Raw genomic sequence first — 136,416 nt, forward strand, 5'->3', positions numbered from 1 at the left:
ATTTGATTATGTTAACTTATTATAAACTGTCAAAGTTCAGCTGGCGCAGGGAAAGAGGTGAGTTACTCTCTTTCTAGTCCCTGTCAGGACTCTTGCTGCAGCATTTTGGATCAGCTGAAGGCTTTTCATAAATGCATGAACTAGTTTTTCAGTGTCACTCTGAGACAGGATATTTCTAACTTTAGAGATGTTGCACAAATGGAAGAAAGCAGTCTTACATATTTGTTTAATATGTGCGTTGAAGGACATGTCCTGGTCAAAAATGACTCCAAGGTTCCTCACAGTGTTACTGGAGGCCAAGGTAATGCCATCCAGAGTAAGAATCTGCTTAGATACCATATTTCATGGGCGTAGATTTGGCATGGACGGAAGGGACATGTCCCCACCCATAATTTGATCTCCTCGAATAAAGAAAAACAAACCCGATAGAAAGAAAAACCGATCTGTCAGCGTCTCAGTCACCCAGCGGTGCAGAAAGAGTGAAATTACTTCTCTACTGGAGTCCTACGTCATGTGACAAATATGGCCAATGTGATTGGCTGAGCCTTTCAGGGAGCTCTGTTTTGTTTCAGCAGCGGCAAACCTGCGCTGCGAGGAGGAGAGGAGGACGGCAGCAAAGAACCTGGATACAAGAAAGTGTTTTTCAAAGAAACCTGTGAGTCACTTAAAGCCAAGCTCACTCATAAAATGTGTCACAATAACGTTACAGGCTGTGCCAGGCTTTGGCCCACATCAGTCTGAAACTGTATGTAACCATGAAGAACGTGTTTGGGAAACTACCTGCACAGCAGGCAGCACTGTCAGTTCTCTCAGTCTCAGAGCAGCGTTTCTCATTTTGATTGAAGCTGTCAGAGAAAACGGAGCCTCGAGCAGCCCGGATATTAGTTTACAGAGGCTGTTAGAATTATATGTCTAATGTTGCTGACACAATAATTTCATCCTAATGGCACTGACGTATTCATAGGGTTCATCTTTGAGACAAAATGTCATGAATAGTCATGATTTTGCAAATATTCCACCTTGTAGTGCAGTTTGCACAAATTGTTTTAAAAATGCACTAGCCCAAAATGTTGCATAACTTTGCTGAGAGATCTTTGACTCTGTGGTCATCTTAGACGAGCAGTTTTATGGACCAAACCCAGCAGGTCACTCAGTGTTGCCTGAGTGCTGATGTGTCAGAGATGTTGGTGTAACTGAAGTAATGTTGTTAAGTCCTTAAAGTCATATTCTTTTATTGTCACGACTGTATTTGAAGCTATTTTTACTTTTGTATGATACCTGATTTATATGGAATGTGGCTGAAATAAACTAAAGCCTAAAATACTTAGTCATTTGTTTAATAGTAACTTAACATTATATAATTCACATAAAACTATGAATTGTAATTTTAAATGGTTTAAAAGCAGGTAGAATAGCATATGTAGGCAAGTATATTTCTCCTTTTATCAAGAAGCAAAGACAAAAAGGAAAAAGAGAAACGGGGCAGGTTGGGTGGTCGAATCATCCGTCCCCACCAACGCCAACACCAAATCTACGCCCTTATTTCTAAGCTTTTCAGGGCCGAGTACAATAACCTCAGTTTGATCTGAACTAAGAAGCAGAAAGTTAGCGGCCATCCAGGTCTTTATGTCTTTAAGACATTCCTGCAGTTTAACTCATTGGTGTGTGTTATCTGGCTTCATGCACAGATAGAGCTGGGTGTCATCAGCATAGCAGTGAAATATTCACAGGCTGCTTGGATTGAATGACCTGCATAAAATGAATTAACGAATTAAGATGCACATCTTCTGCACATTGTAGTTTCAACACATCTGTGTCACATTAAGGAAACCGCTGTGACGTCGTTTGTCCTTATCAGTTCTCCCACCCAGAGGTCGGGAAAAGGAGACGGCACCCTGTGAACAGCTCCCGTTCACCCTCAGCCCTCAATCAAAAACACAAAAGCAAATCTTAGATAAATCCATTTTAATGGAAAATGTAAAACCCTTTTGAACTTCAATGTACAAAGCATGTAACACTTGCAAGTTAAAATTTGAAATTGAAGCAAGCCATGTTTTAAAAAAATACCTCAGTGGATGTATATATGTACATATTATAGTTCATTTTTTCTTTATTTTATGTTTTAACTTCAAAATGTCACCATAGTAAATCCTAACAAAAACAAGACAATCAATTCTTTTCTTAAATAAATTACATCTTTTCTGTAAATGTCTCATTTTTACAGCAAATACTTATTTCATAAAATGCTGACGTGTATAAGCCATTTCGTTTGTTTTTTCCTTTACATAATACAACTTTACACAGTCTACAATAGTTTGGCAGGTCATTTTCAGAAAATGTATTTATGGCATGAGGACTGTAGAGCGTCAACATTTCCCAAAGTACAGGCATTAGCTGGTGTGTGTGTGTGTGTGTGTGTGTGTCCTCCATCACAGTAGAGCCGTATTACAACTGAAAAACAGCAAAAGAAAACAAACTGTACAACTCACATTTACATAATGCATTTTGTTTCAATAACACTGCATTTAATAGAGCTATGAAATAAATACATCTTCACAGAGGAGATAAAACAAGGTTAGATGAAAGAAATCCTGAAAAAAAAGCACAACAAAACTAGAAAAAAGGACAAGAACGACACGAAGGAACGAGAAACGAGGGAGCAGCAGAGGCTACTGACTAAAACAGCTGAGATTTCTGGTTTGCATTTTCCGCCCTCGTGTGTCTTTTTGCCTTTCGAAACATCAGAGATGCCAGTTTTGATCCTAATGCTGCTGGTGATGCTGACGCCATCAGCTGTGTTAGCTGCTGCCATAGGTTAGAGTTCCTGGCCTTTATCGTCCAAAGCAGTGAGCGCGGCTCCACCAGTGCTGCTACGACAGTCTGAGCCTCCGTGGAAACTGCATTTCAGCTGGATGCAGACGCGTTTGGAGGTTTGTAGTGCTGATTCACTCCATCACACTGGCTCTAGTGAGGCTCCCAGCCAGCGTTCGCTTTGTGTTTGGAGCCTGTGGGGCTTTCAGCCCTCTCAGCCCAGCTGCTCTTCAATTTGTCTCCTCTTGGCACTAAAGGTTTGGGGTGATGACAAGGGCGGCAGTGCCTCTCACTGGCCACTGGATGTGTGACATGAATGTGGGTCACACTGTGAGGTCCTCTGGATCACATGACCAGCTTTGAGCCAGCCATTTATTGTGGTCACGTGACACAGCCCTCCATGGCAGAAGGAGGAGGGTGTGGAAAGGGCGAGGCATCATGAGTTGTGTTCCTCGTCGTCTTTCTCAGAGCCGCTCTTTCTAAGGGAACTCGCTGCCTCCTTCACACAATGATACAGGATGTTCTTCACCTGCAGGGAAACAGCAAGGCGACACGGTGTAAGTGCTGGACCTCATCCATTTCTTTTACAAGACTTATGTTCAAATCTCAAACGTCAAGCAGCCTGTCAAATCGCAGACACACACCCAGTACTGCCAAGCAGCAACCTTTGGACCTGAGAAGCTGCCGTTCCTCTGAGGACCCCTTGAGGCTCCACAAACAAGTCCATTCCCATAGGTTGCCATATAACCAACCAGCATTAAAAGCTGTGTTCACAGTCTGCCCCCCCAAAATGTTTCTTTCCCCTGTGTGGATATTTCATAACAAGCGTGCAGCAGCAGTGAAGGTATGGCTGCTCTGACTGACTCGTGTAGAACTGCTAGCTGCTAGGCTTCACCAAGAGTCACTGAACTTGACCTCCCACTGTGGAGCATTTTCATGTCGTTATCTGACACAATAAGATCCCTCTGATGATGACTGCCCCTCTGACAGACTTCGCTTTGGTTTTCAAACACAAACGCAGCAGAATACAGACGATACGGAGACGGAGTCTAACTCAGCCACAGAGCTTTAACCACAACGAGACTGCTGTGCTCGGTGTTCTGCTGACGCTTTTTGTGTGGCGTGTATTGTATTACCTGTAGTTTGTCTTCATAGTTGACCTCCTCGTTGTTGGGTCGTAGCTCCTGGGTCAGGTGGAAGGAGTTAGCCACGTGCTCAGGAGACACAAAGTCATTGATGACTTGAACACAGCTGTGGAGGTTTTGGACCTGCAACAATCACAGAATATCAAGTAAAAATAAGCCAAACACATCGATAATTGAGTGTGCCTATGCAGATTTAATATTCTTCTTCTTATTTTTCTTCTTCTGCCTAAACCTTTGCAGCGAAACGCGTCGTAGCTTTGAGACAACGCTTCCATATATCGTTTCAAGCGGCTCGATTGGGTACGGTGTGCCGGGGATTTTGGTGGTTTTTGCAAAATTCCCCAAAACGAATAGATTTTTAATTGTTCCCCATTCATTTGAATGGGAACACATCTGAAAAAGGCACAAACGCAGGCCACTTTGAAGGCCTACTGCTCGGCCAGAGTTGATCACAGAAACATCATTCAAACATCACATGGGTCACAAGACTTTGGACTGTTATTGACTAAAACCATGCTTCGATAGCTTTTATGGTTTTTTCACAACATCAGTATAAATTTTAAGAAAAATTAGATTTTTCCTGCCACGGAATGATCATGTGACCTGCTCTAAAGACGGCGTGGAGAATCATTTGAAACAGAAGTCTTTCTTTCCCGCCCAAACCTTTTGCTCTACATGTATATTATATACATCAGAGCGTAGCTCCATTGTCCTCTTTCACCCAGTCACGTTTGAGACAGCATGTATGGATCTCTCAGAGATGAAGCGCAGCCTCCTCCCCGTCTCTCCCCCACAGGCAACCATGTGTCTTTACACTGTTACCACCATGATAAACACTACAGATATGATAATGTAACAACGGGATATTTTGTAGACTGGAAACGTCTTTCACTCACGGTGAAAGACGTTTCCTGAGAGTTTTCTGTAGGGAAGCAGTTGTTTCAAAACTTGAATCTTGTTTGGCAGCTGTGTGTCTGAGTGTGCGTTTCTAGTTAGTTAGTTACTATAGTAACCAGTCCTCACAGCTGATGACTGTTTGAAACGCCACGCACGCAGAGCCTGACGTCTTTGAAACCTGACCCAGCAGCAGCTCAGGCACACTCAAAATGACTAGTTTGTGTAAACCATCTGCTGCCACAATATTACGTACAATCACACCATCACCCAAACTGTGTGAAACTGTGTGAAAGCTCCACTGTGCAATAAGAATAATAAGAAATAATGTCAACTACGCTGCATTCAGTTTAAACTATGAAACATCAAACACCATCACTTCCTCTATTTTAATTGTGCGCTTCACAAAGAGGCCGCCGACTATTAGACTGATTTCATTTCTGCTGCATTACATTTGGTAGAGTTGGACGTGTTGTCCTTATCAGTTAGTGATCAGTGTGTGTGTGTGTGTGTGGTAAATACCTGATGCATGGCCCCTGCAGGTATAAGGACAGAGTCTCCCAGGAATTGAACGACTGTCCAGCCCTGGACGCCATGCTCATCCAGCAGCCGCTGACGCTGCTTCCTGCTCAGGTACCATGCGTGCTTTCTGATGGAGTCCTGGTCCAGCGACACGTCCAAACCCTGCTCCTTAGAGAGCTGAGGTGGTTGTTGTTGAAGGGGAGGAAAAGGGTTTTCTAGGTCAGCGCTACGCTGAAATTCACTAAATTCACGTTTTGAGTGTGTTTCTGCGAGTGCCGACCTTGTGCAGGAAGTCTCGGACTTTGTCCATGTCTCTGTTGAGGTAGATGTGCCACAGCGCCCCTGGTGTTTCACTCGAGTCTTTTAATCTCTTTCGAACCCCCTCATCTAGATCCTCCTCTTCCAGACGCTTCAACACTCCTTCAGAAAAACAAACTCGTCGTTCATGTATTATCATTTTTTAACAACGACCTTTGTCAAACTGTATCTATGTCATTCAGCTCTCAAAAATCTAAACTAACAGTCGTTTAGTTTATGACATAATACAGTAAACAAACCACAGATTAACTCATGTTTAGTTTTCTCCATTTTGACTCTTTGACAAAGTTTCTCTCAGCCAGCGATTCAGGTAATGCTAACAGCTCCTGTTAGCCCTCACACGTTTCACCAGCCTTACCAGTTTTGGACAGGACTCCATTGCCTTTGGCTATTCCAACATAGACCAGAACAGAGACCACATCGGACACTTCCACGTGGAGTTTTGCAGTCCCAAAGTCCTGGTCCTGAGATGCAGCTACACCTACAGTGACACCATAAGAGCACTTAAAATAATGCATGTGTGGAACTTTATACACATAGTTCTGAGTATTATGGTAAATGGCCTGTATTTGTATAGCGCTTTTACGAGTCCCCCCTAGGGACCCCAAAGCGCTTTACACACCCAGTCATCCACCCATTCACACACTGGTGGAGGCAGCTAGGGTTGTAGCCACAGCTGCCCTGGGGCGCACTGACAGAAGCGAGGCTGCCATATCGCGCCATCGGCCCTTCTGGCCAACACCAGTAGGCGGTAGGTGAAGTGTCTTGCCCAAGGACACAACGACCAGGACTGTCTGAGTCGGGGCTCAAACCAGCAACCTTCCAATTACAAGGCGAACTCCCAACTCTTGAGCCACGATCGCCCACATTATATTATATATGTGGTCATCTATGCCAAAAAAGTAATGAGCTGGTAAATAAGATGCGATTTAAGACCTTTAAATGTGTAGTTTTTATGTCCTGGGGACTGAAACTCAAAATAACAGCTAGTGTTGGTGGGAGGGCTTTCTTCTCAAAGAAAATGGTTTTCTGGGAAACCTCGACTCCAACTGGGAACGTGGAGGCAACCTTGACACACTCAGCATCATTTTCAAGTTTCTTTGTAGGAACAAAGAAATCAATGTCACGATGAGCCCCAGAAAGTTGATTCTGATGAGCAGAATCTGGCACTGCTAGATATAAACTGACGGCTCCTCTTACCATAGGCACAACAGAGTCTTGGCCCCAGATCTGGCCTGACAAAGAATGAAGGCAGGTGAGAAGCCAGGTTGAGGTTCCCTTCTGGATCAGAGTACTCTGGCAGAGGCAGGTTCTTCATCAAGTCATCATATCTGCAATGAATACTTGTATTTAGACGGCTTCGTCGTCACTACTGAGTCATTTACGTACCTTCAGACCTGTTTTTAAAAGCAGTCTGAGGATCAACACCGGTGCTGTGTACCTTGAAGGCATGAGGGCCATAAACTCTTCTCCAGATGGCCAGTCCATCAGTCGGTAAACCATGGGCTCGCCATCTTTGGACTTTGGTCGCTCTGAACAGTTGCAAAGGATCCAGTCAGACTCGGTCACTGATGGTTTACCATAGTAATGCTCACAAGACTAAATGCAGATGAACTTACTGGTGATGTCTTCAAATCCATCCCAGAACTCCTTGATCCCAGAGTTGGACAGCACCTGGTCTTTGCAGTTCAGGAGGTCTCCCTGATGGTCTGCAAACTCCTGGTTGAAGGAGTCGGCCTTCCACAGACTGGCATTCAGTCGCTTATGGATCCCAGACACCAGCACAGGCTACACAAACACACAAGACACACAATGCATCTCAACACCAGGGTGATGAAGCTTAGTGGAGCACTGCTAAACCGACTTGCTGTACACGGATGTGCACCTGTCCGAGCTTCCAACACTCTCTGAAGAGCTTCCAGTTGTTCTGGTTGCGGTGATCTCTGAGCCACAGTAGCCGTCTGTTGTTCAGCCAGCAGTGAGGGATGTCTGGATGCTGACTGCTCGAGTCCTCCGCTTCTGCTGCAGTAACAGGTGCTGACTTCTTCTTCTCTGCTTTGGCTTCCTCAGCTGGGGCGTTATTGTTGATACTTAGGGTGATGGGCTCTTGCTTCGCTGACAACTTAGTGGTGATGTTCTGGCGGCTGGCGGGGATTTTATTCTCTACAACCGAAGCAATGATGTCATCGAGGATATTGGGCATGCTCCGCCCACCCTTCCCAGTCTACAGAAAAAGGAAAGAGGATCACACATATTACAGGAAATAAAAACCTGTGGCTTCTGTTTCTTTTTCCTTTCTTTACATTATGCTGGGACATGGGAAGTGGTCGGGTAGGACTGGACTGAAAAAGCAGCCCATGTCCAAAGATAAACTTTAAAGAGTTTCAGAAAGACGGGAGAACTATGGCTCGAGGCCGCTTTAGACAATTACACAAAAGTCTGGCTCCTTGGAGCAAAAATCTAAAAGAATAGGTGCAGCTTAAATAAATAAAAAAATAAATGATTGCACACAAACATCCTCTTACATCCAAAAACAGAAGTGGAGGTGATCAGTTATCCTACCGTTTGCTGCTTTGTTACTTGTTCAGACTCCTGTTTGAATTGTGAGCATGTCCTGCATTTGTTTTTTGGGTTACAACTTAATGTATCCTTTAAATTTCTTTAAACTGTGCAAAAGTCTTGAGCCACCCATCATTTGTCTATATTGTGACTAAGCGAGGGGAGACTGTCACTGTAACTTTCTATAAGAGAGTTTGAAGGTTGGTCTTTCTCTGATTCAGTTCCTGAAAGAAGGAGCTTGAAAAGAAAAGAGAACTGACTTCTTTAAGTTTCTTGAAGGCGTCTCATCTCTGATCCAGAAAGCTTCTTCAGTTCTAAGACCAAATGGTGGAGAGTTCCGGGGTATTTAGGTCCTAGTGGGAGCCCTCTCTTCAGAGGGTGGCTGACCGACTGTTGATCATGTGGCTCATCCAATGAACCACGACGTGAAAGTCATGGGTCACTATCAGCAGAGGTCTGGGGTGAAACCGCTGTCAGAGAACCGATTAGAACTAAAGAAGCTTCTCGGCTGAAACTTCCAGTCCAGTCACTTTTTGCTCCAAGCTCCTCAGACTACCATGACCTGGATGACTGAGGATCTATACAGGCCTAATTTTAAAAATGTCATAAAGTTTGGGAAAATGATTTTTATAACAGTGTTCTGTAAATACTTCCTGCAAAGAGGGCTGTGTACGAGTGTTCAGAACCACTGCCAGGCATGGAGAGCATATTTGTCACTGACCTAATGATAGTCTGGGCTCTTATCTGTCCCTGAAAAATATTGGCCTTAAAATTATTGCAGCGATTTATCAGAGATGTGCAGAAAAAAACTTGCTGCATTCAGGATCCAGAAATGAATGATTCACATTTAGTTTCTGCATTTTATGCAAGAACATTAGCAGTGCAGTTAAATAATCACTTTATGCTTTCATTATCAGAAGTCACCAATAATCAGAGTGCACGCATCACTTCCTGTCTCCTATCCTGCTTGTTCAGTTTGCACAATCTGTATTTGATCTGCTACACACAGATGTCTGTATCAGTATTTAGGCTCAATGTTATGATTCTGGTATAATTACAGAATGCCTGTACACTTTACAAGCTACATAAATGCATGTGCCTCCACACAGCTCCCCCTGGTGGCTACACAAGACATCGCCATATCTGCTGTTTAGGCCATTTTAAGTGGCTATACCTGTATGAATCATATTTAAACACTGAACACAGCAGACTCTGTGTACCTGTGAAGCAGCGGAGTAGACCGGTGCAAAGGCAATTCCTGCGTCAGTGGAGCCCAGCTTCAGCTTCCCTGCTGTGCTGGTGAGGAGATCTCTGAGTGTGGAGCCCTGCTCTGTACTGTTACCCAGTGAGGGGGTTTTGCACTGCTGCAGGACTTCCAGGCTGTCCCCTTCTTTGTCCTCCTTCACAGATTTACCCAGCACCACCGACTCTTTGTTTTCTGTTACAAAAAGAGGACGGAGCCAAACTACACATTCAGCGAAACATTTAAACTTAAAGAGTTAATGGTGTGGACGGATTATTAATAATAATTTGTGGCTTCTGTTCCTCTCACCTTTCTTTTCCTCCCTGGATTTCCGCTCTGCCAAGTCTGCCAGGAAGTGCAGAGGCGACTGGGACTCTGGCGGGGTGATGGGAGCATTTGCACCGTCGTTACCTGGACTGGTTCCTCCACCACCTCCTCCGTTAGTTTCTGACTTAACTCCTCCTAGGTCAGAGGTCTGCAGAGAGCCTGGCTCAGCTTTCACCAGGGACAGCTTGTTGCTGTGATTCAGAACATTCTGCAGAACCTGGACAGAAGGAACAGTTGGATGAACTCACTTAACTGCATGAAATCACAAAGCCTTCATGTCAGAGGAAGAATAAACTTTATTTAAACAGTGACCAAGCAAAATGCCTGTCCACAGTATTGATATCCCCTGGGTTACAGGTTAATAGATAGCTATGATCACCACACACAGCTACTGTATTATTAGTTCAACCACAAAGCTGTTAGAAAACTACTGTTAAGCCTGCTTAAAGTCCACCATTCATTAGATAGAAGAGCCCAGATAATAGCACCTGTTTTCGGTTCACTTACTACTAAACCACAGTCTATGATTAACTCTAGTGCAGGAACTGATGGACCGATGATGCCATTTCTGTATGTTAAAGCTATTAACCATGATGTGGCTGGTGTCGGCTGCAGGTCCTGTGTCTCTCACTCAGCAGTGGACCACAGCGACCCACACATGTTGATCTAGTCTGTGCCACAAAGGTAGCATCATAACAATGTCATAAAAGACTGCCCCCACCCTACCTATCACTTAGAAAACGTTGTCAATGACGTTACACGGTCAGTGCTTACAGCTGTGAATGGCCCGATCGATATCTATCATCTATTGTTTTGCTTTACGAGTCATGCCCACTGGTGAAAGCTATTCTTTTCTCTTGATCCCATTTTATCTTTTCTTTTCTTTGCAAATGTGGTTTACTGGTGACAGCACTCATGTTCCAGTGGTCCCACTTAACATATCTGTCTTATGAGCTATCATTCCAGCGCATGTCTGTATCCCGTCTTCCTTCTCTCACCCCAACCAATCACAGCAGATGGCCCCGCCCCTCCCTGAGCCTGGTCCTGCTGGAGGTTTCTTCCTGTTAAAAGGGAGTTTTTCCTTCCCACTGTCGCCAAAGTGCTGCTCATAGGGGGTCATATGATTGTTGGGTTTTTCTCTGTATGTATTATTGTAGGGTCGACCTTACAGTATAAAGCACCTTGAGGCGCCTGCTGTTGTATAAATAAACCATCTGCGATTCATCATTTTGTGTTGCAGTCAAGGCCAGACTGACTTGCTGCACCATCCTGTGGAATTACATGTTCTGCTCTGTATCATGGAAATTAATGAAATGAGTCAGAGGCAGAGAACAAGCGTTTTCAATGTAACACAAATCCAATGTCAGAGGAAGTAGATCTGCAGTGTGTACGCACTGCTGAGCAAACACACAGGCCTTTATCTCTATATCGAAATGTGACTACAAACCTGAAGAAATCCAAAGCCCGGGGTCCTGTGATACTGAACAACATACATGTCATGATCATTTCAGCTAACTCTCAGCGTGTTGGGCCATGCACCCATCTCACTCTACATTACCACCACTAACAATCACAGGCAGCATCGCACTATGCTGCTTTTCAGCAGTGAGCGACCTGCCACAAAAGCACAGCTAACAGGTTTTTCTGACCTGAACTCTGCACATTTTAAATTCAGCACCTCTTCAGAAAGTCTTGACAGTGAGTCAGGATGTGATTGACTGGAAGAGGGTGTGGTACCTGTGAGACTCCGTTGGTGGCAGGCAGTTTGGTGAGAAGGTTCTGTTTGCTGGCACAGGGACAGTGAGAGCTTATGTTGTGTTTTTCTCTCAGGGCGTGCATGGACGTCACCAAGTCTGTCAGCACTGAAACATCAAAATCAAACACACAATATTAAATAATTGTGCTGCAAAGTATCATTCAGTCATAAAACTACACACCAGCTGTTGTTCAGGGAAATAGCAACACAAAGAGCTAGGATGGACTGTACCTGAGCCAGGGATGATCTGGGTGGGCATGAGGTGTTTGTGGTCGTGGGCTTGGCCTTTAACACACTTTAGCCATCCATACAGCTCTTTATCTGATCATAGAGAGAAAAAAGTCCCGCAGTGAACACACTCAGACACAGTGGAGAGAAAGGTTACATACACGCGCATGTTGCTGAAAAAGACTCCGGTTCAACCGCTTCTGACTTTTGGTGAACTGTCCAAATAAGCCACACTGACCTTTGGAGCTCTTTCTCTCCTTGGCCTTGTAGCAGTCTAGGCAGACGACAAAGCCACATTTCTGACAGACCCAGTGGATGTTGAAAAGTGTGGCTTCACATGCGTCACACATCTCCCTCACCCCTCTCACTGCTCGCTTCCACGCCAGCTTGGCTGAAACACACGATAAAGGTTCAGAGGAAAACACGCTAAGACGTGTTCATCTAAACTCTGACACTATTTTTGAGAAAACTTACCATCCTTCTTAATCCAGCTGGATGCAGTATTCTCTGTTGCTACCATCTGACAGAACTTGTCTCCTATGAAGCTCAGGATGTACTTGGCTGTGCTTTGGTCCAGGTGGCTCTGCTCCATCGGCCCCGGGACCCACAGGCTGAGGGCCTCATCGTCAAACTGGTCTGGAGTGGAGAAGCCATCCATCCGGATGACGCCATTCTTGCTGTAGGAAAGCCTAGATGAGAAGAAACATGAAGGCTATCTCAGTAAGGTGGTGCACACGTGTAGGCTGGCTGTCCAAAGAGGAAGCTGATGAAAGAAGCGCATCTACTATAAAAATGTTCAAACAAGGTTGTGCGTGACTGTATTTTGGTTTCGGACGTGTTTTTGGTGACAAAAAAACAAATGTTGCTTATTTTGTCCTTACAGTCTTAATCAAATAGCTGAGAAAAAACCAAAAGTGTGACATGTTTTTAAAGCGCATGTAGTTTTAAACATGACGTTACTCTGAATCCAGCATTAAAGTGCCAGACTCCAGAAACAGACACACGCACTAAAGCAGCTTTTACTCTCAAACAGAAGCACGAAAGAGGCCTGATGTCACAAACAACTGTTAACTTGTTACACACAAAGTTCAACAGTCTGACTCGTGTTAGCCAGGATGGGTGAAACTGTCTAACACCCAGGCAGCCTGCTTCAAACAAAGACTTTATTACCACAGAGGAAACAACAACATCAATATGACCTGGACGGATCATTTCAGGTAAATCTCAGCAGGTGTGGCACTCTACGAAGGAGCCAGTGCACAGATAAAGCAGGAGAGTTCATAGAGTGAGTGCTTTACCGTCTGAAATAGTAGAAACGACAGAAGACGGGGGAGTGAGCGGGCTCCTCCCCTTTCTTGCTGCGGACCACCCTGCACTCCCTACACTTCTGCAGGTTGGGGCCAATTTCTGAACATGAATCATCCTGCAGGAAGGACTCTCCCGTCTGCTTCAGCTTCTTCACTTTCCTCCAGTCCTTGAGCACAGAGCGAGGGATCCCATCTAACATGCATAACATCATAATCATTAACTGTGACTACGCTTCATTTTTAAATATTAACATAGAGTTGCTCGTCAAGAGAAACACAGAAAATACATCAGATAAAAGAGGAGATTTTCTTTATAAGCAGGGCGTAGATGGAGACGCGCTCACGTCTTTGCCACATTTTCTCTCATCTGAAGTTACAGAAATCACTCTGAGTAATGTGACTTCAATAAATAACATTTGATTAAGAAAAGCATCCAAGCAGTTTCCCTTCAGAAAGAATGAATATTATATCCTCTGATAGAACATATGAGACCAGCAGTCACATGGGTGCTTCATGCCACACATGCTGTTTAGCATCTACACAAACAACCTTTTATGTGATAATGAAGCTAAAGCTGGGAGGTCATAACTAGGGGTGGGTTTTTATAATCGATTCATCGATTAAAATCGATTCTGGCTTGGATAACGTAAAATCGATTCATTAAAATCCTGAATCGATTTTTTAATATAAATTTATTTTGTCCGAAATGCCAGAATCTCTGGTGACATCTCACAAAATTTCAAGAACCACCAAACAGTAAATGAGAGCAGGAACACGGATTCTGCACATAGACTTAAACACACAGCGCGACCCGCGGATCAGAATCAGTTAGATGTCGCCTTTCTCACAGTCGGGGCTGAAAGCCGACAGCTCGCTGATCCTGATCCTGATCTGTCGGCGGGTCGGCGCTTTGTGTTCACGCCCTTTATGCGCTGATTCTAAGGCTGTTAGTTTGATCTCTCTCCAAACAATATTGACCGAACCAGCAGCAAAAGAAGATCCAAACGCTTCACATAAACATCGTCATGAATTCACTCTTTTACTGTTTTGCTTCCATTGCGATGTGCAGCTCTCTCTCTCTCTCCCTCCCCCCCTCCCTCTCTCTCTCTCTCGAACAGTTTCGCTTTCTTCATTATTCGCTTGCTTGTTACACAAGTCTACTGTTGTTTACAGGCTGTCGGCCGCTGTTTTTTTCCCTTTTACATTCTTCCGAAAAGAAAACCTCATTTCTGCTGTTCAATACTGAACAAATTTAAACTTTTTAATATTATTCAAAATGCAAAATGCTTAGCCGTGTCTCTAATAAAACCGCTGTAACGTCAGAGGTAATGTTCATTAATTAATGGTTTTCTTTCGTTTTTGATGTACTGCAGAATATTTTTATAAAATCCCAGAACAGGAAAACCACCTTCATGTTTTTCTGTGTTTTATCTTCAGCTACTTTGACACAAAGGCATCTGCTGTGATGCTCACACCTTGGATAAAGTCTTGAGAGTGTCAGCTTCCTTTTTATAGATACAAAAATATGTAAATGTTCTGATCTGAATTATACTTCTGACTGTCAAAATTTCCCAGATTTAAATCGAATCGAATCGAATTAAATCGAATCGATTTGGGACCTTGTGAATCGGAATTGAATCGATTCTAGAAATCAGTGACGATACCCAGCCCTAGTCATAACTGTCACTCCTGTGTATCAGAATATCTTCACTGTCACTGTAACAACAGAATTAAGAGCAGTCCCTGCAGTGCCACGAAAGACAAGTTTAAATATACTTACAAAAGAATAATAACAGAAAAGAGGCAGAAGCTCATAATGAAGGAAACCTTACTGCACCTGCCAGGCTGAGCTGCAGGCTGTGTCAGACACCTATACTCATTTATAAATGTAATTGTTACATCAAACAACACCTTCACCTGGACTCTGTATAACATGCACGATGATGCTTCTGGAAAGTGAAGCCATGCAGAAATACTAAAGCTGTGCTCAGAAAGAATATTCAGACTCTTTAGAGTGTGCGTGAGTATGAGCACGGCGAAACTACTCCCTGAGTTTATGATCGCAGCTGCTCATTTTGCAAATATAGCCCGTGTTATGTTCAGGAGGAGGATGATTCATTGATCTGTTACACAGTTTTGTTCCTTCGAGCTTCCCGAGAACACGTGAGAGACTCTGGCTAACACTGATTCATTGTGTAAATGTTACCCCCACAGCTCCCAGTTGCACTGCTGTGACAAAAACACTGTTGCATGCTCCCTAACAGCAGTGACACAAACCTACAGCGAGACACGAGCGAGGACTTACTGCTGCTGGCCAGTTTGAGTTTAGTCTTCTCTCGGGCTGATCTGAAGATGCCGTTGGGCTTCACGTCGTCTTCCTCTCTGTCGTTGTCTCCTTTCTTCTTGGCCATGTCGTTCTGCTTCTTCTTGTAGGTCGGTTTAGGCTGACGCTTGGCTCGGCCCTCCATCTTGCTCTCGCTGGTGTCAGAATCATCTCCCCCGCTCTCCGAACCAGACTCGTATGTGCGTTTGTTCACCCTCCTTGACCCCACTTTTCTCTCCTCCCCGCCTCCTGGAGCTCCGGCCAACTTGTCCTCAGGCTGTCTGTCTCTGTCACCTTTGCTTCCAATGTCTTTGCTCATCTCGACCTCGTTGGAGGTGGAGGCGCTGAGATTGACGGTACAGGGCTTGATCATTTCTGACATGGCTGCTGTGTTGCTTGTGGTAGTGGTGCTCGGACTTTTCTCCACTTTCATACTGGAGCTTGTAGTGGTAGCGGTGTTCCTGTCCTCCTCGGAGTGCCGGGTTAACCAGGCTTTCTTCAGCTTGTGGTAGTTGTTGGGCTGCGCAGAGCTCGGTAAGGCTGATCCCAGGGACTGGCCATTAAGCAGGGGACTTGACTTGCCTGGTGTGGTACTCCTGCTCGCTGAGCTATTGCTGCTGCTGTCAAACGAGACCGAGGAGGCCTGACTAGTAGCAGGTGGAGGCGGGGAGCTGGAAATGGGGGTTTTCTCAGTGGAATCCACAGTTAAGGAAGAATTTTCAGCTGTGACTGACGAGGGAGGAGTAGAAAGGTTGCTTCTGGACTGTGCCGCAGCTAAAGCAGCTTTGTGCTTCTTGAGGTGGATAAACGAAGAGGCGTAAGGCTGACTCGAGCCAGAGATTGAGCTAGGTGTTGGGGTAAGGCTTGGGCTGGGGCGGGGTGCTCCTGCTACACTCGCAGGATTCAGAGAGACGCCTGGAGATGCGTGTGAGCCAAAGCCCTCCTGGAGCTCCTTTTCCGTCTCTGGTCTTATATGGCAGAGCACCCGACCCCCAGTGCCAGGTTTGAGCGCTGCAAAGTCACATCGAGCCGAGTAAACTGGCTCAGGAGTAGCGCTCCTGGTTTTACTCTGAGAGCCAAAAGCTGAGGAGACTAAAATGGCAGTCCTGCACACAGAGTTTGTAGCACCGGCTCCCACAGGTCCTGACACACCTGGCACAGGAGTCTTTTTATAACCCTCCAGGTTCAAGTTAGGCTGGATGACCCTACCTGCTGCAGGTTCTCGTGGACATTCGTCCTGAAACTTCGATGTGTAGAACCTCCCCTGGGGGAGCTCTTTGTGGATAAGAGCACCAGATTTCTTAGCACCAACGGGACTGTTGTACTTTATAGACGATCGCACAATGACCGATGCCATTGCCGACTGGGGCTTATTTTTAGAGAACCCCTTATCTCCAGAGCACACCCCTCCTCGTTCCTCGATCAAGTCTCTGCCTTTGCACCCATCTGCGGATGGAGCCGCCATCTCTCCGGGGGTGGCAGAGGCCACAAAGGTGATGGCAGCAGCAGTCCCGTGACCTTTGATGTCCCTGAGCTCTGGCAGCAACGTGGGGGGCTTCTGCTGCTCTGCTGATGTTTTGCTACCAGTTACTGGCTGAATGGGAGTGAGGGTTGGAGGAGAGAGGCGTCCACCGTGCGCGGCTCTTTCCCTCTCTGCAGCCTCTTTGCGTTCCAGCGCGTGCTGTGTGGGTGGATGGAAGACAGGTGCTCGGTGGAGAGATGGCATTGCCCTGAGCTGTTGCTGCTGCTGCAGGTGATGATGGTGATGGTGTTGGTTAGAGGCTGAAGATGAAGAGGACAACGTGGAGGAAGGAGGAGAAATAGCAGGGCTGCGACGGTCTATCCTGTCTACGCCTGCGTGGAGCTGATGCTGCGGCTGAACGAGGGTCACCTGCTGACTGAGCTGCTCCGTGATTTTCCCCGCTAAACCTTCTCCTCCCTCCGGCTGGTGCTTGATGAGAGGAGGGGGCTTGGAGAGGGAGTTTTTGGAGCTGGTGTGGTAGCTGCTCATCGACAGAGCTCCTGGGCTCTGCACGGCGGCCCCAACACCGGCCACGACCCCCGGGGCCCCCATCGACACTTTGTCATAGTAAGGACCGACATCTTTGGAGGGGTAGAGTCTGGGAGGCTCATTCACCACACTGTTAGACAGCGTGGTGTAATAGTTGCTCTTTTCTGACTGCATGGTATGAGTGAGGGCGTGGCTAGTCTTGGGGCTTGGCGAGGGAAGACCCGGCATCCGAACACAAAAGCTCGAATCTCTGCTTCTCTCTCTGTCCCTGTCCATCGCAGGGTCGACGGAGCGCTGTATTTTAGCCGTGAAGGGAGCGACCTCAATGCTCTCCTTCAGGATTTGACGGTTTTCCTCTTTGTATTTGCAGGCGCGGTCTGCTGCCTGGAGCGCCTCCTGAGAAGAAAACAGAAACGCTGCAAGAAACGCTTCTCACACTTTCTCCTACATTTGTCACTAAAACAGAGACCACGGCCATCACAGTCAGTTTAAATGAGGGCTACACTGAGAAACGGGAAGCAAGGGCCAGACGATCCATAGACTTTAATCAAGTGGAAAATAAATGTCTGCAAAGGCATTTGACATGCAAGCTTAGCTGAAAGTGTCTGTGCAGCATCAGCTTTGCTTCTTAACAAAGTGATAACAACAGGGTAGCGCGCTGATATGGCCCATGTGCTTTAATATTTACACATGACAGACAAATATACGACTCTGATGCCTGAATGTGTCTGCTACTCTCAACCCGCCTTTCTTCCATCTGCTTTAAAAATGAGTGTTTATCAGGAGAGTGTGCGAGCAGCCACGTACCTGTGGACTCGTCAGACGGGCCTTGCTGTGGGGATCCAGGTAAAGGCGGTGCAGATGGACGTCTTTTCCTGTTGGAGTGCGACTTCTGTCTGTCTGCTCCTGCTTCAGCTGTGCCAGTGTCATTGTCCTCATGGGATCCACGTAGCCTTTCTTATCCACATCTCTGCACACGGACAGGACAGATATTCAACTTCATGAAACAAGCTTTTACCATCTTTTTCAACAACTGCTCCTACTGGAAAGATCTAACTGTGTGTGTGCAGGTCAGTGTTCATGACTCAGAAACAACTGATGGATGGTTTAACCTCAGCCATGTTTTGTGTTGGGTAGTCAGTGATGTTGGTTGTGTAAGGTGGCTACAAGCTGCTGAATGAATGGCATTCTGGGTAGACTGCTTCTGTCATGGTCCGCGGCTGGTGTCCAAGGAGCTGATGGGATGCCCACGCCCACGCGTGTGGCTGTCGACTCCACACCTGCATCCCATCCCAGGCGATCAGGTGGACCATTTAACCCAGCTCTACCAGCTGCTCCACGCCAGTCCGTTAGTCGCCTCTCAGCGGTAACATGCTTCCACGTGAAGGTGGTTGCGAAATTCTCTTTTGCTGGAACAAACGCTAACCCTTTCCTTGTGCGCTTAGGTAACAGCTCGGCGTGTTTGGAGCCCTCTCCTGCCCGCCTGGAGTTTTTGGATCACTACCGGCACTCGTCTCCTCTATTCACCTGGAGTTTCCCCGCGGACCCTCAGCCCTCCCTCCGGTTCCCACGGCCCCGTCTGGACCGTAAGATTAATTCTCTACCCACGTATGCTGTTATTTCTCCGTTCCCCAGTAAGCCTCTTCCTCTTTCTGTTGCAGCCTCCCACAGTCCCGATTACGGCGTTCCTGAGTTATTTCCCGGTCCCTTGGTTTTCTAGTTACCTGGCGTGTTTTCCTTTGACCCTTCCGGGACACCCTTAGTTAAAATAAAGTTTTTTGCGTGCACCCTGGCGTGTGTCTCTGGGTCCAGCTTGTGTGCTGAACTACGGTTCATGACAGCTTCAGTACGGCGTTAGTGCCACTTCATCTGAGGTATTCCCTGCAGCTCAGAGCCACCTCAGGTCTGCTCTGTGAGAGCTCTCTGAACACGGAGCTTTTGAAGTAAAGAGGAGTTCAAATGTCCAAAGCAAATATTCAGCGGCTCCTATATTTTGTGCTTCTTTTTACCCACAGTAGTTAACTTTTTAATGCATATTGAAGCCACCAAAGAATTTCCTGCTTCCCCTCAGTGCACGTTTTCATTTCATGTGTGAGGTTCAGTAAGAAGTGAAACACAAACATTTGTGTTGTACGGAGAATGAAGAAACTTAAAGACTCCTTAGAGTACCGTGACCTGCGAGACCGTCTGGTTTGACAGGAAGTAGTTCTTTTCCTCAGCGTGGATTTTCTCCACTCTTCAATAACAACAAGTCACAATGGCAACGTGGCCAAACTACGATCTTTATGTTAATTAAGTGTTTTTAAGTCAACACTTAATCCAACCATCCATAATCTGTCCTCTGATCTGTAGAAGTTGAGCCTGATTTACCTCGCCATCACCTCCTCTAACGTTTTGAGCTTTTCCCTCCATAGGACACAAACACAGGTGGGAAACACAAATCAGCTACTGTGGGACTGTCGGTCTGTGTCACGGACGTCATTCATTCATCTGGTGTTGCAGGGTGTAACCCATCAAACATCAGCAGCTCTTTGTTTTCACGAGTTCATATTTTCAGTTTTCACTGAAATGCAGAGAAACAATGATTCCAGGTTTCATCAGTATTAACGCGGGTTTGGTGACAGAGCGACGGTGCAGCTTTAACTACAGCACTGATCTTTCTGCTTACTCTTTATGAAGATCCATGCTGGTCTTTGACAACGGAGGGCTCGTGTGGGCGATCTTGACGGGGGGGCGGTGGGCATCGGCGCTGGCTGGCCGGACAGGAACGTGGCTCAGCATTCCCAAACTGTCAGCAGCAGCAGTCTTATGGAGCCATGGACTGGCAGCATTCTACACACAAACAAAAACACCACTGTTATTCTGCTCATGGCAAAAAACTACGTGAGGAAACATGTGGCCAACCAATAATGGGGGGAGGTTATTATGTGCCTTAGACACTCGCGTCTGATTGGCCGGTAGCTTTTTTAACACAGGCTTCTTCATCAGAGGTCCAACAACACAGCTGGGAAAAGCAGCTTTATTTCAGCTTTGATTAGTATGACGAACAATCCAGTTCAACCAGGACATGTATGAAAATAAAAGTCTCGGGTCCTGAGTGGAAAGTATCTTTAACAGATGCTGTAATTCACCTTTGGGTGAACGAACCTGACATGAGCTTTCAGTTCCAGCTGAACAGGGTTCAGGCTCTCTCGGCGCATGTGTGGGTAACACAGTTCATTACTTTTAACCAGTAATACTCGATACAGGAACTATAAATGCATTAGGGGTGGGGAAAATCGATACTGTGTAGTATCGTGATATTTTGTTTGCTAATAATGTATCGATACAGCGACAGCAGAAATCGATATTTTGTTACAAAAAAGGTTTTGGTGCTCTGACTTCAGAGCACGTTGATCCTTTTTCTGAGCAAGAATCCTGACACTGTCCAAATGTGTTTAACTTTTTTTATGGCAGCAATAAACATGACAGTTTACTTATTTTAATTTAAGACATGTTTTATTTTAATTACGTTTAAAACTTTTTTATTTAATGTAAAATTAGATTTTGTTTTAATTTACTTTCAAATTCTTCAGTTGCTGAAGGGGCTGCACAGTTTTCATATTGCATAGTTCAGAATAGCTGTAATTGTACCAGATGCATTCAGTTAAGTTGGACTAGACTGTAATACAAACCGTTCAGTTTGTCAACAATAAAACTGAAATGAGAGAAAGACTGAGTGCGAGACTTTGATATTAGATAAAATGAATATTGATAAAGTTTACCTTTATGTACAGAATCTGAATATCGCAAAATATTTTTAAAAATTGCAATAATATCGTATCGTGCGTTAAGTATCACATGATATGCTATGAATATGAAGATACTGACAGACAGCCAGTTTGTCTGACCTAACAGCAATAATGTTAAAACATGTCATGAATCACACTGACTGTAAATGTTTAGATAGTTTTTTTCTCACAGCATGTTTCATATATATGATTGGAACATGTTTGTGCAGCCTGTTTACTAAAACTACTGAATATATTTAGTCAAGTTTAAAGGTGTCACGTCAGTCGTCCTCAGCTCTGACCATCCTTCACTTCATGGTTAACGAATGTGTTTTTACCTTTGGAAGCGCGCCTCGTTTTAGAGACACATGCAGGGTTGTGTATTATCACTATACAGGGCTGATCAGGGGAGGAGCTCAAAGGAGGGGCGTGGATGCTAGGGACAGGATGAGATGAAGGTAACGATCCACCCATGAAGAGAGCGGCCGAAAGATAAAAGAAGAAGGTGGCAGGTGTTGTCGGCTGATTGTGCGTTTCCTCTAATCAACATGAAATGGTTAATGGGCTGATATGGACTGATAATAAAGGCCTTGTATTCCACTTTTCTGCTCACCTAAAACATATTTGTGTTGTTGCTTTGAGTGTTTTAAGTCACATTCAACAACGCACACCTACACACAGCACTTTCTAATAATCACACTCAAACTCTGACAATCACACCAAACTCTGGAATACAGATGGAGGGAACAAGCTGCTGGATGTCATCAGCCTCCACATGAAGGGGTCCGACCCCAGGTTTCCTCCACGGACTACGAATAATGACTAATGCAACCTGAAGCCAGAAACTCTCCCTGGATTGGACTAGTCACTGCGATGTCACCCACCGGTGAACCCACTCCACACAGGGAGGACTTTAGTCTGCTCAGCTTTTTAAAACCAAACGTCGTCAGCGCGTCACAATCCCGGGAACACGAACTGTGGATCTGAGGGACGCTGCACGCTCACTAGCTAACAACCTGTGATTTATAAGTCACATGTCTTTACTGAGGTCACAGAGCAAGACAGCAAAAGGTCACGTAAACCTCTGGTCACCAGTGAAGCTCCTGCTGGAAATGAGAAATAACTGGAGGTGTAAGGTGCATCGTAATCGTCTGCATTTCTCAGAAACAGATGCTATATCGCTCTTTTACACCCATTCTACTGATGCTAAATGTGAAAGTGGACATTTCAAGGCTGTCAGTTTAAAGTCTACGTTCCTGAATGAACACACAACTGGTGTTACTTTGGCACCAGCTCCAGAAACAGATCGCTCACCTGACCTGTTAATAATGGTTTAGACGACTAAAACATAAAACTGAACAAGCGCTACACACCATTAAAATACTAAAAGAATAATTCCTTTCACACCAGCCAGTTGTATGTTGTTAAAATATAATCCACAAGGTGGCAGGCTTCGGTATCACAAAGCTCTGTACTACTGCTATTACTAGGATCAATGTAGCGTTGTAGTGCTGTGAAGGCATTTTAGGAAGGTGCAGACTTTCACAGATCCATCCATAGAGCTCAGCGACGTGCATTTGGGCTTTACAGGTGAGCGTCTTATTTCATTATTGTGTCACACATCATGCTCACGGCCAACAGGCTTATAGGAAACCAGGGGAGCAACAGCATCTGCCAGTGTTAAAGAAAAAACCAGCCTTTGGAAACCACAGCAGCGAACTTTTGAACATCAAAACGAGTAAATCACTGTAAGCGTCAGCACGCTGGAAACAGACATCTCGATAAAATAAATATGGACATATGGACACGTGTCATCCTGTTGAATGAACTGTCGTATAACAGAAACAGACTATAGCTTAAAGGTGACACTTCTTCTTTCTGCCAACCAAATCTTTCCTTCGCCTTTACCACATCCTTTATCTTTGTTCACCAGTGGAAATATGAACACAAACACGCTGACATGGGTGCTCCTGTACACCTACCCTCCTGAGAGAGGCCTCAGAGTTCACAGTAACAGGATTTTCAGGGTGGACCCACTTAGCCGTGGGTCCACCCAGGTTGAGCCCTGGTGGGTAGGACGTTGGCGTTCCGTTGGGGTACTGCCACAGGATTGGGTACAGACCAAGTCCTGCAGCCCCGCTGTGAGCTTGGGCTAGAAGAGATGGCGAATGGTGGCCCTGGCCCTGAAACACACAGACGCATCTTTAGCTTTTCTTTAATGAGGGTAAAAAGACAAAGACACTACTCTTCTCCACAGTACAGGACTGCAGCACACAGGAGGCACACCTGTAGGTACTGCTGCTGGTGGGGCAGAGCAAGGTGACCCAGACCTCCCGGAGAGTCGAGTCGAGGGTGGAGAGATGCTGCAGGAGGGGCCATGGCTGGGAGCACAGTGGGAGGCAAAAGGTGTGGGTGAGGCAGGGCGGAGGTGTGAGCAGGAGCAAGGAGATGGGAAGCTGCGTGGGGGTGTGACGCAGGGGTAAGGCAGGGCGAGTGGGGGGAGTGCAACGTGTGCAGGTGGGGATGGAGATAGGCTGCCACGTGATTGGATGAGACTGTTGCAGAGGCGGAGTTCTCTGCGTCGGAGCGAACCAGAGCTGGGTCTCTGTAAACAGTGAAGGGCTCATTCTTCTTGATAATCAGCGGACTCTTTGTGTTGCTGCTCGTACTGACCGCGCCCGACTCTAGCCGCACTGGCTTGAAGCCAGACCGCGGAGGTTCTGCCAACTCTATTTTAACTGGCAAACGAGACGGTGGAGGCGGGGAAGTATCCGAGTACCTCAGCATTTTATGTTTAGATACCTCGGGGGAGGTGTTAGGTTTAGGTTTAGAGATGTCCGCCAGGCCTGCGTGGGCCTTAGCTTTGACGAGATCAGCTTGACTTGCGTTGGGGTAGGAGGGGCTCTGAGAGCTGTCGGGGCGGGATTTCTGCTTCAGGGAGTCCAGGTGAGCTGAGCCGGGGTTTGGGCTGGAGCTGATCTGAGGTTTAGATATGTCAGGGGGGAGCACCGTGTTCATCTTGTGGGGGGCTGGTTGCTGCTGAGGGTGCTTTCTTGTCTCTTCAGATAAAGAGGGACTCTTCATGCCAGCGTGGAACGACTGTAGTGTATGGTGCTGCTGCTGATGAAGATGATGGTGAGGAAGGACATTTTTCTCCTTTTCCACCAGCAACACATTTTCAGCTATAGATGTGACAGGCCTGGGAAAAAAGCACAGCAGGAAAAGTAAGAAGCAAGTATGATGTTGACCATATTTGAAAGACTATAAAGTTAAACGTTGAGAGAAGTCCTCAGATCACCATGTGGTCCAGGGCAGGTTTCTGTGATTGCATTCAGTTACGATCCAGGACTGGGACACGTTTCTTTTTCAGTTTCAGATCCTCAGTCCACTTTGTCTAACCCTGACCCGACCAGGTCATTTTCCATCTATCCATGTACTTCCTGTTAGCCTAGTCACAGGTCTATCCGAGTGTGACAGGAGAAACAGCAGGGTGCATCCTAAACATGCTGCTAGTCTATCTCAAGGCTACAAAAGGCGAGAGAAGGTGGGAACCTAACATTCATGTCTTTGCACTGGAGCCTACAGTAACCAGAAAGAGTCTACATGAATGGCAAAAACATGCAAACACAGAGGGGTCCTAGTGGGCTGCTCTATTTAACAGTGACATCCACCATCCAGTGCGCTGCCCTACATCTTGGCTAAGTGAGCAATACTTTTGGTACACAAAGCACACTGGAGGAATAAACACATACGTAAAGAATATATATTTATGCATACCAGGTAAAACAAAGTTCAGTATCTCCCTCAATCTGCAGGTTTTAGGGAATCACAAAGCCACAAATGTGCAGTAGCTAGGAGCCAGAGCAGGCCGCGATCACAGCTGTGCCAGATGTGGTTCTAGTTTTGATGACCAGAGATCCATTGTGTTTGCTAAACTTGTGTTGACTGCTAATATTTTAATATAAAAAGGTGTTTTACTCTCCTAAAATAGGCCCACAAATCCAGCAGTGGTTGAGCTTGCTTGCAGTGACCTATTGACCTATTGTATTAAATTCTCTGCTTTCTTTCCATTATTGGTGTCTTTTATCATGGTGGTACAGTCTTATCTTGCTATAACCTATGTGCTGCAGTTTACTCTTATTGGTGGCTTTTATCTGTGAACATAATTCGTTACCTTTATGTATTTGATGTGTGAACTGTTTTATTTTTTATTGTTTTATGTAAAGCACTTTGGTATGCCCAAGGCTTTTAAATGTGCTCTATAAATAAAGATTGTTGTTGTTGTTGTTGTTGTTGTTGTTGAGCTCTACGATCAAACAGCACCGGAAATAATTCCAACTCCTGGTTTTGGAGTAAGGAAAAGGCCCTGGGAAAAGTAGTCCCACTCCACAGCTGGATCACCACCACATTAATGTTTTTACAGCCGCAGCTCAGGCACCACACCTACGGGATGAATTTCAATAGAATATGTCGCCTTGATCTCGAATTATCGCAGTCACCAGATTTTCAGAAACCTTGACCTCTGACCCCTGACCTTGAGATAACAGCTATTGTATCAATGTAAACTCGTACGTCGCTTCATTCTGTCACAGGCGTCCATGTCGCTCGGGCGCCGTCCCAGCATCAGGTAAAAACACGTGAGCTGAAATATTTAAAACATTGTCTGCACTCACCTGATGACCTCAGAGGACGCAAACTCCAGCCTGCTGCTTACGCTCTTAGTCGCCGTAACGCCGCCTCCCAAGATGCCTTGATGCTGCACGGGAGGTTCCATCTCCGTCCTGCGGCCTCCCTCCGATGGCGAGGGAGACGGCGCTACAGGAGGCGATGAGACGGGTGAAGGGTTGAGAGAGAGGTAAGGTGAAAGGGCCGTGGACTCGGCCTTTTCGGAAGCGAGCAGTGCCGACACAGCCTCTGAGCTCTCGCGGTGCACGGTGGCCTGGGCGTCATCTGTGATGTCAATCACACCGGCGCTGTGGAGGTGGGACAGCGACGGCGTCTGGGATCGAGACGACGCTAAAACAAAACACAACAAAGTAAGAACACTGAAGCGTCGTCAGAGATGAGAAACTTGCAGCAGCTCACCTTTCACAGTGTTCTTGCTGTTCTCCAGAACGCCGCCCTGGACAACATCAGACATCAGCGGCGTCTGTTGCCGTGGAGACTGGGTGATCTGCGTTACGGCGACCAGTTCCTCGTCTTCCTTTGATAACATTTTGCTCGTTTCCTTCACTACGCTCTTTTTGACATCCTCTGTTGCTTGAAGCTCCGCCCATGGAGACAGGCGGCCAATGACAGACGAGGAATCGTTGGTCTCGAGTCCCTGCAGAAGCGGCTTCTCGTCCTCCTCCATTTTAGAAATGGCACTTGGTTTCACGTCGCTGCGAGTCTTTAGCTCGTTCTCAGAGTTGGGCTCTGAGGAGGAGGAAGAGGAGGAGGAGGAGGAAGATGAGGAGGTGGAGGAAGAAGATGAGCAAGAGGAGTGGGCGGCTCTCTTATTGTGAGGATTTTCTGAGTCGCTGCTCTCGGACAGATCGGATGTCATGTCGGTCTTCGGCTTCTTTGGACCCGCCTTCTTCTCATCTTCGTCACCTTTCCTGCGTTTGTTCGCAGACTGCTTCACCTTGGACTTGGGCTCTGAACAAACGACAAACAGGTGGGATCATTCTGCACCTGTGTGAGACTCGTGGTAGCGACAGATTTATTTTGGACAGATCGTCGTGTAGCTGGGTTCCTTCACAGACATTTGAAACATTTTCAGTATCACAAACAAAGGCAAGCTGCTGCTCAGATGTTAAGGAAAGAGACAAGAACACTTGCACAGTCACACAACACACACAACTTTCTGTTAATATGTTGGACTGTTGAATCATCATGTTGTTAGGGGCTGTCAGAATGCACAGTTTTAATATTCAGCACTGGAGGTAAAACCTCAGTCTGACCATGACCGTAATCGCCGCAGAGCCAGTGAGAGGTTGGACTGGTTTAGCCACTAAACTGGGTCAGATCCACACACATGGGTGAGGCGCAAAAGTAAACTTTCCTGAACAGAAACCTACAAACTAAATATGATGGTGCATAATACATCTAACATCTAACGTCTGGTCCGAGTCTTACGTTAAGCTAACCTTTGCACAGCGACCAAAAATTGCTTCTTTTTTCCATAGGTTAGGTTAAGGTCATAGACTGTACATAAAAGATGGGGAAAGCCACCGTGACATCACATTCTGGTGAAGTCACTTTGTGAAAGGTGAGCACAGGCATGATATTTGTTCTGTTTGACTCGATTTATTGTTCTCAATATGACATGAAACTGGGCTTTTTACCACAACCACTAACTGGAGTTTTAAGTGGCTTCCATGAAACGCCTTCACGTGTGTGCATGTTTTAGCTCTCTTGTGATGAAACCCGACTCACCTCGCCCTGCGGGCTCTTCTCTTCGGTCCTTTTCCTCCTCTGGAACGCTGCTATCTGATCCCTTCCTCCTGGAAGAACGAGAGATGCGCTGCTCTCTCTGCTCCCGCCCGCTGCCACCAGGCGAGTGGTGTAATTGGCTGGCCGGTTGCTGACTCTGCTGCGATTGGCTCAGTTGTTGGGAGGCCAGCATGCCCTGTGAGGCTTTAGAGTTGGGGCCTATTGATGTCATGATGGGGCGAGGGCTGTTAGCCTGGGCTCGTGTGTAATGACTCTGCAAGAATGAAAACAGAAATAAATAACAAATTCAATTTATGAACAGAATCTACAGAATCACAAACACAAGTCTGAGTTTACCCACCAGTACGTGCACCTCAACAACATCAGTAAAGCCTACATCAGATTCTATTGTCTGGTTTCACTGTTACGGCTGGCAGGCTGTATGCTGCACACAATCAAGCATTGGCTGACACATTTACACATGACATCAACAAACAAAAGAAGTAACTGGGCTACCATGGGTGTGAAGCAACTGTACAGATTATGAGGTAAGAAAGGAACACTGAAACAACTACTACAAACACACCGTTCTTCTATATGGTATCTATACGACAGTCAGATATGTATGACTGCTTGATATACTTCTGCAATTAATTTAAAACACGCCTGAGTTTAGCTTCAGTCAGAGGAACGTCCACAGACACGAACACTCCCTGCAACAGGCTGGAGTCATCAGGCTTTACTTTGTACTTTCTAGTTTCAGAGAATGTTCCTATTTATCACGTGGACAGGAACAAACCTCCATCTGTGCAGTGTTGAGGTTACCAGACAGGCTTTGGGTCCCAGTGACAGCACAGAAGCTTCTGGTAGACAGTAGCTATTATGCAGTTGCCTAGTTTAATATGTGAAATCATGTCAGTGAAGTTTAAACTACTTAACTTGGTGGGTGAAGATGCACAGCTAACACTATCAGTCTGCTGGGGGGTTGGTGTGAAAGAGCACAAAGTTAACATCCCCGACTGCAACTGAGGGTCACTGCCTACTGTCATTCAAATGACCCACAGCAGACAGGAAGGACAATATTGCTATGATGCCCCCACAGCAGTGATGGAAGATGACACACGGATGACTGGAGCTGTCCTTAACTTGGGTTTTATAGGCTGCAGAGTGCAGGGCAGTGAGCTGATCTCAGGCTAGAGAGAGCTCATCAGTGACAGCATCACTGCCCCAGCACATCCTGATACTGTGACTCTCGCACAGCAACAAAGACACTGTCATTCTGCTTCTTATGGTATATTAGGTAACGAGGTCCCAGAGCTGCAGAGAACATGAAGGTGCATTTGTCTGTAAAGTAGATGAAAACCTACAAACCAGTACGCTCAAATGATTGTAACCAGTATAGTAAAAGACAATGCTGCACCTGCTGATCTATTTCTGCTGAAGGTGTTCAGGGGTCTGCACGCTGATAACCCCTGTCCCTGAAAGCACACCTGCTCAATACGATTTACTGTACGCATGCAGCAGAGTACTATGCAACACAGCAGTCAGTGCAATTCACAAGATGTTTACAAGGAACTAAATTTGCTAAATGTCCAATTTGTATTTACAATAAACGAGCTGCATGTGATTATCTAGGCTTAGCTCTGCTTTGGAAAACGACATGTTTTTCATTATAGATGACAGTGATGCCGATCTGGCTACATTTGTGCTGCACGAGAACGTCACCATTTGTAAGTGAAATAAGTGAAATGAGGTCTTTAGGAGTTTTTTGTTTCCATCGCTGTGAAGGCTGACACCGAGGCCTCATTACCAGGCTGCGGCTTCACTTCCTGTTTGTGGCAGTGGGCGCTCCTTTCTCTCCCATTAGTCAGCGTTATCCATAATTCCCAGCGTCAGCAGGTCAATGAAGTTGCCTCAGAGTGAGTCATTGAACTAAGCACCTATCCACTTTTCATGACCAACATGGGCCCGTGGTTATTTCCCCGTAATCACTAGAAGCTGACAAACACTGACATTCAGCGCCGTGTGGTCGATCTTAGTCTGTTCCTGTTAGCACAACTCCTACAGACTCTGACTGACATGTTGGAGGCTGCTGTGCCAGTGTGTTTATTCACTCTGTCCCGTTGCTGACCGTGAGAGGGACACGTGCTAAAGCGGTCAAACCGTGGCTTTGATAAGGACAGAACCTACAGCCAGGCACATGATGCACAGCACATTCAGTGTCTGTGAGAGGTAGTTCTTGAATCACGTGATCTAATCCTTGGTGAAAGGCATAGCAAAAAGCAACCCCACACTGCTGCACTGACCTCTGTGGTCACACACACCGTCACAGCTGGGAGCAGCTATATTACCCGGGGTGTGGCGGAGGCTAAAGCAGCCAGTAGATGGCGCTGTGAGAAGCACTTTGGCCCGGTTACTCTTTTAATGAACATGTGAAACGTTGCAGAGCACAGATTTAGGTTTAATGCAATCGGTGTTCACAGAAAACGTTTTAAACTGAATTAATGGCCGAATATTATACGTTTCAGATGATTTAGGCAGGTCAGCTATATTCATTTAACAAACACTGTCACAGAGCTCCACGTTTTACCTTCACAGAGTTTAATTTGTCTGCTTATTCGATTACTCCACGAGCAGTCCAAAAGACCAATGGAGTAAAACTATTGATAGTTGATGTGACCGAGTGCCTGCTGAGGCAGCCAGTAGTATTTAATAAAACCTGACTTACAGAAATGAACCTATAAGACTGAGAAGACAGATCAGTCCGCTTCCACTGAAGCTGATCACTGACCGTGTTTCCAGCTTTGTCCCAGTGTGTGACGCTGGCTCCAGACTGCATCTCAGTGCAGATGTGTGGAATTAGAGCTCCACTGCAGATACTCAGCTTGTTCTTTTATAAGTACCAAATGAAAACAGTAATCGCATCACGGCGCTTCACACTGTAAGTACAACCCTGGGCCTGAGTTAGATTTAGGGGTGTGTGAAAATGTTGAGCACAGAGGACGTCTGTCAGCTTTGTTCTACTGCAGAAAGTGTAGGACTGGAGGGTTGGGAGGTGGTGTAGCAGTGGGGGTTCTGGGGTACCTGAGTGCTGCCAGTGGTCCCGCCGGGTCTCCCTCCCGCCATCTTTAAAATGTCAACGACAACAGGAAAAAATAATAAAAAGAAAAATAACAAAATGAAATGAACACAAAGAAAATGTGGGACAAGGAGAAATGTTGTTATTGACTGCGGGACTGGCTAAGAGTTCAACGTTAGCTCCTTACACCAGCTTGCTTCAAACGAGTACGTGGCAACTTGACATTACATCACCACAGTTTAATGGTCACCTGCTGACACCGCAGGCACATTACACGGAGCCGAGAGGTGAGCAGAACAACAGAGCGCCTGAGTGTCTAACCTCTTAGGCGAGGTTCATAGAAACTTTTACGTTAAAGGCAAAGTTGGCAATTTAAAGATACGGTGAACACAGAAAATAAGGAAGGACATTGGTCAAACAGCTCTGTGGAAGATTCGGAGCCACAGCCCTGTTCAGGGAATGCTGAGGATAAGGATGACGACGCGGAGCGTTCAGAGATCTGTGTTGACCAATGTCTCTGACACGGACAGATACACAGGAGGATGCAGATGATGCTGAGATTAGATGAAAAGCAGCAGCTGCTCGCTAACAGAAACAACACCAAAAGCCACGTGCTGGATGCATTCAGCTCGACAGTCATGAGTACACCAATCTTTGCTATTCTACAGCTTTGTGTGTTTCGTCTCAACTCCACACCCTCATCAACTCAATATTTTGCATACAATCCATCTTTATTCCTCATTTCTAATTTTTCACTGAGTACCTACAGCACAGGTGACAGATAGTTTATCACTGTATGTCATATTTGCTTCTGTGTCTGTACTCACGTGGGCAGCGTTGTTGTTCTGACTGGATCGCGACCTGCGCCTGGAGGTAATGCCGATGTTTTCCCCTTTCAGCAAAGAGTGAACAACGTCATCCAGAAAGGTCATCTGGACCATGGATGGATCCACGTTCTGAGGCTCTAGCACCTGAGCACACACACCAGGTTCATTCGACACTCGTATCTTGGAGAATTCAAATGATATCAAATGATGAACAGATGCAAATGTAAACAACATCATTAGAGTATTTACGTTACTCTGCATGTACAGGTCTATAGCAAGAACAGAATATCTGCAGACTGCTAACCAACCATTACAGGTATCCTTCAGCCTCAGAGTAGATACACCAAAACGGCCTCTGACCCTGAGGTGACTAAGATTCAAACACTTCTGAGACTGAGTAGATCCATCTATGGTATCAATCTGATTTCAGTGTAAATCAGTAACTGGGCGGTGTCAGATTCATGCCTGCTTTCATTGAAGGCTAACGGGAAAAGTCAAACTCCACTCCTTTTGCCTCTGTCTCTTAATAGCAGATGAAATCAGATGAAACGTCTGTAAATGATTATTATTTTAAACACGATGAAGACAGAGGGGTGTGTCTCAGGTTAAGGTCACACGTCCCATCCTTTCGATCCATTTCACACAGTGTAAAACTACTTAAATAATAACATCACATAACTGTGTGTGAGTGCATCCACGTACCTGGTCATTCATAACGACCATGTTTCGACTGAAGAGGTCGTGATGTGTAATGATACCAGTGAACCACTGGGTGGCCGAGTCTTGTCTGTACACACGCACACGGTAGCCATTTAATGAGTAGGGACCTGCGAGCCACAGGAAACAGTTCCCACTGCAGTTATAGTCCCACTGCATGTTCCTTATACAACAACTATTACAGTAACGATGTCACTGACGTGGTGAGCTTTAGCGAAATAAGACGGCATGCTAAAATGCGACCACACAGTCCAAACAAAGACTTACCTTGCATAAAAATCTCCTGCACCTTCTGGTCTTTGAGCCAGCCTTTCACTTCTTCGTGGAGCTGAGGGTTGTCTCTTAACACTGGGCTTTGACTGTCCACCTCATCCTTAAAGACACCAACAAGTACCAGCAAATGATTAAACACGTGTTTGAGTCAAAGCCAGCTCAGAAACAACCAGACTGACACAGACGATGGTTTCTCAGCTACCGGTGCCACCGTGTTCATTTCAACTTCAAAAGCTAATAACTCTTTAGAATGTTTACATTTCTTTATTAACGTGACCACAAAAGTCCTAAATGTAAGAAAAGAAAGAGTTATGTAAGCGAAGCCCACACGTCACAGTGTGTCAGAGCCTCCGTGTCCTTCTTGCACAGGCTGCTGCTAGCTCGTGGATCTTCTGCAAAGTCTAATCTAGACGTCTCTTCCTTGATGAATGGTTCACACCCTGTGCTCAGTCCAGACTGGGATCATCATACTGTACTTGCTGGAATGTGGGTGATGAAAAGATCCAATGATCCTTCTTTCCGGTTCTGGATTTTTCCGTCTGTAATAACAGACTGATTTTGCCTCTGCTAACATCCCTGCTTCCTCTGATGGATGTGTCACTCGCACAGTATGTTGTGGGTTCAGATAAAAAGCCTGGAATAATCTTCAGACACTTTTCCTGCTTAATTCAGTTCATATCTACAGAATAAAGGTTTTCACATCACACTTCTTTTCTAATGCATTACATTTCAGTGTTTTATGATGTTTTCATGCGTGTTCATACAGCAGTCGTGTCAACAAAAACGTGCCTTTTTGATCGTCTACATGAGCTTTAGCACGATGTACAGCAGCATTGTTGTTTAATGACTGAACATGAGGCTGTTAAAGGATTAAATACTAACTAATGCAGTCTCCTCCCTCAGTCCAGACTTCTGGGAAGGGTAGCAGTGCTTGTTTATTTGTGCAAAGGCCTGTCTTGGTAAAAGCTAAAGAAGAAACATGATAGAGCTAGCACGGGGAGCTGAACTCTGTGGGTGAAATCAGCAGTAGTAACTACAATGACAGAAACTTGCACAGGAAAAAGGGTTTTAACGACCTTATTTTGGGGCACAGATACAAGCTCTTTGTTGTTGTTTTGTGCATTCAGTTTATTTATATCCCGATGACCGCTGAAACTATTTATATAAAGCTGCAAACTGCTCGTCAAAGGTGGCTTTGAAGCAGATGGCAGTTACTTGCACACGTGTCATCCTTTGGTTGTCTCGGTAATCCTGTAAAAGCAGGTCATGTGTCAGCCATTGTATCCTGCCCTGGCGCTCGCAGTCACCGCACACCTCCAAGGTGAGAAAAGTCGGGACCATCTCGCATCGCCGCTGGTTATTTTTCTCTTCGTCACTTGAAGTCATCAAACATCATCAGAGCAAATCCCGCCCAGTGTGGACGCAGCATCTAAAGCGCCAGCATTACCACCATGGCTGAGACATCAGCGGATTCTCACCGCAGTGACTGAAAACATCTAAAAATCCAACTCCTGTCAAAATCTGATGATGTTTATAAAAAACCCAGATTCAGTCTGAAACTAGAAACCAGGAAAAAATGAAGTGTTTTTGAAAGACGTGATATTATGTTTCATACAGCTGTGAAGCTCTACTGTCAGTGGCACCGAGCCACAACCAAGTGAAACAAATACCAGAAAGATTCACACACACATATCCCTACATGACACCTTGTTGGAGTAGTTTCTTAGATCTAGTGTACTGGTTATTTATTTTTAAATTATTTGCTGGCTTTATTTACAGACACAGTGAAGAGTGACAGGACAGCAGAGTGAGAGAGGGGAAGGGCGGCCAAGGGCTGCAGCTCGCCGCTCTTCACCATCATACGGCCGCCCGCTCATCCCTCTGAGCCGACTCATGTATTAATGTACACTTTGTACCACAAAGTGTTAGTTTTTACTCTTCTGTGACCTCGTTTTGATTTCACAGTATAAGGCCCTCACTCTGCACACTACTACGTGCTCTTTTATTCTTTATCCCTTCGCTGTAACACATTCAAAGTATCAATAATTACGTTTTTCTATAACAACAGATTTTCTGCTGTGACAGTAAAAAGGTAACAGGTATAAGACAGAGACATCACAGACACAAAGGGATGCTAAAAGACGACGAGTAACCAAACCACAGACACCACACCGTCTCACAGCTCCGTGCAGCTCAGTCAGGAGCTTATGTGCACTACAGCTCGTGTAGTAACGATCCATTCTGAGATGTTCCAGAATAAAACGGATTACTGGTGTTTCAATCAAATAAGACGAGTTGCTCCTTATCCTGGTGACGGGCTGAGACAGCTCAGAGCTGCTCTGATCTCTGAGCGTTTTCTCATATATGAGATCATCTATAATCTTCTCTATTGTTAATTACTGTTTACAAAACTGTGAGATAAGAACTGGGTGTGAGCACCCGTCCGTGTACGTCTCCTCACAGATAAAGAGTGGCAGGAGTCAAAAAGACACAGAGGCAGGAAGTGAGGCCGCTTTCATTTCACCTTCTCTTTCATCTCCTTCCCCTCCCTCTCTGATCCTGCTGCAGTGCTCTACTTTCAAAACCTTTTTTAACTCCAAATTAAACCAGTGTAGCCTAAAAATAGCCCAGTGGAAAGCAGCGTGTCTCATATTCTAGAGTTTGTCCTTCTGATGACTAATGACCTCTGTTAATAGACTCCTCTAACTCGTAATCCATCCCAGTGAGCGCACACACTATTCTCTGTGTGTGAACAGCGGGGCTATGATGTTGCCTGGTTTGTTAGTCAGTATGAAGCTTCAAACCTGCAGTAATGTCAGTTTGAAACGATGTTCTGAAACTAACTCGAGTCCAGCAACAATTTGACTCCTTTTTCTGACGGCAGTCAAAACTGAATGAGTGATGTAAGCTGGCAAAGACGAGCAGACTTCCAAAGCTTTTGTTTTGTCAGATCTGAGTGCTGACTCTATACACGTGGTTTTACGGCGCTCTTACAGACGTTGCATCATAGTCTCCCACACAAGTCTCAGTCAGACACAGCAGGTGACTGTGCAACAGCACAGAGCAGCTTTTGTATTAGGAACACTGCAGGGCATAAAGCCAGAAACTTGCTCTGAGGCTGTCAGCTGAACACTATTAAAATGGGTGTGTCAGCTGCTTGCTGCCTTCCTCCCCCAACAGTCACATTCATGGAGGAAAACAAAGAAAACTTCTTAATTTTAAACACACAGAAGTGATCCTGCAATGTGAACAATACTGAACGTCTCCTCATGACACCATCAACGGGTCGGGCTGGCAGCAGCTTCCATGAAACCCAATACTTGGTACTTTGTGGTTTCCAGCCACATCTCCATTGGATGTTCCTGCTGAGCTCCTAAACCCCATATCCCCTTCATCAGACTCGACTTTTCAAAGTGAATTTACACTTAACAGAAGGAAACTGTGTTTGGTCGGCTCTATTATTAACAGATGAATCTGTATTTGGTGCTCTAGTAATAAATTGGGGCAGCGGGACAGCATCTGTTCTGTGGTTTATATGACTCGGCTGTTTTGATACTGGACTGATAAGCATGCTATGTGGTTAGCAGTTGCCTCCTAAGCTTGCTCCTGTCCACTGTGTTTGTGCTGTTGAAGCATTTTAGGAGCATTTAATGATCACATGAAGTAAAGTTCTACTCTGCTGTACGTGAGAGTAACAGAGAGCATCTCTGCAGAAAGGTGGAGCGACAGATCTGAAACACAGTGTGTGCATCGTTTGGTCAGATCGGTGAGTCAGCACTAACAGTTTTATTATCTGGCTGCTGCTCTTCAGCTTCAGACCACAATTTTCTAGTAACACACACACACACACACACACACACACACACACACACACACACACACACACACACACACACACACACACACACACACACACACACACACAGAACTGAGCAGCAGCCTGGGTTGGCCCACTAAACACTGACTTCATTGTAGCGTTTATGCCAAACAGATTGCAGTCCCCGCCCCCTCCCACTCTCTTCTTCCTGTCCAACTCCAAAAAGAAAGAAATAAAACTCTCTGAGGCTGCAGCGCACAGAGAGTGAGAGACACACGACTGTTTTTACTAAAGAACGGGGAGCTCTGTGTGAACATGAGTGATTTAAGAATAGAGGAATTTGCATTGTGTGTGTGTTACAACTCCTCTGCAGTCAGCACTGCCCCCTCCAACCTGACACTCCTTCCTGTTTCAGTCACCACTCATGTGGCAGACTGTGTAGTGTCAGTGTGTATATTGTAGTCATGTGGTTTATCATGAAGTGTGTATTCATTTGACTTCCTTTCAATATTATTTATACAGCACCAGATCACAATGAGTTGTCCCAAAGCATGTAATATTGAAAGGTAAAGACCTCTATACTGATACAGAGAGGCCCCAACAACCAAGCAGCCCCCTACGATCTGCTGCCACCAGCTGAGGGTGAGGGGAGGTCACCTGGTGATTCTAAATCGTCCACAGGTGTGGATGTGGGTGCTCGTCTCTCTCCCCTGTGAGCAGATCTGTCCACAGAGCATCCCCGCCTCTCGCCCTATGGTAGCTGGGACAAACTCCAGCCCCCGCGAGCCTGATAAAGATAAGTGGAAGAGCATGGATGGATTTGCATGCCTAATTTTGATATACTGTATTTGCACATTCAGTGGCCGTGTTGTTTACTCTAACAATCACGCTACATCATGCATAAAAGTTGTACAGTGTGTGGAAATCTATAAAACAAATCACGGCAGCAGCTGATTCAACTTCTGTGTGACTGCAAACACAATACATGTTGCTTTTTTTGACTTGGGTTAAATATGAACTTCTGCCCAAGGTGTGAGTCAGTCACGTGCAAACATGTCAATCAGAGGACAGACTGCACACGCAGCTTATGGTCATGTTCAGGTTTGGCAGTGTTACATCCAGCAGACAGACCTCCCTGCGCTCCACAGCCAGCGTCCCTCCATGGCTGCTGTATCCAACATAATTATGAATGACTCATTTTTCATTAGCACATTTAATTTGGTTACAATGTGTACAAAATGTGCTCAAAATCAACAAATCTGACGTTCTTAGTAAAGAAATCCTCTTGATGAAAATCATCACTCGCATAAAGGCAGCAGGGAGGTCTGAGTTTCCACGCTGCTCTCAGTCGCTGTGAGCAGGTTAGGACAGGACAGCCAGAAGGCTCATTTCAAATCAACATTCCTGCTTTAATGAGCCTTCTGGCCACAACAGAAATGGGACCAGTATGGTTGGAGCGTAGAGTAAAGCAGGAACGACGTGGCCATTTTCATTTCCGCTCATTAAAGAAAAGGCACCAGCACTCAGCGGCACACATATCAAAAGTAACAAAGTACTATGATTGTTCATCATTTTTATAGGCTGCTTCTTCTTTCCAGCTACAGCCTTCAGGCGTTGCCACAGCAGATCATTCACCTCCATCTCACCCTGTCCTCCGTATCCTCCTCTGTCACCACATCCATGAAATCTGCCCAGTAGCTCCACATTCATCACACTTTGTCCAGTATTTCCACCATCCCTGCTTTGCACATGCCCAAACCGTCTCAGCCTGAACTGCTGCTCCGATGGACTCGTTTCTAATGCTGCTCACTCCCAATGAACATCTGAGCATCCTCAGCCTCCTGTCTTGGTGTAAGAGCCTCATCGGCACCTGCTTCTCTCTCTCTAACTCCGTCTTGCTTCTAATGACTTTGATTTCTCTTCTCTGCCGTCTGCAAACATCATACTCCGCACACACTCCTGCATGACCTCATCTGAGGGGCTCGAAGCAGATGCTGGTGTAATCCAGCAGCTGCACACTTCACCACTGTGTCGCTATCCCCGTGGATGCCCTGCACCATCCTCACATACTTCTCTTCTCCTGACGTCCTCATGCAGCACCACATTTACTCTCCTGGCACCATCATAGTCTCTCTAACTCCACGAGACAAAGTGCAGTTCCTTCTCTAAACGTCTTCATAAACACTCGCAAAGCTAACAGCACACCTGCAGTGCTGCCCCGTGAGCATCACATCAGCGCGTCCCTCTGTAGTTACTACAGTGCTGCACATCACCTTTGCTCTTTAAAACCAGTAACAGTACACTTCTTCATGCATCCTCTCACTCATTATGTTTCCATCTGTATCCCTGATCTCTGCCCAGCCAGCTGATACAGGTCCCACTGTGTTTCTCTGGTATCCAGCCTCGCCTATAACTCACTATAAACCATTCCCACCTCTCTATATGCCATACTAGTCTCCCAGTACTCCTGTCTACTGTCTACATCTCCCTGACTTTTCTTTACTCATTCTAAACCGCGGCTCTTGCTCTGTAGGCTCCAGAGGAAGAAGTTAGTAATGAGATCAAACACCTTCCTGGCAGCTCCCCTCAGCAGTACTTTATCAGTCATCTGGTGACTCGTCCCTACCACTCATCGCCCAGCTCAAATCTTCCCCTCACCAACATTCTTTCTTCATTAGTTTCCACCATGTAATCCAAGCCTTTTGTCTTAGTTCTTGATTTCCAAACTCATCCTACAAACTAGCCCCTGACCACTCCCCCGGCAGCTACTGCCACCTCACAGTCCCTCTTTCAAATTGCAGCTTCTGAAAATCATGCAGTCCACCTGTGTGTACGTTCATCCACTTTTGCACGTCACTCTATACTGACCACAGCCTTTTCACAACATCCACTGCCCTCCTTATCGACCCAACACCATCTAATCAACCTCTGTTCAGGGGCGGCTGTAGCCCTGGAGGTAGAGCGGGACCATCTACCCACTGAAAGGTAAGTCTGCATGCCCAATGTTCTTAGGCAGGGTATTAAGACCAACCTGCTCTCTAATGGGTCCATCAGAGGGAGACTGTTATGATAGCAGTCTCCCTCTGTCAGTGTAATCATAGAAAGCACTTTAAACAAGTGCTTGAATGAATGGATGAATGAGGCACGTAAAGAGAGAAGTCTGTTTACTTCCTGTGCCTACGCGTCCAATGAGCTGCAGCCACCGATTTCTACTCACGACCACGTTATCCAACTTACCCCAGAATGTCTTTTTCTTCTGACACCCAGCCTATGAGGAATACATCCTGACATTCAGCCTTAGATTCATGATCGTAGCTGACGCTCTTCACCTGCACACACTACAACCCGATCAGCGGATCAGTGGATCAGTCCTCCGCTCATCCAGTCCAGGGCCTACTCAGGCCACTATCTAATAGTTTGAATGCACCTTCACTACCTGCTATTCAGTTGTATATCCAACCCATCATAATCGCTGAAGGACACATTTCTTCATTAAACAGACAAACTGTGGATTTTAAACTGTTGGTCAAACAAAACAAGGTGTTACTGATGTGCACTGTATAGCTTTCATCATCCAAGGCTCCTGCCTGGGTGCTGCAAACACAGTGACCCACTGTTGGCCTACAATAGATGGATATCAGACATATATCAGCCTCACTTGACCACTTCTATCTGCAGTGTGGGTTTGTGTGCTAATGTAACAGCAGACCACTCAAAGCTCGCTGTCAGCGCCGAGTTCCTGTCAAGTGTTTCTGCAGACAAACAGACAACATGAACTAGCATCAAAAACATTTATGACGTAATGCTGTTCAACCTGCAGGTGTACAGGTGACATGCTCACTATTCCCAGGAGCTCTGTATGTTTTACTACTAACTAACAAGTCTGTGTTACTCTGTGTTAAAGGGCCACCCTGTCTCCCTCCACTCTTCCTGACAGAAATCTCTTGCAGGACAAAAGTTCAGGAGATGAACAAGCGTCACGAACGTGCCCATCTGTGCCACCGCGCACCTGGCAGGCTGACCACCAGAAACACTCTCCGTCTGTTTTCTCTTATTTGATGATGACGGATCGGTGCAGACACTCACATTATTTTAAAGGGTTAAAGTCCTGTGTGTGTCCACGCGTGCCTGGACACGTATGTGTTTGTCATATGTGGAGATGAGACATGAAAGTCTAGAGAGTGAATAGAAATCAAATAATAACTGTAATGCATGATTGCATCAGCAGGAAATTCCTTCCACTGCTTATCAAGCTGTTTCCTGCTACTATGACCACGGTCGATTTCATCACCGTCTATGGCACCACTCTAAGTGCAGTGACGTAGTAGAAACTACAATGAAGACGCTAAATTCTGCTTTTAGGTTAGTAGGGCCAAGTGCAGTGACTCATGCAACAAGATCCTAAAATACGTCTGATAAATTTGTTTAATATCACGAATAAGCGTGATCACAGCGAGAGGCAGGAATGCTGAACAAGTGGCATGAAACAAAAATTCATCTCAAGGATTTTTTTTTTTACCTGACTTTCAGACATTTTAATGAAAGTATGCGCGTAAAAGCAAATATCTGGAAATAGAAAAGCACAGCTGCTGGTGTAGTCTTTTCAATCTCTGCGTAATCGAAACAGCAAACACCAACACTGAGATGAAAAAAGCCCGTCCAGCTGTGAATACCTGGTACGGATGGTAGGCTGAGTGGTCTGACAGGAAGTCCAGCTGCCGGTCCAATAAGAATTCCACTGCTGCCACTGAAGACAACAGGCGCTCCCCCACCACCGGCTTAAATGTCTGTAAAGAAAACACATCACCGTCAGCAGCTGCAGTTTTATGGTGGAGCTCGTTTCTGCGAGCAATCGTTCAGATGTCACCAGAGTATATTTAGATCTCAGTGTTTCATGGAAATATTCAATTCTACAATTCATTTCAGGTACGATTCATTTGGAGCTGCAGCTAATGGGACGAAATCAGATGTCAGAAATGTAGGAAGAGGAAACGGGGAGAACGAGAGACAAATAACAGAGCTATGGAAAAGATTAGGGAGGAAAAGCACGAGCGGAGACATGATGAAGAGAGACAGAGACGCAGAGCAGGGCATGAAGAGGAGCTCCAGAGTGATGAATAAATTAATGAGCAGAGGAAGGCTGACAGTTGAAAGGCAGCACACTCCACTTTGATGTTCCCGCTTTTACACAAAGACACGCACACGCTCTCTGACAATGTCAGCCTATGGCTCAGCTGCCCATGCTGCGCAGAGAGCGGCTGCATCCCGTTAAATAGAAATATATACGTTTATATTTCAGCGCCTGATGTCAGTCGACCAGTCACAAAACTAAATGGAAACATGAAAGAACGAGGGTCACGGCAGTGGACGAGTGCATGTTTGTGCTGCTGTGGGTTCATGGTTACATAACGAGGCCAGTCTGGTGGAGAGATTAGAGGTGAAAACCATGGCTACTGTGAAGCTCTGCTCCCAAACACACACCCACAGGAGGCAGAAGCACATCGTGTGTGTGTGTGCAACTCTATTTCTGTCCATGCAGATCATATTTCCAGCATTTACGAGCAGAATGCAATTGCTAGCATTGTATGTATTTAAGAGGGTTAGGGTTACAAATGTCACAAGTGTCCAGGATGTCATACATCATCAGCATTTCTGGCCAGCAGGGTCTATCCAGGGTTCTTCTGGACCCTGGTGATGCAGGTCTACCCAGGTTCAACAAGCAGATCTGCCGTTTCTAGTCTTGCTTGTTTTTTCTGCGACTCTGCTGGATTTAAAGATCGTCTCCAGCTGATCTTAGAAAGAAGAACTCAGTAGCAGGAAACACGTCATCTGTATCTCAAATTCACAATCTTCCCTTTTTATGGGAAGCATTGAATTATTATTTAACAAAACCAATGGTCAACACATGAGTCAGGACATTTTATAAAGGTACAGGAAATGATTTGCAACATACTAGTTTCTAAAAACCAAGACTGCCCAGCGTGCACCGTCAGGTTGTTTAAAGGACGCAGCAGGAGGTTAAACCTTTCACACTTATGTTTCATTATCACCACAAATGTCTTCAGAAACATCCACAGCTATGTGCATGTCCTCTCAGACCCCTCTCTTTGGTCTCTGTCCTTTGCCCCACTGCTTCAGTATCTGTCTGTGGACGCCTCCATGACTGCATCATTTAGCAACAGCAGAGGAAATGCAAAGGTTATATGCAATTCACAGGTGCAAGGCTGATGAGTCACGGCACTCTCAACAGCTTATTGTGAAAGAAAATTTCACAACGTCGCTTGTGCCAGCGTAGCCCAGCGGGTAAGCAGCAACCACAGAGCAGTGTCCTGGGTTCGAGTCTGTCTTCCTCGTCACTATGTAATTAAGGCAAATGCCAAAAAAACGATATTTAATTTTTCCATTTCACGTTGATTCAAGACGAATTTCAAAACTGGCCGAACAGTTCAGAAAGCTCGGCCATCGAAAATGAACATCGAGCCCAAATTCAGGTCTCAAAACGTGCGTCAGTCTTGTGTTCAGGTGAGTGTTTACCCACTGAGTCACTTCCACACACACAGAACCCATGGAAAGGTTTTATAAACAGATACTGGAGCTGTCCTACACATCAGAAGTTATGCTTGGTCCATTTTTATAAATAACACTGGAATCACAAACTTCACCAAATTATATTTGAAATAACATTTTTGACTTGCATCAATCAGAAAAAACAAAAACAAGAAGCAAAGATCAAATGATTTTTTCTACATTCCACTTCACCACGATGGGTTTGGCTCGTAAAACAAATGCAGGTGCTCTCTAAGCTGAAACTCAGGGCCTGGTGTTCATGCATTTAGTCCAGGTCATGGAGAAAAAACACTTTGTTCTCCTAAAGACAACAATTAATGCTAAAATGAGTTTATTTAAAAATGAACAAATGCTTGAGTCATAAAAACGTGACGAGATTATGTTTTTAAATCATCAGTGGTAAATCACTGAGACTGCTGGATTAAAGAGTGGAAGTTTTTAAATAAACCTTGATCGCCTCCCTCTGAAAGGACTTCAGCTCCTCCATCTTCTTAAAGACACTGCACACTGATTCAAGACAGGCACACACACACACACACACACACACACACACACACTGAGGTCCTTGTATTTAGAGATAAAAATACAATGAAAACTCTCGGGGAACCAGAACATCTCGGGAGAACAGACACGGCACAGCGGCATGCTGGGAAAGCAGATCAGTCCCCGTGAGCACAAAGACATCTCTGCTGCTGTGTGTCTATAATTGACAGAAGTTCAATAGATTGTAAAGGAGAATGAAGAGGAGATTATGAGCTCATGCCTCGCTAAGAAACCTCAAGAGGTTACCACACGCGAGCTTCAAGGAAGCCGCTGCCTCATCAAAGACAGAGCGAGAACGAGCATCAGAAAAAGATTGCGTCAAATTGAAACACACATGAGCAGTTTCCTCTCGACTCTCCGTATCAATAAGATGTCCAGTGAACCATCAGAGCGCCCTGACTGCTCAGCCAGGGCCCAGAACGCCACCTACACGTGCAAACATCCCTCACTCGGTGAATTGTGCTGCTAGGAGACACTGACAGATGTGCATTCAAACATTTGGTGTTTAGTGAGTCTCATTAAAGTTGTTTGTGTTGCTGTTTTTAGCACGCTTCCACTGAAGGGTCAGTGTTTCAGGGATCAAAGCCAGGAGTTGAATCCACAGTAAGTAATGACCCACAGCATCCACATAAATGCACTCAGAGTGTTGGTCTGTGTACAGCGGGCACATTATGTCTGTGCTATAGAACACTGCTAACTGTACGAGTGCTGAATAAACAAACTTATATGATCACTTACAGATCTCATCTGCTTGGATCACGTGACACATGCATGCATACTAAAGTGTTTTTACCAGCTGGAAACGTCCAGCTGGGAGCTCTTGGGAACACTTGGGAAGTGCAGGGTTTTTACAGCTGAGATATTGTGTATCATAGCAACTAAAGTAAGGGCCCTCAGTGACTGCGAGTTACCCGATGAACCCATGAAGAGTGAGACGTCCTTTAACCATCACTTTGTAAATGAATTCAGATAGTGGACCAGGTGATATCTGCAGGTGACTACACCAGGTGACGATACTGTGCATGGACAGTATCGTTTGATAATTTCACAAACTATACTGTCGCTGTCAACAATTATTCTAAATGTCATCATATAACTCAAAAGCAGCGTAGTGCAAAGCTGGGTTTGCACCAGTACTGTCCCTCAGTGATCCCACATTACTGTGGCAAAGCCTGAACTACAGAGCTGCATGTCTGCTGCATCAGACTGCTGCTGTTTCCTCTTGATAATAATAATCAGTAGGTTCTCTATTGGCTTCAGGTTAGGCAAGGTGGTTGGCCAATCAAGCACAGTCTCATGGTCAGCCAATCACTGGTAGTAGTTGTGGCACTTTGACCAGCTCGTCAGCAGAGGAATGCTCTAAACGTTCCTGGCAGATGGCTGCGCTGTCTTTGACTTTGATAAGACATAATGGACCAATCAGCATCAACGAAGCGCATGATACAGCATCTACAATCATCACAGACTGGAAACTGTACACTGCACAGCGCTCCCTCGTTTATCACGCGAGTTACGGTCTAAAAATAACCCACGATCATCAGCAAAGTCAGCTTTATTTTCTACAATTATTATAAAGTTTTAAGGCTGTAAAACCTCACTACACACTTTATACACTCAGACAGGCGTGAACATCTTCACACATTTGTCTCTTGTTTAAACTCTCTCAGAGTTCAAACATTCGTGGAAAAATAAGTCCAGTATTATATTATAATCTAAAACATACAGTAACTTCTAGGGCTGGGCCATATCATACCAGTAATACCAGTATAATGTTGGGCAATGATAAGAAAATGAGATATCGCAATAGAATATGGGTAAAACGCGCATGCGCAGTGCCTTTGTTTTCATACGCACATGGCGGAAAAAGCATGGCGGCGACGCAGAACGAGAAGAGCGAAAGCGGATCGTTGAATGAAACGATGAACCAGAGCTGGTTTGTAAAAATGCTGCAGCTTCAGTGGTGTGGAACTGGTGTAGCTTTCGTCCGTCAGATACACAACAAAGCACATTTTTTGGTAGCGTGTGCTAGCGGGCCGTCGTTATTACCGAAACGATTTTATGTACACGGCGCTCGAAAAGCCGTCAGATGTTTTAGTGCGACTCTGCTAAGCTACGAAGCCGCACCGCTTGATGGATTGTCGGAGCATTACAGCTGTCGTAGGCGGAGCCTCGCGGAGTGATACGTGCTGTGCTTCAACATAATGTTACCGTATTGTGTGTGTATAACCTCTTAAGTTTTGTGGATGTTATACATGTTATGCTGAGGATATGTCGGCCAGTTTCCACTGGAAATGCCTTTTGGTTAAACTGGAATTTGCATTTGCACTGTTACATTTTTATATAACTTTAATGCACATAAACAGCTGCTTGTTTAAATGAAAATACATTGATTTTTTTTTTTTGCACTAATAAAGTTGTGGAGTTGTAAAGTATTTTGTTTCACGTAAATTATATCGTCAGTTATATCGTTATCGCAACTTTTAAATATATATCGCAATAAATATTTTTGGCCATATTGCCCTGCCCTAGTAACTTCTACCTTCCTTTAGCATCTTGCTCTGCCTTTGGGTGCTACCACAGGAGCCTTTGATGGTGCAAAACGTTTCATCGACGTTGTTGTGTTTGTTGGGGAGAAAACGTACAAACATACAGTGCAGCAGAGTCACACTGCTGGGATCGAAGATTTATGTAAATTTGACAAGCTGAACGCACTCTGTGCTGTACAGGAGACACAGCACGAGACTGATTGACTATGGTCTACAGCCAATCGGGACGCAGAACACAATGTGCTGTAATAAAACAAAAAAACCTGCAAAATCGACAAAAATAATCCGCAAAAGAGCAAAGCTGCGAAAGGTGAACCGTGTTATAGCGAGGGGCTGCTGTACTTCAAAGAATCTTCCTCCACTGGGGACAATACGGCACAACTGTGCTCTACACAACCGCACAAACAACACTCTGCAACACAGACATGATCCTACCTGAAACATGAAATGACCTTTAAATCCAAATGAGGCTCAACTGTAAGTGAAAACCTCTCTTAGTATCAGAGATTTATTCTTCCATGGCGTTGAAAGCAAACGAGCAGCTCAGCTCTCCGAATAACAACGTCGTCTGTAGGTTCTCTACACGAACACAAGAGCGTGTTGGGCACTTTTCATGTTTGCGATGTCTAAAAATGCAAAAGATTTATAAGATTTGTGAATCTGATCTTGGTGCAGTGCTGCGCTGACGAGCGGTGCTGTCTAAGTGGGTCACACACACAACGGTTTCTACTCCAGAAATCCACAGGCTGTGTTCAAAGCTACTCATTACTTTGATGGTAGATGACTGGAGTCATCAAACCAAACTGCTGTCGTACATAGTAATGAACCGTTTGCCTCGGCTGCTGGAGGTCGAGGCCTGTGTGTCAATCAGGCCCGTAACAATGACACGACTTTGACACTCATTACATGTGCCCTGCAATTTGATACAAGGACGACATATGCAATATTGCAGAATCTCACAGCATCTAATAAACTGTAGAATTTATTATATAAAATTATTTGTATAATAGTTTCTAATAAACTCCTTTCATGCTTTGGCTGGATTTCACCTTTAGCTTCAATATCCACAGCTCTTTAAGCTGCCTCATCATTACTGTCTTACATCCACAGCGATATGCTAATCTGATTTTCTGGTAGTTTTGGAGAAGCAAACAGGATCAGCTGGTCCTGGATCAGCCGGTCCTGGATCAGCCGGTCCTGGATCAGGGAGCTGCCTACATGCTCCCGGTTTGTCTCACGGGTTAAGTTCTCACTTCTTCCAACTGCGATTTCTGTCCGAGTTCACAAAAAACCAGATGAATTTGCTGCTAAACACATTTTAGTAAGAGTAGTTCCCACTGAGTATCCCATGTGATTATGGATCACACGCGTCGTGTACAGGAACATCTGTGTTAATACAGCCTTTTATATTTGTTCATTACAGCTTAATGGCAGCTTCTGCTCCACAGCAGTCGTTACACATGTAGGACGGGCAAAGTACGTGACATTTTTTGGAGCGGGTACAAGCGGAGGCAGAAAAAGCAGCTCTCCAACACTCAAACACCCCAGAAGACAACACCTAGGACGGAGCAGCATTCCCAGAATAGAAGCTGTGGGTAGTTTCCACAGTTCACAGCCAGTATGTGTTACTCAAATGCGTTACTTCATCAATCAAACTCAGGCCTGCTTCAAAATGTAAACCACAACAGTTCTTCCGAAACAGCAGAGGATATAAAAGTGTAACATTACCTCTGTCCTCCGTGTCCAAACTAACACTGAGAGGCGATGGCTTTGGAGAAAAACTAGCTCTGATCCAGCAACCGGGGCAGAGACAGGAAGAAAGAAAAGGATGACGAAGTGAAAAAGAACGGGCGAGGAAGAGCAACAGAGTGCGGTTTCCTCCTGTGGTAAGAAGAGACAGATGGCCAAGAGGGAGAGAGCAGAGCGGAGGACTAGCTACACAGCCGACATTTTAACTGCTGCTGACGCAAGGAGGGAGAGAGATGAGAGGGAGGGAGGGAGGGAGAGAGAGAGGCAGGGCCGGCTGACACACACTTCCTCTCTCGCTCTCTCTGTGTGACGCAGGACCGTCCTATTTCCTCACAGCGCTCTTTGACTGAGCGTCTTTCACTTTCTCCCCTCGCCTTTCAGATTGTTCCCTCGCCACTGACCCGCCTCACTTCTGCTCCTCCACTTCCTTCCCCTTCAGCTCCGTTCAACACAAGTTTACTGACAATCGTGTGTTTACAAAATGACAACATAGCAGGAAGGAGACAATACTACGAGTGCCATTACTCCTGCTATTATTAGCAACTCCATTCAGTATTATTAGCAGGCGGCTACATTCACCAGATGCTGGCAAAATGTTGCCCAGCATCGAGTCGCTGTAGCAGGTCTAACGTGTAGGAAAGTGCCTGGTGGTGCTCAGAGGAGACAGCAGCAACGACCCTGTTACCTTCCCTCCCTCAGGGCTGCTTAATATTTGAGCTCATAATTTATTTCTCACATACACATTAGGCAAAACGACAGCTGCCAAATGTGCCACTGATCTACAGTATTCATGTAGACCAACCAGCATTTAGAAAATGGGCTTTTTTGGCCTTCCTGCCTGTGTACACAGCCAGGTGATTTAAACAAGATGTGACTGTACGAGTTTACTTGAACTCTTTAATGATTACAGTGTTTCTTACATTTTAAATGACTCCATTTCTCCTTATATACACAAGACTAAATCAATAAAATACAGTTATCCAGTGTTCAATGATGAAACTACAACAGACGATCTACCAGCAGAGGCAGCAGCCAGCCTCATTCGTCCCTCTGTGCTGAGAAACCTGATTGGAGTGTTTGAAAAGCCTCATTTAGTCAAAGTAAGCAATCAGCTGTTCAGTGACGATCGCTTCTAAAACCCTGGAGAGAAAGTGATGTTTAGAAATGGGACCACAATTATCCAAAGAATGAGGGTCAAAGAGGTTGCTTTTATTAAATAGGTTGCATGACTGCACTATTTAAAACAAAACAAGGACAGAATAGAGGAAACACTACCTTTCTGCAGGAGGAGCGATTAACTCTATGAAAATGTCCCTAAACTTTATCAACTCAGATAGTCAGTTATCTCAGTGTCTATGGAGCAAAAAACAACCACTGATAAGGAAAGAAACCCTGCAGCTACCTCAGACAATCGGTGGCCAGTCCCTTCCAAACTTTCTACACCATTACTGGGCAGCAAATATTCGGCCATTGCTTTACTGGATGAATGGAGCCAGATGCGGTTGGGTGGCTCAACTAAACAAACTTGTCTTGCAGCTCTACAGGTTATTCATTCATTTCTAATCTGGAATCAATTCAAAAGAGCCTTTAATCTTCCTGAGCTGTGGCTTGCTGCTCCAATAAGGAAAGCCCACCTGTTTACACCGTCAGTTAGACACAGAGCATTGACGGCTGGCTGGAGTCAATGGGAGATACCGGCTTTGCTTCCTTTGCAGAGTCGTCTCAAAGGTTTCAGGTATTTTTAAGATATTTGCAGATTAGATGTTTAGTCTCATCTAATCCTGGATGTTAACCTTCACCTTCTCCAATGGACATGAAGTCCATCATTTAAAGGATCAGACTTGAAAAGAAAATGGACTTGGAACAGATCCTGGGTGAAACGTGTTTAATGAATCCAGGTTGACTTTCTTAGAGGGCCTTAAACACAGATGGGAGGCGAACTGGGACAAACAATACCAGAGACAACCTGGCTACAGGGTTTAAAGATCATCTCCACCTCATCAGTGTCTCTTAGGCACAATATCGCACAGCGTCTCCACTGGTCTAAGGACAAACTGTGGACCCCAGCTCCATCCACAAAGTGTCCAAAGTTACATGGAGTTCAATCTTTGAGACCCACCAACCCCTCTGACTTCACTGCTTGGTCTGATTCCCTCTGATCCACCTCTGAATATGCGTGAATCGAACACGACTGCGTCCTCCTCTTTGCTGGCCAGAAGACCGATTCTGACCAGGTGGGAGGACCCTCGACCCCCAACATTTGGGAAGCGGATTAGAGACGTGATGAGACGATTAGGTTCACCATCAGAGGCTGTGCTGGAAAATCCCAGGTTCCTGGCAGCCATTCATCAGTTATGTTGAGAATATGTGATATGGTTTCATGATTATGTTGTGTTTGATGTGTAGAGCCCACTGCCTGACAGTGATCTGTGCACACCCTGAGTATATATCAGTGTTTGGGGAGGGAAGCGGTGGGAGCAACGCTGCACGTTTACCTGCGTATGTTTATGTGTTTAACTGCTGGAAAAACAATAAAAAGAGCTGGATGAAAAAGAAGCTGAGTGCCCCGATGCTGAACCCACCCACAGCATCACGCTTTTATCAGCTGACCACAAACCAGATTTAGTAATCTGTCCATTGCTGCTCAGCAGGTTAATCCTCTACCACTGTAACAGCACACACTGGTCCAGGTACTGGTCCATCTAACACACACTCACAGAGACACAGACACACATATTAAATCTTGTACAACAACCAACCAAGTGTAGTTGTACTTTCTATTTCTCAGCTTTACTAAACATGTGTGGTGCGGTTATCGCTCATCAAAGTGAGTGGACTGAACTGCTTCAGCAGAAGGAGACAAACGTTTCATCTGCAGCCTGCACTGCATAAAGGTAAGCTCTAATTACACATGCACACACAGACCCACAGGAGGCAGGAGATTACACTAGCCCTGCTCCATCTGCTCAGGGAGAGGAGGGGCTTTTTATTGACCCAATTTCAACCAAAATTGCATCTGACGCGGCTGACTGGTTCTTCTCCAGGCTGGCTAACAAGCCTACAAGCAAGGCACGAGGCCCCGACTGTTTCAGGTCTGTGCATGCAGCCGCACAAATACACACATGCTGAGTGGAAGGACAGACAACCTATGAAGGCAGGCAGAGCTAGAGAGTCAGCTTTCAAAGGAGAGAGCTGCACCACACACACACACACACACACACACACACACACACACACGCGCACACACACACACACACACACACACTCCTTTGTTCTCATGTCATGATGAACAGAGCCAGTACAGTTGCCAGATAACAAGAATGCCTGCTGATACTCATTTGTGTGTGTGTGTGTGTGTGTGTGTGTGTGTGTGTGTGTGTGTGTGTGTGTGTGTGTGTGTGTGTGTGTGTTTTGCAGAGTGGGCAACCGTTGCTAGGTAACATAGCATGACTTGAGCAGTCTGTAGCCAGGAAGGAGTCGAGTGAAACAAAGATCTAACACACACACGTTCATTCATTTTAGACAACCTCTCATATCAGACGCTGTCCTTTCTTTGTTCTTTGTCTAAAAACGGTGGTAAAATAAAACGCGTCAAAACAACTATTGTCTTTATTCTTTCAGTGATATGGGAATGTTTAAGTGAGTGTTTTGATAGAGATATGGTGACTTTGCAGTGTTAGTGATGGAGAAAAGAAGCTTAAAGCCAAGAAAAACTAGACAAAATATCTTCAACAGACTCATGAAACATGCAACATGTAGACATCAGTGCAACATGTACGATTCAAAACATTTGACCAACATTACAATTAAAAAAATGAGACTCAGACTCAGACAGCATTTCTCTATTCGTATTTCCTTAAACTTCATTCTTCATGAAGATGATTCATCTGAAGGGCTCACACGGAAACAGGCTTCAAAAGTAAAGCTCCAGTGTCGTGAACCACACACTAATAACCAACGACTTCAGAGCGCACTTTATAGATGTGCCTCCAGGTTTCTGTCATAAATCACAACAAGATCAGTCCGTTTGGCAAACCATGTAAACAATGTTTCAACACAAACTCACTACTTCTACCTCATGCTTCATGACCTCCATCTCATTATTTCACCACTACTACCATGCTGTGCAAAACGTCTTAAGCATTTACGTCTTTGTATTTGGCTATAGAAATGTGAGAAACTGTTAGTTATCAAAGTATGTGTCTTATAAGTAGCCTTCAGAAAAATTACATCCATCTATCTCTCTATATAGACACACACACACACACACGTTCACCTTCCTTACCCCACCAACCAGTAAACTCTCCCCTCCCTCTTGTATCATGTGGCCAATAGATTTCACTAGATCTTTGAAGGCAGTCTGCAGTGAGGCTCTTTAATGAGTTCACACAGTGCTCCTGGTAGATACAGAGATGATGTAATAGCTGGATCAGAGATGCAACAGAGGGTTTAATGTGAACACAGAGAGGCTGAGCAGACAGACGTACAGCCCAGGACAACTAAGACTCTGAAGAACATCAGTCCCTGTCTCACCCTTTAAACACCGGTCTGTCTCTCTCAGTGATGCTGTCTTGCTCCCGGCTGGATCTCTCTGTGGTGTCAGATGTGTTTTCGTGTCAGAGCTGGAGGAGCTCACAGCAGAACTGTACCAAATAAATCAAAACATGTCACAGCTGGATGACGGAGCTAATAACTGCTTTTTAAAAGCTAAAATGTAACCACGTATGCCAACGAACACAAAAAATAGTTCAGCTGAAAGCCTTTATGTGCATGTGTGTTTTGTTCCAGATGGCTGATATCAGGCGCGTGTGTGCCAAGAGGCCATGTAACAGGATTGCTTCATTATTTCCTCTGCTGTTGTGTAACGCTGGCATTTTGCTTCAGTAACAGGGTCGTGTCAGTGGAGGAGTGTGGTGGGCAGGGGGTGGAGGGTGCAGTGTGTCACTGTGGAGAAGCCAGAACAGTACAACCCTCTGTGGATGAACACAGCCGCCACGAGCTGTGTGTGTGTACTGATGGACTTTCCTACTACAGTACTGCAGAAACTTCATCTGATTTCTCTCAAACTGTGTTTAAATATTGCACCAATTTTTTAAATCTTCTGTATAATGTCTTTAAAGTGTCTCCTCTTCCACAATGTGCCAGTCCAATCACGTTTCCCTGTTTCTAACTCTGTTAACACAACACAAACTACTTTCAAGATTAGGCTTCAAACTTTCCTTTTTGCTAAAGCATATAGTTAGGGCTGGACCAGGTGACCCTGAATCCTCCCTTAGTTATGCTGCAATAGACGTAGGCTGCCGGGGATTCCCATGATGCATTGAGTTTTTCCTTTCCAGTCACCTTTCTCACTCACTATGTGTTAACAGACCTCTCTGCATTGAATCATATCTGTTATTAATCTCTGTCTCTCTTCCACAGCATGTCTTTATCCTGTCTTCCTTCTCTCACCCCAACCGGTCGCAGCAGATGGCCCCGCCCCTCCCTGAGCCTGGTTCTGCTGGAGGTTTCTTCCTGTTAAAAGGGAGTTTTTCCTTCCCACTGTCGCCAAAGTGCTGCTCATAGGGGGTCATATGATTGTTGGGTTTTTCTCTGTATCTATGAAGCGCCTTGAGGCGACTTTTGTCGTGATTTGGCGCTATATAAATAAAATTGAATTGAATTGAATAACTGAGGCCAAATGCAGCTTCTGAACAGCTTCAGTCACACTGAGTGAAGCTGCGCTGGTGCTGCGAGTGCTCAGGTAGAGCAGAAACGTGCTGAATAGGAACCAGTCGATTTACCACTTAACTTATGCAAAGACAATCAACACCTTCTACTACACCAGTTTAAGAGTGGGACACTGGAAGTGTGCACAACATGTCTAAGATGTCCTCATCAAACACTGTGGACGCCACAAACTCCCTCTGTGATGTAAATGCACAGATCCTGGCCCAGTCCTCCAGGACGGTGCTGTGAAACTGACACAGGTGTTTTTCATCACAGTGGACTATCCCCACCTGCCTTAGGACATCCACGACAGTGCCAACTCCCAACATCCTGGTGTAAACTGTCTCAGGGACTACAGACCAGCGGCTCTAACAACAATAATCAAAAGCCCTGAGAGGCTGAACTACAAGTTCAGTCGACACACTCTGAAAGCATACACACTGAAAACCAACAACATAACAAATCCATGCAATACTATTCACTGTCATTTATTATTTACACAGAAACAATACTTTTACAGAACTATTAATGGTCATTTTTATTTTCTTTAGTTGAGACAAAAACTAAAACCTTGACACTTACTATTAAAACATCACAGAGTGAAAGGACACAAAGACATGGTGGCACTAACGAGCTCCAGCCAAAGCTCAGTGCAAAACCAGGAAGTAAGCATGACCTCAGCAAAGAGGCCGACACACAGGAGATGACGAGCATGACCACGACATGTTAGTGAGATTCAGCACCTTACAGTAATGTGAAATGTGCAGGTGCTCAAGTAAACCACACATCTTAAAGTTTAAATGGCCATGGGTAGTAAATACACTAGAGGGCTGCCCAGTTACTGTCACTTATGACCTCTGATCAGCTTCAAAGTGATAAAACCTATGAAGCCCATAAATCCTCTTTTGAAGCAATTAATATAAAATTATATATTATTTAAGAAGGATATATATTATAATTATATAATTATAATATATATCCTTCTTCTTGCTTCATCTCCTTTAAGAGAAACCAAACAAAGAACAACACCTCAGCTCAGGCCTGACGGAGGAAACCACAGTTGTTTCTTGGACGTGTTGAGCCCATCAAACCACAATGAAAAATAAAATCAATTTTGGCCTTACTGAGGCTTTGGGCTGTTTGCATTTCCAGCCTCTGCTTTGGACAGCAGACTGAAAATTTGCATAGAAACAGGTGGATGGAAATGTGCTGTGGTTAACACGACGCTCTCTCCTGTCAGGTACATCGAAAATATTTGAGACATTTCTGTGCAATATCCTTCTGTTATTATCACTATCATCATTATTATCATCATCATTATTATCATTATTATCATCATCATCATTATTATCATTATCATCATCATTATCATCATCATTATCATCATCATTATTATCATTAGCATCATCATTATTATCATTATCATCATCATCATCATTATCATTATCATCATTATTATCATCATCATTATCATCATTATTATCATCATCATCATTATCATTATCATCATTATCATCATCATCATTATCATTATCATCATCATTAGCATTATCATTATCATCATCATCATTATTATTATCATCATCTTTATCATCATCATTATTATCATCATCATCATCATCATCATCATCATCATCATCATCATTATCATTATCATCATCATCATCATTATTATCATTATCATCATCATTATTATCATCATCATTATTATTATCATTAGCATTATCATCATCATCATTATTATCATTAGCATCATCATCATCATTATTATCATTAGCATCATCATCATCATTATCATCATTATCATCATCATTAGCATCATCATCATTATCATTAGCATCATCATCATTATCATTAGCATCATCATCATCATTATCATTATTATCATCATCTTTATCATTATCATTATTATTATTATCATTAGCATTATCATCATCAATATTATTATTATTATTATCATTATCATCATCATCATCATCATCATCATCAGCATCATCATCATCATTATTATCATTAGCATCATCATTATTATCATTAGCATCATCATTATTATCATTATTATTATTATCATCATCATCATCATCATCATCATTATTATCATCATCTTTATCATTATCATTATTATCATTATTATTATTATTATCATCATCTTTATCATTATCATTATTATTATTATTATCATTAGCATCATCATCATCATCATTATTATCATTATTATTCTATCACTGTAGAATTCAACAGGTCTGTCTGTTTAACTTGGTTCTGTGATTTTTGTAAACGGGCCAAACTTCAGTCAGCAGAACAACTGAGATAATCCGTCCACAATAATCCGTCCTACAACACTGTGCACCATGTTTCAAAGAAGCGTTTAGGAGTGTTTGCTAACTGCAAACAGCAGAGTGAAGTCACAGAAACACACGGTTGGGGAAAACATGCAACATAGTGAAGATGTTCAACCCTTAAAATGTTTAATTGTGTTTGTATGGAAGCAGAGAAGTACAGAAAGAAGAGGCAAAAGCAAATCCTGTCTCACATAAAAGTTCACCTGGAAAAACTGCCATCGATGTGCCATAAGACTTATTTCCCACAGCACGCATGCACACAGGAGGATGAGCGCTTCATCTACAGTCCTGCTAACAACAACAAAGTGAGAGGAATGCACAGCTGTATGTGTGTGTGACCGTATTTAGATGTGTACATTTTTCTTCCATACAACAGTGCAGCCTGGGAGCAGCTGTTATATTTACATGTAATGAGCAGACATGCAGGACGAGGCATGCTTTCACAGACCTAAAGGTCACTTTTCTCTGGGCTCAGCAGAAAACAATCACAGGAACAAGCTATATGTGTGTCTGCACACAAGTGTAGTGTGAGCAGCACATTTGCAAAGTAGCTGCAGCACCGGTGCTCCATCTCTGTCAAACAGGAGGCATTCAGGCACAGAATGAAGCTGTTTTCTCCCACACCTCCATGTGTAACGACCATTATGGGAGGGAAAACAACAGAAAGATCATCTCCTGGTCGTGTTTTAGGCTGGACACTGAGGATGAGCTTTGTCGCACAGCAGGTCCAATTACTAAAGTACACGCAAGTACAAGAGGCACATTTACTGCAGCAAAATTCTTATTTTCAGCTCAAATCTGCCAATGATTAATTATTTCATCATTAACTGTTCCTGACTGGTCATGTCTCCATGTTAGGGTGTAATTATTGAGGTATGTGGTTCTTTTATTTCTCTGCTTTTTATCCAATATTCAGACACCAGCGGATGCATCGGTGAGCAGCTGGAGGTTAGGAGGTTAGTATCTAGCCCAATTATACTTAGACTGGTGCAGCCAAGGATCAAACCACCAGCCACGACCTCCTCTACCTCCTGGGGTACAACCAGAAGTAATTCATAAAGTTAATGCTGTTCCCACGTCTTAAACTCTCACTGTGGAGGAGCTCATGGTGCTGAGCTCCAGGCGTGTAAAAGACTGGAACCAACACAATAAAGTATCAGATTTTAGTCTCATTAGTCCGCTCTGTCTTCACTGCGATACTGTAAAGCAGTATTTTTAGAGCAAAGTGACGATTGTGGCACATGAAAATCACTGTGCTGAGCAGGGTGACGTTACATTTGTGTCCACAAGAAGAACCTAATCAAGCATTTGTACGACTGCAATGAGAGGCAGAGAAAGACCGTAAAAGTATCCATGTATCATGACGTTTTATCTCAGTTCAGTTGTGCTGTTCTCGTGCCAAATCAATCGCAAATGTCTCAAGGTGATTTTTATATTGTAAGATAAAAACCCTCCAATGTTACAGAGAAAACCCCAACAATCAGGTGACCTCCTGTGATCAAGCAGTGTCACAATGGTGGGAAGGAGAAACTCCTCAGGAAGAAGTGAAGCAGTGACAGACACATAGTGAGTGAAGAAACACCCAGTGCATCATGGGAATCCCCGGCAGCCTACGTCTATTGCAGCATAACTAAGGGAGGATTCAGGGTCACCTGGTCCAGCCCTAACTATATGCTTTAGCAAAAAGGAAAGTTTGAAGCCTAATCTTGAAAGTAGAGATAGTGTCTGTCTCCTGAATCCAAACTGGAAGCTGGTTCCACAGAAGAGGGGCCTGAAAACTGAAGGCTCTGCCTCCCATTCTACTTTTAAATACTCTAGGAACAACAAGTAGGCCTGCAGAGCGAGAGCGAAGTGCTCTAATAGGCTGATATGGTACTACAAGGTCATTAAGATAAGATGGGGCCTGATTATTTAAGACCTTGTATGTGAGGAGCAGGATTTTGAATTCTGGATTTAACAGGAAGCCAAAACAGGAGAAATCTGCTCTCTTTCTAGTCCCTGTCAGGACTCGTGCTGCATGCCACCAGTTCTCTAAGTAAACATATTTCTAAAGGTGCCACTGACATGAGATTATTATGTCAGTAACAACACTTTCAATCCACATGTAACGAAAAGAAACCATAGATGTAAATAAATAATGTGTAAGAATGAGAAGTGACACAGGGAAAATGTATTGAACACACCGACATTTATTCTGTATGGAGAAACCAGTCCCAGCTCAGGTGTGACCCACTCACCACACAGTCCCAGCGTGGGATCCTTCTATGAGCTGTAGTTCTTCCCACAGATTCAGGTCAGGTGACTGAGTCGCAGCTTTACGTTCTGTCTCTGAAAGTTACAAACTGGAATCAACGCCTCGTTGAAACCTTGTTGGTATGGTGTTTTAGGCTGAGGCCTTTGACCAAACATGGTGTGTATCACAGCATTCAATTTGGGTTTATCTGACCAAACTATATTCCCCCATATTGTCGTTTTACCAAGATTATGTGACCAGGATGCAGGTTCAGATAAGAAGCTGTATACTTGCACTATATGCAGACCTCCTTTTTTGGGCTGGTCCATGAGGGGTCGCCTCTGCAGATCATCTGCCTCTACCTCACCCTCTCCTCCACTACAGCCATGAACCTTATGTGTGGTGTTCCGCTTTTCTTCACTAAATGCTAAATTAAAAGCCCTCACTGAGGTAATTTTGAGAAAGGAAAAAAAAACCAAAACAAAACAGGGGAGTGGGGGTGAGATGAGACGCAACAGAGACACAGACAGTGTTGTTCTGCTGTATCTATGGGAGACCAGAGGAGAGCAACACACAGCCAGAGGAAAACAGAGCAAAGTAAACACAAGAGAGCTAAATGAAAGCCAAATGTCTGTGTGTGTGTGTGTGTGTGTGTGTGTGTGTGTGGGGGGGGGGGGGGGGGGGGACGACTGTCTTGGTGAGTTATGGGCTGGGTGTGAGCTGGGTGGGGTCACTGGGAACTCTACAACATGAGAGACCCTAAACATGCAGCCTGTGGCAGGTCCTGTCTCAGGCATGTTCACCTCATGCACAGTTGTGGTCAGAAGTTTACACACAGTCATCATAAACATGAATGCAAGTTAACTCTGGGCTTGTCATATTTCTTTGTTCCAGGGTGGACGATGGTACAGCACACAGACTCAAGAAGTAGGAGCACAAGTTTGAACTCAACACAGTCAACAGTGTATATGCAAGCTCACATATAGCTACACAAACATGTCTTGTAACTTGACGAGACAAAGGCCTATTAACTTCTCATTAGTGTTCATGATTTGCAACAGCTGGCAGTTTGACAGCAGTCATTGATGGACCAATACTCAGAACAACGGGTCCAAGGAGCAGGATGTAAGAAGCAAAGATTTACATAAGTTAGGAGGATCTCTTGTAGCCACGTGTAAACAACTGCAGATTCATCAGTTCAAACAATTATATGTACACACAGGCTACTGAGACGCTTCTGAAAGGAGACCCAAACTGACTGAACAGTTAAACCTACCATTATAGAATAAAATAACCAGTTTTATGCATTTATGTGCCTTTAACAGATCATAAAGGCATTGCTGGCTTTTTGTTTCACTGCCAACAGGGAAACAGGCCAAATAGGTCAACAGCATGGCATGTAATGAATATGCAACATTTTCTTGTTATTGTAAAGTTTATTACAACAACGTGACATTGTGTCCTTGTGTATAATTGGATGTGTGTCAGTAACTGGGCTGTGACCCAGACACAACGGTATCCAACTACATAAATGGGATTTCTGTTAAGTGTTGGTTCAAATCCAAATGATGTAACAGGGAGAGGGTACCTGGTGTGGACCTGGAGTTTACACCCCCAGGCTGAAAGCAAGACGAATGTGGAGCTTACAAAGACACTCTTCACATTTATCATCAGACAATGCAAATAAGAAATTACAAAAGAGAAACATCAAATGAAACTTTGGGATCTATGAGATCATAAAATCAGAAAGAGTGGAGGCAGGAAATGAGCTTTTTTACTCAGCAGCTCTCTAACACAAAAACAGGCATGTATTTAAGCCTTGAATGGAGCTAACACTTGAGATATGGTTATCAGACTGCAGGATCCTCCTACAGCTGTTACTACTACCAGCAATTCATATTCTATTAATACTCTCACACACAATTTTCCTTTACGGCTGGGTCGACTTCTGCTCATCACGCTGCCTTTGTTCTCTACATCTAATAATCTGACAGCTCACAGAACGATCTGGCGTCTGTGGAGGTCTCCACACCACAGCTTCAGTGAATAATTACACACCTCCATGGATCTGGGGCGACCGTGGCTCAGGGGGTTGGGAAGCGTATCTGTAACCGGAAGGTCGCCGGTTCGATCCCCGGGCTCTCTGTCCTGGTCGTTGTGTCCTTGGGCAAGACACTTTACCCTACCGCCTACTGGTGTTGGCCAGAGGGGCCGATGGCGCGATATGGCAGCCTGGCTTCTGTCAGTCTGCCCCAGGGCAGCTGTGGCTACAACCGTAGCTGCCTCCACCAGTGTGTGAATGTGAGAGTGAATGAATAGTGGCATTGTAAAGCGCTTTGGGTGCCTTGAAAAAGCGCTATATAAATCCAATCCATTATTATTATCTGCAAACTTCATCCAAACTCTTGCTAGTGACCTCGAAGAAACTGATGCACATTTTACTGTCATACTGAAGATGAAACATAGAGATGACAGCAGCTTATGTATAGATGTGCATTTCAGTATATTAGCAGTAGGGCTACACGATTTTGCATAAAATGAGAATCACGATTTTTTGGCTTAGAATTGAGATCACGATTCTCTCACGATTTTCTTCTCCAGTATAAATATTTATTGCGCTTATTAACTGCACATCAACTTCGTAACAGTTGAGACTGAACATGTTCTGCCCCTCGTTTGTGGCTTGGTTGGGTTTCTTTGCTTGGTTGGGTTTCTTTGGCTGGCGAACTTCTCAGGTTTCCCAATAGTGGGCAGTATTACCCCTTCAGTTTGTGGCTTCTTCTTTGGTTATTTGGTGTGCACTACACTGCCCCCTTTGGTGATGTGTTGTAAGCAGCAGGCAAAGTTCACGCAGGCAGTGTGAGAAAATGCATGGAGCAGAAAACAAGCTGCACAACTTTAAGCCCAGTTTACATCGTTGGGGAGTTTGTTGAGCCATAATCTGTAAGTAAGCAATGTCCAACTTCATTTTCTGTAAGATTTGTTACTTTCATGTTACTTAAAAGGTTATTTGAACGTATAAGGAAAGATGTTAGTGATGAATGTAAAGCATAAGAAAAGCTATGTTGCTAACTTCTGTTTTGTTTACAAAATATGTTGATACTGATGCTTACGTATTATTTCACTGTATGTTCACAGTCTTACAAATTAAAAGAGGAAAAAACGGTCTTCAGTTAAAGACACAAAGACAAAGCGATGTGTCCTGTCGTTCCTGGAACCATCTCCTCTTATGTTAAGCTCGCTGCATAGGGTGAATAGCCATACATTCACCTGAGGGCAGCAGAGAACATAAAAACAATAAATAAACATAAAAACAACAAATGTCTCACGTTTTGTTGCTGCAAAATGTTGTACTGCTTGAAATTCCGTCTCCACCGTTGCTCGACGCTGCGTGTACAGAGCAGGTAGTGCAACAATAGAAAAATAGTTGCGGGACGGCACTGTGTAGCGTTTGTCTAGGGTGTTGATCGTTTTCCTAAATCTCTCGTTTTGCACAGTGTTGATGGAGCCATATCTTTGGTCAGGTGATAAGTGATAGCCTCCGTGATTTCTTTGTGCCTGCGGGAGGTCGACGGGTAAAGGGAAGCGCTGTATAAGGTCCCGTTATTGATGTTTGGGTGGTTGACCGGGACGGATTTTCTCCTGTCACTTTCTCGTCATCCCTGACGTGCTCTCCGTTGTTGTTTCCCTGCTAATTTTAGCATCACACGGCACAGCTTCTGTATCACGTGGTATAAGGCTCCGCCCTCGTCATTTGTTGAGCAGGAAGAGTGAGCGCTTGTTTTCATGCAGAGCACGTCCCGGATCAAAATGCGCTACAATCGTCGTCGTCTTTTTTTTTTTTTTAATCGTTGTCATTTGGAAATGAGATCGCACATAAGTATGAATCGAGATCGCAATTTTCTAACGATTAATCGTGCAGCCCTAATTAGCAGTACAATAGGTTGGAGGACACGTGGACACCCACAGAGACAGTGAGACTAGCAGATCCTCCCATATCACAGCAGCTCTGCAAACAGACTTACACAAACACATGTATGAACCACACAAATACACAATCAGTCCAGTCCTGTAAACTCAGAGTGAGCTTCAAAAGAAACCAAAAACCCACACTGAGAAAAGTCCAGACAGAGAGATGAATGACAGTAATTAATAGTGAATTAATACTGATGAGTGCAACAGCCCCTCTGTGTGTCTGTGTGCACACTTATACATCCTTGTGAGGACCAAAAATTCAACTGTTACTATACTTGTGGGGACCAACAGTCCCTTATGGTCCAAATGCCCGTCAAACAGCTTTTGAAGGCATGTTTGAGGCTGAAATTGTGGTTTTAGTAGCAGGGTCACAGTTAGGTTATGGTTAGGGTTCAGGTAAGCAGCTAGGGAAGGCATTATGTCAATTACATGTCCTCACTGAGATATAAAAGCCAAGTGTGCGTGCGGATAGTTATGCAACAACAAAGCGATCTGCTGGGTCCACTGGCCTGCTCATCTATGCTGTCTCTGTCTAGCAGCAGCTGCTGGGGCTGAAAATTCAGGCAGGACCCACGTGAGGTTTTAAAGGCGAGTCAAAGCCACACACTGGAGAACAAAGCGCTTGGAAGCAAAGGACTCTGTGTGAGTGGTGAGGGTTACTCAGACCAGGGCTCAGATTGGTGAGGTTTGCTGACAGGCCGAGTGGCTGTTTGAGAGTCTGCAGATCTGACTGACCTGAGGCGCCAACCAGAGGGCAGCGGGTCAATCAGGTATATATTTCAATGTTGTTGCTATGGCAATAGCAACGGTGTGATAAATCTGTGAGAAACGGGAGGAGCAGTAAGAGAGGCAGAAAAAAGTGTGCGTGTCTTTGAACTCTTATCTACAATGTGTGTGCCAGATGGCACCGTGCACTCTATTACATAACCAAAACAGTGAATCACATTCGTACGCACACAGAGAAAAGAGCACAGTCGGAAAATAAATGACATCAGCGCCAAACATTTCCGAAGCAAGTCCTCCAATAAGTGACAAAGCCAAAAACACGAGCAGACCCACAGGATCATCTCCTCAGACAGTGGTGCGACATCGAGACAGCGGCATAAACACCACGGTAACCACACTGCCACCACACCAAAGTGTGTGAGTGACGCAAGCCGCAGAGCAGACCGAGCCTCACGTGATCACTTACACACACTTTGAAGGCCACTTACAGACAAATGTAGTTTGACTAAGGTGAAACTGAGTCCAAGCCCATCTCTGTGGCTCTGCCATTGGCTGAGAGACTGAGGATGTTGGGCTCAGTCCTCTCCTAACCCTGCTGACTTTATCCAGTGATGACCTGCTGCCTGTGCTTGTGCTACTGGAGCCCTTGTAGAGTGTGAAGCAGCTGGCAGGAGGATTAGCACTTGCAAGTCTGAGGCGGGGTTCTCGGTTACCTAGACTCCTCCCCAAGCAGACTTCAGGTAACCATCAAATAACACAACAACAAATTGCTCGCCATATCCTTCTGCTTATCTGAATTTGATTTGCGAGGGCAGCACCCTAAGCAAGGAAACCTACACCCTCCCTCTTGCCAGCCACCTCCAACAGCTTATTCCGGGGAACGCCGCAGCGTTCTCTCATCTCAGGGCCTCCTGCTCCAGTAGGCGACTGCCTCGGCTGGCTCCTTTCGATGTGGAGTAGTGGCTCCACTTATATCTGCGATCTCATTCTTTCGCCTTTCAACAATTAACAATAACAGACAAAAAGATCAGAACAGCAACTACAGTGCTCCATCTGATGGCAAATGGCTGCATAACATTTAGGACAACAATTTACCTGGTGCTGATTTTAACTGTAAACCAATTAGATTAAAGGACTAGTAAGTCTGGTACAAACGACTGACAAGACTAGTCCTCCAGTTAACTAGTCAGGCACATCAGGCACTAGTCCCATCTGTACCTCAATGACTGCATGGTGCCCAGGCTCTGTTGCTGCAAAACAACCCAAATCATCCCCCACCATATTCTCCACAGAAACCAAGATTGGTGCTGCAGCTGCAGTAATGCAGACGCTGCACCGGTCCGTCGTGGTGACGAGGGAGCTGAGTGTAAAAGCGAAGCTCTCAATTTACCGGTCGATCTACGTCCCTACCCTCACCTATGGCCACGAGCTGTGGGTAGTGACCGAAAGAACGAGATCGCGGATACAAGCGGCAGAAATGAGCTTCCTCCGAAGGGTGGCTGGCCTCTCCCTTAGAGATAGGGTGAGAAGGTCGGCCATCCGGGAGGGGCTCAGAGTAGAGCCGCTGCTGCTCCACATCGAAAGGAGCCAGCTGAGGTGGTTCGGGTATCTGACAAGGATGCCCCCTGGGCGCCTCCTGGCTGAGGTGTTCCGGGCATGTCCCACCGGGAGGAGGCCCCGGGGCAGACCCAGGACACGCTGGAGAGATTATATCTCTCGGCTGGCCTGGGAATGCCTTGGTGTTTCCCCGGATAAGCTGGAGGAGGTGGCTGGGGAGAGGGAGGTCTGGGCCTCTCTGCTTAGGCTGCTGCCCCCGCGACCCGACCTCTGATAAAGCGGATGAAGATGGATGGTTTCTGCTGAACAAAGCACTGGGAATCATGGTCAAGCATCTCCAATTTGACCTTGTCTGGCCAAAAGACATTGTTCCAGGACTCCTGTGGATTTTTCAGACACAGCTTTGCAAACCTACGCTGTGCTGCCATGTTCTTCTTTTTTTAAGTGTACTGTCATGAACATTTATCATGGTCACGGAGCCAGAGATCCAGGTCTATGTCTTTCCATGTTTCGGAGCACTGCACTCTGAATCTGCTGGGACGTCCGCTCCTGGAAAGTTTGCCCCGCTGTGTAAACACACGTCTGAATGCTCCACACCAAACTGTCACACCCGCTGCTTCCACACAGATCGTCACACTTGCTGATCATAAATGAATTTAAAATCAGATATTAGTTCATTTAAAAGAGATTTTGGAGGAGTTGACATATTGTCACAATCACTGGAATCAGCCTTTGTTTGTGGCTTTAATCAGTAAACACAACAACAGTGAACATAGTAACAAAGTATCCACTGTGCCATAATATGGTGCTGTATTATTGATCTGTATCAACTAACTCACAGCTATGATCACGGGGTGTAAAGATTATTAGAAGAAAACAGATAATAATCCATAAGAAACAGTTTGTCATCACTATTGTTCAGTCATCATCATGCAGCAGGCAGCTACACCTGCTAGCTGCCTGCTGCAGAGAGCCAGATGAGATAAAGCTAACATGAGTTTTTATGGTGACAGAATCATTTGTGCCACACAATCAGACCACGTGGATAACGACAATAATCCAGGTTCATACCAGTTGCAGCAGCGGTGACTGTGCAGAAAACCTAACCCTGGACAGCAGCTGCAGAGGACGCATGTTGGCTGTGAGCAATCATAGCTGAGCAGCTGAAGAACTTAAAACTTCATCAGTTCACTGATGATTGACAGGAAACGGAAAAGCATGACACGCCAAGCAAACAACAGCAAGAGCCAAACAAGTTTATAGAAAAGCTTGTAAACAGCAACACCTTTATGCAAAACCACAGAGACGATCCACAGAGCAGCAGATTAAAGTGCAGAGAGAACAGAATACTTGGAGCTCCACGCATGCAGCAGAGTCAACTTGGCTGGCCAGTCTCATTACCGTGCCAAGCCTATAAATAGCAAACACAGGTCTTACCAGGGCAGGCCACTGTATGTGTTTGGCCTTGGATCCCTGCAGTAGGCCTCCTGCTCCTCCTCCTCCTGCTGCTGCGCACTCCTTCCTCTTGGCCCAGACCAGCTGATGCTCTAGTAGAAACAGCTGGAAATCCTCATAGACCTTCACCCACTCCCTCTTGTCCCACTCCTGGTCATCAAACTCCACATAAACCTGTACACGACACAGCAGAAGGAAAACACACAAAAAACTGTTACTAACCGATAAAATGAACGCAATCAGTATCGTTTGGTTTAGCTCATCAAGACCCACATTAAGCATCTGCTACACACAGGAAGAGGAGGAAGAGGAGTTAAAAGGACAAAGAGTAATATCTCTCACATACAATGTAAATAAGTAGGATTTACAGCTGGATAATAAACAATAAAGATAATTATCATGAAACAAGTTAACCTCGATATAAGTATGACGCGATCAGTCACCCATGTTTGGACAGACAACGTGACAGACCAATGACAACCATAATAGCCCCCCACAGAACCAATCACGTGGCTGGGACAGACTTCAGGTTAGGTTGATTTACACACGTGCTAATGTTTGGGCCGCAGCAGCCGTACACACCAGCACGCCGGGAGCAACAAAACATGGACAGTGGCAGAGTTAACGACCACGAATCCAACAGGAAGAAAGAAGAGAGCGACGTGTGCCAAAGCATGTTTCCATAAAAGGCAGGTAACAACACAAATCATGTTTAGCAGCAGTGCAGAGACATTTGGACAGGCACCACACAACATAAGACATACAGTAACATGACAAATGCAACATGATCCTGAGTGTAGAAGGACAGTCGCACAGCTGAGCCTCGCTGACCAGCTCTGCAGACACAGAGCACGTGCGATCAGTCTGCAGCCGCTCTTTAGTATTCAAACGCTGCATTGCTGACATCAGAAGATAGTCCAGTGACTGACTGTTGCACATGTTTGTGTGTCTGTGTGTGTGTAGTGATCATCTCTCTCTCTCTCTCCATCCTCATCATTTACTCCCTCTCTCTCTCATCTGCTTCCTCCCCCTCCCCCACTCTTTCCTCCACGAGCAGGGAGACAGAGGAAGAGAGATCAGCGAGTGCATCTCTCTCCTCATTCAGCCTCCCACCCACTCCGTCTCCCACAATGCACTGCTGCAGTCGACTGAGTGATAGCTCCCAGCCAGCACACGCTGAGGACATCATTGTCGTGCCGTCTTTGTTTACCCTTGCTGTTTTATCGCCACATATTACTCATCTGTTTATTGCTGCATACTTTTACCCTCCACTTCAAATTCAACACTGGCCTCCTTCTTTATTTTGTTTGGTGGAGTAGTGCTCATTCCTTTACACCATCACCCTCATCACCCTTCCCTGCTCATGTGATCATCCGTCCATCCTGGTGTGTGTCTGCCACTTCGGATTCTTTCAGTGCTTTCCCTTCATTTCATTCTGGGGCACAAGCAGCAGTTTACTCACTGTCATCATTCATTCTTACTGGTTTCATCATTATACTGGTGTCATTATCATCAGGATCATTAAAATGCATACCTTCTGTCACCACTGAAGAGATAACGTCGTTCCAGCTGTTTCCTCTGATACCCACCACTGTTTGTCTTTAAACAAGGCAAACTGAAACGTTATCGCTTCGTGCTATAGGACACTGATCACCACACGTGTGATTTTACAGCTGTGACAAGATCAGAGAAGAACGAGTGAGATAAAGAGAAGTGCTGCTAAGATACAGTCATAAAAGAAATTACATGATTGTCCTCATATCCAACCATTTTTACTCATCACTCGTTTTCAAATCTAATCCTCACCTCATCTTTTCAATATTCTATATACACACGAATCCAGTCAAACTCAACAAGACGGCAAGTCATGCTTCTAACTTCAGGAGAAGCAGGCTTAGAATGAAATAAAACCAAAAGCTCAGAGAAAATGAGCTGCTGGCCTGATCAGAACAGTGACAGTGTTTCAATTAAACTCACCTAAACAGCTAAATCTATCATACTTCAATCGAGTTTTGCTATCAGGATCCTATTTTCACTTTAAAGTGAGACAGACAGAAAGGCAAAGACACTGAACATTAGGGCTGCCACGATTAGTCGACTAGTCACGATTACGTCGACTATCAAAATCGTCGCCGACTGATTTAATAGTCGACGCGTCGTTTGAAGCTTTGTAAGATCACAAAAGACGCAGGAATAAGTAGAAGGATTTAAGAGTGTAATAACGGACTGAAACAGAAGATGGCAGCACAGCATGTACAAGGATGTCAGCTGCCGTTAAACTCTGAAGAAGAAGCAGCTGTGTCCCAGAATTCATAGCGCAGCCCAGCTTAGTTTCCAACAATGGCGGCAGCTAGTTAGTTTTAATATTACTCTTATTATTCTTTCTGGGTCACAAAATAAACGTTTAACATATTTTCAGGTAAGAATGTAGCTGTGTAAACCTCAAATATCTGCTCAGTTTATCAGGACACCACATATTTTCAAAAGCGCTCCGACGTTTTCGGAGACATCTGTTAGCCACTAGCTCGATAGTTAGCCGGGGCTAGGCTAACTAGAGCCGTGAGAACACCGGACTCCCCGCAGATCGTTTTCAAACCCACCGCCGTCTTTCGCTGCTCAGGTTAAACATATAAGTCACTTAGATAACTTAAAAATGTTATTGTTTGGCTTTTTTTTAGTATTTTATTTGTTCCTGAGTAAATCGGTTTGGCTGAGATTAAAGTTATAGTTTTTACACAGCTGAATAAACATCAAGCAGACAGCTGATTATCAGAAGTGTGAGATGCTGGAGAATATACTCCGGTGTCCTGTTATATTTTAGATAGCAAGGAGTTTATTAAACTTCACCGAGACAATCTGCAAATTTCATTAAAATTGAATAAACTATCATCTTGTCTTTATTTTTAGTTAGCACAGACCTTAAACACTTAAAGCTGTAAGCTAATGATAGTGATCATTATGATGGTAGAGCAGATGCTGCTGGTGCAAGAATCTATATGTTTTGCGTCCAATGGATGATGATCTGATTAGTCGACTAATCGCAAAAATAATCGGTGACTAGTCGACTATCAGAATAATGTTTTGTGGCAGCCCTAGTGAACATTCACCTCTAAAGATACAAAACATGTAGTAAGTAGCTCATACAGACTGAATTGTCCATATAAAAGTACATTTATAATAAGCTAAAGCAATCGTTATAAATAATAATATTGATAAAACAAAACAAAGCAAAATAGAATTTAAGGATATCAGCTCACAGGGGAAACGGTGTCAAAGCACAGAGTTGGAATAATACAACGAGAAATCAATAAAGTGTTTTATTGCAGAGTTATAGATTTATTATAGATTTCTTGTATCTGTCCTCGTGGCAGCAGAGCTTAAACAGCCCCGCCTCCCGTCCACAGCGTGATCGGTAAACGTCTCCACCACAGCTGTTTCCATTTGAATGACTTATTTAAATACTATTACAGTATGTAAAACCTCAGCTTTAAGATAAACATCAAAGAATCCAAGTAAGAGAACAACAGTCAGCAAGCAAATGAGGAGCAGGGAGGCCTGTTTGACTTTACCCACTGGAATCTCTAAACAAATACCTATGTGAGTGTGTGCGCTGTGCGGGATCAGCGTGATGGGTCACATTCTCCTCAGCGATCTGCTTCATCCAGCTCTACAATCTGGAGATTTCACTCTCAGTCGAGCACAAGAGACATGCCGACGACGGGGAGAGTGAGACGTTCCTGCAGAACCCGTCTGCGTCTCTCAGCAGCGCACAAACCGGAGCTCACGCGCGGGACGTCTCAGATAGATGAACACATCTCATGGCGTCTGAGCATTTAGACAAAGCTGCAGGAGAAGGAACGCCGAGGAGGAGAGCTGCACAGTCTGTTCCCCTGTCGGGACGATCCGTCTGCGAGCACGTGTTACTGTTCACAGCAAGGAAGACATGGCACACACAGACGTATGCAGATGCACACACACACACACACACAGACGTATGCAGATGCACACACACACAGACGTATGCAGATGCACACACACACACACAGACGTATGCAGATGCACACACACACACACAGACGTATGCAGATGCACACACACACACACAGACGTATGCAGATGCACACACACACACACAGACGTATGCAGATGCACACACACACAGACGTATGCAGATGCACACACACAGAGACGTATGCAGATGCACACACACACACACACAGACGTATGCAGATGCACACACACACACACACAGACGTATGCAGATGCACACACAGACGTATGCAGATGCACACACATGTAGAACTCAGTCACGAAAACACACCATAGAAACTGGAAAATGGAGAGTCTGGTGAGTTGGTTGCTATAGTAACTGAAGGTCGCACTAAGCACTGGCTATGTACACACACACACACACACACACACCTAGTTTCCTATTGAATCTTTGTGTGTGTTTCTTGGTTTCCACCTTTCACGTGCAGCTGAGCGTTCAGCTTCAAACATTTCAGAGCTTTGAGCGTGCAGCCAAGAACAACAGCAGATGCAGGGTGGGGGCAGAGAGGGACAAGCAAAGTTTATCAAAATCTCACATATTTTCTCTGTACAGATGCTTTAGTGTCTGATTGTTTTGGAGGTGTGTTTAGCAGTGCAGCAGAGTATAATCTGCCCATCACTAACAGCTGCAGAGCTGCGTTCTGGCTGGCTGCACCGACGGCCGCTGGCAGCCAATGAGCACAAGTCATGAAAATGTAGAACCAATGGGGGGAGTGCAGTCAAATCTGCTTTTTAAACTGAGCACCAGGGGAAGCTGGAAAACACACCCACACACACAAGAAAGAAGACAGAGAGGAGAACAAAGGTTGTGACTGAGAGAGCACTTCATGACCATGATGACAGCAGCAAGGTGTTTCCAGTGGACTTACTGAGATGCATAAGCATAAAGCACAAACATGCACATCCTTGCATGGAGTGGAAGTGGTTTGGCCTTCATATGAGACTGCTCGAGTGCACTGCAGGAAGCACACATGAACGTGCAGGTAAACCATTCTAAACAATCTCTTCATGTTTTTGAACAACATCACATACAGCTGCAGCAGCAGACTGAAAGCCTTCTGGGAGTTTTGTGATTGTAACTGCAGGACAAATCACGCACTCTGTCTTTAATTTCCTTTCTCTCATTACAGTGAAAACTATCTATGAACATTTGAAAAGAGTCGACAGAGTGATTCAGTGTTTTTACCCCTCTGATGACTTCATAACTTTCACAAGCAGCTACACCCTCTTCCTTTCCTCTCCATCTCCCTCTAGATCCGTCTGAGCTCCAGTCTTACCCTCCAAACAGTCATGTCCACACACACACGCACGCACGCACACACACACACACACACACACACACACACACACACACTACTATTCTGCTTGCCAAAAAGTCTAATCTGATTTACTGAGCTTGACTGGAGAGAAAACATGCTAGCCAAGCTAAAAAGACTTCTTTATCCCCCCCCCCCCCGGAACCTCCACGGCCTCACACACAGAGGAGGAAGCACACAAACACACTTAGAACAAGTAAGGAGATTTAAACTCAAGCCTTTCCATCCGCAGTAACAGGAGAAAGAAAAGTTACATCTGTCACCACGAACAAGCCCATCCTTTATACTACTTTGAGTACTTGTGTGTTTGTGACATTATTTGCCTCATTACATACAAACTGTAGGGTCACGTAGAGCTGACTCGGGGAATGAACAGGCCGAAGAATGCAGAGATACAAAGGCAGTGAATTTGCACCATGAAGAGGTGAATCTGTGTCACATTACATGAACACAAATCTGCATATCAGCTACAGCATATCAGCTGGGGACTGTGGATTCCCCTGAGAGCAATGATCAACAGTCAACAGTATGTGGTGACAGAACAAGGAGTTATAAAAATACTAAGAAGAGAGGTGAACTACTGAGCATGAACCAGGCTTACAATACTGAAGCCAAGGTGCCACGTAGCAACAGATGATGCTGGAGCATTTTAGAGTTACAGAATATCAATCAGCACGGTGACTTTCACAGAGATGGTCCCCAAGAGGCACATAGATATATGAAGCAGCTGCTGAAACGTGTCAGTCTACCCTGCAGCACAGATGGTTATGATCTCCCAAGTTATAAATAAAACTTCGTCGCTTTTCTGTGAGGAAGCATGTGTTAAAATGTTAACATTCAGGGTCTAGTCTGATTCACTGAGCATCTTCAATAACAATCATCTATATTCACAGTCACCAACTGAACAACATGGTGCTTCACAATGAAACGAACTCCAACACAGAGACAGACAGCACTCTGTGAGAGTGTCTCTTTTGTGGAAGGTCACTGGGTTAGAAATAACACGAAGGCGAGAGATGCAATAAGAGAGCAGATGAGTTGAAGTAATGCTCAATGACAGCATGAAGCCACGTCCCTTCTTCTAGAAGGTCATCTCTCTCTGCTCGCACCACGCTGGAAACAGACACGATGCGTAGCGCAGACACATGCAACACAACAGAACTGGAACCGGGAACATGTGGAAGAAAGTGGAAAAAGGTTGAGACAAATATGTAGAGTGAGCAACAGACAGATAAAGGAAAGCAAACGTCCTCGAGCAGAGTGACCCAGCTTTTCCTGCCGCTCTCCTCTTTCATCCACTCCTCTCCTCGTGAAAGATGTGTGGGCCCAGGAGCCAGGAGGGACGGTGCTGCCGACGCTTCAAGACAAATCACATTGTTGTCGTTTGTAGATATGATCCAATGCAACCAGGAGAAAACAGCTGCGTAGTGTTGTGCTTACAGGACAGTCACACATCCTAACGCGTGTTCATGGAGGCACGACATAGGCCTGCTTCTTTTCAATTTCAACATTAGCTCCTGAAAACACAACATCTCAAATGAATACAATATTCTAGCATGAACCTCTGGGTTTAGTGCAGCGCAGGAAACCACAGTCATGGTGAGCTGAGCCACACAAGGTCACTGATGAAGATTAATTATTAATTATTATTAGGAAAGTTGACAGTGTGGGAAACGTGTGGTAGGAGGAGGTGCACAGAGACGGCCACAGCCTTCAGAGGGTCGTTCACAAAACAGGAACCAGTGTGAAGTGTCTGTTTGTGGAGTCATCTGCTGCTGCTGGTCCAAGTCTACAGTCAATGCAGCCGTCCAGCAGGAGGATTCACTTCATCTTTCTATGCGCTGACATACACAGATGCCAGTTTCTTTACATTTCCTAAGGAGAAACTACGAGGAAGATGAGGAAGACCAACCCAGTAACACTTCAGCCGACTGCCTCCATGCAGTGCCGCTTTGAAGCAGTAATTTGTGGTAAAGGTGAATATATGATCGAAACATTCTAATGTGAGACACTCGATTCATGATATTCATGAACTCTAAACTAGAGATGGCACGATACCACTTTTTTATGTCCGACACCGACATCATAAATTTGGATATCTGCCGATACCGATATGAATCCGATATACTGTGGTTTTTAATCAATAAAACTGTTTTTTAATATCTTGCTGCATTTTGATAAGTTCATACTCAAGTTTAAATAAACAACAACACTAAAGCTATTCTGTTAAACCTGTATGTAAAGAACACACTGCACCCAAAATATTTCATAGTTCAGCAAAACTGATCAATCTAATAAACTTAAACCTGCTCCATCCTCCCTGTTCTGGTGTTTTAAAGAGAACTTAGCAGAAATATTAAGCAACCTGACTAATAGGGTTGCAAACTCCCAGCAAAAAAAAAAAAAAAAAAAAAAATAGGGAACCACCCCTCACTCAGCTGATCAAGCTTAAACGTGCTGCTGCTGTTCAGCCGCTGGTTTCCTCTTTCTGCTGCAAAGTGGGCCAAAAACAAACAAGAGAGACGGACTCACGACAGAAAAGCCGATCAGCTGATCAGTGATCAGTTTCATGATTGAAGTAGGAGCAGGAGAGGGAGAGAGAGAGAGGCAGTCGCTCCATATATCGGTTGTTAAGCTTAACGCTGGAATGCTTTACAAACATTCAGAGATGAACTTACACACTAGCTTTACTTCTCTGGGATCACTTCCTCGGAGATGAAATGCTGGTTTGGTAGCGAGGCTACAAACACACACAGCGGCTCTATCACGTGACCACACTGCTCCGACGTGCTACGGTTATGAGCCGAGTCGCCATGTCGCAAGTTTTGTGAGGTGCTTTTTTGATATTTAATGGATCGGATTACATTTTTTATTTCTCTCCGATATCCGATCCAGTAATTTACGTCAGTATCGGACCGATACCGATACGTAATATCGGATCGGTCCATCTCTACTCTAAACCACGTAGAAGATAAAAGAAGGCCTGAAACATTTCACTTTACACACAATGAATATAGAAGGTGAGATTTTATGACCTGTATAAACATCTTAATGATATTCATCATTTATTATTGTAGTCAGTATTAAAGACATGTATAAAAGTATCATCTGTCAGTTTGTGGTAGGGCTTGATGAACTGCTGGCTCTTTGGACTCATCATGAGACTGAGCACGTGTCCCGACCTCACTGAGGTGGCTCGCATGTAGGGCTGGGCCATATTATACCGTTCACGGTAATACCGGTATAATGTTAGGCAACGATAGGAAAATGAAATATCGCGATAGAATGGGAGTAAAACGCGCATGCGCAGTGCCTTTGTTTTCATACACACATGGCCGATTGTTGAGTGAAACAGATGAACCAGAATTGGTTTGTAAAAATGGTGCAACTTCAGTGATGTGGAACTGGTTTGGTGTTTGTCCGTCAGATACACGACAAAGCACATTTTTTTGCAGAACATGCAAGCGGCCATCGTTATTGTCGTATTTGTCGGACTAAGATGCTCTTAAATCTGGGAGTAATCTGGGTCCTAAACTCCGTATATTTGACTTCAGGTCAAACAACACTGCAGCATCACTGAGAGTTAAAAACTGTCTAAATTCTTTCATCTTTAATAAAACGATCAGCATTGCTGCTTTACCAGGTGTAACTATGAAGTTTAACTTCCAGGCATCCATGAAAACAAAAGTTATTACATTTAACGGAGTTAGAAGTTAGCAGGAAGCTAGCGGAAGTTAGCTCGCTAGTTTCGCTAGTTACCTAAGCATGATATTGCATGTTCTGACTGAGAGATTTCTGAAAAAAATCAAACGTACAGCTCTGCTATCACTTCCAACATAAATGAAGACAGGAAACTAAACAGCAGTGACGTTTGTAGGGTTACTGAAGTTGGGCTAGCTGGTATATAATGATGTGCTACCTGATCGCTAGCAACACAGCTATGTTAGCATAACATAAGCAGTGAAGCTGGAGGACGAACACTAACACTTTTCCACTTATAAAAGTTAACGTTAAGGTTCCTCATGGTTAGAGACAAATGCAATCGCATGGCAGGATGCTGTAAACAGACCAAACTTCAGTCAGGAGAACAACTGAGATAATCCATCCACAATACGAGGTTAGTCATTAATATACTGCAACAACATGGGAATAGAGCAGCTGCCAGAGAATTCAACATTAATGAATCAATGGTACAGAAGTGGAGGAAGCAAGAAGAATGAGTTTAATAAAGTTTGATTTATCTGACTGCTTTGTTTCGCTTAATGTGCCTTATAATCCCGTGCACCTTATGGTCCGAAAAATACGTACTGCACACTGCAGTTTAATGTTGCAAAGCACCTCTTTTTAACTTCAGTGGATATTATACATGGTTATGCTCAGGATATGTCAGCCCATTTCTACTGGAAATGCCTTTTGGTTAAACTTTCAGCAAGGAATTTGCATTTGCACTGTTACATTTTTATAAAGCTTTAATGTACATAAAAACCAGCTTCTTGTTTAAGTGAAATAAATGGAAGGTTGTCTTTTTGCGCTAGTAATGTTGTGGAGTTGTATTTTGTCTCGCATCAATTATATCGTCAGTTATATCGTTATCGCAAATTTTCAAATATATATCGTGATAAATATTTTTGGCCATATCGCCCTGCTCTACTCGCATGCGTTTGCTTTTCTATTATTATTGCTTTGTTTTCCATCCATCTACCATCTCTCTACATGCCCGAGGAGTAAGATCCCTTAGACTGACACACACACACACACACACACACACACACACACACACACACACACACACACACCCCTTGTTTAACTCCAGAAGCACCTGCAGCCTTTTACCTGTGTAGTCCACATGAACTAACTAACTGAGCTGCTGACAGGAAACCCAATTTGTTTCTTAGCTTCAGTCTTGAAGCCACCTGTCTCTGATCTGTTCAGTAGTCACACTTTATTAAACTGCCTTTCACACTTTTCTGGAACTTCAAAGAATTTTATTTTTAATTGCAATTAAACTTTGATAATTATCAAAGGAGACTTGGTAATCTTTCTGCAGACCTCAAACAAAGCCTAAAATGCACGGGTTGTTGCAAAGACACAACATAGCCATGGATGTGAGACAGGTAACACACTTCATTGCACTTGCAGCTCTGCAACCCTCGTGTGAAATATCAACTCCTGATGGGAACAGAGAAGCCGACTTCTGAGGGAACCAAATAAAGAACTAAATGTTGAATATTCAGCAGAATATGAGGACACACTGAAGGAAAAAGAAGGCGGGGCTTTCTTCTCTGCATTGCCTCCCCTCCCTCTTCTCTCACTCCCCGTCTCCTGATAATACAGCTCTAATAATAGTCTAGTTGCAGCGAGACAATCGTTCAGTGGAATCTAGGGCAGCCACTGCAGAGCCAGCATGGGAAAATCCCTCCTGTCCTCTCCAGCCTGCATGCCTGCCTGTGCGCTCTGCATCTGTGTGGGTGTTTTCAGTTCATGCTGCACAGGAGGAAAGAGAGCACTTGTGTTACATTTAAAGATCTTTATCCTGAAAATCGGCCAACAACTCAGCCATTTCTTTGACACGTGGCCTCCCAAATATGTGTCCCTTGGCATGTGGGAGCCTCCTACAGTGGGGGGGTAATGAATAAATAAAGCCCTCTGTGCACGACGAGCTCTGGATAGAAACAGCATATATGGACTCAACATATATGTGCATTCATCATACTGTAAGCTGTAAATTCGTGCTCCTCTGTGACGCGTCGGGTGAGCTCTGGTCTCTGAATAAACAACCGTGACAAACATCTGCACACCGCCACCTCTGTGGATGTGTCACAGTGCTTCAGGGCTGTTTAATAATCTGTAGTACATCTTTAGTCACTGTGTTCTGGCTTTATTGTATGAACAACCACAATTACTCGCTGTCTCAGCAGTGATTCCCTCCAACAAAGATCTGCTTCCTGAATATAACCAAGAGCCGTCAAAGCCCGAAGCTTAAACTGCTTCAGTTCCATAAGAAACCCTCTACAGGCCTTAACGATTTCTCCTTTATACTTGATAATATGCAGGGAAGAGCTTTTGTGCGACAAACACAGAGATGAGATTTGGAGTTGGGTGGGGACGGGGTGCCATTAAGCATCATCTCATTAATGTCACGGGTAAATAGTGACCTGCAAGTTTTTATGTTTTTCCTCAGAGAAGACTCCTGGATGAAGTGAAGGAGTGCATGCAGAGGGTCGGATTCTTCTCTGTTTGGCACTGAGTCGATGCACCGACTGCGTGGGCATGTCTAAACTGAAGAACAGAACTGAGCTAGGCTAGACTGGTGCTGTGCCTGGAGACACCAGCTGGGATCTAGTCTCACTCTAGCTTCCATCCATGCGACTGTTTTCTACGTGTTACGTAATGACAAATATGGGGGTCAAACTCCAGCTGTTATCAGCTAGAAAGTGACAGTTGTGCAATATTACACAGCCAACAGCAACAACAGTGTGTTTGTAAACCTGAAGTAGTTTGATTACACTCAGTGAGCAAAAAGAAAGAATGAAACCAGTTCAGAGTTCAGAGACACGTGTTCACTGTGCCAGGAACACTGTAAGGCCTGGGTTTAGTTACCGCGTCCTAATGGGGAACTTTTTAAACCAGTGTCATCCAGTCAGGGGTTCAGTGAGCTGCTAATGGTCCCACGCGTATAAGAAAATAACGTATTCTTCAAGGGTTTATCCCTAAATTTAAATGGAGAGATTTTTCCTTGTGAAAATCAAACCCTCTGCAGCCTCTCGGGGATAACGCCGTCTGTTTTTTCCTCTGTCACATTAGGAAGTAGCTTTAGCTTTAGCAGCGAGGCATTCTGGAGTTTAAGCCAACATGGCACATGGCACGGGCCCGTCACACAGACACAAGCTGGCCCAATGTCTCCTCACCAGAATAAGTGTTTATGCCAGCTGCAGTCTGCACTGTAATAATATTCATGTAAATGACTCGAGCCTTTGGAAGAGAAAGGGAAAAAGAAAGGCTTGTCTGTCTGTGGGTGGAATTATCACAGGAGCAAAAACTTCATTGTTGTCAGGTATGTATATGTACATGAATGTAGCTGAAACAGCTGCTGCTGTCTTCACACAACAACAACAGGCTGAGCTGTATGAATATGGAAACACTGGCTGAAACCACGACAACTGAAGCAGAGATGCGTCACACACACCCAAGGCTGGTCGGCCCTGTGCTGTAGTGCCAGGCCAGCTTAATCAGCCGGGCTCCTAGTACCGAGTCATGTGACTGCGCCGAGTCTCAGCTGTGTGCGCCCATGAGAAAGGAGGCAGAGAGAGGGACTCTGCTGAGGTAGGCAGGAGTTTCCACACATGCACATACACAGCAAGCTCTGGGGTTGATACAGTGAACAAAAAGGACCTCTATTCAAGTGAGCATTCACAAGTAGGTCTGCATCGAGTTAGAAGAGCTAAAAGTTTGTGTGTGAAGCACGTGTGCTGCAGAAAACAAATCTCCAGCTTACAGACGAACACCCTGGTACTGTTAGTGTTTCCACCTTAAAAAGCACTTCAGCCCTCAGCATAGATGAGTTCAAGTTCGTGTGTTGTTATTTGCCTGCTCATAGTGTGCGCTGGACTCCAGATTGTTGTTCTCGGTGTGCAAAGGCCACTTTAGCCGTGAGTTTAAGAGTAACTACTGAGTTTGAAGTAACTCTTGCAGTTCTTCTGTCTCCCCTCAGTAACTATGTGGGTAGGTGTTAATATTTGTGTTAATAAATATGTTGGAATTGTGTTTTCAGACATGAAACGTCAGACTGTTTTATTCTGCTCTGTTTCCCTGTAAATGTTGGGGACCATAGCTGACCGCTTTCACTCATATTTAACCTTCAAGCTTCGTAGGGTCTCTTTGAGTCAGTCCATTGGAGTTAATTCAGTTTAAAACAGGAACAATCAGTTAACTCTGCACTAGGGCTGGGCGATATATCGAGTTTTTTAAAAATATCGATATATTTTCATACGAGATATAAGATGTGACAATATCGTTTATATCGATATAGTCTATGTTACGTTAGAATTATACTTGTGGAGCCGCAGGTTTGCCTCTCTTTCGTCCACTTTTGTCTCTACGCAACGCTACTCAGCCTCGCCTCTCCTTCACTGAACACAACTCCGCCTCCCCCATAGCTTCACCTGCAGGCAATGACAAGATGAAAGCGGAAAATCTCCGTTAGCGAGTTACCGTGCGTGGGGCTGGTCGGCGTCAACGTGTTAGCGAGCTAACCGCGCTAACGACATGCAGCCAGGAGGGGCTGCACGGCCTAAAATCCTTTCATTTTCTCAAAAATCGACAGCGCGCCTTATGTATGAATTCTGGTTGTGCTTACTGACCGCGAACCGATTTTATGTGGAACACAGCGCTCAGCAATCTGTCAAAAAATGTTTTAATATGACTTTGCTAAGCTACGGAGCTGCACCGCTTGATGGATTGTCGAGGATTACGGCTACCGGGGAGGAGCCTCGCGGAGTGATACGTACTGTGTGTGTATAAGGACCACAAATGGCTCCTGTTCAGAGACGTGGTGCAGCTGTGAAATCTGTCTCTTTGTTATTATGCTCAGCGTCTATTAGTTTACATTTTGACTGCACAATTGTGAGCTTTTTGTTATGCACAAAAACAACATTGTTTTCTTTTATTTATGGACCATGATTATTTAATAAATGCTGATAATTTATTTTTGAGTAATTTCTTCATGTACATCTACGCTGTATGTAAAGAAAAGTGCCCGTGTGACATCTGGGACACAGTGTGACTAAGAACTCTCTTTTTGTTCTTAACTTATGGCTTTAAAAAAAAAAAATCGAGATATATATCTTATATCGCCATCCAGCTAAAAAATATCGAGATATGAATTTTGGGTCATATCGCCCAGCCCTACTCTGCGCTGCCGGTCGCTGCAGCCAGCCGTGGAGGCAATGCTCATAACGTATCATTGAAAATCACTTGGTGTCATTCTGCAGCACCACACTGCACTACTGTTGCTTTCTGCCACCACTGTGGAGACATGCAGCCATGAACTACACGTGGGCAGATGTTACTAAGAAATCCTTGAACACGTGTGGTGTTAGATACTTTATACCTGGCAGTTTACAACAGGTAACACACAGATTTGTTTCAGACACAAACTCAGTCACAACAAAGGAACACTGTTCTGCTTTGAAACAGAAAAGCAAATCATTCAAACATTAAAGCCTTTTGTAACCCGTAGTAATAAAGTGTGTCCAAGGGCAGAGAAGAGTTATCTCATTAAAAACACCTGTAAGCGCTCGCTCACATGCTCGGGCTGAGCGTTACCTGCCTGAAATCTGATTCCACACAAACCCTCCCACCCAGCAGGAGGGTGGGAAGCCGGTTTCCACTTATTCTAGTAGTGTAAATTACCATAAATGAACCAGCAACACACACACACACACACACACAATCTCGTGTTTCATGGCAGAAGACATCAGTGGAGGCACTTGGAGAAATGTAATTGTGTTACTTGGCCCTCTAACCTGTCCTCTGCCTGACCCATAAAACTTCTCTTATCACTTCACTTAGTGGACGAAGACGCTGAAATAATCCAGTTTCTTTTCCATTTGTACGTGAATCCGATACTTTACAGCTAAGCAAGCAAGTGCTCTCTGCATAGTTACGACCCAGTAGAAAAAGGATTTCCAGTTAAAGATACAGACGTGGCACTTGTTATCACATGGTGAAGTTAATAACTAGATGACTGATTATCCTCATATGAGCATGAAGGCACCAGCAAATAAACTCAGTGGTCCTGAGAAAAGGTTTTGTGTAACCATGACACACACGATCACATTCACATTCAGAGATGTTGACCCACTCGAGCCTGGCAGCGAGCGCGTCACAGCAGTCACCAAAGCGCTGCCCTGCGCCTGTTAAAAATGCTCCAGAGGTTCCCGTGAAAGATAAAATGAAAGTCCTGCATGAACGCTGAGATTAAATATGGCTTCTACTCTGATCTGAGTAAGTAAGACTAATAAAGTGCCTCAGATTTCCACTGATGACACGTGTTCAGGTAAAGGCTTCTTCCCAGCTACACAGACCTGAAACCATACTGGAGGATGTGTGAAGGATTGACTAACTCTTAAGAGGATTTATCTATTGTGGCATTGACAGCCAGTAAATGTGTGGAAGGACAGACGACACAGCTATAGGGTGTGTGTCTTAACCACTAATATGACTGACACACCTGGGATTTCCAAAAATCCATGTTGTGTTCATTTCACTCTTATTAGCAGTGCATGTGTCCTTTCCTCCTCCACACATGAACCACCGTGACAGCAGCACTGTTTGAGTGAGTGCCTCCAAACAGGAGTGGTCCACAGGCTCCCAGCAATTAGCAAGCAGCCAGAGACAAGCAGAGGCAAGCAGTGATGTAACGATAGACACATCCAGCGCTGCTGGGTTACATGAGACCGGTTCAAAACAAACTAGTGATTCATGCAGAAGGTTCAGATTTCATTCATTAGAAAAAACAAGTACAATATAAACAGCATGTCTGCAAGCGGAACTACTTCAAGACCGAGTGGAACAAGAACAGATTAGTGCGTAACATCCAGCACAGCAGAAAACTAGTCCCCACGCTGCCGGCCCAGCGCTGATCGGAGCCCGGTGGTTCTCCTTTGGTGTCTGCTCCCTTCAGGTGAGCAGGAGATCCCTCATGCAGCAGGGTCGACACCCTGAGGTTTTTTGTTGCATCGCTGCACAATCAAGTACATTTCATGCACTTGAAAGGCCTTTACTGAGGACTGTCAGTGCGATGGGAGATGTGATTGGTCTGTAATGCTGTGAATGTGGGAAGTGCACGTCAGAGTAACATCATGCTTGAACAAAAGATCCAAAGTTTCCCACTCACACCGTAGCAACAGGAACATTTTGTAGCAGCTTAGAAAAACATTGTTACTTTTTCCATAATTGTGAAAAAGTAACAAATACAGCTGGGATGAAACGATATTGCATCTACAGTGTGTGGCCATGATGTCTTTTACTTGCGTTATCTTTGTCTTTGTCTATCTCTAATATTTAAATTTGTTTGATAAAACATTCACACCACTGCATTTCTTCCATGGTCACCAATCAACCATCCTGGTGTTCTGGTCTCACCGACCAGCAGCAGCTCTCTACGCTACATTCATACAACTATACACTATATTCAAAATTTGGAGTCACTAATTAAGCCCCCAACCTGTTTTTGACCTGTGGCAGTAAGGCCCCACAATCAAACGGACAACCTGGCTGTAACAGCAGCAGTCTGTGGCTACAACACTACTGTCATTCTCACTGAGTAGTGTAGCTCATAGTCTCCATTACCATGACTGGCATCGAGTAACCGAGACTATATTTACACACACGTTCTTAATATAAGAGGCTGGCCTCACTTCTTCTATCAGCAAATGACAACTTAGCTCCAGTTCCCTTAATCACAGTGACTACTGTTGCAAATTAAGACCTGGACTCGTTTTCATTTTGCTTGTTGCTGACAATGACATGAGACAAAAAACAAGCAAACAAAAAGATAACGGGAAAGACAAGAATTGTCTGTAATATGATCTGATACAGGATTCAAAGAGAGGATGTGGTCACGGACAGAGACCCTACAGATATTCAGCAGAAGCCAGTATGTAGAACATGAGTTGTGCGGTGTGGATGCAGCACGTCTGACAGCTGCACGTCTCAGAAACCGAGCTAACAGCGAGCAGTCCCCACATCAGTTTCTCCTCCCCTCTTATCAATATTTCAAATTGTTCTGTGAGAGACAAGTTTGTGCTCACGCAGAGAAAAACATACACACAACATATGCAGTGTGTTACAGCTGCAGACCTTATAAAACTCGATCTAGTTCTCCTCAATCCGCTCATGTTTCCTGTGTTTTGTTTCTGCATACTTTGTGTATCCATTTGTTCTTATATACACAACACACTTCATTTTATTCTAGACTCAAATTGTGTGGTTAATGTTTGTAAGTGTAGTTTAGTATAACAAATCAAATTACAAAGCAAAGCTGTTCTTTTTGTCCTGGCACTGGGAGCACCATGCTTACAATGTTCAACAACGGGCCTTAAACCTTAAGCAGGAGCAGGGTGAGTATTGTGCCGGCTTTCTACCTGCTGTGCTGGATCACCAGAGATGAGCAGCAACTCAGAAGTTCAAGTCTGTGGACGTTCTACTGTTGAGACAGACTTTCACTGACTAATAAACAGAAAAGTGAGTGTTGCGGTGAGCGTGTGTTATAGTGGCGACACTCACACAGCTCAGCCCTCCTGGGGAGAGAAGCTGCAAAATGAACTCAGTGACACTGCTGCTAAAGCTGGGTAATGGTACACATACACATGGTACACGTCTGTGAATACACTGTGGGAGTAACATGCATTTTCTAACATTTCACACAATCCCTTAACATCTGTTGTAGTAGGGGCAAAATACCTGAAATAGATCCTACGGCCACACACTGACGTGCTGGGATCAGCCGACAGCAGCTGTGCTCACGGCAAATAAGATGACAGGAAGTAACAGCTACAGCTGACCAAAAGTACAACATTAACCAATTCAACACAGGTCATTTTATTATTGATCAAACAGTGGATTTTCTCAGTTACTCCTAGTTTTTAATGTAAGATCTGTAAAAAGAATAAATCTCCATCCAAGCTTCACAAAGGCCAAACGTGCCCAGGAGACTACAGGAGATTAAATTATAGTTTATTTGTGTTTACTTTGGAGCACATTTTCAAATGTTTGAAAATCTATTTCTTTGATGGAAATGAAGGAAAAAAATCACTATTTTGGAAATCAGTGAGATTACCGTGACCAGCCTCGTCTCTACCACTTAAGCATAAACGATGTATTCAGATCAACGTAGCCACCATTACAATATGACCACTGAGGTCATCGGGAGGTTGGTGGTTCAATTCCTGGCTTCACCCTAGTCTGCATACTCATGCATCCATCAGAGAATGAATGTGTGTGTGAATGTTAGGAAGCATCGTGTGAATGGGTGAATGCACAAGTTGTGCAAAGTGCTTTGAGTGCTCAAGATAGTAGAAAAGCGCTCTATAAGAACCAAAACACAAACTCAGCTCAAAGACATGACCCAACAAACACCCACTGATACTATAAAGTTACTATAAAAATGTTAAAGCACCCAGAAGAGTGCAGGTTTTAAGAAAACAAAAAGGGGGACGCAGAAGCAGAAAGCACATCCACTGACAGCCTCTTGGTACATCTTGTTTCCAGGCAGAATTCCTTCTAAAGACTACAAATCCCTCAGTTTTACATCTTCAAGGTTTTGAGATCCAAGATCCTGACTTCACACTGAGACGTCCAATCTGGGATGAAGCAGAAGCAACAATGAAATATCCTGATGAAAGCAAAGGGCCCATTAAAGAGACGTCACCACACAGCTCTGAATATGTGTGCTGTTAGATTAAACACAAACAAGATTAAGCACAACCATCCTTTGTAACAATATTCAGCAAGAGTTATCTAACCAGCCACACTCAGTGTGTGCGTGTGCGTGTCTGTGTGTGTGTGTGTGTGTGCGTGTGTGTGTGCGTGTGCGTGTGTGTGTCTGCGTGTGTGTGCGTGTGTGTGTGCGTCTGTGTGTGTGTGCGTGTGTGTGTGCGTGTGTGTGTCTGTGTGTGTGTGTCTGTGTGTGTGCGTCTGTGTGTGTGTGCGTGTGTCTGTGTGTGTGTGCGTGTGTCTGTCTGTGTCTGTGTGTGCGTGCGTGCGTGCGTGCGTGTGTCTGTCTGTGTGTGCGTGTCTGTCTGTGTGTGCGTGTGTGTGTGTGTCTGTCTGTGTGTGCGTGTGCCTGTCTGTGTGTGTGTGCGTGTGTCTGTCTGTGTGTGTGTGTGTGCACGTGCGGGAAACCACACGCCCCAAACAACAGACAGTTATGAAAACAGTCCTGTCTCTGGATTCTGTGCAGAGAGCTTCCCATCACACAGCTTCCTCCAGCTGTTATTCTAACACCAGCACTATCGGTTGAGCATGAGTTTTGCATATTCTGATAAATGTTATCAGCACTGTAATGATATCTAGCATCATAAATCCCTACAGCAGCTGAAGTCAGTGCGTGTGGTAATGCAACAGCACTGCCTCTCTGAAAAGACATGCTGCTGCAGCGTGCTCACGACCATCTGTTCAACAGCAGACCTAAATAGTACAGTGGTTTAAACCAGCATTTGTATCACATGGGTATATGCACACACACACAGGCCGGATTAAGGCTGTTCAGCAGTGTCTGCAATCTGAAATCACTGCACTCCCCCACTGTGGGTTTCACGACAGCGAACAATGGGAGGCAAAAATCAATCAAAGATCTTTCTGTAGCAAAGCAAAGTTCACATAACAAGGCAGTAAGCAGAGCTGATGCCTGCTGTGTAAACAGAAGGTTTAGGTGTCAGAGAGCCATCAACCATTGACCCTCTGCTTTTTAATAATCATCTAACTAAACATCAGCTCATATTGCGTGACTTTTCCTAAAATGGGTAAAAGTCATGGATTTTGGAGTGTGTGGGACAAGATGGTGGAAAAAAGGAAATGTAAAGAGTTCCCCACTCGCCCTGTGGGCAGTCTTTGTCCACCAGAGGCCTGGGAGCTTGAGGGTTCTGCACAGTATCTTTGCTGCTTGGTTATGGTGCTCCATGTACGCCTGCTAGCATCTTGCACCCTGCTGTGATGTGCTGGGTTTTCTCATGGGCATCTTCGCACAGCCTGCACCCGCCTCTTCCCTGGTTGGTAGACCCCTGCCTTCATCACTTTTGAGCTTGAGCTTGCTCCTGCACAGCCGTTATCAGCTCCTCTGTCCTGTCTCTTAGGCTACGTCCACACGTACACGGGTAGATTTGAAAACGGCGTTTTCGTCGGAAAACGCTCCATGTCCACGCTAGTGTTTTCAGTCGTGCGTCCACATTGAAACAGCCGAAAGCGCCTTTCTGTCTGCTGCTTATTTGCGGCTCTTTGAAACGTCGCGGCAAAATGTCGAGGAAAAGCACCGAGTTTTTTAAATGGACTAACAACGAGGTGTTGTTGCTGTGAGTAACACAAAAGTACAAAGTTGCAAACGCGAGTGAGAATTAAAGAATTTGAAGAAAAGCTCTCAGGAGCACGTACAGACTGATATTCATCGTTAGAACAGCTGCTGCCCTCCACTATCTTTGGTCACATGACTGCATCACATGACTAACATGCGTCATCGTTTTAGAAAGTCTCCGTTCTGACTGTCCACACTGCGACGCGAAAGCACCGTCTTCAAATGTATTCGTTTTCGAGAGCGTTTTCAAAACGCCGTCGGCTACGTCCACACGTACACGGGTATTTTTGAAAACGGACATTTTCCGTTTTAAAAAATAATCCCGTCCACACATAAAGGCAGAAATGAAGGAAAACGCTGCTATGAACATGCCAAAGCAGCAGGTGGCGATATATTCCTAACCGTGCAGAAATGTTGGCCAATCAGAAGTCTAGAAGCCTCGGTGGGAAAAAGTAAACAAAGCTGGGGCATAGAAGCAGAACCGAGTGGTATGTGTGGAGGGACAGTAACTGTGTGTATATGTGTCACGGTCCTGGGTCCCCTGACTCAGCGTTTTTAGTTCCTTGTGATGTTTGCATTATTGTACTTGTGAGTTATTCGATGGTTTCTAGTTTCGATCCCTTGCCCTTCATGTTTCTGTGTCCCCTCTGTTCTGTGTAAGTCTGTGTCGGCATGTTTGAGTTCCCCTCTGTGTCTCTCGGTTCTTAGAGTCCTCTGCCTTATGGTTCATGTCTCTGTGTTTCTTAGTTGCTGTCTCCACTGTGTCAAGTTTGCGTCTCTGTGTGATACTTCCTGTTTTACTTTGAAGGTCCGTGTCTTATGTGAATGCGTCCTGCTTTGCTTGTCTCGTCAGTCCTGATTTCTCCCAGCTGTGCCCTCCTTCTGTGTCTCATTCCCCTCGTTACTTCCCAGTGTATTTAAGCCCTGTGTTTCTCTGAGTCAGTGTCGCGTCGTCCCTCATGCTGTGTGGATCGCCCTGTGTCTCTCTGTGAGTTCTTAGTTTGTTGTTCCCAGTTTAGTTTGTCTGTTGTTTCCCTGCCAGCAAATAAAGCTGTATTTTGAGTTCACCTCCCCGAGTCTGTGAGTCCTGCATTTTGGGTCCAACTCATGCCTGCCGCACAGCGATTCATGACAATATGTAAGCATTTAAACACTGCAGAGAGTGCAAGTAACAGTATTGTAGAAATTCATTTCACCGAAACAATAATGTGGCGCACAGTGTGACGTCAAAAAAGGCGCACACCTTTGACGCTGCGTTTTCTCCGTTTTTCTCGTCCACACGTAAATGCAAAAACTGAGTTTTCAAAAATATTCACCCTGGCCGGAGTTTTTAAAAATCTCCGTTTTCAGTGACTGAAAACGCCGTTTACAGTGACTGAAAACGCCGTTTACGTGTGGACGGAAGGTGCAAACGCATAGAAAAATCTGCGTTTTCAAAAATACCCGGGTACGTGTGGACGGGAGAGAAAACAGCGAAAAAACAATGAGTTTTCAAACGAAAACGCATCAGTGTGGACGTAGCTTTAGTCCAGCCTCGCCCAGCCACCGGTAGGATTCCCTTGGTGCTTCTACCTGCTCCTTTCTGTGCCCCGCTCATGTACTGAGCCATGCACCTGCTCGTCTTAGCCAGTATGCTGCCTGACAGGAGCTTCCGGGTGGTACTGAGGCAGGTTATTGGCTGGTAGTTGGATGGGACCGATCCCTTCTGGGGATTCTTGTGGATCGGGACTGTCAGCCTTCGATTAGCTCTGATTACCGGGGGTTTTCGTCCACTAGCAGCTGGTTCATTTGTGCCGCTGCAGAAAATAAATAATGTTAACTTTGAATCTTCACAGAACTGAAAAGGAACCTTTAAGCATGACAGAAACATCAAACCTCACTGATATGAAAGACAGTTTACAGAACGCTTTACATCAAGTAATCCTGGTCAGATTCCTTCAGACTTTTACAAGAAGTCAGAATAAGAACTCTACTGTGTTACTCATTTGGTTGGAGCGACTGTGACTTTGATAGTGACAGGAGCTGAAAGTGTGCAGGCTTCTGCACAGCAGAGGGAACACACGACAGGCCTGACTTTCACCGCACTGCTCTCACCGTTACAGTCTGTGACCTTCTCCTCTTCTTCCTCCTCGTCTTTCATTTTCCTATATGTGCCTTCATCTTCTCCTTTCCTCTGGTTATTCACGCACAGTGAGCGGTGAAGGACGAGAAAAGGCAACGTACAGTCTGACTAATGGTTCCAGACCAAGATGGAGTCTTTCGGTTCGTGTCAGGGCCGATGGCGACCACATGATTCAACAACAGGAACTTAAAGTAATCTTTCTCTGTAGGACTTCAACAATCTTTCAAACCAAAGCTGTGCTGCTGTTCTTTTTTGAACAAAGATACTTTCTCCTGGGAACCTTCTTTTTCTGATTGCGCTGTCAAGACATTTACGTGTAACCGAGCCTGCAGAGTCTGGCATGTATGTTTTTGTTGGTTCTGTGCATTGTGTAGCATCGTAAATACACACCTGAATGAAAATGCCAAACCTTTTACTTTAATGGAGCTGCTCACACTGTTAATTAAGTTAATCCTACATGGCTAGGGGCAAAGAGCTGCTACCTTGCCTCTTAACTCCTATAGAAGAAAGTAAGAGCGTCCTTGGTTTTCCACAGGACTCCTCAGACAGCTGCGAGAACTTCACGACTGTCCCAGAAAATACAAAAAAACAAGCATTTCAGTAACATTTGCCCAAAATGTGAGTCTTCAGTATGCAAATGATCAGCGTGGATCTTTTACTGCCTGTGCAACATAAACACACAACACAAACATGTCTAAGAACAGCGTGAGTGTGACACGAGCAGACTGCTGTGCTGTCTCTGCTTGTTAAACGTAATCAGTCTGGTTTAAATTTAGCTCCTGCTTAATTACACAGCACACAAGACTCAAACCTCACACTGCTATTCTGGCGCCCAAAAATATAAGAATGCTTGTGCTATTACAAGACATGTTTACTGTTGGCTGTGTGGAGCCCAAAGCATGGAGAGCTGCATCCACGTTTCAACGAGAGACAAAGCACCAACTGCTAACACATGACAGGAGGGCGCGATGTTTTATCTATTATCTTTTTATTCCAAATTATGTAAAAGCCTGTAAACTGAGCTGGAGCTGCAGCGGGCACAGCATCTGTCTTCATGTGGCTTTGAGTCGAGCTGCACAGCTTGACACAAAAGAAGAAATAAGATGAAGGCGGGAGGAGCAGAAGAGCTGTGACTCAACCAGAGATACTGTGTGTGTGTGTGTGTGTGTGTGTGTGTGTGTGTGTGTGTGTGTGTGTGTGTGTGTGTCACATACTCTAAACTACACAAAAAGAAAAAAAGATTTTGATCAAATAGCGTGTTCCTAACTCTGGCCTTCATCATTTTCATGCTCTGTATGAAGCAAACGCTCCCGCTCCTTTAAAACAAAGTATTTTTGGATGATTGTTTTTATTAGTCAGCACCGCCTGTTATTCACATCAATGTTAATGTGCAGGGCCAATATAAAAGGAAGCTAGAAAAAAGCCCTCAGCTCTCTAAACTTCAGCTTCGTGACACTTTATTAAATGAAAGGTCCCAGACAGAGGTGAGCACTGCCCTCTGGCCATCAGCCATGTTTACTTGATGCTCATGTGCCAAAATCTTATAGTACGAGTCGTATATTTGACAAAGATTAATACGATTAATAAGACAGCAAAAAACATAAAACATTTAAACGTTTAAAGATCATAAACATAAAACTGGGGAAAATAACCATGATTCTGATGATCATCTAAATATCCAATAAATCAGATCACCTGACTCAGCTCTGTCTTTGAACCTCTCACTCGTGTTCTTGCTCTTCTTTTAGTCTAACAGATGCAAATAATTGTCATGCCTAAAAGAATCTCGTGTACAGTAACAGTCACACGCACTGATCCATGAAAGCCAAGAGAAACACAGCAGGACTGCTGAGCACGCTCACTGAAGCACCGAACTACACTCGGTCCTGCCCATCCCTAGCTTTAGGGATCGTAGTCCACTACAGCGTCAGAGAAACACCCACTCAGGACATGTCACACCAACAGGCTTTGTTCTCGTCGTCTCTCTGCCTTCCATCTTTTGTTTTCCCTTTTCTCCCCAACTGATGTCTCCTTTTATCTCCGCTCGCTTCCCTTTAAAGGGTGTCTTCCCCGCTTATATTTCATACACACTAATTCCTCCAGACTGTCTGTGTTGCACCACTGTGCTGCTGCCCTCCCCCTCTCTCAGAGATGGTTTGAGGTCAACCGGCTCACGTGTCCTCATCTCCTGCTACAGCATGTGGGCTAGAAATTCCATCATCCCACCGTTTCAAATTGCATGTTTCCTGGCTCTGAAAGAGCGGCTGCACACACAGTCTGCCTCCTGCAAAAAAAGACCACTTACACACACACACACCCTTGTTATTCACTTCCATGCACACACTCTCCCATGCGAACACACAAAACTGAGTAGGCATTATATAAGCAACAACCTGCTAGTGTGAAGGCAGAAAGCAATGAAGTCATTTCTGAGACATGGCACATATCATTATTGAGAAAAGACTTCAAAGTGATGAGCTGACTCTGCTCACAGTCCTACGTCCACGGTCAGCCATTTGTTTACTCGGCTAGTTAAGCCATCATGTAAGAATCAGGTTTGTTCCTGCTAACTGACGGACTAGACAACAAGAAAGAAGAAAGAAGGAAAAGTGACATGTTTGCATATCACTGTACACAGAAATACAAACAAAATACGATGCAAATCTTTTTCAACCTACATTTATTTGAATACACAACACAGACAACATATCTAATGTTCAAACTGATAAACTTTATTACTGGTTTGCAAATCTTCACTCATTTTGACTTTGATGCCTGCAACACGACCCAAAGAGCTGGGACAGGGGGATGCTGACCACTGTGGTATATCAGCTTTCCTGTTAACCACACTGGGAACTGAGGACACTAATTGTTGAAGCAGTGTAGGTGAATTCTTTCCCATTCCTGCTTGATGTACAGCTTCAGTTGCTCAACAGTCCAGGGTCTCTGTCGGCGTATATTGCACTTCATAATGCGCCACACACGGGAGGCAGGTTAGGCTGCTCTTTCACTACGAAGCCACGCTGCTGTAACACATGCAGAATGTGGCTTTGCACGGTCCTGCTGAAAGAAGCAGGGATGTCCCTGAAGAAGACAACGCTTGGATGGCAGCATGTGTTGCTCCAACGCCTGTATGTGTCTTTCAGCATTAGTGGTGCCTTCACAGATGTGCAAGTTACCCAAGCCATGGGCACTAACACGCCCCCATACCATCACAGATGCTGGCTTTTCAACTTTGCACTGATAACAATGCGGACGGTCCTTTTGCTCTTTGGCCTGGAGGACACGACGGCCATGATTTCCAAAACCTATTTGAAATGTGGACTCGTCAGACCACGGCACACGTTTCCATCTCAGATGAGCTCGGGGCCCAGAGAAGCCGGTGGCGTTTCTGGGTGTTGTTGATAAATGGCTTTCGCTTTGCATGGTAGAGTTTTAACTTGCGCTTGTAGATGTAGAACTGTGTTAACTGACGATGGTTTTCTGAAGTATTCCTGAGCCCACGTGGTGATCTCCATGTCAGAATGATGTCGGCTCTTAATGCAGTGCCGCCTGAGCGATCGAAGGTCACGGCCATCCAGTGTTGGCATTCGGCCTTGACGTGCACAGATTTCTCCAGATTCTCTCGATCTGTTGATCGTATTTTGGACAGTAGATGATGAAATCCATAGATTCCTTCAAATTGCACGTTGAGAAACGTTGTTCTCAAACTGCTGGACTATTTGCCCACACAGTTGCTCACAAAGTGGTGAAGCCCTCCTCGCCCCATCCTTGCTTGTGAACGACGGAGCCTTTTGGGGATGCTCATTTATACCCAATCAGGACAAACACCTGACTCCAATTAACCCGTTCAACTTTCCCAGTCTTTTTTGGAACGTGTTGCAGGCATCAAATTCAAAACGAGTGAAGATTTGGACAACAACTACAAAGTTTGAACATGAGACATCTTGTCTTTGTAGTGTATTCAAATACATATAGGTTGAAAAGGATTTGAAAATCATTGTGTCACATGTATACAATGTCCCAACTTGGGGCTGTAACATCACCATGGAACAGTTTGTTCAGTGTTGACAGAAACAAGTCAGGCAGGATTACTTTTTGTAGCCTTTTATAACTAAAATGAACCAGCTTGCTTTTCATATAAGCTCATTATAAGCTTGTATTTGTGCGTATGTTGTAGTAATCTCTTACACACTTGACAACACTCATATCAGTGTCCGTATGCAGCATTTAGGACCTTTCAGAGTTCCAGAGTTATGGAAAATCAGGCACCGTCATTCTTTCTGTAATGTACTGACAAAATACTGGACAGTGTGTTTAACACAGCGCTGTGCACAGTCTGTCCACTCTGGTTCTAGTCGGTGCTCAGTGTTCATTTACTACCCAACTCTTATATCATTCTTGCTTCTGCACTGAGGACTTCACTGCTTTGTCTTGTCATCAAGAAAAACATTCATTTTGAAATTACTTTCAAGCACATGATTTTCTTCTTACACGTTCTTAAATCTTTCTAGTAAAATGTAAACATTTTGTATTGTTGTTTATGTAAATATGCTAATGCTTACTGTGAGGATATCAACTGACATTTAGTCTCAAGACATCCACACAGGTCAGGATTTACTCGACTAACTACTCTACATACCTGCACATGTATGTACACTGCTCAGAGAACTTAAAGGAACACTTTAAGTTCGCATCATTTGATGGAAATAATAATTATCAAAAAAAGAAGGGGGGTATCATCATCTTCCTGCATGAGGCCAGGCATTGCAGGGCCCACTGCACCACCTAATGGCAGTCAGAGTTACCGTTGCCTATCCTGTTACATGCAGCACCACACTCTCCCCAGCGTTTGTTAATTTCATTAATACCAAAGCACCTGAAAGTGATTAACCCCCCCCCTCTGCTGACCAGATCAACGTCCCAGGAGTTCAACTGACTTGATGCTGCGCTCTGATGTTTTTTGAGCAGTGTCGTTTCTCCACACCCTGTGATTGAACATTATGTTTTGCATAACACTTGACACCTCTATGGGTTTTAGCACATCATCACAGTACCATCACAGGACCCAGTTCCACTGAGAGTAAATAAATGACACTGAGTTATGACCCAGTCCTAACTGTAACGGCTGATAAGAGTCACTGATTAGGGTTTGTGTTGGTAGAAAGCTTTAACAGAGTGCAGAACAGCATCCAATCAGAGTTCACCAAAGCCTTATCACCACTGCTACCACAGTTCAACAGGGTCTGTGATTGTGTGTGTTCATTCATCGTAATCCTTGTCAGTTAGTATTCAGACACATGGCTGCTAGCAGTGAGTGACCATGCAAATCATCTACACCTTATCTGTATCTCTTTGCAAATGCCCATAAATAAGGACCATACACTGTTGTAGTTGAGGTTATGAGCCTCAGCCAGTCACTGTGTTCCCCTTCGCCCTGTACTTCCAACTGAAACAACACCACAGCCTGTCTCGGTCAGCACAGGCCTCAAAATATTGTCACAATATACTGTCTCTACTGAAGCAAGGTGCCAGCACCCACAGCAGCAGTACATGGCAGTAGTAATGGCACAGCACTATATCCAGTGACACAGCACAAGCTCAAAAGTACCACAGGAACAGTTTTCCCTGGAAAGTTTCATTAAAAATTATAAAATAATACTGTCACAAAGAAAAGGTGAAAATATTTTACCTGGGATGTTATCTCTAAACTTAGCTTAAAGCCCAGCACGAAGTGTCCCAGCAAAACTTGCTGGAGTCATTTCAATTTCACATCACCAGCTGCTAGCATCTCCTGCTTCGTGGCTTAGTTGCACTCGATGGTGTGTTTCTTTCTGCTTCAAGTGGCAAAACAAGCGTATTGTTTCCACCTTCAGCAGGAATAACTTTCTTGCATGTTTTCCAAAGTTGTACGCATTGTTGGAGGTTGTTGATGTAGTTCCCTGTTCAGGTACCAAATCACCATCTGAGGCTGATGTGTGGCTCTCGCTCTCAGACTAAAGGGCCGGCCCTTTAGTAAACACACTGGCATTGCCATAGCAATCATATCACAATATGACACTTTCTACTGCTATTATCATGGACAATACGATGTGACCTAGGGCGGACAGCACCAAAGGAAAGCTTGCAGCATTACTAGGACTAGAAGGTGTTTATACCATGACAGCAGTGGCAGCCAGTGTTCAGGGTTGCGGTTTAATAACTGAGCAAAGAAAATCAACCAAAGCCTGTGCGTAAAGTACACCATGGAAGTTGCAAACAAATTTTAAAAAGTGCACAATGAAATAGTGGCAGAGGCACTACTGCTGCAAGCAAGATTACACACAGAACCTGTGGTGTTGCTACATCCCTGCAGTGCCAGCATTAACAGTAGTAGTGATGACAGTGACCACAGCAAATGAACACTGAGCCAAGCTGATGAGCCAAACTGTGATTTATCTCTGTCTAAATGTGAAATGGGTTTTCTGTGCAGACACCCTGACAGCTGTCTCTCTCTCCATCATGCTAAAGCTGTATCAGATGTGCAAATAGTGTTCTCCACGGGCTTTAATGCAACTCGAGTTGCAACTGTAGTTGCAATTCTGCAACCGTCAGTGGTGAGAGTTGGAACAGCATCACCAGACATGGTGATTTATGCAGAACGCCTTCAGACAGCACACTCCCACCACATTTCATCACATTCTTCTATCTGATGGAAAAACATCGCTGTCAAGTTTGAATAATTCAAATCATTCTCTGGGGCTGATTTAAATAAATAACAGGTAGGAAATGAGGCAAAAACATAAACAGTTTGAGGTTTTAGGCTAAATGCTGGATTATATTTTGTACACAATCAAGTAGAACAACACTACACAAATGAGGTTAGACTAAAATGTACAATTCTATCAATTAGCAAATGAAAAGTTAGAAATCAATCTTTGACTTTCTCTAGAACTTTTCCATACGGAAAAAAACATTTTCCATGATGACTTTTAATATTTAAAACAGGTTTTTACAGTACTGTGGCATTGATATGTGTGCTGACACAGCCTACAGTCCACAGATAACCCTGCCTCCTCTCACTGTCAGTGCTGTCAGTGCTGTCAGTGCTGTCAGTGCTGTCAGGCAGCTGAATAGTGTTGTGTTATTGTGTTGGAAAATGTGAAGTTTGGAGCTGTCATGAGTCCCAACCCAAAGAGGATAAAGAAAGCAAGCGTGTGAGACACAAGCGAGCTGATATGAGAGTGCTTCTAGGAAACTGCAGAGTGCTAACACCTCTAATTTAGCAAACAGCAGAGAGACATGCAAAGCTGTGACAAGAACTGGACAGCTCGCATTTTAGCATCACCTTGAAAAACAGCCCAGTACATCATCACTGTTAAGTGGGGATGGGGATGGATAAGAATTTAGAGATTCCAATTCCATTATGGATATCACTTATCGATTCTCATTGGCTCCGCTTTGAGAGTCGCCCCATCACCAAGCAGCGTATCAAAGACATTACATTGCATTCTGAGGTGGGAATCACCATACATCCCACGATACGATATTATCACAATACTTAACACACGATACGATATTATTGCAATTTTTTAAAAATATTTTGCGATATTCAGATTCTGTACATAAAGTTAAACTTTATCAATATTCATTTTATCTAATATCAAAGTCTCGCACTCAGTCTTTCTCTCATTTCAGTTTTATTGTTGACAAATTGAACGGTTTGTATTACAGTCTAGTCCAACTTAACTGAATGCAACCATCTGGTACAATTACAGCTATTCTGAACTATGCAATATGAAAACTATGGAGCCCATTCAGCAACTGAAGAATTTGAAAGTAAATTAAAACAAAATATAATTTTACGTTAAATAAAAAAGTTTTAAACGTAATTAAAATAAAACATGTCTTAAATTAAAATAAGTAAACTGTCATGTTTATTGCTGCCAAAAAAAAAGTTAAACACATTTGGACAGTGTCAGGATTGTTGCTCAGAAAAAGGATCAACATGCTCTGAAGTCAGAGCACGAAAACCTTTTTTGTAACAAAATATCGATTTCTGCTGTCGCTGTATCGATACATTATTAGTAGAGCTGGGCGATAGAACGATAACGATATGTATCGCGATATAACTTTTACTCGATAGAGAAATTAAGCTATCGCGATAGACCTCGCTGCTCTTGTCCTCAAAAAAAAAAAAAAAAAAAAAAAAAAAGGTCAGCCAATCCAAATTAAGTAGCGCAGAGCCGAACCAATCACAGCCGCAGCGTCACGTCGCGTGACTTGTTACGTACAGCACAAGTGCCAAGCCGCACGTGTGTTTGTTTGGGAAGCAGCCAGCGGGTAATGGAGGAAATGAGTGTGCCGACTAGAAAAATCAACCGAGCGTGACCGAAGAGAAAACAGATGACGGTTCCAATGCCGGAGAGATTGTCGAACGGAAGAGCCATAGAAGCTCCGTAGTGTGAAGGTATTTCGGCTATTTCAAGTCTGACTAAAAACAGAGCAGCGTGCACTGTAAATTGTGCCGAAAGCAAGTCTGGAAATACAATAAACTGGTGCATGCGTCACACTGTGCGCCACGTTATTGTTTCGGTGAAATGAATTTCTACAATACTGTTAATTCTACTCTCTGCAGTGTTTAAATGCTTACATATACACACAGTTACTGTCCCTCCACACTTACGACTCGGTTCTGCTTCTATGCCCCAGCTTTGTTTACTTTTTCCCACCGAGGCTTCTAGACTTCTGATTGGCCAACATTTCTGCACGGTTAGGAATCTAGCGCCACCTGCTGCTTTGGCATGTTCATAGCAGCGTTTTCCTTCATTTCTGCCTTTATGTGTGGACGGGATTATTTTTAAAACGAAAACGGAAAATCTCAGTTTTCAAAAATACCCGTGTACGTGTGGACGTAGCCTCAGTCTCTGACTGGAAGCGCTAATTCGTCATTCGGCTTTTGTCAGACTAAAGTAACTGTTACAACTGTTTGAAAAGCTCAGCTATACAACAAGGAGAGATTGAGAATTTCCTTTTAGTTCTCAGTTTATTTGATATTGACAAAAGTTAGTCAGTTTTGTCTGTTCTTCTGTAAAACAAACTAAGATTTATTTTTAGAATTAATATTTTGTTTCTAAGTGGAATTGACAATTTAGTCTGTTTCGTTTGTTCTATTTTGAAACTTAAACGCTTTAGCGGCTGCCTTTTGTGTAGTTTGCAATATTTGCCTTTATTTATCTGAAAAAGTCTCATGTTCCTTAAGTACATCTACCCTGTTGAACTTATTATGGGAAATAAATATTTAAAAACAAGCTGCTGATTATTTCACATTTTACTTGTGAGCAACGGCACATTTAAATCTTACAAATATAGTTATTTGGCTTATATCGTGATAGATATCGTTATCGCCTGAAATGAAAAAAACATATCGTGATATGAAAAAATCTCATATCGCCCAGCTCTAATTATTAGCAAACAAAATATCACGATACTACACAGTATCGATTTTTCCCCCACCCCTAGTGATGACCCATAAATTAAAAAACACAGAACACTGTAAGAGCAGCACAGTAATGGCAGAGCTATGCAGTGTGTGTGTGTGTGTGTGTGTGTGTGTGTGTGTGCGCGCGCGCATGCATGCGTGCGTGTCTTTGGCAGCCGCACACACATCTGCTGTGAAGGTCAAGTTTCAGTCTGTATGGAACCAATCAATGAAGCCAACGCTAGAACACCCCTCCCTTTCATCTGCTACACTGGGACACACATGGCCAGAAAGCAAGCATTCACAGGCCAAGTATGATAATGCACACGTACAGACACAAAGTTATCACGGATACACAAGCTGACCACAAACACACAGCTGCACTTTTACTCAGCAGGTCTCTGAAACCTACACATTTACTGGAAAACGCATCTCAGAAGCCATTAAACACACAACTGAAGGCAAACAGGCAGGCTTAACACACACAGACCGACACACGTGTGGAGAAGGAACCTTGCCCTAGATTCTCAAGGAACACTCTCATGTTACATCTCCGGTCTAACTGGGCTTTGTAGCACAGCAGTCTCTCAGCCCTGCAGGGACAATACATCACACTCGTGCAGGCTGCGGGCATACTATTGTTTGGAGATTTCTCCTGCTCTGTGTGCAAAATGTCATTAAGCAAAAAGTTTAGAAAGCAAACAAGACTGAACAACTATTGAAGAGTTAAAAGAAGCTGTAAATTCTGATTGGACACATCACCACGGGCCGTTAAAGGGAAAGCACTCTTTGTTATTTTCTATTGTGTCAGTCTTCAATACGGCAGCATGTTAGGGTGAGTGCAGGTAGAGTGACACCAACAAAGATTCAACACTTCATCAACTATTTCCATTTTTTTCTCTTTACCATGACAAACAGAAAACACGTACACATTTAAAACTGTTTGTGCACGTGCACACACACACACACACACACACACACACACACACACACACACACACACACACACGGAGCTTAAAAAAAGAAGTTGAGCTTAAGGCTGCTTTTTAGCAGTAGTGTTGTCTTTCAGAGAGGATGTAACAATGTGACAGCACACCCTCCACATGCACACACACACAGACAAACACACACACACATGACAGTGTGCAGAGTATTTACATATCATGCATCTAGTTCACTGGAATAGTATTTGCTTCATTCAGTCTTCACAGCGTAATACAGAATACAAAATGTTCTGAAATAACTCTTACAGTACCCAAGACATGGAACCGAGCGTGAGCTCAACTGAAGAGTAAAAAGTTGAGAATATGTGAAAATCTAAATATGATCCAATAAGGAGCTCGTTTAATCAATCCATGAAAACTCATTTGTTAACTATGATTCTGTTTGAATACATTATCAAACTGTCATGCTGCAGATCACAGAAACTGAACAAAGAGCTCAGGTTTCATTGATGCACGTTTTACACCACCTCTCTCTCCATTCACAATCTTCATCAACATGAACAACACCACTACTACAGACAAGTGTGTGTGTTGCTCAGAATCACCTCCAGCACTGTTTTCCTCAAAGGTGTGTCAGTGTAGAACTGTAGTCCAGTCACTTCTCTTTTCTCTGCTTGCCAACACTACAAAAGAAATGAAGCGGGCCTTGTGTGTGGGCAGGCATTTGGAGTCCACATGTGTCTTTTCTTTCAAGTGTGAGTGCTAGCACAGGGGGCCAGGCTGACGTACACACTGACAGGACAGTGGAAAGAAGCCTGGCTGCATGGCCGCCAGAACAAAGTCTACTTGTCTGACAAGCTTTACTGCTTTGTGACTGCGACACTGTCTGACTGCTCAAACAGGGAAATACTAATCGTGTACTATCGAGTATATAGCTACTGGGGCTATAGGAAACTTGGGTACACATCTGGATTATATTCCTGTTTATTTTGACATATCTTACACTCATTCTCTATTCAGAGAGACAGACGTCTGTCGGAGCTGCAGCTGCTGCATTAAATGAAGATATTACTCTTAACCGACTGGTATTTCTAGAGCAGACTGTTATCCAATTCAAATTTCACTGCACAACTAAAATATGCCACAATAACTCACAGGATTTTAGCCCATGAGCAGCACAAAAGTTAAAAAGAAAAAGAGCAGCACTGAAGACATCTGTGAAAATGTGACAATAATCAGGCAAAGGATTCATTGTAACAGCTCATGTAAGTGATTAATCATTAAAAGTATCTTCTGACTAGGGCTGAACGATTATGGAAAATAATCTAATTGCGATCTTTTGCCCCAATATTGCGATTGCGATGCGATATGCGATTATTTTTTAAGGTCTTTGTCTTCTGTATTATTAAACAAAGACAAGCAATACATCATATAGTATGGCCAATACTATATTACATTAATTTTAAACTGTTCTTTCCTGGAAGACAGACCTCTGTTATGATGACATGAGGTGATGCATGAATTGATGACTGACATTTTTATTTAACTTCTTCAATCACAACAGTATATTTGAACATACACAATAGTTTATTTTTAGCTTACAAACATCTGAGCATAAAGTGCTGACAAGGAACCCTGGTGTAAACATTAAAATGAAAGTCAGTACAATGTGCAGATTGCAGAAATATACATAAACAAAATCAGTGGCTTTACCACACTCAGTTTTTCGACATCTGTGAACTACTAGACAGTCATTCAATTAAAAAATAATATTAAATAAATAAAACTAATAAATAAAAAATACACACATCTTACTGATCTCTGCAGTCAGTAACATTACACATAAAGTGCAAACATAATAGCAATTGTATAAACACACACACAAACACGCCTTTAAAGTTTAAAGGCGTGAAATTGGACGGTCTAGTTCTGATTAGCGTCACCGCTGTCTCGGTGGAGTTTAATAAACTCGGCCGTCTGCTTCTTGCTATCTAAAATATAACCAGACACTGGCGTAAATTCTCGACTGTCTCATACTTCTGTTTAATAAGTTTTCTGTTTGACGTTTAGTCAGCTGTGTGAAAACCAAGGAGGAACCCACCCGGGGGATTAATAAAGTTTTATTTTATCTAATCTAATAACTTTAATCTCAGCCAAACCGATTTACTCACGAACAAACAAAACACTGAAAAAAGCCCAACAATAACATTTTTAGGTTGTCTAAGTGACTTATATATTACGTTTAACCCGAGCAGCGAAACTCCGCGGTGATCTGAAAATGATGTGCCGGGAGTTGTGCCGTTCTCGGCCGCATCAGTAACCCTCGAGCTCCCGGCTAGCTGTCGAGCTGGTGGGTAGCAGACGCCTCTGAAAACGTCGAAGCACTTTTGCAAATATGGGATATCTTGATAAACCGAGCAGATATTTGATGTTTACACAGCTACTTTCTCACCTGAAAATATGTTAAAAGTTTATTTTGTGACCCAGAAAGATTAGTATGAGTAATTTTAAAACTTAGTAGCGGCCGCCATTGCTGGAAACTGGAGTTTGGCTGGGCCGCGCTATGAATTCTGGGATATGGTAGTAATTTGGACAGCCTTCGGCGCGTCGCTGTGACGTAATCGGTCTACAAATGCGGCCTCAGGAGGATGCAGCCCATGAATTTGGACATGTCCAGAGTATAATCGCAGCCTTTGCGGTTAGAAAATTGCACTTGATCATGTCGCGATATTATCGCAAATGCGATATATCGTTCAGCCCTACTTCTGACTGTTGATTTCACAAAACAGGCAGCAGAGCTCTGAGCTGCTGGTGATGCTACTGCATTTATAAAGGCACAGTTTTCTTGAATTTCATAAATCCAAAATAAATCAATATTGTCGCCTGCATGTGGGGATAGTACTGTTTGCTGCTTTGATGAAGAAAGAAAGAGCCGACCAGCATTCAGCCTGCTGATGATGATGATGATGATGAGCTCTTCTTTGGGAGGGAATATTTTCTCTCTCAGGAAACAAGAGTTAACTTGTTTAATTGCAATTCACATTCCAGCTGAGACACGTCAAATACAGGAGCTACTGAAGCAGTTTTCAAGGCTAATCACACAGCAGTGTTCAGGGGCGGTGGTGGGGCCTACTTAATTAAAAATACTGCTCTCCATTCATAAAGGTGACATTACATAAGTGTAACTGAAGCACAACCATTCAGGTTTCACAAACTGAAACCATCCCAAAGCAAGCTTATATTAAACTCAGTGTTTTAATAATCACTTTGTACTGTAACAGCTTATAACAATCAAAGAACTGTACAATGAACTCTTCACAGGCAGGTCTCCAAATATTATTTCCAGCATGTTAATGTTTTTTAATCTAAGACCAATTTATTTCAGCTCTAAATGTCCAAAATAGTAAGATATAGAGTACTGAGGTCCAGCCTGGTATCTTCTAATGATCAGTCCTACATAGGGATGGGTACCGGTGTCCGGTGCCATGACGGCACCGGTTCTGACATAAACGGTAGTAACCAGACTGAAAAGCAGCGCACATTTCGGTGCTTTATTTCGGTGCTTTTTTTTTTCCTGAGCTGTGATACACTTCTAGCCAATCATTTTACGTTTCCGAGGATAGTAGGCGGGGCCAGGTACGTACGTTCAGTTAGAGCAGAGCTACAGATTAAAAATGTCCAAGGCGAAGCGGTCAAAGTCTGGCTCTACTTCACAGCAAAAGATGCAAACTCAGCAGCAACAAGTGCTTTAAGCTGATACTGTGATACTGTCAAAGGAGGTAACACCTCGAATCTGATGAAACACCTGGCGACGCATAGCGTTTTTTTTAAAAGCCCAGAAATGCGTCGTATTTGATAGCTTGCTGCGAGACCTCACACCGAGCACATCTACTGCGGGTGTGGTGCCTGTTATCAGACCCGGAGTTAGCAACATCCCCCAGAAACCCGAAGAGGAGAGTCCTGGCCCCTAGCCCTGCCAGTGTAGCAGGAATGATGAAGATGATGATGCAGCAGCAGCCGTTCTTCTCTGCGTGAGTAGCTTCATGTTGTTCGTGTGTAATTTACGTTGAGTAGGCTAACCACGTTACTACATTAATGCATGTAAGGTGAACTAGCAAACATCATCATAGCTACATGCGGCTGTCTTCCTGTTTGATGGCAGATGCTCCCTTCACCCCGGCCAAAAAGGCTAAAATGACCAAAGAAAAAGTGGAAAACAGCTGAACATGAGAGGTTTTTGGACAAAGTTTGTGTTTTTTTCCATTGATTAAGCACTGCTTCCAGCCAAGAGTGATGCCATATATGCCCCATAGCTGCAGAAAAGGCTAACATTGTTATCTTTTTACAAAAAAACAGCTGAACATGAGAGGTTTTTGGACCAATTTTGTGTTCTCCATTCTTTAAGCACCGTTTGAGCACCGGCACCGTTTCAAAAGTACCAGTTTGGTACTGGTATCGGATAAAACCTAAACGATACCCATCCCTAGTCCTACATGTGAATGATGGTGAAGCTGACCTCATGGCTGATTCTCAGTCGTTATGTATATTCAGCTGAGACTGAAGGAGTCACCTGGATGAGTGACGAAAGGTTGGTCTCACTGAAAACTCCACGTCCAGATGAACAGGATCAACTTTTTGGGGATTCTACATGTGAGTCTGTTTTTTTATGCAGCATGACGCTAGCTCGAGGCTCTAGATGATGAAGCATTATTAGTCCTGTATGAAAATGTCACTTTGGCTTCACGTGTCCTTCTTTCTTCATGATTCTTTCCACCCTGACATGACTCCCAGATCCAGATGCATGACGCATCCCCACAGCAGATACTCCACGTTCATGGATCATGGTCTTCAGGTTGTACGCCTCTCCTTCTTTCTCCAAACATAAGCAGCATTTCTGTGAGCTCCATACTCATCTCATCGAAATTGGAAGTTATCCTTTAGTTTGAACTTGATTTTATCATAAAGTTAAAGCATATCATTAAACAGCAGTGGTTTTTGCTATGGCTCAATAGAAAAGGACCGTTTTCGGGGGGATAAGATGAAAAGCAAAGATCAACGAGAGATCAAGGACAAAACAAAACCGTGTCCATCCGATGCTGAGCACAAAAGCCAGATCTCTGCTGTTCTCTTGAACCAAGCAACAGCAGCATGTACAGAATTAAATACAGAGGAACAGCAATGTTTCTTATGTTTATTTACTTGACTGCAAACTGTGGTCACAGTGAGCTGACATGCTTTCCCTCTCTCGCTCACTCACTCATTTACTTTCACTGTCATGATATTCAGGCAGGAGCCTGAGAAGCTGAAAGGACGGTGTGACATTGCTGTTAAGCTTTACTACGCTCGAGTATAGCGCGGGATATGGATTCATAATTTCACACTGGTACTGGATCAGTACGCATTATCAGCAGAGACCCACAGCCAAAGATCCGGATCAGGTCTGACCTGGATCAGGCTGGATCCCAGCTCTGATTCCATCAAGACAAAATGAAACAGGATTTTAAGTGGACAGCATATTAAACTTTGTTAAACTCAGTTTAAACTCACATGTCAGTCTTCACGTTCACATGATACACTCTCTGTCAGGTCACAAGCTAACGGTGTAATTCTTGGGTAGCTATGCTGGGAGAGACCCTGAAGCTCTGAAGCTTCAGGGAGAATTACTGTGAGGCTTACACTTCACCCACTGGCTTTGCTACCTGGCAAACACAACAGGAGCAGACACATCACAGTCACAAAGACTCCATCAGACACACTCAACTATCTCAGAAGTTACTCTCAGCTTTATGGCACGAAACAGAGCTGGGAGAGCGCTTCACTGTTGCTGACTTTTGTTTGTTTCTTTTTGTGTTTCTCTGACATCTTTGCAACATAATAACACATCACTGTTCCAGTATAAGGACTAGTAACATTAGATGTCTTACAACCTTGCATTGCTATGTCTTAGTTTAAGAATGCATTTCAAATAAACAGAAGCAGTTCAATACTGATGTGGACATCAGTGCCAATATTGGGTCACCGAGTCATTTGGTTTAGTGCTTATGGACACAGCAGCAGAGAAGAAAGTGGCATTAGCACTACGCCATCTGGAAAGAGTTAGCTAGCTGCTGAACGAAGAGAACAGAATGAACAGAAGGCAGCAAAGGCAAAAACAAGCTCTTTAACGTTTCGACTGCACTCTTAGTGAAACGGAGATGAAGCTCTGCTTTGAAAGCACTACACACTCAAATACACGGCCCTTCACTTTGTTTTGGGGTTTTTCTTGGAAGAAAAAGAGATGTTTCTATGTCTGTATTGCACAGGCAGAGTGAAGCTGGACTCCACAGGGGAGCCATGCTTTCTCCAGTCAACAGTCGTTCCACCGTTTCACTCTCACAGTGCTGTAAACCTTAACATAAGTGCACAAGCGTACTCTGATCTCCTCCGCATGATGTTCAGTGCACGACTCTGCTGAACTATGTTAAAGATCACTCATTAGGGAGCAGTATCCCTGCATTTCAGTGTGTCTTCACTAGAAGCTGCTCAGCTGCACTAAAATAATTGTTGCATGTGTAAAATGTCTGCATTGCATTACAGGACTGTTAGCTTTTAATTGTGCAAATGTCATGGACACCACTGTATTATATTGCACATATTCTATCAGATGGTAGAGCAGTGATTAGTACTGTGTGGTCAATGAACATCTCTGTCTGAAATCAACTGAAGACGCTACAGTTGGAAAGGATACAGTGTGCTCAGATCCTTTGTAGATCTTTGTTGTCTTGTGCTCTGTGCCTCTGCTGTAAGCTGGCACTGAAGGAGTTAAGCTCTGTGCAGCGGGTGAACTCAAAGGAACTGCCATTCACGTGGCTAAGCCGCTGTTGCTATGGGAGAGAGGCCAGACAGAGGAGAAAGAAACCCCTCTCTCTCACATTCCCATTTTCTCTCTCACGTTCCCTTTCCCTCCTCCTCTGCTCTCGTTCCCTCTCTTCCAGAGAGCCTGGCTGGCTACAGAACCAAACGGCTAATGAGAGTACACAGCTCTCTCTACTCTGTCCCTTCATTTTTCAAATAACAGCCGCTCGCTCCTTTCTTACAGCTCCTCTGAAACATCCTCTCTCTCTCCTCCGTCCCTCACTCTGTCTCTCTGAATGCCAGCTAGTGAGTCATGCACCAACAGCAGAGGGCCAGGCTCAGCGTACCAGTGTGTACATCTATCAGTTTCTCTTATTTTCAGGTCCAAATCAAGGAGCTTGTGATCAGAAACATTTCAGTAGCTTACCACAGCCGCTGAAATGTTCACATTTTTCAAAAATACAAACAGATTCATTGCTGAAGAACATGAAGCACAATATGAGTTCAGAAACATGAAGTGTCGCTGCTTCTAAAGAACTAAGAATCGGGAGTCTGGTTCAGCCAATAGCTGATATCAGCCTGTGATTCAAGTATCACACTGTGGTGTACGTGAAAACAGCTGTTTTACCCACTGCTGCACCACCTAATAGAAGAAATCACATTCTATTCACCACCTCTCCCCTACACTCACACACATACATTCATATCTTTTAATGCTACTGACCGTCTGTCATTGGCTCTTTACTGCAAGCATACCTGCTGCTGTTGGTCATGTGCCATACTGTCTGTGTACACAGGCTCTTTTTGAAGACAGACAAACAGTATTTTGATTCTCCTGCATGTCCTGTGCATGCAGCCAACTGTCTTTGACTCTAAATGAAAACAGCAAACGGCAACATCCATAAATGAGATCGTCCAAATGACCTGCACTGTCCCTTTAGTCAGTGCTGCACATATTACACATAACTGTGCATAGGGCTGTTCGATATAACCATATATATCTGATGACGATATAAAAACATCTATCGTTTCATAAACTGTTTACAGCAATATGTTTTCAGTGGCTGTATTCATTAGTTAAAGTTCTCTCTTTCTCTTATATTTAATATAACCACACTACGGACGGACAAGCACCTGTTTTTATGCGTTGTCGTTAGCAACAACGACGGTAACACCATCGCGTGTCCGCTTGTTTATTTTCTACATAAACCTTTCACAATAAAGCTCAAGATCCTGTTGAGACTTTTCAAAATAAACTGAATCACGTGAAAGAGCAGATTATTTACGGATGAGAAGTAAAAAAGACGCCAGGAGCTAAAAAATAAAGCTCAGACTCAAACGTTAGAACAGGCTTTTCCCCGCAGCACGCCGTGTAATAAATACTCACAAAGAAAACGGCGCCGTTACAACTTATGTCTAAAGATGTATCTCCAAAAGTTAATTCTGTTCATCTGGACGAAGTGACGTCTTCAGTCTCAGCTGACTGCAGGTTCCAATCTTATAAACAGGACATGTGCATAATGACTGAAACCAGCCCACTGAAGGAACAATGGGCTGGGAGGTCAGTTCCTTAATCTTAATTATGCAAATTCTCATGACCACTGATCAATGACCACTGATCAATGACCACTGATCAATGGCCATGAGTACCATTGACAGAGAGTTGGGGAATGGCTGCCTTTGATTTAGTTACCTGGATGATTGAGCAAGCATCAAGATTAAAAATGTATCGTTTCATACATCGGTTAAAACACTCGACTCCAGCTACACGACGCGCAGCTGGAAACACTTCACGCAAGACGAGCTGCCCGAGATTCACAGACTTTACAGAAAATGTTACATTTTTGTGATTTATATGGTTATCGGACGATAGATGTCTTGTATCGGGATATGAGATTCTGGTCATATTGCACAGCCCTAGGTGTGCAGAAATCTTTTTGAGCTATTTGATCAAACAGACGGACAGAGGTAAGAGACAAAGAACCGACAGTGGGTTTTGCATTTCCTGCTATAACGTCATTCAGTGGTTAGCATTCAAACTCATTTAATGGTCAAGCGATCAACTTAGATTACACCTCGTCTGCTGGACTATACGTTTATCGCCTGGAAACTGGATCTACACATACAGCTCGGAGGTAAACTGGAGTACAGCACATACAATAACTTCCATCTGGGTATACCCAGCAGTTAAACAAAGAAGTATTCGGTATACTCGTATCACAGCCGGGTCGAGGCAGGAGGAGGTTAACGTGCACCATTTATTCTCCACACTCTGTGCTACCCAAACAGAAGAAACTCAGGTAAAGACTAGGGCTGCCACGATTAGTCGACTAGTCACGATTACGTCGACTATCAAAATCGTCGACGACTGATTTAATAGTCGACGCGTCGTTTGAAGCTTTGTAAGATCACAAAAGACGCAGGAATAAGTAGCAGGATTTAAGAGTGTAATAACGGCCTGACACAGAAGATGGCAGCACTGCATGTACAAGGATGCCAGCTGCCATTAACCCCGAAGAAGAAGAAGCAGCTGTGTCCCAGAATTCATAGCGCGGCCCAGCTCAGTTTCCAACAATGGCGGCAGCTAGTTAGTTTTAATGTTACTCTTATTATTCTTTATGGGTCACAAAATAAACGTTTAACATATTTTCAGGCGAGAATGTAGCTGTGTAAACCTCAAATATCTGCTCAGTTTATCAAGACACCACATATTTTCAAAAGCGCTCCGACGTTTTCGGAGACATCTGTTAGCCACTAGCTCGATAGTTAGCCAGGGCAAGGCTCACCCAAATCGTTTTCAAACCCACTGCCGTCTGTCGCTACTCAGGTTAAATATATATGAGTCACTTAGATAACTTAAAAATGTTATTGTTTGGCTTTTTTAATATTTTATTTGTTCCTGAGTAAATCGGTTTGGCTGAGATTAAAGTTATAGTTTTTACACAGCTGAATAAACATCAAGCAGACAGCTGATTATCAGAAGTGTGAGATGCTCCAGAATATACTCCAGTGTCCTGTTATATTTTAGATAGCAAGGAGTTTATTAAACTTCACCGAAACAATCTGCAAATTTCATTAAAATTTAATAAACTATCATCTTTTCTTTATTTTTAGTTAGCACAGACCTTAAACACTTAAAGCTGTAAGCTAATGATAGTGATATAAGAGCAGATGCTGCTGGTGCAATAAGCTGTAGTTTTACGTCCAATGGATGATGACTAATCGCAAAAATAATCGGTGACTAGTCGATTATCAAAATAATCGTTTGTGGCAGCCCTAGTAAAGACACACGTGGACGTTCATATACAACAATGAACAATTTAGAACACCAGAATTAACATAAGTGGACTTCATCAGTTAAATAGCTGAGATATAATTATTCCTTAATGGTGGCCTCCCAGCACACAGTGGAGTTTGCACCGTCAGATTAAGCTTTCATTTAAAAATCAACACTGCTGACGTCATCATCCTTGGACACAACCCTGCACTGCAACAAACACATCATGTGGTAGATACATGAAAAACAACTAATTCCACATAAGTAAAGAGAGCATCCAACACATAAAATATAACGGCAGCTTTTTAGAGATGTGATTATTATTGCAATGCTTCTTTAAGTCCAATAAGGGCACCGACCGGAGCCACAGGTGAAGCCAAAAGCAGACTCCATCAGACTAGATGCTCACCATATTATTAAAGGACTATCAGGAGAACATTAATCAGTAATATTAATGTTAGTATAAAGCACACCCCGCTCAGTACAGTGGATCCCCCTGCATGACAAAAACAATCACCAGAACAGACATGACCAGCATCAGCCTGGCACGGTGCCCCAGTGGGTCTAAGCCATACTGGGAGCACGGTGAGCCCTACCAGGATTAGGCAGGCGATTAAGGTGTTACCTTATTGTTGTTTATAAAAACACATGGTAAGATTTAGAGAAATCAACGAGGTGGTGTGCTTCAGTAACCATGACAGCCAGCATCTATGGTGGTGGTAGTGACAAAACCATAATAGGAGATTTATATTGTTCATCACAATCTTATCAGGTAGGAATGGTTGGTGTCTTTGCTCACAGAGAACAAAGTGTTCTGTTTAAAATTCATCTACTGAGGCTGCCGGCACGCCAGCTGTCACTCTATGCTTTGTAGTGTCCCACTGGCACAGAGCAACCACGTTTAATATAACGAATCAGTAGATGACAAGATTAAGTGAATTATGTTTCAGGGCCGACTGGTTTCAGCTAGGACAGAAGTCGGGCGCATTATGTAGCGGGTAAGTTGAAGCTCACTGCTCACAGGTAGCAGACAAACAACACTCCACTCACCCTGTGCTCCAAAACTGAAGACGGCAGCAGAAGAAAAGATGAACGCATGCGAGCCACAGTGCCTCCATCAATCCATGTGGGAGATGTTCCAAACTGAATGAGTACAACCTCCTCATTACTGGCTACACAAAAATAGCTTCGCTCACATTCTTTGGTAACAGTCTCGTTAGAGGGCCCAGCCAGTCTCCTGGTTGACTGACAGCAGCGTTCAAAAACACACAGAACAGCTCTGGGCTGGACTGAAATGAGTCTGAAGTGCGACACAAGTCATTTATTGAGTCGAGTTGCTTTTATGAGAGACATCCCATGGTGGCGTTGATCTATACTACTTATTTGGATCCCAGCTATATACAAATTGAAGAAACATTTTAGACATTAAGTCCAGTCAAACCATCTCAGTGTGTAGTATTGCATTACCTCTTTTATGCCAAATCAGCCAAGCGTGAGGACAGAGGTGCTGAAGCAGTCAGACGAGCTCAGGTTTACTCGCTCCTTATGCTTCCTCCCTACATGCTTTACTGAGACACTGACTTTGCTGTGGAAACCCCACAGGTCAGCTCACATGTTTTGATTTATCCGTGACATTGGCCTACACAGTGCATTATGTAGTTTGCTCAAAGCCGTCTACAGAAAAAGATCCTGACTAAACAAAGCTGTTCACGTAGCTGTTGATTCATGCCTACACTGAGAGCTTAGAAGGTTTTCCAAAGAGCTCGGCCACGCACTGTTATCCTCCAAAGGTAACCCACTCACTGAGCTGTGATCCATTACTGAAGCCTTCCCACAGAGTGAAAACAGGGCATGAGGTTAGCTGATATGATGACAGTTTAATACTACTTTGCATTGTGTTTTGATTTAATTGAGTTGAATTATTTGGGGGATGATGATGTGAAATTCAACATGAGGCCAAAATGTAATAAAAACTACACAGTCTGTCTACACACAGAAATTAAATCATGTGAGTGGTTTGTGTGATGCTCATTTATTTTATGAAAAATTAAAATGACTGTCCTTTTTCTTTAGATGTATAATCATTTTCCAGCTCACCACTGTAACGTCGCTGCATCACTCATTACTCACTGTGTTGGGTTTTTAACACAGAAAACCAAAAGATGAGGCATTTACCTTATAGAGCAAACAGTCAGTGAGGAAGAGAAGCTTTAATGGAAGAAAGCAGCTCAGACGAACAACTGCAAGGTTTGGAGCGGGCGGATGACACCACCTGATGAAGGCGTAGACACTGATGATAGCAAGTGAGTCAATCTGCAGGACGATGCTTTGGGATCTTCCTTCTATAACTCAGTTATACATGCTCTGCTGTGAGAGCGGAGTACTGGAAGTTTCACTGCTCTGGCTGAAATATTACACAGTCAAAATCCTGATATGGGAGCTGTTTGGTGTGTCCGCCCTCGCACACTGTGCAGAGCACATCGTTCAACTGGACGGTGATTCGGAGAGCTTGGGAATTCTCCAGTAAGGCATGAGAGGTTAGTTATTTCATTCTGTTTAGCTTCATTAGTGCTTTCCTGCTGCACTTTGATGTATTTCTATTTTAAAATGTTGCCGTTAAATGAACTTTTGAGTATTTTCATGATACACAGCTTTACTGTTGCTTTGCCTTACCTCCTGACCATTACTTACACAGGGAAAAGAAATTAGTTTTACTTCTGGTCTGTCAAGAAAGTCCTTGAAAGTGCTCCAGTTCAATTTGTTTAAAAACTGTTTTGGAAACTTGAGCTTTTTTCTAGTTTGACCACATTATCTCAGTAACTAGATTACTTCTTACCACTACAAGCGAGAAAAAACAAAGCGAAGGAGATGGTACAGTGGCGATTTTTGTTCCTTCCACAGATGTTGATGATATTAGGATTCCCAATCATGCCATGATAAAAAAAAAAACTGTTATGGTTGCAGTGTGCCTGGGAAAAGAACAACTTAACCCCAGGATATATAGGGGTTAAATTACACCGTAATATTACATGAAATGCTCCTGATCGGACGTTGTGGACCTCTGCTCTGCCCACTGATTGTGCCACCTGGCCCTCTCGTTATGGTGCAGAGTCATTTCTTTGCAAATAAGATGGGTGGAATATCGTACACCCAACCTATTACAGGGAAAAGTCAACCACAGAGTATCAGACTGAAGCTTAGTGCAGCAGAGCACAGTGCACCTGACTCAAACACCCTCTCCAACAAGTCATCATTTAAAAAGTGCTCTACAAACCTTAGCATCAGTTAGCATTACTGCTACCTGATGCATTCTCTCATTTCAGTGCAGCTAGCCATCAATGAAGAATCACTTACTGCTTAATAGACAAAGTGAAAATGGACAGCCTTCCTTTGGTTTTAACATTAAATGTATTGCTGCAGCTAGGAACAATACACAAGGTTATAATACGTTTTAGCATTATACAGTTACACCATGCCACACTAAGAACAGAAGAACAGCCCACTGAGGTCTGACAAGGTCCTGCAGGAAGCTAGAGCAGCTGCTGACTAGAGGAGCCTAATATATTCCCAGGGATATCTAGGAAGCCCGAGAGCCTGTAGAAGACTTTGTGGCTGCTGTATGAAGCAATGAGGTTCAGTGTGTGTGTGTGTGTGTGTGTGTGTGTGTGTGTGTGTGTGTGTGTGTCTGACAGCAATGGGGGAAGGGTGCATCCAGCCATCCCAACTTGGCTTCAGATTACATTTTGTTTCCTTAGGCACCAGAAAACAAACCACTAACATTTGGTGGATCTCGTTACCGCGCGGCACAGACACCTCACAGCTTGGATGTCATATTGCAAAATGTAGCTCAATGCACTGATGCCAACCTAATAAATAAATATAACCATTCTACACATTTCATTTATTTACCTGATTGAACTGAAACGAATGCTATAACTAATGTGAGAAACGTAGTACTACAAGAATATCCTGAAGAATTTGCAGTACATTTAAAGTCTTAACTGTGCTCAGCTAACCTCCCAACAACATCGTTTTTCAGCTTTACATCCTGTGTGGCTCACGAAACAGACACAAGTGCTTCTTTTCTCCCAAATCTTTTTTTAACTATTCAATTATATAATGAAATTTAGAGTATTTGTCGACAGCTCTATGAGAGATTTTTACAGAGCATAAAAGAAATGAGTGCGCGGTGGTGAGAAGCTCGGCCTGAGATAATACAAAGCTTCTTCACAATATTAACAGAAATTTTACAATATTTTTTAACCATGTAACAAAATGAATTGAAGACCATGTGACTCATATGTACAGTCATGTGACTATAATTTGGACTGACCTGTTGAAGAACACATTTTAAGTGAAAACTGAAAAACAGACGAAGCACCGAACAACAATGCAAAGAACTCAAATCCATTGTGTCTTGTACAGAATGATATAGTATATGGGTCTATTTCATGTGGACTAAGCCTACATCTACACAAGAAGCTGACAGCATCTATTCTGCCACATTTATTCCCTCTGTTTCTAAACAATGTTGTTATTCACGACCCAACACACACACTCACACACACTGCAACACCCATGCATGGATTCTGTATGTGGAAGGTTCTTTTCCACTCACAGCCTGTTATTTTCTGCTGATTAGCCACACAGTGATGGACCGAAGGCTACAGCCTTAAAAACAAACTGGCACCAAAGGTTCTGTACACACACACACACACACACACACACACACACACACACACAGTGGATTGTAATGAAAAACAAAAGCTCCTATAGGCAATGACCTGGCTGCCCTGCCCTTTCTATTCACTGTGAATCCAGATGAGTTTGTCAATTTTGTGTCTAATGTGCCAGAGTAGAGCTTTGCTGCTGAGCTTTGCCTTTTCTTTAAGCATGTGTCACTGTCTCTCAAGCAACTGAAAACTATGGGGGCCTATAATGCTGTTTAGACATTGTTTAATATGACTGCTTCACAGATGTTCAGCTCTCGGGTTAATATTTATCATTTTATATCAGTTCCATTTAAACCTGCTACCAGTTTGTGTTTCAGAGTGCTTGCAGAACCAATACTGGCTCAAATGCAGAGGAACTCACAAAAATCATCAATGGAGTAATTTATTTTCATTTTCTGAACTTTATTCTTTTTAAAAATCCTGCCAGAACCGAAGCAGAGCTAATTAAAATGACTTTAGGCTTCTCAGGTGGCAAACACCTAGTGACACTGCAAATAGATTAGGAAGTAACAAGAGCCTGACATGATATGACATGAGATGGAAAATAAACACACGTAGACTGAATCTAACCCTGCGGCTACTCATTAAATATCATTATAAGCAGAACCAACTGTATCAAACTAAACTGTTATTTCATCAAAACAGATACATTGTATCTTATTAACTAACAGTTATGACATTCTGTGTAACAGGATTAAGATTTAGTTACAATGTATTTGTAAGCCTGCTCCTGGGCAAAAAGACGCTCGTGAAGAGATAAACAAACACCTCTGGCAAGGGTCACTCTGACCAGGAGAGGAGTGAACAATGGTTCATGTCACGTTATGTCAAGCTCACTGAGATGAATGAGGCCTACAGGTTGTAGTCCAACATAATGAAGTCATAGTTAAACTGCAGGACACTGAGAAGCAATCAGTGTTACTTGTTTATTTGTCAGAAAGTACTTTGAAAACAAATGATTTGAAGACAAACAGAAAACAGCGTTTAATCCATCCATCCATTCGCTTCCACTTATCCTTTTCAGGGTCGCGGGGGGCGCTGGAGCCTATCCCAGCTGTCATAGGGCGGTACACCCTGGACAGGTCGCCAGTCTTTCGCAGGGCCAACACACAGGGACAGACAACCATTCGCACTCACATTCACTCGCACATTCGCACCTAGTGGCAATTTGGATAAATCAATTAACCTATCCCCACAAGCTGCATGTCTTTGGACGGTGGGAGGAAGCCGGAGTACCCGGAGGGAACCCACACAAACACGGGGAGAACATGCAAACTCCACACAGAAAGACCCCGGCCTGATGGTGGAATTGACCTCAGGACCTTCTTGCTGTGTGGCAACAGTGCTAACCACTGTGCTGCGTTTAATTCAGTGTTATTTATATAGGACCAAATCACTACACTCAAGGTAGGACTGGGTTAACATGAGGAAAATCTAATATCATGATATTTTTTTGGGCTATATCACAATAAACGACATATATCACGATATGTTTACAACCTCCAAAACCAAATGTTATTTTGAACCATACACCGTTCAACATTTTTTTTCAACATCATCATGAATTCATGAGACAAAATAAAAACTGAAAGTAGGAGTAATAACGGAGTAATAACGGAGTAATAACGGAGTAATAATGCCTTCGCAGCGTGTGGGAGAGGAAAACCTCATATGCAGACAGCTTAATATTTCTATGGCAATTTATACTCAACATGGCTTTATCATAACCATTAACCATCGTACATGCAAAAACTAGCAATACATCGAGTATATTCGATATATCGCCCACGCCTGACTGAAGATGTTTTATATTAAAGGTAAAAATCACACAAAGACAATTATGATTATTTCCATGCTCACTGACTCAATCCACGAGTGAAAAATGCAGAAGTCAAAATACCAACGAGTTTCACTTTTTTGTTTTCTCATGTCATACCTGGGAAAACTCTACATTAACTCAATCAACCCTGATAATATAGCTTAGAAGACCTTTATAAACAACCAGTTACCAACAATGACCTCCAAAGCACCCTGTACCAACCCTTGAGTAAACACACAGGGTATATGGTCACTTAATTCGGAGCTCTTCATATTTACACACAATTGTTAAACTGTCTTATGCAAAATGAACTCTAGAAACTGTGAGTAGCCAACATGGTTGGCTAACCATGCAACCAAATGAATACGATATGAATACGTCTGACCGATCACATCTCAGTGCATCAACGCTGTCTGTGATCAGGTCACACGGACCGCACTGCAACAATCAGAGAAACAACATATTTTCTTTCTTTTTCCAAATCAAGTAATAAGCTCTTCCACTCCATATAAGAGTTAAATAGGGCTGTGCGATATGTCCAGAATCTCATATCCCGATATAAGACATCTATCGTCCGATAACGATATAAATCACAAAAATGTAACATTTTCTGTAAATTCTGTGAATCTCGGGCAGCTCGACTTGCGTGAAGTGTTTCCTGTTGTGCGTCGTGTAGCTGGAGTCGAGTGTTTTAACCGATGTATGAAACGATACATTTTTAGACATAAGTTGTAACTTTCTAACGTTTGAGTCTAAGGTTTATTTTTTAGCACCTGGCTTGTCTTTTTTAATTCTCATCTGTAAATAATCTGCTCTTTCGCGTGATTCAGTTTATTTTGAAACGTCTCAACAGGATCTTGAGCTTTATTGTGAAACATAAACAAGCGGACACGCGATGGTGTTACCGTCGTTGTTGCTAACGACAACACATAAAAACAGGCGCTTGTCCGTCTGTAGTGTGGTTATATTAAATATAAGAGAAAGAGAGAACTTTAAGAAATTGAAGAAGAAGCCACTACAGCGACCATCAGAACCATGAACAAATATTGCTGTAAACAGTTTATTTTGCGACACCACCAAATAAACGATAGCGTAAAATGAAACGATAGATGTTTTTATATCGTCGTCCGATATATATCGATATATCGAGCAGCCCTAGAATTAAATGCAACTTTAAGACAGTGAAACCAAGAGGATCGTCTTTACAGGAATTCTTAAGTGCTGTTCTGTCCAACGGATTTTTGATACACACTCATTGATTTCTACTTCAGCCACAAACGTGAAAAACATTAAGGGGCGTTCTCTTTTTTCTACATTTGTATCTGCTGAGTAATAAATCTCAGTGAGCATTAACAGTAAATATGAACTTTTGGCCTATCTGATCAGAGACACTTGACAAAGGCCTGGCAACCTGGCTTGACACACTTCCTCTAATCTACTCTCAAATCCCTCTCCACTGTATTCACTCTGATAGTTAAGCCCCTTGCTAATGAGACTGTGCCACACTGTATGGAATTAAAGTAGAACACTACTCCATGCCTAAGTTACATCACAGACAAGGACCAGCTCTACTGGGCATTAGTAATCTGGGGACACGGCTGTTGTCCAGTACAAAGAAGCACATGTCTGATCTAGTGAAGGCACCAACAATGTTTTGTTATGAAACTGTAATTAATTCATGAAAGATAACCACCCATGCCAGCCTGATACTTTGATTATATGAATAACAGAAAGCAAGGAAGGTGTGACAACACAAATTCGTCCACTCTCTAATCAAAAAGACATCAGTATTAATCAGTTGCATCTATGGTCTGCCAAGGACTAAGAACACTGAAAAAAAAACGTTTAAGCTTCAAAATCGTTGGAAAATATGCAAGAAATTAACTTGACAAATAAAATCATACACAAAGAATAAATCCGCCACAGAGCTCTGTGACAATCACATGATTAAATTCGCCATAAGCTTTAAAGCCAGACGCTTTACTGCTCTCAAAAAAGGGAACATATAGACAAAGACAACAGGCTAAAGCATCAAATCAGAGCTGGGCTGGGGCTTCTGCCAGTTATCTGCATAGGCAGTCAAAAAAGACTGAACAAAAGAAAAGGGGAGAATGCACTATACACTGCGTTCGCCAGCCAAGGGCTTGTCAGGGCAAATATTTCATTGTTTGCTGGCTTTGGCACGTTAGCCCGTTATAAAAAATGCCTCTTTATAGGAAGGAGGGGTCGTGTATTTACTGCCCGGCTACTATTACGAATGCAATTATTACACGTGAAGCGGGAAACGTATGGGCACCTGCGTGACAGGAGCGTGACAGAAGGTCCTTTTTGAAAATGCAAACCATATATTTTACTTGAAGACAAAATGGCCTTTGTTCAGCCTGCAGCGAGCCTCTTCTGTTGTGTGTTTGGAAATCCTAGCATTCCCGCACCCGTGCGCAAGTCCGAGTGGCCACAAGAAATGCCCTAATAACACGGACGGAGACTAGTAACCACGAAGTAATAACGACTATTTAACGTCTGTGGAAAGCCAACTTGACACGCGTCAGCTGATCTGCAGTGTAAAGCAGGGACTCAAATTCCTACACATGCTTTTCTCCAATGACAACATGAGCCATTCACGTGTCACTCGGTGCTTCGCATTGATTATGTGTCAATCGACCCTTACAATATCCCTCAGGCTGGCAGAGGCACACCGCGCTTCAAATGATCTGGGCACTAACTGAATAACCAGCCCACTTATATCAGTCTGAGCCACAGCGCGTGCCTAATGGAAGACACAAGTTGGAGGATTTCGTGTAAATAAGCGCAGAACTTAGACCTGAACTAACCGTTTGCTTTCCAAGCTACCACGCATTGACTCGCAGGCTTAAGCGGTCCGAAAACTAGCCAAACTCACACGTAAACAATGCAACACATTCTACTAATCAGGTGTGCATACACACCACAGACTCCTGCGTCCGAAGAGTCGCAGCGACCGAAAAGAAAGCCGCAAAATAATTTCCGCCTGGCAAGCCTACAACAGTGCCTCGCAGGCTAGCCACCAACCACAGAGATTTTCCCGTTTGCTTTGCATGTAACAGACAACTACGAGGACAAAGTCAGCATTTTCCTTACCGTCAGCTCGGCATTGTCGCTGTCACGATGGTTGACGGCCCGTATAACCCCGGACCTCCACGGCCACCGACCAATGTCGCCGATTTCAGGCGGCTCGTCACCGCTGACACAGAGGAACCGCTTCCCGACCAGCTCCGGCCGAGCCTCGACTGCCATGGCCCTTTGCTGGTCAAACCCCCCCACCCCCCCCGGAATAAACTTCCCAACAACGACGCCCTTGCAGACCTGTAACTTACGACATTAAAACAGCTCTAAATAATCCAACGGATGGGAGGAAAAGGAAAAAAAGAAAAGTTGGCCTTGCTGAAAGATGAAAAACCGACCCGGGGGATTTAAACGTGTAGCAGTCTCCACCCGTTCAAGCGTCAGTCGCCTTTTCTCTCCACTTGAAAAAACGGTGGAACATTGAACCGCAGCACAGCCGCCATCCATTGGTGTTTCTCCGCTGATCCCTAGACATTCACAAACCGCAGCACGCTGGTGTCCCTCCGCTCCGTCGAATAATTGGTACTATTTTTGCTAATACTACACCGACTATTACCGCCACGAGTCGAGGCTAATATAATGAACGGCTAATGTTCAAATTCCTTGTTATGCTCCCGCTCTGTTAGCGGGACTGCACTTCTATTTCTGCCATCACAAGCAGCATTAATATAGGAAGGTAACAATTCTGGAGGAAATTATGTTTATATCATCTATATTTTGTTTAATATGTTGTTTATATTAATATATATTATAAATAATGTAATCATTTATCCATTCTACTAAAGGTATACGTTTTTCATCACTATCCCAGTATGAAAGTTGGGGTTTTTTGGTGCGTGTGTGTGAGAGAGAGAGTTTTTTTTTTTTTTTCTTGCAAAATTACTATTAATCTCTACTCTTTAATGGCTACAAAGAACATACCCAGTGTGCTTGGGGGGTCTCAACATCAACAGTCTGCCTCAAGCTGCTTTATGTTGTAAGGTAAAGATCCTACAATAATACAGCGAATACCCCAACATTTAGTTGACTCCTTATGAGCAAGCACTTTGGTGACAGCGGGAAGGACAAACTTCCTTGTAACAGGAAGAAACCTCCAGCAGAACCAGGCTCAGGGACTGACGGGAAAAAGACACACAACTAGAGATTATTAATAACTAATAATTACATGCAGAATGGTGTACAAACACACATAAAGGTGAGTCAAGAAGAAACACTTAAGGAAGGATTAAGGGTCATCCTTATAATATTCTTTGTCAAAAAGGAACGTTTGAAGCCTAATCTTGAAAGTAGAGATAGTGTCTGTCTCCTGAATCCAAACTGGAAGCTGGTTCCACAGAAGAGGGGCCTGAAAACTGAAGGCTCTGCCTCCCATTCTACTTTTAAATACTCTAGGAACAACAAGTAGGCCTGCAGAGCGAGAGCGAAGTGCTCTAATAGGGTGATATGGTACTACAAGGTCATTAAGATAAGATGGGGCCTGATTATTTAAGACCTTTTATGTAATAATAAGGGTTTTTAATTCAATTTTGGATTTAACAGAGAGCCAATGAAGGGACACCAGTGAAATATACTCTCTCTTTTTAGTCCCTGTCAGTACTCTTGTTGAAGCATTTTCAGGCACTTAGCCTATTCATAGGTTTACAGTTTTTAATGTTGAAGCATTAATAAATGATAGGGCTTCTCTGAACAGTCTTGTTGCAATGGGGTCTAAAACACACATTGATTGTTTGGAGGAAGTAATTACTGAAGGTGAACTCACAAAGATCAATTGGACAACAAAAGTCTAAATAAATATCAATGGTATTGCGCTGTGGAGATGTAATACTTCACAATGTATGACTAGCCGAGTAATTGTTGTTGTTGTCACTGGTCGGATTTACTTGTTTAATCTAATTGTTATGTTTTTATGTGATGCCCAATGTCAGTAAATTATTGTGTCCTGAATGTTATGCATCCATCCGCCACCAGGTGGTGCGTTGTTGTTTGGGGGAGTCTTGTATCTCAGTCCGATCTTCTTGTTAACACAATTAGACTGAGATACAAGCAGTGGAAATTTTCTCAGAAAGGTGGATGGGCTCTGCCTTAGCGATAGGGTGAGGACTTCAGTCAGTCAGGAGGTGTTCAGAGCAGTGCTGCTACTCCACATCGAAAGGAGACAGCTAAGGCTAGGTGTTTTGGCTGGGCATGTCTTTCCAGGAGCAGGCCCAGGGTATACCTGGAGACATCAGATAGAAACTCTGATTAAGGTCCAGGAGGACGACAAATATCAACAAATACAATTAAAACACTTTCTGGGTCTTTGGTTGATTGATAACCTCGAGTGGAAGATTGTTGCCACTCACCCGCCTCAACTTGAGCTTCAAGGATTCTAACAGTTAGTATGACTCGGGTGTTGATTCATTTAAACTAAGATAATCCACCTGCTGTAACCAGGTGTCCGTAAGGCAGAGTACATCAATACGTTGATGAATTATTAATTCATGTACCAATAGGAACTTAAGAGAGAAACTTAATAATCTGCATTTCACTGTTTTACTCTTTGGTGCAGTTGTAATTCAGTTGAAATTAATTCATTTATATAGCGCCAAATCACAACAACAGTTGCGTCAAGGCGCTTTATACTATAAGGTAGACCATACAATAACACGGTAGACCCCGCAATAGTTGTAGATACCACATTGTTCTTTCTTTGGGACTTTTTGTTGTCTTTTGGTGGTCTGGAGCTGACGCAGTCAGGTCACCTACTAATCGGAAGGTTGGTGGTTTGATCCCTGTCTGCTCCAGACTGTGCACTGTATGAACACTGAGTTCTCAGAGTAGAAAAGCACTATATAAGAACCAATCCATTTACCAGACTGAAACTCTGCTTCCTGGTCTCAACTCTGGATAGTTTGGGGGGTTTGACCAGATTCCTAGAAAAGAGATTAGCTCCATCCAAGGATTGGATGTTGTAGCTCCTAACAAGACCAGGTATTCCCCAGAAAGTCTTCCAATTATCTATAAAGCCCACATTATTTTTTGGAACCGTTCAGACAACCAGCAATTTAAGAAGGACATGTGGCTAAACACATCACTCCTGGTCCAATTAGTGGGAACCAGAGAAAACTACCTAGTACAACATTGTTTTGACTGTTACATACTGATTCAATTCAAATTTTAGTGACCTCTTATTGATGTAGCTGACTGGTATTACTGCCAATGGGAGTTATAGTTTTACAGAATTTATGTTTATCCTTAGCCAACAGTTTCAGAGCTCCTGCGATGTCACCTGCTTTGGCCACTGGAAGATACTTCACTATGGTTGTTGGTGTCAGCTTCATGTCCAAAAACAGAATCAGCAATAGCCAGAGTTTGTTTGGTGTTGTTTATTGGGTTGGATGATTGAAGTCCTAAGAAACATGACATTTTGGCAATTTAACAATTTATTCATTTAACAAACACAGGCCATAGAACCATGTGGAAGGACGATACACAGCCACAGCAGGCTGGCACTTCCTTCTCATGCTAGTCACCACTTGGTCACACACTGCTGTGGGCATTCCATTCTTCAATGTCACAAGTCAGCCAATGTGAATATATTGGTCACTCTGGCATGAACAGCACGGCCAAGTTGATCCCACAGGTGTTTGGTGGGATTGAGGTCAGGACTGCAGGCAGACCATTCCATTCTCTCCACTCCCAAATTCTGGATGTAGTCTCTAATAAACCCCATTCTCTGGGGAATTAACATTGTCATTTTAGAGGATAGAGTCCAGGCTCAGACTGTGGAGATATGGCATTGCTGTTATGGTAAGCTGTTTGGCAGGCAGGGGTTGGACCCAAACGCAGGACTCTGAGACGGAGAACTTAACTTAAAGCAGCAGCTTTTATTTGCTGGCAAAAATGAACCTAGAAACAAAATACATGAACAATAAAAGATAAATAAAAATTCAAACTTGGACTAATGAGCTAAACTTGGGAGATGAGACGAGCACCGACAACTAATGCAGAGAATACTGCAGCTTGGATTTGCAGAACACCAGCTTGAAGTTGCCCAGTGGCATGGGCCCTATCCACATCAACCAAATGTGGCATGCACCAGCAGATGCCAAATGACTGCTGTAGCATTATTGTAAGCACCTAGGATATCAGAGTCAGTGGCACCAAATCATAACAACAGTCGCCTCAAGGCGCTTTATATTGCACAGTAGATTGTGCAATAATACATACAGAGAAAAACCAACAATCATATGACCCCTATGAGCAAGCATTTTGGTGACAGTGGGAAGGAAAAACTCCCTTTTAACAGGAAGAAACCTCCAGCAGAACCAGGCTCAGGGAGGGGCGGGGCCATCTGCTGTGATTGGTTGGGGTGAGAGAAGGAAGACGGGATAAAGACATGCTGTGGAAGAGAGACAGAGGTTAATAACAGATATGATTCAATGCAGAGAGGTCTGTTAACACATAGTGAGTGAGAAAGGTGACTGAAGAAGAAACACGCAGCCTACGTCTATTGCAGCATAACTAAGGGAGGATCCAGGGTCACCTGGTCCAGCCCTAACTATATGCTTTAGCAAAAAGGAAAGTTTGAAGCCTAATCTTGAAAGTAGAGATAGTGTCTGTCTCCTGAATCCAAACTGGAAGCTGGTTCCACAGAAGAGGGGCCTGAAAACTGAAGGCTCTGCCTCCCATTCTACTTTTAAATACTCTAGGAACAACAAGTAGGCCTGCAGAGCGAGAGCGAAGTGCTCTAATAGGGTGATATGGTACTACAAGGTCATTAAGATAAGATGGGGCCTGATTATTTAAGACCTTGTATGTGAGGAGCAGGATTTTGAATTCTGGATTTAACAGGAAGCCAAAACAGGAGAAATCTGCTCTCTTTCTAGTCCCTGTCAGGACTCTTGCTGCAGCATTTTGGATCAGCTGAAGGCTTTTCAGGGAGTTTTTAGGACTTCCTGATAATAATGAATTACAGTCGTCCAGCCTGGAAGTAATAAATGCATGAACTAGTTTTTCAGTGTCACTCTGAGACAGGATATTTCTAACTTTAGAGATGTTGCACAAATGGAAGAACGCAGTCTTACATATTTGTTTAATATGTGCATTGAAGGACATGTCCTGGTCAAAAATGACTCCAAGGTTCCTCACAGTGTTACTGGAGGCCAAGGTAATGCCATCCAGAGTAAGAATCTGCTTAGATACCATGTTTCTAAGATTTTCAGGGCCGAGTACAATAACCTCAGTTTTATCTGAATTAAGAAGCAGAAAGTTAGCGGCCATCCAGGTCTTTATGTCTTTAAGACATTCCTGCAGTTTAACTCATTGGTGTGTGTTATCTGGCTTCATGCACAGATAGAGCTGGGTGTCATCAGCATAGCAGTGTAAATGTATGCTATGTCTTCTAATGATGCTGCCTAAGGGAAGCATGTATAATGTAAACAGAATTGGTCCTAGCACTGAACCCTGTGGAACTCCATAATTAACCTCAGTGTGTGAAGAGGACTCTCCATTTACATGCACAAACTGGAGTCTATTAGATGGATATGATACAAACCACTGCAGCGCAGTTGTTAAGCTGAAGGAGCGGACTCTATGGCAGAACACACAGAGATGTAAGAAGTGCAAAAGGTGCTTTTTATTTACAGTGCCCGGAGTATTTACATAGGCTGGGAGGTTGTAAAATAAACGAGGGAAAACCAGGGAAGGAAGCTGACACGCATTCGGAGTGAACGGGGAAATCAGCGCACACAGGGTGGATCTACGGGAAAAAGGGAAACGAAGTTTTAGGGGAAGACACCAAACAATCGATAGCAAACGGCAACAGGCATGGGGAGAGTTGGGGAGCTCACTTGTCACACCGTAAATCTCCGGGATGCAGAGGTAGATCTCAAGGTTGATCTCCATAGAAATCCAGGAAATGCGGCTTCACCAGCACCTGGCAGCACCAGCACCAGCACCAGCACCTGGACCCATCACCCGGGTGATGGGTCCAGCTAAGGATACAGGAATGCGGATAAGCAGACCAAATCCAAAACATGGGTTTGCCGTAGTGCACACCGCAGAGCTCAATCAACACATTAAAACTCAGGGAGGCGACAACATTCCGACACCAGGCGTCCGTCGCGCTGGTCCTTAAGAACGCGCTATCAAATGACGTCTGATGTACCGCTGGTGTGCCAGCATCCTGTGACACACCGCCCCAACTACCTGTGCTGAAAAAGGAAGCAAAACCCATGAAGCCACACCAGAGAGACCCCACCAACTCCTAATAGCAGTACCTGTAATACCTACAGCATGTTCTAATCGCTCTAATAGGATATTATGGTCGACAGTATCGAACGCTGCACTGAGGTCTAGCAGGACAAGCACAGAGATGAGTCCACTGTCAGAGGCCATAAGAAGATCATTTGTAACCTTCACTAAAGCTGTTTCTGTGCTGCAGGCATGTGCAGGCAAGGATGTTTGATATGAAAGGAAGGTTGGAGATTGGCCTATAATTAGCTAAGACTGCTGGGTCTAGGGATGCTTTTTGAGTAAAGGTTTAACTACAGCCAGCTTGAAGGCCTGTGGTACATAGCTGATTATTAGAGATAGGTTGATCATATTTAAGATTGAAGCATTAAAATGGTAGAAGTTAACTCAGAAAGATCAATGGGAGAAAAAGACTAAATGAATATCAATGGTAATGAAAGTAGCTGTAGATAATGTTACATCTGTGAGATGATTATGAGTTATTTTTCTCTAATGGTTAAAATATCTATCTATCTATCTATCTATCTATCTATCTATCTATCTATCTATCTATCTATCTATCTATCTATCTATCTATCTATCTATCTATCTATCTATCTATCTATCTATCTATCTATCTATCTATCTATCTATCTATCTATCTATCTATCTATCTATCTATCTATCTATCTATCTATCTATCTATCTCAATCAGAATTTAAAATGCAGCTGGCATGTTTGATCTCTCTCCTGTGTGGTTTACTCCACGTCTTCCATCGACTTACTATAAACAAGCAAGACTAAAAAAGGAGCAGTGAAGGCAAGAGGAGGAGAATAGGGCAGAGCAAAGCAGAATGAGAGAGGGAAGGTCTGTGTGAGTCTCCTACTCATGTGTAGCCCTGTCCAGGATTGCGCATTTGTGTGCTTTTGCGTTCATGTGCTTACGTCTCAATGGAGTGGAGTGGAGGCATCTTAAGGACATCGTCAAGGTTTATATGCGTGAAGCATGTAGCAATCAGCCTGCAGTGATCTCCAGGCTTGTGGGATGCAAGATAAGGAGAGAACGAGAGCTTGACGAGCGATGGAAGAAGAGCGGCATTGAAAAAAAAAGGGAAAAGATCCTGAGGAAATGCAGTCATAGAACGGACGGACAAGGAAATGCAAGAAAGAGAAAACAAAAGAGTACGAAGAAGGCACAGAGCAGCGGTAGGTATCAGCAGACGAGTAAGACCAATTTGAAAGCAAGAGTATTGTGATAACTATGAAGAAATGACACTGTGGGATGAACATTATTGGATTCTATACTGTACTGTACACATTTATATTGTGCTTTTACATAATACAAGACCTGCTGGGGAGCTCTGCTAAAGACATCCCAGTTCCTTAAATTAGCAGAAGAACTCACTGCATATTCAAGGTTCTTTATTTGTCACATGCATAGTTATACAAGTATAACACACAGTGAAATGTAGCCTGACACGCTCCTCGACATGTGCATATTCATGCTGTTTAAAGAAATACTTCAACGGCTTTCTAGATTTCTAGCCCTAGATGAGTTGGTCAGATGTGACCAGTCACAGTCAGTGTACAGCTGAGTAGGGATGTGTTTGGTCTTCTTCGTCTTTCAGCGGCCTCCATCTAGCCCTATCCCTACCATCCTCCATCACACCAAGCCTCTCACTATCCCTCCTCTGCACACATCCAAATCATTTCAACCCTGCCTCTCTGACTTTGTCCCTCTGATATACTCATTTCCAATCCTGACCAGCCTGGTCCTGCTCTGCTTCTGGTTTTTCGTCAGCACTACCATCTCCAAACCATACATCATAGCAGTTCTCCATACCAGCTTATAAACTTTTCCTTTCACTCTTTCTGCTGTCCTCCTGACACTCAGTCCGCACTGCCTGCTCTCTTCTTCACAGATTTTGTGCACTGTCTGTTGTTTTGGATAATAATGTCCAGGTATTTAAATGTATCTACTTTCAAACACTTGACTCATCCCTCTTCTCTTCAGTGCATACCTTCACCTCTCTAGGCTCTGTTCCATCTGCTCCATACTCTCCTTACAGATCACTGTAGTCCATGCCTGACCTCATGTGCCAACTTGTCCAACACTATCACAAATAATGAGGGGCTCTCAGAACATCTGTGATATAATCCCAGCTGCATCTTGAACCCATCTGTTACTTCCACCCTACAGCTCACCACTGTCTCGCTGTCCTTATCGATGCCCTCCACCACGCTCGCATACTTCTCTGACACTTTTGACTTCTTCATCCAGTACCACACTTCTTCTCTTGGCACCCTATGATATGGCTTCTCTAGATCCACAAAGACACAGATCAGCTCCATCTGACCTTCTCTAGATTGCATTGGTAGTGCTCTTTCTGGGCAAGTACAGCTTCATGCTCACTAATCATTACCACTCTTTTTATCCTAGCTTTAGCTTTTTCCCATAGCTGCATGGCTCATTAATCTCTCTGTAGTTACTACTGTTCCATAGATTACTCTTGTTCCTGAAAATCGCTACCAGCACATTTTTCTCCACTCCTCAGATGTTCTCTTACTTCTTGAAGATTGTGTTAAACATATTACAGTTTTTCTCGATTGGTTTGGCTCATTTCTTGAAACCGAGATGACATTCTCAAAACCATAAGGTCATTTGGCCAAACAGTCTTACTGTCATGGTCCGCGGCCCGGCGTCCGGGGTGCTGTTGGGATGCCCACGCCCACGGGCGTGGCTGCTAACCCCACACCTGCATCCCATCCCAGGCGATCACCAGGTGGACTATTTAATCCTGCCCTACCTGCTGCTCCACGCCAGTCCGTAGTTGCCTCTCAGCGATCACAACTCGGTGTTTTTGCGAGCCACCTGCCTGTCCACCTGTCCGCCTGAGATTCGGAAGCACTATCTACCTCCGTAAGACGTATACTCCACCTTCCCTCGTATGCTGCCTTTTTTCCGCACCCCAGTAATCTGTTTCTCTTTTTTGTTTTGCAGCTTCTCACAGCCCCGCTCTCGGCGTTCCCTGCGCAGTTCACCTCCCCAGTCCCTCGGTTTCTTCTGGTTCCATACGTTGTTTTTTCGGCTACCCTCACGGGACACCTTTAGTTATAATAAATTTGCTTTCTTTATTCCCTCCTACCCTGGTGTGTGTGTTCTGCTTTTGGGTCCAGCTTGCGCACGGAACTTCGGTTCATGACAGTACGGACTGGCCAGTATGGACCCAGCAGATCCACTCCGCTCCGCTATTAATAAACAGGGCGCTATCCTCGGTCGCCACGATCAGCAGCTCCAGTCTCTCCAAGACCGTTACCAAGAGCTCAGCGACACTCAGGATAAGCTGCAAACCAGGCCGCCCGACCCCGTGCACCGCAGTGTTTCGCCTCCGTCGCTGGAACCCTTCCACGGGGAGTTAGACCTGTGTGGGGGGTTCCTTTTCCAGTGTTCCTTATTTTTCAGCCGCACGCCTCACGCTTTTCCCACGGATGCCACTAAGATCTCCCACTTCGTGGGATTGTTACGGGGGCGTGCTCTAGCATGGGCTGAGGCTTACTTAACCTCTCACCCCATTCGCGAATGTGAGTACGATGAATTCCTGGAGGAGTTCCAGGCTACATTCTCCCCTCCGGTTTCGGAGGACGATGCCGCGCAGAAGTTGCTGGGGCTCCGTCAGGGGCGGCGCAGTATTGCGGAGTACCTAGTTGACTTCCGTACCCGAGCGGTCGCCGTAGGTTGGCCCGATTCCGCCCTCCGTGGGGTTTTTTTGCGGTCACTAAACGACCAGATGAAGGACCAACTAGCATTTCACGAGGAGACTAGATCCTTTGAGGAATTAGCATCCCTCGCCCGTAGGATCGATAGACGCTTGCGGGAGAGGGATGCCGAGCGGCGGCTTAAGCCTATGGGCTCCGTATTGCGCCCCGGGATCCGCGTTTCTCCGCCCCCGCCCCCGGCTGCGTGTGCGCGCTCTCCGTCGCCACCCCCGCCCGAACCCATGCAGATCGGACGCTCTCGGCTGTCTCCGGAGGAGAGGGAACGCCGATTTCGGGCTGGAGAATGCCTGTACTGTGGGAGGCCCGGTCACCGCATCGCTGTTTGCCCGGTCCGCCCAAACGACCCGGCCCACCGGTGAGTTCGGGGATACGGGTGGGCAGCGCTCTAAGCACTAGTAGACCCCGATTGTTATTGTCCGTTACTATCGTGACTCCTAACCAGACTTTTACATGCCCCGCGTTGGTGGACTCCGGGGCGGAACAGAATCTTATGGATGAGAAGCTGGCTAAGAGGCTAGCTGTGTCTCTTACCCCACTCGAACCGCCCATCCCTGCGTCCACATTGAACAACCAAGTGTTTGCATACATAACTCACCAAACCGCGCCTCTACGGTTAATCACATCAGGTAACCACCAAGAGCAGCTGTCCTTTTTCACTTTTCCCGCTCCTGACACCCCGCTTATCTTAGGCTACCCCTGGCTACAGAGACATAACCCACACATAGATTGGGCCGGAAAGAGTATCGCGAGCTGGAGTGTGTTTTGTCTGGCGAACTGCCTGAGGTCAGCCGTTCCCTCCGCCTCAGCGGAACGGAGTCCCGCCCCGCCACCCACACCGGATCTCTCTTCCGTGCCCTCCGACTATCACGATCTTCGGCAGGTGTTCAGTAAAGACGAGGCGCTCTCACTCCCGCCTCACCGTCCATATGACTGTGCTATTGAGCTGCTCCCGGGTGCATCGCTGCCCTCTAGCAGATTATACAACCTGTCTCGCCCTGAAAGAGAAACCATGGAGAATTACATCCAGGAGTCGCTAGCTGCAGGACGTATTAGGCCGTCGTCCTCCCCCGTGGCTGCGGGTTTTTTCTTTGTGGGAAAAAAGGACGGGACGCTTCGCCCCTGCATCGATTACCGGGGTCTAAACGACATCACCGTCAAGAATAAATATCCCCTCCCACTCATTAGTTCTGTTTTTAACTCACTCCAGGGAGCCACAGTCTTCACCAAACTGGACCTGCGGAACGCCTACCACCTGGTACGGATACGTGAGGGCGACGAGTGGAAGACCGCCTTCAATACCCCGCTAGGGCATTTCGAATATCTGGTGATGCCGTTCGGGTTAACGAACGCCCCGGCGTTTTTTCAAGCCCTAGTCAACGACGTGTTACGGGATTTCCTGAACGTGTTTGTTTTTGTGTACCTGGATGATATTCTGATTTTTTCCAGGACGCTTGAGGACCATCGCATCCATGTGAGGAGCGTGCTGCAACGGCTGCTCGAAAACAGACTGTATGTCAAAGCGGAAAAATGTGAGTTCCACGTCTCATCCATTTCCTTCTTGGGCTACATCCTCACAGGTGGGCAGGTGAAGACCGACCCGGTGAAGGTTAAAGCGGTATTGGAATGGCCGGTTCCGGAGTCACGGAAGAAGCTTCAGAGCTTCCTGGGGTTTGCGAACTTTTATCGCCGCTTCATACGGAACTACAGCCAGGTGGCCGCGCCTCTCACCCAACTCACCTCACCCAAGGTGCCTTTCACATGGTCCCCTGAAGCCCACGCAGCCTTCGCTAAGTTGAAGCGATTATTCACGTCCACACCCATTCTAACCCATCCTGACACTTCAAAACAGTTTATTGTTGAGGTTGACGCGTCTGATGCGGGAGTTGGGGCGGTTCTCTCCCAGCGGTCTGGGCCCCTGAATAAACTCCGGCCGTGCGCCTTCTTCTCACGCCGACTCTCCCCCGCGGAGAGGAATTACGACATCGGCGACAGGGAACTCCTAGCAGTAAAACTCGCATTGGAGGAATGGCGTCACTGGCTGGAAGGGGCCGAACAGCCCTTCCTTATATGGACAGATCACAAGAACCTACTGTACCTTAGAACCGCCAAGAGGTTGTATCCACGTCAAGCTCGCTGGTCCCTGTTCTTCGCCCGCTTCAACTTCACGCTCTCCTATCGTCCCGGGTCACGGAACATCAAACCCGATGCGCTCTCCCGTCAGTATTCCCCCGACAGTGAGGCGCCCCCCCCCCCGCCACCATCCTACCCGCCGCCTGCGTGGTGGGCGCTCTCACCTGGGAGATTGAGGAGACCATTCGCCGAGCGCTCCCGGGGGACCCTGACCCAGGGACTGGACCGCCAGGACGGCGCTTCGTTCCCGCCGCCGCCCGGGGAGCGGTCATCCACTGGATCCACACAGCACGATTCACGTGCCACCCGGGCGTGAGCAGAACGGCGCGCCTCCTCAGCAGACACTTCTGGTGGAAATCGCTAACACGGGACGTGAGAGACTACGTGTCTGCCTGTGCCGTCTGCGCTCGTAATAAGTCATCCACTAAGCATCCCGTAGGTCAGCTCCACCCGCTCACTACACCCCACCGGCCCTGGTCTCACATCTCCCTTGACTTTGTTACTGGTCTCCCTACCTCTTGTGGAAAGTGTGTCATCCTCACAGTTGTGGACCGGTTTTCTAAAGCCGCTCACTTCATCCCGCTGGCCAAACTGCCCTCGGCTGCTGAGACTGCCCAAGCATTAATCACTGAGGTTTTCAGGCTCCACGGGATTCCCCTGGACATTGTCTCCGATCGTGGTCCCCAGTTCACCTCACAAGTATGGAGGACCTTCTGCTCCATTCTCGGCGCCAAGGTCAGTCTGAGTTCCGGTTTCCACCCGCAATCCAATGGGCAAACTGAACGTCTCAATCAGGAGCTGGAGACTATGCTGAGGTGTGTGGCTAGTCAAAACCCCTCCTCCTGGGTTACCTACCTGCCCTGGGTGGAGTACGCCCATAACACCCTCACCTCGTCCTCCACCGGATTATCTCCTTTCAAAGCGTCCCTCGGATATCAGCCTCCACTGTTCCCTGAAGAGGACTTAACTCTCTCCGTCCCGTCAGCTCCACATCACCTCCGGCGCTGCCAACGTGTGTGGCGCAGCGCTCGCCGTGCCCTCCTGCGCGCGAAGGAACGACACGCGCACTACGCCGATCGTCGCCGCGCCCCAGCCCCTGACTACCGGCCGGGACGGAAGGTTTGGTTGGCTGCTGGGAGCATCCCGCTCCGGGGCACGTCCCGCAAACTGGCTCCCCGTTTCATCGGGCCGTACGAGGTGGACCGAGTCGTCAACCCAGTGGCGGTCAGGCTCCGGCTTCCGGCCTCTCGGCGTGTACACCCCACGTTCCATGTGTCTCAACTTAAGCCGGTCCGCCTCAGCCCCCTGTGCCCTCCTTCTGAGCCCCCTCCTCCCGCCCGGCTCATCGGCGGCCATCCGGCCTATGCGGTCCGGCGGATCCTGGATGCGCGCCGGCGCGGACGCGGCTGGCAGTATCTCGTGGATTGGGAGGGGTACGGCCCCGAGGACCACCTCTGGGTCCCGCGCTCCTTCGTTCTGGACCCTCGTCTCATCTCTGCTTTCCATGCTTCTCTCCGCAGGCGGGGTCCCGGCCAGTCGCCTGGGGGCGACTCTTGAGGGGGGGGTACTGTCATGGTCCGCGGCCCGGCGTCCGGGGTGCTGTTGGGATGCCCACGCCCACGGGCGTGGCTGCTAACCCCACACCTGCATCCCATCCCAGGCGATCACCAGGTGGACTATTTAATCCTGCCCTACCTGCTGCTCCACGCCAGTCCGTAGTCGCCTCTCAGCGATCACAACTCGGTGTTTTTGCGAGCCACCTGCCTGTCCACCTGTCCGCCTGAGATTCGGAAGCACTATCTACCTCCGTAAGACGTATACTCCACCTTCCCTCGTATGCTGCCTTTTTTCCGCACCCCAGTAATCTGTTTCTCTTTTTTGTTTTGCAGCTTCTCACAGCCCCGCTCTCGGCGTTCCCTGCGCAGTTCACCTCCCCAGTCCCTCGGTTTCTTCTGGTTCCATACGTTGTTTTTTCGGCTACCCTCACGGGACACCTTTAGTTATAATAAATTTGCTTTCTTTATTCCCTCCTACCCTGGTGTGTGTGTTCTGCTTCTGGGTCCAGCTTGCGCACGGAACTTCGGTTCATGACACTTACAGTTCTGCCCAACATTATAGCTCACTAGCAAAATCAAATATCTTTCCCCAAACTCTTCGTCCATGCTTCAAAAGCATATTCCTTTCCCATATAAAAGGTCAGTACAGTCAAAATAGCACAGATCCTTCTCAATTGCCTTGGCACATGTGCATTCATTTAGTGCTTTTGTCAAAATAACCTGGATGGTTTAGCACAACACCATGGATCCCCTGCAAAAGCTCATATCTCTCCCAAAAGAGTTTATCCATGTGTCAAAACTAAATATCCTTCCCATATAAATAGTCAATGCCCCCAAAATGCATTATACCTTTGGCATTGTTTAAGCACTGCAAGTCAAAATGCTTAGACGTTTTGTCACTGAGGCACAGGTCTAGCAACAGAATACCACTATGAATAAAACTAAAAGATTTTACAGTAAAATCAGCCTCCAATAAACCACTCATACTCAAGGAAACTGTAAACATTTTTATTCGTACAAAGAAATGTTAACATTAGAGAACATACTGTGAAAAGAAAACATATACAGGATTCTGTAAATGTGAACAGTCATAAACACAAACAAAAAACAAAAAAACAAAAAAAAAACCTCTAGCCTACCATACTGTACATAACGTTTCAGAACTATAGTATAGTAATATTTTCAGTGGTCGCCATTGTCACCCTCTTTCCTGGCCACCATCCTCATCCCCCTGGCCATCGACGCGCTGCTCTCTGTCAGGCCATAAATTCTCATCCACATCGCAACGGATATTTTCTCTTGCGATGCAGCGAGGGAAGAAACGGCGTGAATGTCTCAACCATCCCCTACATTGATCCCCTGTGATGTCCTCACATGCAGCATCCATTGCATGCAGCAGGGCCCTCTGGTCTTGAGCCTGATGCTCATACACCCTCCACCTCCAAGCTGAAAAAAACTCCTCAATTGGATTTAGGAAAGGAGAGTAAGGTGGAAGAAACTCCATTAGCATCCGGGGATGGGTGGTGAACCAGGTTCTGATGCGTGGGCCGCGGTGGAAGTTCACATTATCCCACACAATGACATAATGTGGTAGCTGAGGTCCTTCTTCACCTCTCTCATTTTCTGGGATCAGATCAGTATAAAGGTGGTCCAAAAAATTGAGGAGCTTTTGTGTATTGTAGGGCCCTAAACTGGGAATGTGTGTGGCCACACCTCTTTCTGATATAGCGGCACACATTGTTATATTTGCTCCTCGCTGGCCTGGGACATCCACAGTGGCTCGGTGGCCAATGATGTTATGGCCACGCCTTCGACCTTTGGCCAGGTTGAAGCCAGCTTCATCAATGAACACTAGGATGTGAGGGGTTTCGTTGCCTTCTAATGCCATTATTCTCTACAATAGAATAGAAATAAATCTAATCAGTCAAGTAGAGACAGATACTGCAGGGAGGATCTAAAGTACTGTAAAAACAGGGAGTGGAAAACTGAAGACAATTTCTAGGCAAAATGCTCTAGTCACACAAAGCTGGGTTCTGAAGGTAAAAAGGATAACGCAAAACAAAAAAACAGTGGTAACCATGTCTTACTGTAATAGTGTTACAATGATAGACAACCAGTAGTTGACTTACATGCACATACTGGTACCGCAGCCCTTTCACTCTGTCAGAGTTTCTCTCAAATGGTACCCTGTAAATCTGTTTCATGGTCATCTGATGTTTCTGCAGTACCCGGTCTATTGTGGAGATGCTGATAGAGTTTATATTTTGGAACATTACATTGTCTAGCAGGATTGCATTACGAATCTGTCTCAGTGTGATGGCAGTATTTGCAATGACCATGTTGCATATTTCTCGTTCTTGTTGTTCATTTAGAAGTTTTCTTCTGCCACCCACTTGAGGCTGTCGTCCAATCCTAGACATACAAGTCAAAGGTCAACACTGTAAATTTGTTACAAAATGAGTTACCAATGTAATTGTACTGCTGTTTTATGGTACTAAAAGTGTGATGCACTGCACAGTGACTGGAATACTATTCACAGTATTTTCTCCATTTTTTTCTTTGTCATTTTTATAGTATCATATAACATGACATGAAGATATTACAGTACTCTAGGCCTACACACACACCAACACTGAATAGTTCAATAGCATAGTTCTGTACCTGTTTTCCCTGCGAAAGGTTTGGATGATGGAGGAGACTGTAGACCGAGGCACATTAGGCTGCACTCGGCGACCTGCCTCTGCCATTGTGAGGCGATGGTTTATAACGTGGTCAATAAGGGTGGCCCGGATTTCATCTGGGACATCATGGTGCCTCCGTGCTCCTCGGCCTCTTCCCCCTATTCCTCCACGCATTCTCACTCCTCCTCTTCTTCTTCCTCCTCTTCCTCTTCTTCTTCCTCCTCTTCCTCGAGCAGGAAGTTGCTGTTGTACTTGGCGAGGTGCTTCCATGTTCACACTGCAAATGAAACTGGCCCCGGGCCAAGCTCTGTCTATATACTTTTGGCAGCAGTCATAATCATAGACAACACCTGTCAGGTATCTAAACAACCTGTTTGATTGGTCATCTGAGATGTGGGAAACTGCTCCTTCGTTAGTTCTAATTTCACCTGATTGATTGTCAAGTACTGTCATAACTTTATCAAATGTTCCAAGACATACTTTCATGGTATTATATCTTTGACTAATTTTGACAGTTGAACAGACAATTGTGCATATGATGACTTACACAATGAAACCATGCTGATATGTTTTGGAGTGAGTAACCATTTCACTGAAAAATCAACTAATCAGTTTAGATCGCCAAGATCTATTTATTTGGAAAATGTGCTAAATGTGGGCTCATTGTGCTAACTGTAGCTACTTGTACATAATCATTTGAAAAGAAGCACAGAGTCACTTGAGACATGTACTAAAGCATTAGCAATTTGATGAAACCAATGAAAAATGACATTCTGTTGTGAACAATTGCAAGGTGGTTTGGAGATTTGTCCATGTTATTTTGAGAAAGTCAACTCGGTTTCAAGAAATGGGCCAAACCAATCGAGAAAAACTGTAATAAAAAATGTCCACGATGATGCGGCTCATCTTTGGGGAAGATCAGTGCACCTACAGGATTGACTTGGAATCAGTGATGGTGTCATGCAGAGACAACAACTTCCTTCTTAATTCACCAAAGACATTGGAGCTCATCGTGGACTTCAGGAAGAAGGAAAGGTTACTCAGCCATTACTCGTTAACAGGAAGTGTATGGAGAAGGTTTCAGTTTCCTGGTTTTTGGTAGTCCACATCACGGCGGACTTGACCGGTGGTGTTAACACAGCTGAGGTGGTGAATAAGGCCCAGCAAAGACTTCATTTCCTGAGTGTGATAACAAAAACAAAAACCCCAACAACATCCACCTCAAACTGCTGGTATCCTGATATCGCTGCTCAATAGAAAGATTACTGACGCATCGTCTCTGTGTGTGGTTTTCCAGCTGCACAGCGGCACAAAGCACTTCAGCAGGTTATCAGAGTTGCCCAGAGAAAAGTCAGTTTGCCCTCTCTGGAGAAACTTCACAATACCCACTGTTTCAGGAAAGGCCCCAAATTTTGTGTGACCCATCACACACATATCAAGATCTTTTAAATTGCTGCCATCAGGCAGACAATACAGGACAATAAAATCAAGGGCAAATAGGCTAAAAAAAGAGTTTCTACCCCACAGCCATTCAAAGATTAAACGCAATTAAAGTATAATTTCTAATTATTATCAATGAGATTGATGCA

General features: G+C 44.4%; 1 protein-coding gene across 1 annotated transcript; it reads right to left on the reverse strand.

Annotated features, from left to right (window-relative positions):
- Positions 1-2,141: 2,141 nt before the first annotated feature.
- jmjd1cb (jumonji domain containing 1Cb) lies at positions 2,142-118,641 on the reverse strand. Its single transcript, XM_085361162.1, has 31 exons — positions 118,486-118,641; positions 65,726-65,917; positions 41,015-41,128; positions 32,519-32,624; positions 32,237-32,361; positions 31,535-31,678; positions 30,713-30,754; positions 27,632-27,902; positions 26,300-26,851; positions 25,888-26,230; positions 23,501-24,413; positions 23,197-23,397; positions 20,113-20,276; positions 18,252-18,414; positions 15,416-17,840; positions 13,102-13,303; positions 12,278-12,492; positions 12,042-12,194; positions 11,807-11,896; positions 11,557-11,681; positions 9,802-10,036; positions 9,470-9,687; positions 7,576-7,914; positions 7,310-7,478; positions 7,132-7,222; positions 6,891-7,021; positions 6,049-6,171; positions 5,653-5,792; positions 5,373-5,549; positions 3,948-4,079; positions 2,142-3,340 (listed from the first exon to the last, which is right to left on the reverse strand). Exons 1-31 carry the CDS (start codon positions 118,639-118,641, stop codon positions 3,248-3,250), a joined length of 8,544 nt encoding a protein of 2,847 aa, XP_085217288.1. The 3' UTR covers positions 2,142-3,247.
- Between the last annotated feature and the right edge of the window lie 17,775 nt (positions 118,642-136,416).

The sequence above is a fragment of the Diplotaxodon limnothrissa genome, linkage group LG8 (genome assembly GCF_057381915.1).
Source record: "Diplotaxodon limnothrissa isolate DT_005_m linkage group LG8, D_limnothrissa_male_GT1.1, whole genome shotgun sequence".
NCBI lineage: Eukaryota > Metazoa > Chordata > Actinopteri > Cichliformes > Cichlidae > Diplotaxodon > Diplotaxodon limnothrissa.

Excerpts from the sequence above, each read along its gene's own strand:
- jmjd1cb (XM_085361162.1), bottom strand. The coding sequence starts at position 118,641 with ATGGCAGTCGAGGCTCGGCCGGAGCTGGTCGGGAAGCGGTTCCTCTGT. Across the intron at positions 11,897-12,041 it reads GGAGAGAAAGAGCTCCAAAG|ATAAAGAGCTGTATGGATGG; the intron begins GTCAGTGTGGCT and ends CTCTATGATCAG. Across the intron at positions 10,037-11,556 it reads CCACCAACGGAGTCTCACAG|GTTCTGCAGAATGTTCTGAA; the intron begins GTACCACACCCT and ends CCTTCTGTCCAG.